Here is a 144179-nt window from a genome sequence, read left to right as displayed (position 1 = left end):
AAGACATAATTAATTAAATTCTAAAAATGAGAAAACAAAATTAAAATATTTCTTAATTACGGCATTGACAAAACAATGGAAACTTAGGTGCTACACATCGACGATGCATTGAACCAATTAAAGAGTCAATGGTCTCCTTTGAAATATTTTGCCATTCCCTTATAACCGCCTCCGATAAATCTTCCTTCCTGGTGTAATGTTGGGTCCTTATTTTACGATCTACAGTTTCCCATAGATTTTCTATGGGATTGAGATCTGGCGATTGGGCAGGCCACTTCAAAACACTACCTCATTGGATTGTAACCACTCGGTTACAACCGTAGAGGTGTGTTTCGGGTCGTTGTCGTGTTGGAATCTCCAAACTAGGGGCATATTTTCCACAGCGTATGGATACATAACATCGTTTAATATGGTTCTGTATCCTATACCTGTCATGGTATCTTTTATAATATGAATTGGCCCTGAAAAACATCCCCATACCATAATATTGCCACCGCCAAACTATACAGTCTTATTTGTGTACTTTGGACCTAATCTTTTTCCCTTTGGTCGTCTTGCAAATGTTCTCCCATCACTGCCTCTTAAATTGTATTTGGATTCGTCGGAAAAGAGGACAGTATTCCATTTCTGTATCGACCAGTTTAAATGATCCCTGGCAAATTGTAGACGAGCAGAACGGTTATTTTTAGAACTGAGTGGTTTTTTCAGAGGACGATAGCAACCAAGACCAGCCTCATTTGCCCTGCGACTAACTGTTCGGGTACTTATTTCTAATTTTAGGCTATTAACAACATCTCGAGGAGTTATTTTTGGGAATTTCTTGAACTCTCTCGCTATTAAATTATCTTGTCTAGGAGTAGTCTTACGATGTCTTCCACCTAAATGTTGAGTTTTTACAGAACCGGTCTTACGAAATTTCTTTATAATTTTTGAAACTGCTAATTTATTTATTGAATATTTGTCACAAATACTTTTTTGTTTTAAACCAGCTTTAAAATCGTTAATTCTTTTATTTTTAAAGGCTTCACAAATCTTAACTTTAGCCATTTTCGTTAACTTTGAAAAAAAGCAATTATGCGAAAAACTTAGAAAAAATTACCAGAATTTCAAAATAAAATAACTGTAAACAGGATGCTTTTTACATAGTTCTTTTAAATATTCTTTTCGTTTTACACTTCTTTCTTGCAGAAGTTTAAAAGTTGTCATTGTTTTGTCAGTAGCGAAATAGTGTATATTTTTAATTTGTTGTTTGTTTTTCAGTTAATTTATATAAATAAAACTATACAAGTAAAATACTAAAAAAAAATGTTTATTTTAAATTTTGGGCTACATATGGAATATTTGGAAAAGTTTCCATTGTTTTGTCAATCTCTTTTGTCAATCACTACATTTCATTTATTTCATTGCATTTATCTAATTCCAAGAATTGAGACATTATTTATTTACAGATTTTCAATGAACTATTTGGATACTGTTAAATCTGCGCGACAAAAAAAATACAAATAAATAAATCATTGATGTTATAATTATAGTAGTACTTAAGGCATCCATCGCAGGGCGCTCTGTTGCACTGGTCACATACACATATTGTATTACTCATATGTGATCTACAATGAAAACAAGTATCTAATATATCATCTGTATAATCGTAAAATGTTTTTTCATTATTTTTCTATAGTCATTCGGATTTTTCATATTTATTAACCTTCGCTTTACCAATACCCACCCGGGTGACCACTTAGTTTTTATTGGTTTAATTTTTTTTTTTAATTTTGTTTCGATTTAAATGAAATTTATACTCACTGAACAAATTTTAGAGTTCTATAGAATTTAATAGAAACATTTTAAACTTTTTATAAGGTTTTTAAGTTTTTTTAAAATTTCGTTCGTCGCATATATTTATAGAAGTGTAGTGTCACCCGGGTGGGTATTGGTAAACCATGTACATAAAAAACCTTTGGTAAAGCGAAGGTTAAAGCCGATCCTTCTAATAATGATTTTACAAATAAACATATAAAAATACCACAATTGTATGAATCATTTTGAATGTCGTGCTTCATTATGGAAAGATTATATCCCTCTGTGTTGGTCTTATTATGGAAAATGTCTAAAAAGTTATTTTTAGTTTCACCCATGGGATTTAAATATATGAACGTCTTTTCCTCATTATTAATATAAACAATTGTAAAATGTTGTTTGTGGAGAATTGGTATAAACATTTTGTTACAAGTTTAACTGGGTAGTTCCATATTAAAATTTTTGTTATAGAAGAAATTTTCGCTTTCTGATGTTGTGGTGGAGTAGGCACTATTATCGTGTTTTGTCATTAATATATACATATATAAATATAACTCCAACATGTTATTATATAAATCCTTCACATCTATTTCAGAAGGATTAAATGTGTTAAAATTCAATTTTTCTACAACGTTATGGAATGTAACCAACACATTTCTTTTGGCTTTAAGTCCTCTTGGAAGCCTAGAAAATGACTTCAACATTTTCTCATAGTATATTTTGTCGCTTATTTTAATTTTAGCTTTGGTTGGAGTTCTTCCCCAACACTCTTCTTCGAGTTTATGCATTTGGTTTTGTAAATTATCAGTTTCAATTTTGTCATTTGTTGTTGGTTTTTGTTCTTTTAAACTTTTTTCAATTTGATTTTTTTCTATAAATTCTCTTTCAATTTCCTTAATTTTAGCTTCAGTATATACGTACGATTCTCTTACGTATTCAGATGCTCAAACATATCTGTCACCATCCATTGTTATATTTTTAACTATGTTAAAATAGCTTTCAACAGGACTGTTTGATATTCTGGTATTAGATTTTGTTTCAATGAATGTTCCCATCATATTTGTCCACAATGGGGCAAATGCTGCATATTTTCGTAAAAGTAATTTAAGAAATTTTTCATTGTAATAGACGTTTTCTTCTTTAAATAAAATGGCATTGCCTTGAGGTAATATGGACTCTTCTTATAATTTGCAGTAAGCTCTGTATCGTCTTCATTATTGATGTTATGTGATTCATCTTATTCTTCAATATTGCATTTCAATGCATTGTTTACATCTTCGTTGATATATTTATTGCCAACTATAGATAGAACCCGACTTATCCAATTAAAAAATACGCTTATATCGCTAATATTTATAGCATAAATTATCTACCGTTTGAAAAATTCCGCTGCTTTTTGATCAAAAATACAAGCATCTATGTCCTTTATAGCAATGCGTAAGAAATGAACGCTACATAGTTGTATAACTACAATATTACATTTTTTTTTCTTTATTAATGCATATGCAGTTGTAACAATCCGTATGTATTCTGTTGGACTTATTGAATACTCTGTTTATTGCGTTTATAGAGGCCCAGCTCCAATCTAAAAATATGCGTTTATATAACGGCCATGTAATTTTATTTTGCACCCAATAGTTATATAAATAAATTAAAAATCTTTCTATATCCTCCGAAAAATGGCTGCTTAGAATTGCTTCAGCAACGGGTAGAAAGAAGTATTTTCTTTTCATCTTTTCGTCGTACATGTAAGATGAATTTATGTAAAAATACTCTTTTCGAGTTTTTTTCAAACTTCTGAACAACACTTCCCGTAGCATCAAAAAGAGTGTGTTGCGGCTCAATTTGAAAATATAAATTTTTATGCATGAGAGATAATTGTTTTTGCATAAAAAGGTATATTTCTTGGGGAACACTGATCCTCTGTATATATCCATCCCAAGACTTATCATTCCGCATTTTGTGTAAATCTATAAACATGTCTTTGTCTCTGTCTAGACTCCTTAATTGCTCCGAATGTAATTTTCTTGCCACCGATGGAGTTGGCACTTCTTGTGGATTTCTTATTTTTCTCAAACTGTTATTTTGTTTAAGTAGTCTCTTGTTCCGCCAGTTTGCAGCTCTTAGAAATTTGATTTCTTTTTTCGAAATTTTGCCACGAACTCCTGCACGTTCTTTTATAAAGAACTGTGTACAATTTCGTTAGTAGATGCAAAAATAACGAATAGTGTTGTCTATTACTGAGATTGTGATTCTAAACCTTCTACATTCCTTTGCATAATATAAACACCGTGCATAGAGTTGTAACTGGGTGTTAGATTTGTTCCATCGATGACTGCAGTAATTAATTGGACAGGTTTTGTTAAAATTTGTAAATTCCTCTCGAACATTGTCTTCCAAAAAAGGAATGACATCTTGAAATTTATGTTGCAATAAAAATGTCTTATTTATGTACAGTCTCGAACTTAAGTATTGGCACAGGATGCTCATTGTACTTTAAGGACGATTTAAAGGCCGTATAGTAGAGATTTTTAATAAAAAAATATATTTATCAGATCTATTGATGAATTTCCTACAAAATATCACCAACTTCATTTCAACAATTTAATACCATTATTTATTAATAACAAAACAACATAAAAAGTACTGCATTTCAATGAACAAAATTATTGGCACACTTCATTAAAAGCTAAAAAGCATTTGATTTTAGAAACAATATTGCATAATTTAATATTTAGTTGCAAGTGACTTTCGTTTTATAACTGCCTCGAGTAGTTTAGGCATGAATCCACCAATTGTTTGTGATATCTGACCCAATACTTTGCCATTCTTCAACTAATGCCTTTTTCACTCGCTTATCTAGCTCTTCCCACAGATGCTCTATTGGGTTGAGATTGTGGAGGGTGTGGTAGGACATGCGAAATATTGTATGAAAGCCACATACATCCAGTATAGGCCGAATGTTTGGGATCATTGTCATGTTGAAAAGTGAAAGAAAATGATAAATTTAACTTTTCTGCACTTTTCCTGAGGTGTATCCGTATATTTCACTTTGTCCATTATTTCGTCAATGAACACCAGCTCTCCAACCCCTGAAGCGGACATACAACCCCACACAATTACCTCTCCAGCACCATGTTTTACTATTGAAGCAATATTTGGTTTTTCCAGCTCTTTATTGGTTTTTTTTCTATACCGTTTGACGGCCATCAGAGCGAAAAATATTAAATTTGTTTGCATCAGAGAATAGCACTTGGTGTTAAAAATCATGTGGCTTACGTAAATTCCTAAACGGCATATTCTAAACGCTTCTTTTGGTTCACAGATGAAATAAATGGTTTACGCCTAGCAATACGGCAACTATAGTTTGTCTTCTGGAGCACTCTTCTGGCTATTGCTGCGTGAACTTCTTTCCCAAACTCTTCCTTAATCTCTGCAGCAACCTGTGTTGAAGATATTTTTGGACATTACTTGACCTTTTTGATTATATGGCTGTATTTACGCTCACTTAAGAATCTAGGACGACCTGTATGTTTAGCACTTTCAAGTGTTGATGTTGCCTTAAAACGTTGCACGATACTCCAAATTGCTTCTTTCCATAATCTCTACAATCTCAGCATATGATTTTCCTTGATTGTGCAAGTGAAGGATGATTTTGCGCTCAGATTCTGTTGTTTCCTTTTTTTGTTATATGCTGAGATTGTAGAGATTATGGAAAGAAGCAATTTGGAGTATCGTGCAACGTTTTAAGGCAACATCAACACTTGAAAGTGCTAAACATACAGGTCGTCCTAGATTCTTAAGTGAGCGTAAAGTGAGTTAAAAAATAAAAATAAAAGAAGATAAAATCGCATTTTCAAAGAAAAAAAGTGGATAGATCGATAAAATTTGAAGAATCTGGTTATTTTATGGTATTTTGTAGGAAATTCATTAATCTATCTGATAAATATATATTTTTATTAAAAATGTCAACAATATGGCCTTTAAATCGACCTTAAAGTACAATGAGCATCCTGTGCCAATACTTAAGTTCGGCACTGTAATAAAATTCTTCTTTTAAAAATTCATATTCTCCAACATAAATCATATTTTTTGAAAGTCAATTTTCTCAAATCCTAAAATTAGTTCAGCTATCCCACTAATAGTGCATCATTAGGCATTCCTTGGACTACCAAACCTATATAGTGTGTTACGTGTACCATTCCAAAAATGACAATTTTTACCAATGATCCTCTAAAGAATTTGTTTTCGAAACAGACATCCAAATTTGTAAATTCTATAAATATTTTAGATATTTCATTATTATAGACCTCATGGAATACCACTATCTCTGTTAAATGCATAACAGTGCACTGTTAACTGCAAAATAAGCTCTGTTATAAAATGTGGTTTGTGTCTCTACTAGTTAAATACCAATTTATCTTCACACACATAAATAAATATCAGTAAAGTTGAAAATAATAAAGCACTATTATTTCACGTTTCTGAGGTACTCGTAAAAATGCTAAAACCAAAAATATCTCGAAAACGGATCATATTTGCCGTATTTGAGTTCAGCGTGCCAAAATTATATATAAACAAGATTTTTTGCACGAGGAGCCTTTTTTGGCAGTATTATCGATCCATCATTTCACTTATGGTAATTTTCGATTGATAACAAAATAAAAACCGTTTATTTAAAATATGTAATTTTACCCAAATTTTGGTTTTACTGAACAGAAAGTACTCAGTCTGTTTTCAAATCTCGATTTTTTAAAACTTTATTTAGGAATTCAGATGATAAATATGTATGTATGCATTTAGGTATGTATATGTGTGTGTAATTGTAAGTATATATATTAATTTAATATTATTAAACTATTATAATAGAAAAACGTTCATGACAAAATCAAAATTTCTGACTATTAAAGTAAAAACATCGAATGACTAGCACAGCTCTTCTTCATGTATTTTGTAAATCGGATGTAGTGTAGGCATGTGTATTTTCTTCATTTGCATCTAGTTTACAAATAGTGCTATAATTAAGTAAGCGATTGAGGCGTTTGCCAATTTGTTTGGGATATTTATTGTTTCTGATTCTAAATTCTTTGGACTGATGTTCAACGGCACCATTTTCGAGCTGATATTTACACAGTGTATGCAATGGACTTACTAAGAGTTCCCGCAATTCTGGGCGTCCTTCTAGAACCGATAACGACTGAGCAGCAGTCTCTAACGTGCTGAGACAACCTTCTGTGGGCTGGGTGCGAATAATGTAATCACTAGATCCGGCAGCAATAAGTTTAACTTGAGTCATATGGTGTAACATTGGGCTGCTGGCGTATATGGCTTTTGCCTGCGGCCAAGTACCATCTATTAGCACTAGAGTAAAGGGTCCAGCGGATCCGTCTAGTGTTTGAGATTTTTCTTTTATTGTCTCTAAAGGCACAGATTCTCTGCTGGGATATAGTAATAAAGAGTTGGCTGAACCTAGAATCGGTTCCAGTTCTACTTGATTTTTTGGTGTAGGAAATTTCTTGCCCTTGTAAACAGTGCACTTGCCGGGTTTCAATCCCAGTTGCAGCATTAAAGCTGTGCGCAGTGAACGTTTTTCCTCAGCTGGATGCTGGAGTATGACAACAGAACTAGCAATATCTAGTGGGGGATTGGGCAAGGAGGCACACCAGCATACAACTTGCGGGCGTCTAAGAAAAAACTAATTTAATAAAATACTTTGAATAGCAAGTCCATTTACCAACTCACTTGCATTGTTCACATTTGTCTCTGCGTTCGGGTGGATCGGCAGTTATGCCTAGTAAATCTTGCCATGAATCAGCACTTTCACCATTCTCAATATCTTCAGTATTTGTACTAATATTTTGATTATTTGTTACCATTGCTTAAAAAATGGTTGTCTTCTTTCCAAAAATCTATAATATAACTATGAAACGTGCAAACAAACAAATTTTCTGTTTGAGTCAGCTGTTTTGTGCAATACAGGGTGAATCAGAGCAACGGTATTTTTAGGCCCAGTTAAATGTAACGGTAAATATAGTACAGTGGTGCATAATCCAGTGAAACAACCAAATATAGTTTTATTGGCACTAATTTTAGTGTTTAAAGCAAATGATTGCTTTATTTTTTAATTTATTGTTATAATAAAAAAATAACTATAAAAAAGGTATATGTGTACAAGAATAAACAATTTGTTTGCAAGCTTATGGAACAAAGAATTTAACATTTCTCTAAGGCAGTAAAAACTATAGATAAATACTGTAATTATCTTGGTCAAAACATTATTTAGAAAAATTTTAATTTTTCAAAAAACAATTTCAAAACTTACTGCAAAAATAATTTACAAATATGTATTATATAAAATTGGGCATGTAGAAAACAATGAATATATTTTTAACAAAAATTAAATGAAGTGAAATTTTAAACTTTTCATTATATACATATATATAATTTCCTTAGCAGTTTTAAGTATGTTCTTTCCAAAGCTTACAGAAGATCAAGAAATTTTAAATTCAATACATACATTGAGTGACTTTACAATGAAAACTTATTTGAAAGTTTTACCTTTTACCAAATATATATGGGGTATTCACACGGTCTACTATTTCGACATATTGTCATAATGTCCTAATATATTATGATAGTTTAAACAAATTTTTGTTGTGTTTCAAACAAAAAAATTGTAAACTAATAAGACTATTTGAACTATGTTTATTGTTTTGTCATAAAATAATACTTTTTTTGATTTAAAACACAACAACAACTATCATAATATATTAGGACTTTATGACAATATGACTAATAGCAGACCGTGTGAATACTGAAATTTACTAGGGTTTCTATTAATGTATAGTAGAATTCAGCATTTTTAGTTAAAAAAGAAACAATGGAAACTTTTTTTAAAAAGCATCATGTTTTGCCTTTATTTCAATATTTATTTTTATCATTTCTTTTTGTACAACATTTGTAAGAAGGCTGATTTTAAAAGACCAGACCCCGAGTACACAAATAAGACAATAGGGTTTGGCTGTGGGGCTATTTTTGTGGTCAAAGTATGCGTTCAATTCATATCATAAAATTCAGACCCCAAACATACATCTAGGGTTGTAACCGATTTTTCACTTGTTTGGCCTCAGCTGCTATCAAACCATTTTTTCATATTTCAATATCTCCCTATTCCTATTATACCACTATTAAACAGGGACCCGAAATAACTGTTATTTTTTTTTAAATAAACAATTGGTTATAGAAAAAATAACTGCAAACAAATAGGTCCCGTAATAACAATTATAAATAACTCAAAAAAGTTTTAGTCTATGATAACCATTATGAAAAATTTAAATTTTTTTAGGTCTTTGATAACCATTATGAAAGATTATTATTTTTTTTGGTCTTCAATAATCATAATGAAAGATTTTTATTTATTTCGGTCTCTGATAACCATTATGAGAGATTTTTATTTTTTTTGGTCTTCAATAACCATTATGAATGATTTTTATTTTTTTGGTCTTTGATAACCATTATAAAAAAATTTTATTTTTTTGGTCTTCGATAGACTACAGCCATTACAAATATTTATACCCTACACCACCATAGTGATATAGCGTATAGTGCCCCAAGGACGAAGTCTATTGAATTTGGTTAAAATCGGTCTATTATTTCTCCTAGCCCCCAAACGATTGTCCTATCTGAAAATAGATAATGCCTCATAAATATCTTAGTTATATAGATATCCAAACCAAATTCTATATATAGATATCCAAACCAAATTCAGCACAAATAAGTTTTATATAAGCTGAACTCCTACTACTAAATTTTGTGACGATTGATCCATAATTAGTCATAGCTCCCATACAAGGCCCACTTCCGAAAAGCATTTTAACGAGTATAGATTTCTTAAAAAAGTTGGTATTCAAATAAAATTTAGCACAAATAACTTTCATATATACAGAAGACATGTCACTTAATTTTATGCCGATTGGTCCATAATTAGTCATAGCTCCCACACATTGCACATTTTAAAAGAAAACTGTTTATAATCATAAATATTCTTGATTCTTATGAAATTCTGAACCAATTTATCTTTCTCTGTCTATTTTAAAATACAAGAAAACCAGTTCCATGCGACCAAAAAACTTTGTTGGTACTCATAATGTTTACGGAAGACCAAAAAAAATAAAAATCTTTAATAATAGTTATCAAAGACCTAAAAAAATTAAAATATTTTATAATGGTTATTGAAGACCAGAAAAAATAAAAATCTTTTATAATGGTTATTAAAGACCTAAAAAAATAAAAATCTATCATAATGGTTATTGAAGACCAAATAAAATAAAAATCGTTTATAATGGTTACCAAAGACCAAAATAATATTGGTTATTTTTAACAGTTATTCAGGGACCATTTTTCAAAAATTCTTGATAAACAATTATTTCAGGATTTTTTCCAATATTGGTTATAACAGTTATGTCCCTGCTATTAAAATGTCTACACAAATTTAATTTTTAATTACAATATTGTAACCGATTTTTCGCATTTCAATATCTCCCTATTATACCACTATTAAAACATTTACACAAATTTTCTAATTGTATTTCAGAATTTTGCAATTGTATTTTAGAAATTCCCATTTGTATTTCATAATTTTCTATTTGTATTTCAGAAATTTCCATTGGTATTGCTATTAGAATTTTCTGAAATACAAACGGAAATAAAATTGGAAAATTCTGAAATACAATTGGAAATTTCTGAAATACAATTAGATATTTCTGAAATACAAATGGAAAATTCTGAAATATAATTGGAAATTTCTGAAATTCAATTACAAATGAAATATAATTGAAAATTTCTGAAATTCAATTAAAAAATTCTGAAATATAATTGAAAATTTCTGAAATTCAATTAGAAAATTCTGAAATATAATTGAAAATTTCTGAAATTCAATTGGAATTTTCTTAAATATAATTAGAAATTTCTGAAATTCAATTGGAAACTTCTGTTATACAATTTGAAATTTCTGATATACAATGAGAATCTTCTGAAATACAATTGGAAATGGTGTAAAAATGTAAATGCTGAAAAAAAATATATTTAATATTTTCACCAAAACAGCTTTTAACATAAAATATTACCGTTACTTGCAGATTAAATTCCATAATACATGACTCATCCTGTATCCACAGCTGTGTATCTCCTCTTTTTATCATCCACACTTTCAGCTGTTTGTCTGAAATGACAACTTGGATTTTGTTTTGTTGTCTATCAAATGATTTCACTTTTTTACAACAAAAATATAAAATTGTATAAAATTGTTAATAAATTTAAATAGTTCAAATAAATATAAATTTTAATATAATTGTGCTAAGTTTTAAAGTAAAGAAAAACTAACCATTCAAGTTAAAATTAAAGTAACAACATGAATAGTTTAGGATGGGCCCTCATAATCAAACGCGGATGCTTTTGCTCGAAAGAAACACTAACAATCAGTGGGACCAAATACACTGTTAAAGATAGACTGGCACAGGGGTAAGAGGATGAACACACATTTCAACAACAACCAACTTATCTTATCATTTAATGATGAGAGCTACAGATTTAAAATAAGATTTATTTTTTATATGAAATTGTGGTTGCTTTTCTTCACAGCGGTTTCAGTTTAATTGACCTTGCGGAAAATAGTATCACCCGGAAATTGTATGCTGTTAAACGTATCACTTGTCACAGCATAGACGATCAGAATATTGCATTGCGTGAAATAGAAAATTGTAGACGTATTGACTCCGAAAATGTCATCAAGGTGATTGACTATGAACTCAAGGGTTCAGCAGATATTGTGATAAATACAACGAGTACACTGTACATTGTTTTACCCTACTACAAACATGGCTCGCTGGCGGATCATTTGCAGCTGCGTGCTAAGAAACAGGACTATATGCCCGAGGCTCAGTTAATGCAAATATTCTTAGGAATCTGTGAAGGCATAAGGGCAATACATGAGGCGAAACCTGTGCCTTTGGCTCATAGGGACTTGAAGACGGCCAATATTTGCCTATCGGATTCCTTCGAACCCATTATTGTCGATTTGGGTTCAATGACAGAGGCCCGTCTGCAGATATGTGGTCAATCGGAAGCTCAGCGTTTGCAAGATGAAGCCGAAGAGCGTAGTTCAATAGTATATAGAGCACCAGAATTGTTTTCAGTTAAATCATATTGTACCATAGATGAAAGAACTGATATATGGGTGAGTTTCAGAGGAGGCATACATGATAATAAAATTTACTTTTCATTGTTTCTTATTTACAGAGTTTGGGCTGTGTTTTATATGCCATGTGTTTCTTTCACTGTCCATTCGATCCCATTTACGAAAAGGGCGATAGTGTCGCTTTAGCGGTTTTGAGTGGAAACATTAATATACCTGAAAGTTCCATTTATTCAGAGGTAAAATAATATAATAGACCAAAAGACCTATAATAAAATATAGACCTCGGACACCTTAGTGTTCCTAGAATGGAACTATACCATTACCAATTGTATTTCATTCATTCCAATTATATTTGAGAAGTTTCCGTTTGTATTTCCCCTGGAGTTTTTCCCCTTTTCACACTTTTCCTATTCAAAATCAATGGGAAAAAACGGCCGGGGAACAAACTCCCTCGGAATTTTTTATTCATAATTGGGCTCATTATGTTTAAAAATTTTCCAATTAAATTTCAGAAATTTCCATTTATGTATATTGTCATTATTTCAGAAATTCTGAAATATAATTGGAATTTTTATAAATAGAAATTTCTGAAATACGATTTGAAAATTCTGAAATAAATTAAAAGTTTCTGAAATATAATTGGAATATTTTGATATACAATAAGAATATATAACTAAAAATTTCTGAAATACAATAAGAAACTTGGAAATTGAAATCGTGTAGTAAATAACATTTTAAATATTTCTTTACAGGACATGAATGATTTAATCCACTATATGCTACGCATGGATCCCATGGAAAGACCGTTCATATATAGTGTTATTGAGAAATGTCATGATTTAATACAAAAACTAGAAGGACGTGTCTAGCAGCATTCCAGGCAGTATAATTTTTTTCTTGTTCTTTTTATAACTTTTAAACTTCTTTATCAATTTCCTTAAATATTATTTATTACAAATAAGCATAATTAGTTTAATTATATAAAAAGTATTTAAATTGTCCCCTTTTTTAAAAAATGCATTTGTATGTGTAAAAAAGTAAAGCTTAACTATAATTAACATAAAAATGATTATACTAATTAAATAATTTCTAATTGTATAAACAAACGAATAAAAAATAACCAATAATACCTGACAATATTTGATTATCTTTTTTAAAGCAGTTTAATGATCGTCCTTAGTTAAACCTGGACAATTTTCACTTAAGTCTTGCTCATCATTGTAACGTACGCCACACCAATAGCAAAATATATATGAGGTACGCACATAATTGGTCAACATTTCTAATTTTTCTTGATTAGAAAACTCTTCCGCCTCCTCATTGTCTTGTTCTGCCTCATTAGTCTCCTCTCCAGTTTCTTGTTCGTCTTTAGTGTCCTCTTCATCTGTTTCTTTGATTCGTTCAGGCCAAAACCATGGCATTTCTGGTTGCTCCAGTTTCGATTCTACATCCAAATTTTCACAAGTCACTTGACAGCGTCTTAAAGCATTAAGCACAAATTTGTCTTCATGTTTTTGATTTGTTCTGCGACGAAAGTCCTCAATACTTGTTTCTTCACCTTCCATTATTTTTCTAATGCGTTCTTGGTGTATTTTCTTACGTCTCTCGTTCAATTCTTGCAGTGCTGCTTCTCTACCCAAACCTTGACGATCGGTTTTAACTGTAATACCTATGGGTTCTAACAAACGAATTGGCATTGAACTTGAGCTGGAAGTTTCGTCATTTTTTAAAGGTTTGCCCAAAGCTTGTCCCGGTTTGTAGCCCATTTTTGACAACAGTTTAAATCCCTTATTTTCCTGCGCCAACGGCTTGCTTAAGGCAGCCTGTAGTCTGTCATTATCTACTGCAGCCGATGTAAGTTGCTTTAGTTCTTTTTGTTTTTTATTGTGCTCCTTATGTTTGACTTCCACCTGAATTTGTCGCTTTTTTGCACGACTTTTTACCAGACTGGGTCGCACATCTTGCAATCTTTTAAATTAAATTTTGTTAATGATAGCTTTAGTTTGGAAACTTAAAATCTTACCCGGCTAAAAACTTATCGGACATATAATCATCTTCCTCGTCTGACATGTTTAAGTAAAGGATTTTTGCAATGTTTATGGAAATACGATGGAAATTATGTTTTTGTTTATACGCGTTTGTTTACTTCTTCACATAACAGGCTGTATCAAATAATCACAATTAACACAATAGTGTTACCGGATTTTTGATTAATACACTGAGGAAAAGACAATTCAGAGATTTTTATATTGATTTACCAACAGATCTCCAAAGATGCGGTAATTTTATACTCTATACGACCATACTTTGACGCAGTGTACTTTGAAGATATTTCAATAAAGAAATAAGTTTCGTATAGAAAGAAATCTCGCTATCATATTTCATAGCAATCGATCTATAATTAGTCATAAAAAATCACTCACGAAAAAAATTATTGATATTTAAAAAAAGATATATTTTTGCTCATTGCCTCAGAATCGTTGAAAATCAACAATTAGCAATATGGTAAAAATATAAATTTTATCTAATGAAAAATCCTACAAAGTATAAAAGTTTAATAGGTAGATTATTAGATTATTTTTTAAAATTTTAAATTACTATTTCCTTCCTTTCTTTGTGGCTGTTGTATCAAGTCTGGCACATCCATTTTGTGGATTGTATTTTCATTGTGATATGGTAACTCTCTCGACTGCAACATGTGCTCAAAAGAACTGTCACTTCATTTGTTTTTCTTTGCGTTAACACGATAATATTTTTATAAATTTTATAAAAATTATTTAATTGCAACACAATTTGAAATAATTTTCAAATAAAAATGGGAATAGTAAGTACTTATCATCACAGAGATATTATTTTTTTTATTAAACATATATTTTTATTTAAAGAAAAAGGTAAAAATCAGTTCCGTAAAACGAACGGCCCATTTGAAAAACAAAAAGGTACCTCTGAGCAAGCAACAACAAAACAAGCTAGCCCAGCAAAAAGCAACCAAGGAGCGAGGTTCGAATATATTCATACAGAAGGCACGTAAAAAGGATGATGTATTTCAAAAGAAAAAACAAAACAAGCGCGAGTCGCTGGGTCTTCCTATGAACTTGGATGATGATCAAGATGAGGATGAATTGTTGGACAACGTGGCCGATATGTTGGATGGAGAAGATTTAGAGTTTTTACAATTAAAACGTGGTGTTAAACAACGCAAGCGTAAACATGCTGGTGAGGATGAGGCAGAACACGATGATCTGAAGCACTCGGTGGGTTTGGAGAAACAATTTGCTGTGGACACTGCCCTAGAAGAGGAAACCAAAAAAATCAAAGTTGATTTATTGCCCATTAAAAGTAGAGATGGTGAAATTATAACACGTAGTGCACAGGTCGACTATAAGCCAAAACCAAAGCAAAAGAAAATTCAAGAAACCGAAGAGGAAGCAGATGAGGAAGAAGCTGCTGAAGAATATGAAGATAGTGATGATGATGTTGTTAATGATGATGAGGAGAGTGCTATTAAAGCAGCAGCTGAAAAGAAAATGATTTCCACCACTGATTTGCTTATAGCTCGCCAGCAAGAAATTGAACGTCAAAAATATCGTATTGGTATTATTTGTTCTGGTATTCTGGAGAAACCTGAGGATAAAATGCGTAATTTTAATGCTCTTTATGAGCTAATGGATGAGGCCAGCAACAATGGCGTGCCTAATCTACTAACTGTGCGTAAGGTGGCCATAGTTTCTCTAACGGAAATCTTCAAAGATATTTTACCCGAATATCGTGTCGGTCAGATTGATACTAAAATGCAGCAAGTACGCAAAGCCACCTTGGAGAGAGTAACCTTTGAAAATGCTCTGCTACAGCAATTCAAAAAATTCTTGCAGCGTTTAGAAAAGCTTACAGGCTGTGTTAATCGTAAAGGTCATGGTCGCGTAACACCACAAGCTGTTAAAATGGCCGAAGTTGCGGTACAATCAATGTGCGACCTTCTCATAGCCCATCCCTACTTCAATTATGTCAAGAATATTGCACAACTATTGGTGTACATGCTCAACAGTAATTATCCCCGCATGAGGGATGCTGTAAATAAATGCTTCCGTTTTGTCTTTGCCAACGACAAAAAACTTGACATGACCCTTTTCATTATACGACGCATAAATCACCTGATTAAAGCCAAAAATAACAACGTGCACTTGGAATGCATTACCTGCCTTCAAGACCTTAAAATTAAGAATGTAAATTTAGATGCTGAAAAGGAAAACGAATTGAAGCAAAAGAAATTGGAGGCGCATCGTCAGCGCCTTTTGAGTCTGTCTAAGAAGGAACGTAAGAGGCGCAAGAAATTGACGGAATTGAACAAGGAATTGGAGGAGACCAGAGCTGAGGAGAATAAACAGACCAAACATTTCAAATTGACCGAAATTGTTAAAATGTTATTCAACATTTACTTCAGAGTCTTGAAAAATGATCCAACTTCGAAAGTTTTGAGTGCAATATTAGAGGGTTTGGCAGAGTGAGTATTTAACAAAAAAAACTTGAAATTCTCCAATTAAATAAAATTTTGTTAAGAAGACTGAGTTAGTGATATATTTTGAATAAAAAACTTTGGATAGCGATAGATTCTAACAGAAAACTTAAGGTAAATATATATTTTGAATAGAAAAAATTGAGCTAGCGATAGATTTCCATAGAAAAGCTTGAGCTAGAGATATATTCTGAATAGGAAAGCTCTAGCTCAAGCTTTCCTTTTCAGAATATATCTCGATAGATTTTATATAGGAACAAGCTTTCCTATAGCTAACTATAGATTCTGAATAGACAAGGCTTGAGTTAGCGATAGATTTTAATAGGAATGCTTAAGCTAGAGATAGATAGATTTCAAATGGAATGCTTGAGCTAGAGATATATATATTTCAATGGGAATAGAAAGTCTTGAGCTAGCGATAGACTGAATAGGAAGGCTTGATCTAGAGATATACTTTGAATAGGAATTCTGAATAGGAATGCTTGAACTATCGATAAATACTTAAACTAGCGATTAATTAGGAATAGAAAACATTGAGTTAGAGTACAGCGAAATATTAATTTTAAAATAATGTACCTCTACATTTATTTTTTTACAGATTCGCCCATGTCATTAATTTAGATTTCTTCTCCGATTTGATTGAAGTTCTGAATAATATCTTGGAGAACCAAGAAGAATTGGGCTATCGTGAGCAGTTGCATTGCATTAAAACCATTTTCGTCATACTCTCCGGTCAGGGTGAAGTCTTAAACATCGATCCTATTCGTTTTTATCAACATTTCTATAAAAATATGTTGGCTGTTAATGCGGGCAAAAATCATGATGACTTTCGTGTTATTTTGGAAACCCTTGATGAGGTTCTTGTTAAAAGAAGACGTAACATGAGTCAACAACGTTTAATGGCATTTGTCAAACGTTTATTGACAATTAGTTTGAATTTGTTACACCATGGTACACTGGCCTCTTTGGGTACTATTAAAACCACCTTCCAGCTGACATCCGTTTTGGACATTCTACTTGATACAGATGATAGTATTGGCTCAGGAAAATACGATGCAGAATTAGAAGATCCAGAATATTGTAATGCATCGTGTACAGCTTTGTATGAGTTGAGTATGTTGACGAGACATTACCATCCAACAGTGCGTAAGATGGCAATGCATATTGCTAACGGAGTGCCAGCATCTGGAGAGGGTTGCTTGCCTTCGGAAATAGGAAAATTGTGAGTAAAGTTAATTTTAAAAAAGTTTATGTTTAACTAACTTTTATATTTTTTTGTATACTTTTAGATCTGCTTTTGATTTATTTGAAGAATTTGATAGTACTCAAATGGTCTTCAATCCAACTATACCTTTGCCCAAACAATGTGAACCTAAACTGAAGAAAGGTCGTTATAACTATATAAATAAGAATTTTAAACCCTTCTACCAGTCGATGTTAAAACGGAATGTAGTCCACAGCAATAGTAAAGTAAAAGAAACATACTTTGATTTTTATAAGGAATTGAAAAGTAAATAAAGCTGTATATAATTAGATAAAAATGTGTTTTTATTAGAATTTAAAAAAAATATTTGGTTAAATGAAGGTGTGTTTATAAATTGCACAAAACCCACTGGTCCTAGAATAAGCATATTTAGAAACACTTCAAATGCTTTTATAAAATCCTTGGAATTAGTACTATAGTATTCTATTCTATAGTATTTCCACATGGTACTACACAAGCTCGATAGATCAAAAATCATGCTTAATTATACAGTGGTTGACAATACAATGGAAACTTTTCCAAATAATTAACTAATGGATCAGAATCAGTGATGGAAGAGTTAATACAATCGTACTTTTTTTTGATACTATTTCATATTGAAAAGTATCATTGTACTGCTGGGACCCATTTGATACCTTCAAACAATGTTCATTACAAATTCCTATAGATATAGAACGATTTTATTCTCCAAAGCCTTTCGTCCTTAGAGAAGAGAAATAAAGAATTGAGTAGTAAGTCCATTGAGAGTAGAGTTGATAGGAGAAGTTTTAGATGAATATTAGAGGAGTTAGAGAAGAAGTTCAGAGAGTGCAGACTATCATTCGACAGGTGCGGGGTCAATATGAAGTGCCATTTGCCACTGCCATCTCTACTATATGTAACATCGTGGCACTGGCCACGTTCCATGGAATGTTACATTCCATTTCTTTTTCTGACCAATTTGGAGGAACTCAATTTTCTCTGAAATGGGTCCTCCGATTTGTTGCATGGAAAGCTTTTTTTAATCTACACCATGTATACTTTCATATCTAATATAGTTGACACCGTGGCACTGAACACGTTCCATGGAATATTAAATTCTATATTTATCTGACTACTCTGAAGGAACTAAATCTTCCCAGGAATAGGACCACCAACTGCTTGCACGGTTAGTTTTTTTTTTAATCTACAGAATGTATACTACCATCCCCCATATAGCTGTTACCGTGGAACTTCCCACGTTCCATGGAATTTTCATTTTTATAAATTCCCATAAATTTTTTTTCATTTCCGACGTTTTTTTTTTTTAAATTTAAATTTAATTGGCGGAGTTGAAAACTCTCAAATTGCCAGATTATCCCACGTTGATTCTAGTTCCCAGTCGACCTATATCTTCATATAGGAAGCTGGAACTTTAAATCATTTATTAAAAAGTTAGGTTTTGAAAACCAAAAACGATTGCATGTGGACAATGCAAACTTCGAGAAACTGTAACGCGGTACAGTTAGACGACGCCAAACATTATCCAATGCGAGAGTGAGCCGCAAAACTCTCGAAGTCAGCGAAAAAGGGACGGCTTGATTGCCCTTAAGGGATAATGACAATGATGCGCGAGCTCTTTCTCCACCCAGAGCTGAATTACGACTGCATTTCCAACGTTGCTAAATATCGTTGCTATCTTGACACACTTATGGGCTTACCTGAAAAAGTTTTGGTCATGATAAACGTCAAAATGGGTTTCAAGATAAAAAATAATCGGGTAAACACCATTTATTATTATTATTACATCGTTACCCCTTGTCTATACTTGACAAATATTTATCATAACAATTAATGACGTTTGTTGTCAAGTCTGAGCAAAAGCTCTAACAATTTTGTCATAACGAAGCAATAAATGGAGACTATACCTGATAATTTTTTATCTTGACAACCAATTTGACGTTTATCATAATAAAAATTTATCAGGTATAGACAGGGGATTATGACAAATTGTTAGTGTTAGTTGCTCAGACAATTTTGTCTTCGCAACAAATGTCATTAATTGTTATGATAAATATTTGTATATTGTTTTCAAAAATATTTGTCAAGTATGTATAGACATAGAGTAAGAAAGTGTCGAAAATTACTGTAAATTCAATGGACAGTGATCTGCAGTTGAATGTATTGAGGTTTTGGAATTGTTATTTGTATGTGTAAACGATAGTAGAGAATTCAATTTAAATAAAGTGTAATTATATATTTCTTAACATTAACTTTAACACCGGCTCCACGGTGCATCAATTCATTCTGATCTGGCATCTCTTTTATCATGTTATCTTTTAATTGACATTTCAGAAACCGTTAGATCTGAATTTTGTCAATTGAAATTGTTTAGTGCTCGTTTGTAAAATTTTTCAGGAGTCTTGAAAAATGTTGAATTGGTTAATTTGCTATTTAAATTCCAATGGATATTATTTCTACGATTCGGACTATAATTACAATCAGCCCAATTACAATAATTACGCAAGTTACGACTGCAATTACAATGGTAATTACAATCAGCAACCATATTATTCACCCCCACGACGCCAAAGAGGCCGTCGCTCCAAAAGGGACGATGATATCGTGGATGCAAGAAATCGTCAAAAACAATTGGAAGCTGAAAAACGCAAAGCCTTAGAAGCTGCTAATTTAAAGAAAGGTCTGGAAACAAAAATAGAGGAGGGCAATAAAGGCTATGAACTACTAGTTAAAATGGGCTATGAAAATGGCAAAGGTTTGGGTAGAAAAGCCGAGGGAATACTAGAACCTTTGCCGCTAGCTAAGAAATCAGATCGCAAAGGTTTGGGCGCACCCGGGTTAGACAGCACAGCAGCAACTAAAAGTCAATTACAAAATATACAACGTAAAGAATCACACGAAGCCGAAGAGGCAACAGTGCAAGCTAAAAAAACCAAGCAACAGTTAACGGTGGCTAAAAAAGTGGCCGTAGCAAAGCCGAAGCAGGCATTAAAAGTAAAGCCTCAGACAGTTGCAGTTAAACCAGTAGTAGCACAAAAACCACAACAGTCTACAAATGAAGTAAAGCAAAAGCTAGAAACAGCTATCGTCAGAAAATTACCACAAGAAGTGGTAACTTTATCTGGTAATAATGTAGCGTCCTCAACTGTTCCTCAGGCTGTAAGTACTATCTCTACTAAGAGTGACAAAGTGAAATTCTCAGTAAAAGATCCGTGTACACCCGAATTTATGCAAACTCTAGGACGGGTATTAAATATGGAAATTGAATTAATGCAATTGCGTTTGGCAGCAGAAGCATCTTTAAATCAAATGCACGATAATAATGAACTGATTGTGGCTAAAATCTACATAGACAACAATCCAAATGTAGCAGATCATGTATTTGAATTCATACGCACCGAACTGGTTGGCTGGATTGGTGTGTACCAGCAAGAGGGTATGGCTACGCCCATTTTCCATAGTATAACCAACAACGGCAGCCACATTACTATTGTTTGCGAAAATAATTATGCCTTCGAATGTCTGTCGCGATGCATTGACGACATTGTGCAGATGAAGACTATGGAATCGCTTAAGGTGCTTCGTTTGCCACCCATTACACCATTGATTTATTGTTTCGATGTCAAATACGAGGGCATAGCAAGTGATGCTGATCTGTTTTTGTCGCAACTGCAGTTGCACAAGCCAAAATTATATACGGACAATTGGGTGGTCGCCTCCCAGGAGGTTTGTGTCGAGGAACGCAAAACATTTTTTATATTTTTAGTCGATGAACGTTCAGCGCTGGCACTGAATTTCCACTATAGTCGTAGTTTTTTCATTTGTATGCAACAGGTTACATTCCGTAATCGTGGCATTATTAAAGAAACTATTGTAAATTAAATTCTTTATAATACGAATATGTACTTCTATTACTTTATTAATTCATTTGATTTATTTTACTTGAAAAGGAATTGAATTGTTTTGAATCACTTATTTTTTTGTTTTGTTTAATCTTTTTTAATTAACTTTTTTTTTAAAACTTGTAGTATTTTATTTTTTTTACAAATAAATAGCAATTAAAAAAATTAGTTGTGTTTTCATTTGGATTTAAGGCAATTTAATATCTATATAAACATCAAATGTCGTTCGTTGGTAATTGCATCAGTAGAGAACGGTTTTATTTCTGTAAAAACTTTTTCGGACTATTGCGAACATTAAAAAAAATTAGCCAAATCGGTCCAGGCGTCTTGCGATTTTGGATATATCGAATAAAAAATTGGGGTGGTAAATTTTTCTTTCAGTAAAAACTTAAATTGGATTACTATGAACATTGAAACAAAAAATTAGCCAAATCGGGGCAGCCGTTTTCCGATTTTGGATAAATTGTAAAAAGTGGGCGTGGTCAATTTTACATTCCGTAAGAACCTAAGTTGGATTATGACCAAAATTTTAAAAAAAAATTTGTCTAAATCGACATTTGATTTTTATTTATATAGATAGATAAACTGATGCTACTTGACTGTCAATTTAACAATTTATAATTAATTTTTTATAAGTAGGAAGCAAAATGATCTATATATCTTAATATATAATATCATCGAAGCAGAGTTTATCTGGCTATAATGATAGTGATTTTATTGGTGACACTGAATTTATGATATTATATTATTAATTTGTTCACTCATTGATCCGATTCACCACTGTCTGAATCCCACTCCAGAGACTTAACCATAATAAGGCGATTTAAAATCTCCATTTGTAAGTTCAAAATAGCAGCTACATTCTGAATACGATCAGCTCTTCGTATTTCCCTATCAAATATCTGATCTTCTGTAATATCATGCAATCTGGAATTTTCATTTAATAGTTGATCTTGCATTTTATTGTCCAATTCATCTATGCTCTCGTTAATATCTGAACTCATTGTGCGATTTTTCCTCTCCTGAAATCTAGGGAAAAGTTTTCTAAAATATTCTTTTATAAAAGAATATTCCACCATTAAAAATTGCCAATAGGTTAATTTGTCAAGGGATTCTTGATCTCTTTCCTCACGAGCATTGGCAAAATGATCGCAGATTAGAGTTATAAACATGTTAATGAGGAATATGGCGACCACAAACATTAGAACAAGATATAGAATAAAACCCAAAACTCCACCACCATGACTCAAATCATTGGGACTGGTGCGCGAATTAAAACCAAAGGAAAAACTCATTATGGATGTAACACTTTTAAGATAACTCGAAAAATTTTCCGTATGACTGCCATTTAATATTTGGGCCGAGAAACCAATGGCACTTAGTAATATGTGAATGACCAGTATGGTGGAAAGAAGTGGAACAGTTGAGGTATAGAGTGTACGATTAAATATACGAAAAATACTTGAAAATTGTAAAATTTTCCAAATACGTATTGAAGCCAGACATATTAGAAATCCCAATATAACCGTAGCCATATAATCGAATACACAGGCCACATGAAAATCCACATACTCCAGTTTTTTCGCAAAAACAAATGTTTTCAACACATGCAGCACATAATACTCCCGGACAACGATAAATAATAAAAGTAAAATATTTAGGAGAACCATGACAAAATCTATACAATTCCAACCAGATTTAAAAAATCCTGTCATAAACCACGTTCGTATAATCATTACTTTGCAAAACTGTAGCATTTGGAGAGTATACATCATAATAAGCAACCACCACCATATGGAAATTTCATTCATATTCCACAACAGCTCCGCAGAATGCACATTTATTTGCCAAACCAAATTGCCGAAGGGCGTCTGCTCCACTAGTATGGAACAGATGGTAAACATATTGGAGTCCGCATTGTATAGAGTGAAATCTATGAAAACTGCTGCAGTTTGGCCATCCAACCAATTGTGATCTTTAAGAAAATTTAAAATTTTGCCACTATTTCTACGATCACGAGCCAAAACAGCCTCGTAACCCTTATTTTCGGTATAGCTATAAAGTGAAGCCATATTTCTGAAGGCCATTAACCAACTGGAGACTCCTTCATAATGTTTCGACAACCAGGGATAATAAATACGCCAATATTTGTCCATATAGGGCAGGGAACGATTTAACTTCTCCCATCTTGGCAAATAGTCTTGATCGTCAAAATGCAGATAGGTCATGATTTGCTCCTTCTTGGCATGTCTGACTTGTTGCAGCCGCACTACACCCAACAATTTGGCCAGATGGAAATGTACCCAACCAGGTTCATCAATAGCTCTGCCATCATAATCATATCCCTCATTTAGAGCCGCTGTTAAGCTGTCATTTATCCAATAATATAAATCATTTATGGTCACCACCTTATCCATCTTGTAGTTGGAAAAATAACTCTCATTTAATATCCGGCGCATTGTGGCTGTATTGTAATAACCATTCGAATTACGAGAGTAAACTATTAAAAGCAAAAGTAAAAAGAAATATTTGCCAAACAGCCACAGTTCCTCAGTCAACTGTTTGTATTCCAAATTTAGACTTTCATCTTTATGACGTTGTGGTAAGTTCAATTCAGATTTTAAGCTCTTTAAACGTAATTTTAAAAATATCATTGGATTGAAAACATTATCGTTATTTTCTCGTTCAACTTCTACTTCCTGGGACTGTTGAACAAAGTCATCCTGTTTTCCTTTCAGCGTTAAAATTACGGCTTGTATAACGAATGCGATGTGTTCCAAAAATATGTAACGTATGAACAGCGTAGCAACCAATGTCAGTATAAACTGTTTAAACTTTTTATATTCAAACCGAAATCCCGAAAATAGCGTTATTAGGATGAGGATAATTATAATAATGCCAGAACACAAGCACAAACAAAAAATTGTGTTTTTGGTGACTTTCATATTGAAGTCGTTGAATTTTTAAACACAATTTAAATATATGTATGTAAATGTCAAGAGGTGTAACTAAATCGATAGGTTTTTAAAATATTTATTCTCTGGTTTTTGGATAAATTGTTATAAATCCGAATTTATAACAACTTATTTTATTTAAGTTAATGTGTTTTTCTAAAGTGGACATTATATGGAATCTATGACTAATTATGGACCGATCTTCACAAAATTTGGTACAGCGATTTCTTTATATATGAGGATTATTTGTGTCGAATTGGGTCAAATATGGACCGACCCAAACAAAATTTGTGTTTGTGATTTCTTTTTACATAAAACTTACGTTTTGTTTTATTTATTTTGCATCCTTATAAATAGCGAAGTCGATATATCGATGCTCGTCTGTCAGTTGAAATATGTACATATACTCTCCGAAGACCCTAAATAACTTAAAAAAATTAATGATGCAGGTTGCTATTGAAAATCTGGAATATAAAATTTCCGAAAAGAGAACCTAATATAAAAGCTTGTAAAGCAAAACATTCATTCATTCCTTCCCAGGAGGAAATTAAAAAATCGTTTCATTCCCGGGAATTTTTTAATACTAAATTAAACCAAAAACCAATAAATTGACTTAATAATTTTTCCAGGGTTTTAAAATAAGTATAAAATAACTATATTTGGTTGTACAGTGTTGGTTCAGCCTTTATAAGGATTTCTAATAGTGGCATTTGATCGTTATTGTCACAGTCGTAGTTTTAATCAGTATAAAATCAATAAATTCTTTGTTTAATTAAAAAACATAAGATTTTCGAGTATGTTAAATCTATAAAACAAATCTAATTTTAAATAAACAAATTTGAACCACTATTATTTTTGTTGTTTTCTTTAAATAAGAATAATATTCATTGAATGTCCTTAAAAGTTTTAATGTTATGCATCTCAATAATTCTTTGAAGAGCATAAACTTTAAATTGGATTCATTCTTAATAATCGAACTTTTCTGCTGAGCTTGAGTTGAGTGAAAAAAAATCGGGGTTTTCAACCGTAATACTTCTTTGCCAACTTACTATCTGTTGCTAGAACCGAAAAAATATATGGATATAATAAAATAATTCAATTAGTAACAAATTTGACCATCGAAACGAATCTGAAGAAAACTTATGAAGGAATTCCCGAAAATTCCCGACAAATATTTCCCGAAAATTAACAAAAAAATATTCCCGGGAATTCCCGCGAAACTTTTCCCGCGTAGGAACCATAATCACAAGGTTCCCCGTTTTAGGAATTTTGGTATTTGAAAATAAAAAATTATAATGCCATTGATTTAAGGACATTTGGATCTACATTGTTTCCAAATTTAGTTATAACATCTTTAACCGTTAAAATTGAACATTAATTAAAATTTTGTATTTTTGTTCATGGAAAATCACCATATTATAATTTTTTAGTTTCTAAGGTAAATTACGTCCGAAAAATTCATATAATTATTTCATTTCACTTAACTGTTAATCTCCAAGTCTTTCTTACACAGAGAAAACAGATTCGTGATAGCAACCGAATTTGTTGCCAATCGAATGATTCTACCTTAGTAACCGAATTTTACAGTAGTGGCTACAAAATTTTAGAAGGTATAAAAAAACATTGGTTGCTTCAACCGAAATTATTCTTTATCAACTGACTTTCTGTTGATAGAACTAAAAATTGCTATGTGTGCAACCGAATCATTCGATTGGCAACAAATTCGGTTGCTACCACGAATCTGTTTTCTCTGTGTAAGGTTTTCACGAATACCAACTACTTATACAAAAACAAAGATTATATTTATTCATCAGGAGATCCACAAACCTTGTTCCCTTTAGACAAATTTTAATGTTTTTTTATACATATGTATTAGAGTTAATTTCAAAAATTTGTTTTTCGGGTATCATCATTTTTCTGAAGGTTTTTGCTTAATGGCGTCCTTTTTTTTTTGGAAAATTTTCACTCCTTGTTTTGGTTCAACACACCTAAAGACGCGGATTTTGAGCACATTTTTTGGTAGAGCAAAATGCCTTTTAATCGTGCATTTTTAAAAAAACAAAAATAGTTTTTTTTTTATTTTTTTATGAGATTTGCGTCCCCTGTAGTGAGTTTGTGGAACTATTTTTAAGGATTCAAAAAACATCAATTATATTAATTTTTGATGCAGAATCCATTGGTGAAATCTGATTTGCAATATATTCAACAGTTTTTGCTCTACAGAAAAATGTGCTCAAAATCCACGTCTTTAGGTGCCTTGAACCACCACAAGGAGTGAAAATTTTCAAAAAAAGGACGCCATTATTTTTATTTACGCAAAAGCCTTCCGAAAAATTATGATACCCGAAAAACAAATGAAGTGACCTGGTCACAAACGAACTCTAATATTATATTCCATGAAAAATGTGTTTTGGAAAAAACGCAAAAAATACGGCCGTTTTTACTTGTTCCAACTTTGGATGCGTGTAAATTTTTATAGGGACGAGATAACTTTTAGCAAATTATTTTTATTGTATTCGAAATTTTATCGCAAATATAGATGCAATTTTAAAATAAAACTTAGAACCTCCGTAAGCCCGACATATCTAAAAAACCCAAAAAAGATCGAGCAGAATTAAAAAAATAAATAAACCTAAATATCTCTTGAACTAAAAGAGATAACTTACATATGTATGCATGTTTATTGTAGATCTCCTTAAGTACTATTTATGTTTTCAGCTTATTCGGACATACTTGGATTTTTGCCATTTTTTTAAAAAAAATGTGAAACCCATGGTGGCTTGTAATTTTGCTATTAAGCGTAAAGAGCTTCATTTACAACTTTGGTATCTTTGGTGACCCACCAGAAATTTTCCGGCAAAAGTTTTCGTAGAATATTTAAATCCTTAAATGTCCTTTTTGAAAGGACTTTTTTGATTTTCTCGAGAAAAGGTTCAAATTGACCCCTAAAGAGTGGAAAAATAGGGTTAATATTCCACAAAAATTATCCCCATTAAATTCCAGAATATAACTCTGACAATAAGAATTCTCTCAGACATTAACTTCCAACATTTTTATACCCTTCGCCGTGGGTGGCAAGGGTATATATAAGTTTGTCATTCCGTTTGTAATTTCTACATTTTTTATGAGGTTTTTTTTTTTGTCTTTTAAGATATAACGGGCCTACGGAGGGTCGATATTTTTTTATAAATATCGGCTATATTTGCGATAAAATTCGTGGATCGGTGCCTTGCGTTTTTAGAATTTTTTACTCAAACATAAATTAGTTTATAAAAATTTGCAAAGTTTGGATAGGGCAAAGAGCCAACACAGATGGACGGACATATCTACATCGTCATAGAATTTTGTAAGCACCCAGAATATACATATATATTAAGAGATAATTCGATTTGTTACAAACGGAATGACAAACTTTTTGGTGGATAGAGTAATGTATTTCCCGGATTTGGACCTTATAGTGGAACTAGGTGTAATTATAATAATTCACAGTTCAAAATCCAGCAGTAAGATTTATCCATATGTGAAATGACCAATTATGGCACGATCTTCATAAAATTTGGTTTATTATTATATATTTTGGGATTACTTACATATGTCGAATTTTAACCTTATATCGATATTTATAAGAGATTTATTTGTTTTTAATTGATTTAAGGTTGTGGACTTTATATGGGGGTTTTGGTAAAATTTGAACCGATGGAAACAAAATATTTGTGATTTATTTTTACATGGACCTAATTTTTGCGGAATTTTCTATGTATACTGCTATTTTATATACCAAATACAGGGAAGAATTTTTTATGGGGGATGGGAGAAATTATGGTCCGATTCTTACTATTTTCTATCACAGTTACAATGTGAGGAAAATGTCATAGTATTATCTGCAATAAATTCAAAAGTGTTTGTACACTCATAAAAAAAATTGAGTAATACGTACTTAAATCAATCCGGAGCGGTGTCAATAGTAGGGTAAGTACGGATTTTCTTAAACCGAGTAAATAATACTTGATTCAAGTACGGATTCATCAAGCCCAAAAATCATAATTTTAGCTCTGCCTAAGTAATCGATCAAGTATACTTGATCGATTTTGTTTATTTTCTGATAAGGTTCTTCTCTGAGGCCCTGTCGTACCTTTAACAGACAGACGTACGGTTATATCTAGATGACCTTAGAATTATATAGGGACAATGAATATAAATACGTTTCGGATCTACGATCAATATTTAGTGTTGGATAATATTCTCAAAACTTTTGCTTACTTATGCACTTAACCAACGAATTTGAAACCCGCTCCAAAATCAACAATTGACAAATTAATGCCGATTAGAGTCAGGAGCATATATCCAACAAATTCTCTTTGCATTCCAAAAAAATACTTTATTTGCTATAAAAAAAATAAGTATATTGTACATAATAATAAATGAATGAATGAATTAAAATTAAGATTAAGGCATGCCTACATAAATTTCGATTAAAGATGAATCAATATTATAATGCAAATGATAATTTCAATATAATAATTTCAATATAACTAACCTAAGATACATATTTTTACGTACATCTTTATAATAAAACGGAAATTTACAGAATAGAGTTCATTTCCGATAATTTTAAATGTGTGCTAAAAACAGAAATGTCATGAGGAACATTTAAACCGGGTACAAAAGCCTAAAATCGTTATCAATTGGATCGGGGATTCTATGGAGAAAGTATCATCTACATTCGTCTACAGCAGCTCACAGAGAGATCTCACTTTTTATTGCCTACGGGAGGGAGGAGGCAGGTATTCCCTTGCTTTAGTTGTTGGTGTAGCAATTGCAGCATTTCCAAATGCAGTTTCTGGTAGATTGGCATTGTAACCACTTCCTCCGCCACCGCCTCCGGGTGTGGTGGCAACGGCTGGATTGGCGGGTCGTAAGACTGAGCCAAAGGGTGTCGGGGTGGCTGGAAATGTTTGAGCTCCAGCATTTGCCGGCGATGGATTGAATCGACCAGCATTAGCAGCTACTCCCGATAGCGAAGAAGGTTGTACGGCTAAATTGCCACCTCCCGTTACAGAGGGTTGTATTCGCTGTGCTGAAAATAGACCAGAGGAGCTTGTGGGTGCTCTTCCACCAGCAGATGATAAAATATTTGTTTGTGGTCTACCGATTTGTTGTGCAGCACTGGTTTGATAACCCGTATTTGTGGGTATTCTCTCATTTCCATAGTCGTAGATAAATGCATTATTGGCATATAAACTGGGTGCCGAAGCACAATCGTATTGATTCCACCATATACATACCAATACCTCCTGACTGAAAATTGTACCATTGGGACATAAGAAAGAATAGGTGCGATTTAAGGCACAAATATGAAAGACCTGACATTGTGCCTCAATATCCGAGTAATAACCTGGTAAGGCTTGCTGAGCACAATCAAAATTCGTTTGTGGTACTTGACTATAGATTGGATAATCAACACCTGGCACACCTGGTATGGCGGAAAAATCGCCATCATAATCATCATCTATACCATTGCCTGTGCCAGAGCCTGCTCTTCCAGTTCCAGTATTTGAAAATTGTGTATTTGGTGCATATATACTGCCAGGGCCTGTGCCACCCGTTGCAGTAGGTCTTTGCGATAGGTTCGGACGTTTTGGTATGTTACCGGCGGAGGCACCATAAGCAGTTGGTCCACTGGCCGTTAAACCACCAATTCCTCTTTGATTTTGTGCCTGAAATCCACCAAATGGTCCGGAGGGACTGGAAGCTGCACCTCCAACTCCTGAAAAGGCTGTGGGAGCGGTGGGAAATGCAGCTGCTGCTGTCAATGGCCTTATAGGAGCAGCCGCAGTAGCTGGTATATTTCCGCCAGCTATTTCATTGCGACCATAATTATAACCACTTTGAGCCTGAAATAAATGTATGTTTTTTTTTTTTTTAAATGTTAAAGTATAATGCTGTAAAAGGCGACTTACCCAACATATAGGACTAAAAAGAAGAAGACCTGAAAGAAATGGGAAATATAAATTTAATTAGTACAATCGTTTAAAGTTTTATCATATTCGATTGCAATGTATTGGTTCACAGGTTGTATATAGATATTGCTAGAATATACATAATCATAAAAAGTAATTTTTTACACGATATCATGTCTGGTCCCATTAAGAGAATCCTGGTATCTAAACTATTATAATGCAAACTGATATATTGAGTATTTACTTCTGTCTGTCCATGTAAACCTAATCCGTTACACACTTTTCTTAATCATGTAGATATCCAAACAAAACTAAGCACAAATATGTTTAATACTTATAAGATAAACTCACACTACCAAATTTAGTAGCGACCGGTCCACAATTAGTCATAGCTCCCATATAAGGCCTACTTCGGAAAATAATTTTAACGATCATAAATAGGGTTTTTATACCGGGAATTCCCGGTAAAAATTTCCCGGGAATTTTGCCAATTTTTCACTACCCGATTCGCGGGATTTTTAGTCGGGAACCCCGGGAATTATAAACTGACGAAAATACATAGTGATAAACAGTGATCATTTTTTTACAGTTTTTTGCTTATATCTCGGCAATAATATACCGCTTATTATTATTATTATTATTTATTTTGGGTTTTTCGTATGAAAATTTAAAAAGTGAATTCATTATTTATAGAATTTATTTCTCATTGAATCATTCTAATTTCTTTAAATTTCTTCTTCAAAAATAGCTTCAACAATTTATTATATTATTAAATTGTTCTTCAATTCAGATCTATAACAAAAAGGCTTAAACAATGTTTTCGATCAATTTTGTAAATGATTTGATTTAATCATTAAAAGTTTGAATAAATTCTGTTATTAATTAACTTTAAAATTAATTCAGTTTAAACAAAGGCTTTGGAATGAATCTAAAAAATTTAATATTAGGAATGGATTTATGGAATGAAAGGCTGATATTCTTTAATTAAGATTTTAGTGAATTAAGCACAAATTTTATTGATTCATTCGAAGCTCTGATATTTAATAATTATAACACTAAGTTTTTATATGAAATTTGGCTATAATATCCCTAATTTACAGTATCATTATATATTTTAAAAACCCTAATCATAAATCATAAAAATTCTGATATCTTAGAATCAACCCCATGTTCTGTTTAAAAGTTTAGTTCGATATCGAAATTTTGTAAGAGATTTCTGTTGGTCAATGTGTTTTTCGAAAGTGGTTCTTATAGGGGAGCTTATGACTAATTATGGGCTATGGCTATTATGCTGTAGAAAATTTTTTTTTTTTTTATATCTTCATTTTTATATCAGAATGTTTATCCTTTTGAATTTTAATGTCCTTAAAGTTGTTTGTATTAATAGTAAATGATGGTAATGCAACATTGTTATAGTTTTTAGCAATTTCTTATAATTATTTTTTTTTTTAAATTTTATAAATTAAGTCAATTTCCGTAGAGTTGCATTTTTTTGCTCGCACAATTTTACCGATGTTTCTACTAAAAATTTTATAATTATTCTTACGTACAAAAAAATTGGACAATATGTCATACAATTATTGACTATGACCACAAAGAATACAAAAATAGCAGATGGAGAGAATTGGATCCCGTTATATGAAAAATCATACCAGTTGAAGATCACATATCGTTGCATTTTTTATGCTCGCAACTGTAGTTGAAAAATTGTGTCTGAATTACTATTCAGTAGGCTACCAAAACTATGCTAAAGTCCAATTTTTCAAATGCAAATATTTCGCGAGTTTTAAAGAAGAAAGAATAAATTAAGTAAGTAATGTTTTTTTGTTAAAAAATGTGATAAAATTGTTTAACTTGCTTGAAATAAAGCCACTTTTTTAACATAACTATAAAAGTGCTGCGATTTTTTTAAAAATGTAACTTCGTGGAAACTTTTAAAATTTCAGTGAAGATCGGCAGATTGAATGCAATCAGAAATGAATATATTGAAATGTTATAAACCAATTCGTAACAATATATTATTGATGCTTATGAAATTCTAAGTCGATTGAGCCATGTCCGTCCGTCTGTGTAAAACACGTTCACGTCCAAAATACGCAAACAAACTTAGTAGAGTTGCAAGAAAAATGTTTATTATTGTCCTAAGCAGTTTGGTCTATAAATGCCTATAGAATAGGAATATCCATACAAAATTCAGAAAAAATAACACATTAACCTGAACAAATATCCAAAAAATATATACTCAACCAAGATTTTACACCGATCAGTATTTTTTATTCAAGAATCATACTACAAGATTTTTTAAATATTGGTCTATAATTCGGCATAGCTCCCATACATGGTCCACTCTTGTTAATAGCGTTGTTTATATGAAATTCTACTAAAATAGCCCTCAAATACTTAGGACCAATAGGTCATAGCATCCATATATTAAACCAAAATAGTCAGATCCGTCATTTGGATTCAAAAATCATAATGCTGAATTTTGTGAATATTGGTCCATAATTGTCCACAGCTCTCATATAAATACATAAAAATCTCGTTAAAATATTTTATGACAATTGAATCATAATAGGTTATAGCTCCCACATAATTCCCACAACCAAATATTTTGAAATTTGTCTAAATATATTTGGATACTCTGTAATTCCGTTTGTAATTTCTACATTTTTCATTTCCGACCCTATAAGTATATATATTCTGGATCCTTATAGATAGCGGAGTCGATTAAGCCATGTCCGTCTGTCTGTCTGTTGAAATCAATTTTCTGAAGACCCCAGATATCTTCGGGATTCAAATCTTCAATAATTCTGTCAGACATGCTTTCGAGAATTTTGCTATTTAAAATCAGCAAAATTGGTCCACAAATGAGGAAAAAACCAAGACAACCTCGATTTTTTACCTATATCCGGATTACTAAGACATTAATATAGACAATATGGATATCTAATGATAGATATTTCAAAGACATTTGCAACGACGTATATAAGACCTACAATGGGTCAAAATCGGAAAAAAAATTTTAACCCGAATTTTTTTTTCACAAAAAAAAAATTGAAAAAACAAAAAAAAATTTTTTAAAATTTAAAATCCACTTCTGAAAATCATACAGGATAAATTATAGAAATTTTCGTTGCAATCTATTTTACTATTCTGTTAAAAATGATTGAGATGCAAAAATAGGTACCGTGAAATAGCTCCCAAATGAAATAACTCCCCACCAAAAGATGAAATAACACCCAACAAATTTTTCATACAACTTAGGACTTATTTCGTTATGAAACAACTCCTAACGCATAGGGAGTTATTTCATAATTTTTTGTTGGCGGTTATTTCATAACTCCCAATAGGTTATTTCACACTATTGGGAGTTATTTCATTTTCATTTGCAAAAGTAGAACAAATAAATATCAAAAACTGGATTCACTCAGAAAAGTTTTTTGCATTGTCGGCCTTCGGCCAGTGGCAAAGGTTTTCTCCTCTGGGGTGTATCAAAAACCGGCTTCGCTCAGAAAAGATTCTTTTTACATCGTCGGTCTTTGTCAGGTTGCAACGATTTCTTAACCTTTCTGCAATGAAAGAAATCTTTTCTGAGCGAAGCCAGTTTTTTATACACTTTTTTTTTAAAACAAATTTTCTGAGTGAAGCCAGTTTTTGACACATTCCAGAGGAGTAAAACTTTGCGCTACGCCATAGGCCCGCAATGCAAAAAATGTTTTGTAAGCGAAGAATAATTTCACTTTAGAAGTTCCTTTTTTTAGATCACATAAATAAATTGCTTCGGATTGGGAATTATTTCATTTCTATTGGGATTTATTTCATTGGGAGTTATTTCGCTTATTTGGGAGTAATATTTTTAAAATTATGAAACCGCCGATTATTGGGAGTAATTTCGTTTTACCCTTTGGTAGTTATTTCATTTTTCAAGTTTGGGAATTATTTCATTTTTGATGGGAATTATTTCATAGGGAGTTATTTCATTGGGAGTTATTTCATTTGGGAGCTATTTCACGGTACCGCAAAAATACGCTGTAATAGAAGCGGAGAAGACAGATTTTTTAAGCACCGAATATATCAATATTAAGCTGTAACACAGATCCATTAATTTCCACATCATTTTTATATAGGCGCTTACAAAAGCGGAAACGTTCTACACTTCCACCTGAAGTAATTCAACTATTATGTTGCAGTGAACCCATGGACGAATTTTACTTTAGACACCAATACGATGAAATTAATGAAAGTGGAGAGGACCTTTTTGATTTAAATTTACAAAATGAATTAGATTTAATTAATTACTAAAAGTTTTAGTATAATTAAAATAAATTAATGTATTAAGTTTGCATTAATGATTGCAAAAGGGTTAATTTTTGGTCGTTAGTGGGTTAAATTCCATTTTTTTAATAGAATCATTCTTACTAATGAAATTCTTTAAGGTTTTGGTTTGAATAGCATGATTTTGTAGTCGTTATAAATTTAGCATAGAAAGAGTAACCTATAGTGCATTGGTGCAAATTTCATCCTGATCGGAACACATCGATTCCAAAAGTTGGTTCACTTGACATGGATTCCCACATATATATTTTGATTTGAAAAAGTTCTCTTTCGAAGTGAATTATTTTTTTTTTTCAGATTTACAATAACCTAAATTCCGCGCAATGTACAGGTAGCTCATGCGTTTTTTCGGTATCCAAATAAAATTCAACACAAATAAGTTTTATATATGTATGTAGATAGAAATCACATGACCCAATCATTGCGACCATATAAATCTGAAAATCATTTTAATAACAATGAATTAAAAATATTGAAATCCACATAAAATTCAACAAAAAAAGATTTATATAGAATGAAATCACGGGACTTAATTTCATTGCGATCGGTTCATAATTTTTCATAGGTCCCAGACAAGGCCCATTTTCCAAAAACACTTTAACGAGCATAAAACTCTTAAAACTACAATTAAGTTCCACATATAAAGAAATAACGCTTCTAAATTTTATAACGATCGGTCCCATATTAGGCCCACTTCCGAATATATGTATGTCACGAATAACAAATTATTGATATTTTAAAACTGTTTTTGCAAATGTACCCATTGTAGGGTATTATAAGGACGGACTTCTTTTTTTTTATCAATTTGTCTTAAATCATAAATACATTTGAAACGTTTGATCTTTAAATTACATAAATCAAATTTCTTAAACTGTTCATAATTCAAAATCCATAGCAAAAATAACTATTTTTTCAATACCTGCCAAATATTTCATATTCTTTGTGTTGTTTTTTTTTAGCTACTATAGCAAAATATTTAAGGCCAAGTACACACGTCTCCGGTCAATGATAAAAATCTTTGAAAATAGTTTTCAATTTTATTTACTATCGTCGTCTTTGGTCTGTTTCTCACTTCTTTTTTTTGAGCCAACTTTGGCAAAATGTACTAAAGAAAAATAACTGTTAATAAAATTACACCGCTAAGAAGACAAAAGAGCGCGCCAAAAAGGAAATACTCTCAGTGCTGGTGAAGCGTTAACAGAAATGACCAACAATAGTAACAGTACAGTAGGCGAATAGTGTTTGTAGGTTTTTGAGTAATCGGTAGTTAGTAATAATAAATCACATATGTATTATTCAACAAAGCTCTTAATAAAAAATAATCGGTTATAATAATTTTTTTATTAATAAATAAAAAATAAAGTGTAAATTCCCTATCTAGGGCAAATTAAACAAACTTTGCTTTTAGTTTTGAATTAAAAATTCTAATTAAATAATAATAAAATCTTATAATTTTGTAAATTTAAAATTGTTTTGTCATTTTAATTTCTTGATTTATGATGGATAGTTCCAATATGTTTAAATAAAATTACATTTAACCGATTATTCCAACATCTGACAACACTATTCATAATCACTTGTTATTTATGTTGCTGTTAACATTTATTTTTTCTTTTTTTTTGTTATTTTGAATACATGAGACCTTGACTTGTGTTAAGGTTTTTAGGTTACAATTTTCAGCAGCAGGATAAAAACTCACCATTTAGAAATAAAATAAATAAATTTAAATCCATTTAATAATATTACACAATTCCCGCTTTTTTTTTAATGAAATAATAAAATATTCCAGTATTCTTCAAAATTTATTAAATAATTTCACTTTGATCTACAAAAATTTTTAAAAAATATTTTCTTTTTTCAATTATAAAATTTTCCAATGTTGAAGTTCGCACTAACCAAAGAAGACTGCAACCAAAGTTCGAAAAGTTCTAACATTTTATACCTGGATGAGTTTTTGTGCCTCCACAAAAGCTTCTTGATCTTCTCGCTCATTGTTGGGTGGTGTTGCACTGTAAACGTTCAAAAACACATTGCATTTTTCAACAACAAATCTGTTGCAGCTCCATTACTATACGAATGTACATTGTTACGTTATTTGTTGCAGTTTGTTCTCCAATTCATTCAGTTTAGAATTCTTATTATGATTTGGTTTTGTATTGAAAACCTCCCTTTAGAGCATCTTGTTAAAATTTACGATTTTCGATGCATTATCAAATATTTTTCTATAGTTTTTTTTTTCGTTTTCGATTTGTACGTACGAATACGTCAGTCAATAGAAATATCATCATCATCATTTGGATGTGTTGCTAGTTGCTCATTTCTGTAGGCTGTGGTAGGTGGAATAAATAAGTGACCAGAGAAAATGGTTGCCAGATCCTAAAATTTAAATAAAATCCCATCGGTTCTAATAATAAAGAGTGTGCGAAAAAAACTTATACTTCAAAAACTTAAACCGTTCAATATAAAAATTCTCAAAAATACGTAAATATAGTTGCTTCCGTTACCTTTTTGGACGAGGTGGTCCACTAACGCTTAAAATCGGACATGTCCTGGGATACCTTTCCTGTGTTCTTTAATTCGTTTTTTACAAGAGCCCAATACATTTCCATAGGACAAAGTTTTAAACAGTTGGGTGGATTTGCCTCCCGTGGTACAAAATTGACATTATTGTTTGAATACCAATCAAGGCCCGTTTTACATAGTGGCATTATGCCAAATCGGGCCAGAAATTTGAAGGCACTTTGTGCTGTCTTAAGAAAGTAAAAGCCTTTTTGTAGACACTCCGAAATATATATGGGTGATTTCATGTCAAGTGAACCAACTTTTGAAATCGAGAACTTCAAAAGTTGGTTCACTTGACATGAAATCCCCCATATGTCTGTGTTTATAGAGCCTGATGTTACAAATGATTGACTTCTTTTGCCACAACCGCAAATGTTTTTCCTCACATGAAACTTCTTGGGGAATTTTCTTTGTTTTTTTTTGTCCGGTATATATACGGAAGTTGTAAATAGTCTGCCAGTACATAAGTTTCATCATCCATCACACAACAGATGTATTTTTTTTATAAAATTTGATCTCAATTCTCAAGGGATAATAATTTTGCGGAACATTTTAACCCCTTAAATCCATGTTTTAATGGTGTTTTTTGCTCTTTTTTAAAAGATGGACAAAAAAGACCCATTCCTTGAGGATTTAGAGGGTTAACATGTTCCACAAAAATGTTCTCCGTAACATTTTACATAAATTTTCTGAACATATTTTATACCTAAAATGTAAGTATCGCATGGTTTCTTACACCGATTTACAAAAGGAATGTGTTCAGACATATTTTTAACCCCTTGTGGACCAAGGCTTTAAAGAGTTGAAAAATTTTTATTTTTTTATGAAATATTGAAAATAGGGACTTCAGGAAATTATTTACAAAATTTTAACTTTGTGAAGGACCGGCAAGGTACCGAAAGGGACCTGCAAGGATCCGAAAGGGACCTGGTACCGTTGGGTCAGCATCAGCCAAAAGATAAATAAACTCATTGATTTTTGTTTACATTTTATTACTATATTGATTAGTTTTGTAACTTTTATAAAATTTTTTATTACAAGTCTATTTTATTGTATTTTACGAAAAAGTATTTTTTGTCATTACAACATAAATAAACACCACAATGAGAACATGAAATAATTCACCGTTATTGTGGGTAAGCGAATTTGCCAATAGGCAAAAAAAATATATTATTCCAAAGATGATAGTGTACTTCAAAGTACTTTTGTTCAAAAAGGGTCAAAATATGTTTTGTTTTCATTTTGTAAGCTTATTATTGTTATGGTACTTATAAGTACCGTCGGTCGACAAAGGGTTAAAAGATTTGTCTGAAATAGAGTGTATAAGTTTTTTCCCCATTTTCAATACATTTCTGATCAACAGAACTTATTTGTGGAATATTTTATCTCCTAGGGTTCCAACCTCTAGGCCCTAAAGTTCCTTCAACAGACACAACCCCCGAAAAACCATTAGATTGCTGTGATAAATCCTGAGATCGGTTGATTATTCAATAGAGACGAACTGTTAAAAATCCAACATTTTCTTCATCAAGTTTGTTTGCTTTCATGTGTCTTTGAATGAAAAAATGTGACATGATAATAAAATAGTTCTATGAGATTAAAAAGCCTAATAACATCATTGTTCCTACATAGTTTCAGTGTCAATATTATCAGATTTTGATCGACAGACTTTGCTGTCATAAGAAACATCAAATCAACCAAGTTGGAATGGAAAAGGCTTTTGACACAACCGATTTTTAGAATTATTTTCTCTAAAGGCCATTCGAACAAGTTGGCAATATTTGCCGATTAGTGCTAGTTTTAGTTGACTGCAATTCCTAAAAATTCTACAATCAAAAATACTTCCAAATACTAAATGAAAATTATTTCGTCATTCATATTCTTGTCATGGAAACTGAGTTTCTTCATGCGACGCAATCTTAAACATTATTACACATTTGGTTAGAGTTCAGTTTCATCAAATCAATTTGAGAGCATTGTGATTGATTGCTGATTAGTAGAGATATGGTCGTTAAAGATCACAACCAGTGAAGATCACAACCAGTGCATCTGGATGTTGGAAATCGAGAACATAAGGCTAATTGCCTTCGATATTGAATCAACCTTCTGACTATATTACTCCACATACGGACTCTGATAGATTGTGTTTTAGTATCCTCAAGAGGTGAGTGGTGCACCAGGATATAAATAGACGGCTCTAAAATGTTGGATCTGGTGTATTCTCTGAGGAAATACAATAATATGTTGTTATATTTCAGCAATATTCAGAATTAGATCTGCTTCAAATATTCCTTAGGAAACTATTAAAGGTAGTATGTTAATATGATGTAGACCTCTTTTAATAAAAAACGAACTATGCAATTTATAATAATATATTCAGGTTGCTAACAGTATTAATGGGTCACTGGGTGCTAGGAAGGCTGCATATCGTATTTGTAAGGAAAGAAGAGTTAACGGTTTTCCCCCTTCTCTGCGAATGACAGGCCCTAACTTTCAAGATACATAGATTCCAGTGCAAGTATATACTAACTAAGCCTGGTGAGTTATCTGGGTCTAGAAATAATAATCTACTGAGATTCCTACAATTAACAAATGTTGCCGTCTTGTCAAGACGGAGTCCTTCCGACTCTACTTGATATTCAAAGGAATAAAGACCTGACTATATATTTTCATTTGCCTTAAATATTTTGGAGAATTTCCAATCAACAATGTTGCCATTACTACACCCACATTCTGGCATCACACCACACTTCACAAATCAGTAGCAGCAACGACACATGCAAACTACTCCAAACAACATTATTCTTAAATTAAATTTTATGCAAAAGTTTCAAGAGATTTATTACCAGGGATTATCCATTGTTTAGCTGTTTGAAGTAGCTGTGAATGAACAGACACCCTATAATAAGCATAAGCTTAATGTTTAATCTATTCTATTATTGGTTTTGCACATTTCCTTCATTCAATTCAATTCTTTTGCTCAATTAAGGTCAGATTGTATCCTTAACTGTGGGTATTTGTATCTCAAGTGTGTCGTAAGTAAGACAATTTAAAATTTGTGAATTGAATTGATCGTTTTGTCAACAAAAACAACCTTGTTCTTTGCTTCATACCACCATCATTGTTGGTTGTTGAGCTTGTTAACCCATTTTGATAAGTTGTGTGTCATAAAACTAATCAAATTTTTTTAAATAAATAAAAATGAACAACAAACATTTATTGCATTTATTTAATTTACTATTGTTTCCATCACTGTTGCATTGTTCAGCGTCAAAGCATTTAATGACGTATGGGATTTTTAATTTATTTTTGAAATAATCTTCATTTAAACGGAGAGCCTTGAGTTTGAAAATTAGCGATGTTTTGCTTGATTTGAATTGTCACTAAGTCTGGGTTAATAAAAATTCTTTGTAGGAATAGATATGTTGTAAATTAAGGCGGCATGAGGTGGATAATTGAAGGCAATTATTTGCATCTGAAATTCGTGTTATTTGTACTAATTGCACTAAATACTTGATGTGAAAGATGGAATATTTAACAATTGATTTCTAAATATCTTAATTAACACCAGCGACATATCAAACGACTTGAACTACTACATTCATTGTATTTATTAGTATTTTGTTTGTGTTAAAAATAGCTTAGCACAGTGTTAAATTTGTGAATATTTTAATTATAAATTAACTAGCTGACCCGACAGACGGTTGTCCTGTCCAAATTAAAAAAATGCTTGTGTTCGATTTGCGAGAAGCGGTTTGAAATGTCTTGCAACAACAGAATGTACATATCGCTCATTTGCTGCAACAATGTCATAACTCAAAATCCGGGTGTTTTGAACTGAGTAATACAAAATATGCGCCATTCTTTACTCTTTCATATAGTTTTATCAGTTTTCAAAAAACCCTACAAGAAATGGATGACCGAAACTAATACTCACAAAAGATGTTTACTAACACATTTGCAGAAATTTTATATTTGACAGAACATATGATTGTCATTGTTGATGGCAATATCCATCATCTTTGACCAATGTATGTTGCAGAGTTGCATTTTTGACATTTTTTGACGTTAAAAACTAATCTAATTGTAATTCCCCGAAAAGTTTGCTATTGATATTTGTGTGTCGTGAGATTATTAGTGCTTTATTAATTTTCACATATATTTTTTTTAATTTCGATAAAAAACCTGTGTTGTAAACCCGAAAAGTGTAAAAAAGATAAGTATATTGTGTTTGGTTTTTGTAATTATAAAAAAGTGCAAAAAATGAGTAAAAGGCATTTTGAAAACTGCATCTCAAAAGAAAAAATGAGGTTGAGTGTTCCCAAAATGATAGTGGTCATAGCGAGTCAGGTGATAAGACATCGTCTTTTGTAGAAACCGTGGGAAATAGCGATGGTAAGGCAAAATGTAATGAGATAAAATCGTGGGCTGTTAGGAATAAAATATCTCAAAGTGCGTTAGAGGATTTGTTGCATACGTTAAATAGGGTAGGTGTGGAAGATTTGCCGTTGTCTGCCAAAACTCTTTTAGGTACGAGTAGGGAAAATGTTCGTATTTCTACCATTCCTGTTGGAGAATTTTTATATTTAGGCGTTCAAAAATATTTTCTTTCAGGCCCTTTCGATTATTTAGATGAAAAAGAAGAAGTTTCAATCGATGTAGGAATTGATGGGTTAAAACTATTCAAAAGTTCGAACAGGGTGTTGTGGCCTATTCTGGGATCAATCGTAGGATTTCCGAACATCAGTCCATTCATGATCGTCTGTTTTTCTGATTTTACAAAGCCAACAAATTTGGATGCTTTTATGACAGATTTTTGTGCAGAAGTGAAGGCGCTTAAGGAAAATGGTGTAAAAGTAGGTTTCAAGGCAAGGTTTATGCGGTTCAATGTTAGGTTGTTTGTTTGTGATTCTCCAGCGAGGGCATTTGTTACAGGTGTGGTGTCCCATAATGGGAAGAATGGTTGTTCAAAATGTTGTCAGGAAGGGTTATACAAAGAGAGAAGGGTGTGTTATTTGAAAGAAGTCGGTCTTCCAAGAACGGATGTAACATTTCAATCTAGATGTAATCCTTCTCACCACAGGGAAGAATTTAAAGTCACCAGAAGTGTTTTAGAAGATTCAGGGTTTGGAATGGTTTCTCAGTTTCCAATAGATAGCTGATTTAGGAGTTACAAAAAAAATTGCTTAAACTTTTGATTTGCAAATCAAACATAAAACAAATTAATGAAAAAATTAATTTAATCGCCAAATATGTTCCATCGGAATTTTGCCGTGCTCCTAGGAGTTTAGATGAACTAAGTAATTGGAAATCTACTGAGTTTAGGCAATTTTTGTTGTATACTGGTATTTTCATTCTTAAAGATTGTGTAAGTAGTGACCAATATTACCACTTTTTACTGTTACACAGTGCTATAAGACTTTTGTCTAGTGAAAGGTCGCTTAGAATAGAAGCAGATATTTCCCAAAAGCTATTAGAAGATTTCGTAAACTTTTTGGTATATTATATGGTGATGAGTTAGTAAGTTTTAATGTCCATGGATTACTTCACTTAGCAGATTGTGTCAAACAATTTGGACAGCTGGATTCTTTTTCTGCATATAAATTTGAAAACTATTTGTCAAAAAGCCCAACCAAATTTTGCAGCAGATATCTCGTAGGGTCGAAGAAAGGCAAGGTCTAAAATCGAACACCCGAAATGTTTTTAGCTTGGGAAGCTTTTCTATAAATTTCAAGAAAGAAAAAGCTAGCTTTTGCTTCAGCAAAAAGCAGGACCCATAAAAATAATCAGCAAACGAAATATATCCGAATCAGAAGAATTTATATTCAAAGTTTTCCGAAAAACTGAAAATTTTTTCGAGAAACCCTTTCAGTCCTTTAGAGATCTAGGCATAGTTGTTGCAAGTGACTTAGGTAGTGAAACCATATTAGTCAAAAGGGAAGATATAGATTATAAATATTTTTGTGTCCCACACGACAATAAGTTTCTTCTCATACCTCTTTTACACCACCTTTTCCACTAATTTGCTTAATAATAAAATTAAAAAAAATTAGTGATAATAGTAATAATACAAATGAATATTATACATGAGTGATTTAGAAAATATTTTCGAAGCGGAAGAATGCAGCGGACAGCTCAACTTAATTCAATTACTTTTTGTATGAGAGTGTTTTTTTGTTGTAAACGTCAAAATTAAAATTCATGTTCTCTCTTATATTTGACAAGTAAACATTTGGGTTAAATACAGATTAGAATGATATTAACATCTCATATTTAAATCAGGTTTTATTTCTGAAATCGCATTATATGTTGAAAATTTATTTAAGAAATAGTAAAATGTAATAAAACATTCAAAGCCGTTTTTCTCGAAACGATTTTTTTTTGAATTATGACGTTGTTGCAGCAAATGAGCGATTGTAAATCAATGTACATATTTTGAGTTTTTATATAAGTAACACAATTTTGGTCTGAAATATGAGTGATCACAGATCGAGCTGCTTTTCTTGATTAAACGCTTATTGGCCAAGTTATTAGCGAATTTAGATAAGTTGAGTTTTTATATTAAAAATCGATTTTTGTTCAGAAATATGAGTGATCACAGATCGAGCTGTTTTTCTTGATTAAACGCTTATTGGCCAAGCTATTAGCGAATTTAGATATCTTGAGTTTTTATATAAAAAATTGATTTTTTGTCAGAAATATGAGTGATCAGAAATCGAGCTCTTTTTCTTGATTAAACGCTTATTGGCCAAGTTATTAGAGAATTTATATATTTTGAGTTTTTATATAAAATTGAGCTGTTTTTCTTGATTAAACGCTTATTGGGTTTTTATATTAAAAATCGATTTTTGGTCAGAAATATGAGTGATCACAGATCGAGCTGCTTTTCTTGATTAAACGCTTATTGGCCACGTTATTAGCGAATTTAGATATTTTGAGTTTTTATATTAAAAATAGATTTTTTTCAGATATATGAGTGATCACAGATCGAGCCCTTTTCTGGATTAAACGCTTATTGGCCAAGTTATTAGCGAATTTAGATATTTTGAGTTTTTATATAAAAAATCGATTTGTGGTCAGAAATATGAGTGATCACAGATCGAGCTCCTTTTCTTGATTAAACTCTTATTGGCTAATTATTAATTTTGTTTAAGCTTTGCCGGTTAATGGGATGTTACTCGAATCATGCGAGTCTATCAAAATAAATGTTTTGTAACTCAAGACATAATATTTTTGACTTTTTTTTGCAATATCAAAAACTTTGTTGACTTTTTTTCTCAAAATGGATCTTTGTTTTTATTTTTCTCAAAAACAGCTTAGGCATTTTCCTTTAAGAGCTTTTTTGCTGGGATGCGGGTGGGATATATACCAAAATAAATGTTTTGTAACTTAAGACTTACAATTCTATTTTAAAAAAAAAATTTTTTTGCACAATGTGTTTAGGTCTTTTACTTTAACCCCTTATGGACCAAGGCTTTAAATCGTTGAAAAAGTTTTGTTTTTTTTTATAAAAAATTTAAAATAAGGACTTCAGGAAGTCATTTACAAAATTTTGTGGAGGACCTGCAAGGAACCGAAAGGGACCTGGTACCGTTTGGTCAGCATCAACCAAAAGAAAAAAAATCATAGATTTTTGTTTAAATTTTATAATGTAATATGAAATAATTCAATAATTCACCGTTTTTGGTCAAAAAAGTTTTATATTTTGGAAAAAAAAGTCAAAAATTTTATGTCCTTAGTTACAAAACATTTATTTTGATAGATATCCCACTCAGCGACAAAAAAGGTCTTAAATGAAAAGCTTTCTCTTGAGCAAAAAAATTATGTCTTGAGTTTATTTTGATGGATATCCAACTCGCATCCCACTATTCGAGAAAAAAGCCCTTCAAGCAAAATAACTAAGCTATCTTTTAAGAAAAACTATAAAATAGGCCCATTTTGATTTTGGAAACAAATTTCAAAAATTTTTTGTTAAATAGTTTTTTTTTCGAAAGATTGAAGAAATAGCTATTTAAAATATGTGGGCCAAATTTTCCTAAGGATGAGAAAAAGCACCTGTTTGACCTCTAACTCAGAGAGTTCTTGACCGATCTTGTTGAAAAATTGTGTCTGAGTTACTATCCAATATGTCTTACTTTGGTTTCCTCCCGATCCACTTTGGGTAAAATGACCAATCTAGCTTATAAAAAATGTTTTTTTTTTTCAAATTTATAAACCTTTAGCATGGAATAATTTATGGTAGTTGCTACTAAAAAATGCATTCAACATTTTTCGATTGAAATGTTATGTATGCAATGAATAAGTAGTACGTTCATGAGGGATTTTGGTTTAATGTTTCACCCAATGTATTATGAAAAGTTTTATTGCGCTATTGAACCTACACTTTATTTTTGGATAAAACAAGTCCTAAAGATTACGAGGACATGATTTGTTATAGTGAAAATGATTTTAGTAATACCTTTGCAATTAAATATATAAAAGAATATTTTTGTCAAAATTTCTTAATGTGAAAAGGAATTAGAAAAAAGTTCCCCTAATGGACAAAAAATTTGCTGCCACAAAGTAGAATTTTAATCAATTGTTTAACCCTCTGGCTCTGGCACCAATATTTTTCTACGAACCCTAGCACTATTTACATTTGTAAATACGTTTAATTTCTTGTATAATACATTTAATTTCCTATATAATCATATTGTTAGGGATACTCAACCATTAGGGATACTGGTGTAGCCGTCCTTAATTTCACCACAATAGGACCAGGCTTCAAATAACTAGTACCAAAACAGTGTTTAAAATTGAGATATTTACATATGTAAATAGGGTTAAACAAATATAACTATATATTTTTATCCCGGAAATTCCCGGTACAAATTTCCCGGGAATTTTGCCAATTTTTCACTACCCGATTCCCGGGATTTTTAGTCGGGAATCCCGGGAATTAAAAACTTGCAAAAATACATAGAAAACAAGTTAGAACTCTGTTTTTTTTGCAACCAAAAAACAGTGACAATAATAGACCGCTTATTATTATTATTTATTTGGGGTTTTTCGTATGAAAATTTAAAAAGTGAATTCATTATTTATAGAATTTATTTCTTATTGAATTATTCTAATTTCTTCTTCAGCTAGCTTCAAAAATTTATTAAATGATTAAATTTTTCTTCATTTCAAATCTAGTACAAAAAGGCTTAGACAATTTTTTCAATTAATTTTGTAAATGATTTGATTTAACAAAAATTTAATCATTGAAAGTTGGAATAAATTCTGTTAATTATTTAATTAATAACTGATTAAGATTTTAGTGAATTAAGCTCAAATTTTATTAATTAATTCGAAGCTCTGATATTTAATAATTATAACACTAAGTTTTTATATGAAATTTGGCTATAATATTCCGGGTACCCTGGAATGTAGAAAAAAATTTCCAGATTCCCGGGAATCAAAAAAGGTCGGGAAATTAAAAACCCTACTTCTGGGCGATGTTCAAGTGTTTGTTTTTTATGGGTTTTTTTGTCTGTTTTTTGAAAGTAAAATAAAAATTTTCGTTTCGGAATTTATTATGAAACGACAATAAAAAACCAAAATTTGCTGCCTGTTTCTCTAAATGCGAACGAACGTTTTCATAATAAATTCCGAAACATTTAGAGAAACAGGCAGTTTTTTTCTATATAAATTCCCAAATGGAAATTTTTATTTTCTAAAACAAGCAGTGAAATTATTGTGCATCTGATTTTTAAGCAATTTTCAGGTAACAAAACGCGAGAAACCCCATCATAAACAAGAGGTTTTTTCAAAATTTTTCAATGAAAATTCATATTTTTAATAATTCTTCAAGGTTACAAAACGCGCGAAACACCATCATAAAAGAGGTTTTTTCAAAAATGTTCAATGAAAATTCTTTTTTTAAATAATTTTTATTGCAAAAAGCTATTGCTATGATTTAATTAACTTATAAATAGATTTTTTTGTTGAGTTTTATTTAACAAAAAATTCTGATTTATTTTGTTGAACTTTAATATCAAGAAAAATTGCAATTTCCATTAAAACCTTCCTTTTGGTGCACCCTGTAATGAAACATTGTGTCTACAAGTACAATATATTTAAAGATCACTCTATTAGCTACAATTGTTTCATACATTTCTTACTCCTCAGATCAATAGTTTAAAAGATACGATTTTTTATAAGCTAGATTGGTGATTTTCCCACTGTGCGATCGGAAGACATCGATTTCACATGAAATCCCCCAAATATGTATCAAAACTTTGATTCAAAAGGTTCACTGTGGAGATTCGAGTACTCGCACACTTGCGGATGACTCATCCAACCTACACTACTGATTAAATAACGGACCGATCCTGAATATACATATACTGTCTTAATATAATAAGAAATAATACGCTATTCTGGGAGAGCGTTTTTTACTTAACCATTTTGGGACTACTGGGATAATACGTCCTAGAAATTTTCAAACTTTCGTATTTTCTTTATTTTCAATGCAATTTCTTATCTAAATAATCCATAAACCATATTCAAGAGTTTATTATAATATTTGAATAAAAACATTGAAATTTGAGCAGTTTGGAGCAGCTAGAAAAAAATAATAATGCATCCACAACAAAGGTGAAGGGTATATAAGATTCGGCATAGCCGAATATAGCACTCTTACTTGTTTTTTTAAATATTTTTTTTAATGATTAAAGTTTGTGGGACACATTTTCCTAAGAACAATTGGTAATAAGTTACATGGATGAGTGATAGCACCTGTTTGACCCACTCTAACTCATAGAGTTCTCGACCGAAAATTGTTGTGAAATTGGGACAAATTTAATCCCGATCGGAAGTTATCGATTTCACATGAAACCCCCAAAAGGTGTCACAATGAAGATTCGAGTACACGCACACTTGCGGACGACCCAAACACTACTGATAATAACGGACCGATCCTTAATATATAAAGAAAAGTAAGAATTTTTACTCTCGAAATATAATAAGATATAATACGCTATTCTGGGAGAAAGTTTTTGTACTTAAGTGTCAAATTTAATCAAATGATATACAAAATCGCCATCAGTAATTTGAAAACATAGTTGACATAACCTCAAAGAGATAATTTAAAAATCTGTACAGTCGAAAGCCAATACTCACTTTTCAATTGCATTCGATGAACTTCCCTATACTTCAGTGCAAATAAAAATCTTTGTATACATTTTTTTTTAATTTTTTATTATTTATAATTAAATATACGATACAAAAGTAATAAAGTGGCAAGGACATAATATTAATAAATATTTACAAAAAAGGTTTAGAACAATTTTGCAGTAGAAGATATAGTACATAATTGAAAAGTAAACAAAAAGTAATTAAGGGTAAAAGGTTTCCCCTTCTCTAAAGAAGTTCTTGTAAATTGAGTATTTTGTTTTTTTAAATTTGTGTATTTTTTATGTTCACTATTTAATACTTTTTTTTCACTTATTGGTGACAATTTAATTGTGATACATGTGGAATACATTGTTTTTAATATTTATTTATATACATACAATTAAGGCAGTTTTGTGAAACTTAATAATTACAAAAAAAAAACTTAAAAAAATAAAGAAATAATAAATTTATAATAAAAATTTAAGTCTAAAATTTCAGATAATTGATGAAATCAGTTTAAATACATTGACAGAAGACAGTGTTAGAAGTTTCTTACAGACTATATTTGTTTTTGTGGAAAAAATATTTCAGAATAATTAAAGAAAATTTTGACTAAATTTTTGAGTTTTCTTTTAAAGTATTTTTGTATTTAATAAAGGCAAAAAAATACTTTTCAAATTAAACTAAGCTCTCTGTTTTTCAAAAGTTTTGTCTCTTAATGTGGCAACACTGGTTTTTTGAAGTTATTACTAGGAATAGTGTTGAGCAGAAAGCTTTAGCTTAAAGCTTTATTGCTTAAGCTTAAAGTTGTGTGTAACTAGCAACACTATGAATAGTGTTAGGAATCGTTGATGTGTGAAAAAAGCTTTTTCTTTGACAAAGTAGCTTTTTGTATTTAGCTGACAACACTGTTGCAATGAAAAGTTTTACTCTAAGCTTTTACCGTCTACTTGTAAATTTGGAAGCTAATGAATATAATGACTTTAATAACTCCAAGGCTCTCTTATCTGAATTACCCTCAGTATCCACAGTTACGGCAGAGAGAGTCGATGCTTCCTTATCATTGTCCTCCACTTTTATGACGAATTTCGGTGTGGTAGTCGATTCTCCGCTGCTGTTACTGCTGCCATCGGTGGTGGTGGGTGTTGTGGAGCCAGTTATTGTGGTGGTGGTGGGCAAGTCTGTGGTAGTGGAGGGATAACTTAATGTACTGGTACTAATCTCCTCACCACTGCCAGTTTTTCTGTAGGTAGTCACCGGCAATTGTTCGGTGGTGGTTAAGGGTTTGTCTTTGTGATGCGAGTTTTTAACATGAACTGCTGTTTCGTCATTAATTTTACCATCCATATTTATAAGAGCATTAATTAAATGCTTGCGAGATCTTTCCAAAGCTCTGCCATTTTGATCGTCACAGGTTTGTATGAGCAGCAATAACAGACGCAATACCTGGCGGTTGTGTTCAGCTTCGGCCATAACGTTTCTCAAGTGGTAGGCTTCATTTTCATTGAGACCACCAAACAATTTATTGGCAATACGTTGCAAACCGGTATTTGAGGGTAAAGAGTCTTTAGGTAAATCATATGAATCGAAAATGTCTTGCCAAGGATCTGCGGAAGCTGCTGTTTCTGAGCGTAATCTGGAATTATGTTTAGATTCTAATAATTCCGAATTGCCATGTTGTAATTGACTTCTTTGTCCATGAGTAGATAAAACTTGGAAATTGCTACTGTGACGGGATCTGGGCAAAATGGTGGTTTCATCTCTGGGCAAGTAGGCATAAGGACTTAATGTCGTGGTCTTGAATTTCATTAAACCATCGTTAATCTTAAGTGGATCTAAGATATCATCTTCCTCAATAAAAGACCAAGGTTTGACTGTGGTTACTTTGCCGGATTTATCTTTGTTTTTGAACAACTCATTTCTGGGCTTCACAAATGACTGGGTTTGCTCTCTCTGTAAAAATTCCTCTCCTTCTCCCGAGTCTGGGGTGGGAGGCTCCAATTCGGCGGAGAGTTCTAAACTAGATTTTTGTTCCGAAGAACTTTTGAAGGTGGTGGAATCGTAATCCTCAGTGGTACTGGCCGAGTCTGGTGTAAAGGTGGATGTTATAAGATTTGTATTGATTACAGAGGCTATGTTGGATTGTGTTGTAGCATCTGCTGTATTGGGACCTTGGGTTGGTGTAGTTGGTAAGTAGGTGGCTGCTGTACCCTGGTTAAAAAGTGTAGAATCGGTTACAGTAACAAATTTGGAATTTTTATCGACAGTAGGATCGGTGGGTCTTACTGCAGCAAGACTTTCACGGAATTTGGCAGGATCATTGAGATAATTGGTTAAAGCATTGGAAAATACTTGAGCTATTTTGCGTGACTCTGGCTTTTCAGACAAGGCCTTAATAGTGGCATCTGTAGTGCCGATTTGGGGGAAGGGTGTATTAATATCCTTAGGCTTTGGGGCGTTGGTATCAGCCAAACCCTGTAAAGGATCCACGTTTGAGTTATCGGAAGCATTTAAGCCAAACAAAGTATTGTATTTGTTGACGGTGCCATTGCTTAATAAACTGGTATGAATATCGTCACTGTTCACAGCCAAACTAGGTGTGGCCTCAGTAGTTAATGTGGCTGTCGTATCGGAAAGTTTCTCCTTAGGAGCCAAAGTATTAGTAGGCTTTCCACTTCTATTAGCAATATCATTACCATTTCCATTACCACTTGTACTTCCACTACCATTGCCGTTTTCGCCGATTCTATTACCATTACCATTACCGCTACCATTTTCATTGTTATTTTTATGGCTGGTCTTTTTACTGGCATTATCTTCCAACGAGTTCAGGTTCTTTGATGTATTATCATTGTGCTGTTCCGTGGCAAAGTATTGAGCCAAGGAAATCAAAGCATCTGGACCCGATGAAGGTGGAATATCCAAACCTAAACGATTCTTGCCATTAACCTTAATCAACTCCACATCATCGAAATTATGCTTCAATACATTGATTGTCTTCAACATGTCATTAACATTGCGGGAAATCTCTTCTTGTGGCACACTTATGGGGGCGAATAGGAATGAGTCTCCAGCAGCATCTAGCGATAGCCTAGGGATTGATTTCGATTTTGGCAAATAAGTTGGTCCAGTGGTGGCTGGTGTAGTGGTTGGGAAAAAGTCATCGGAGTCATATTTGTGATTCGAGCTTCTTGATGAAACCTCCAAATTAATGTTGCTCTTGGGTTTAATGTCGGACGAGAAGTCTTTATCGAAATAATGACGCATACCGATAATAATGGGCTTTAGAGTAGTGGGACCTGTTATCTCAAATTCCACCGGATTGGCGGTGGTTTTTGCACTTGCACCCGTGGATTCCAAAAATATGCCAGCACCATTGTTATTCACATTGAAACGATGGGGAGTTGGTGTGGTAGCAGTGGCTCCCTTGATATAGAATGCTTTGCCCTCAGTTGTCTTCGATTTGCTTACAGATGGTACGGTGGGTGTATAAAATGGTGTAGTTCTGGTAGATTCAAATCTTCTGGCGGTGGTGTAAGTTCCTGAATTATATGTAGCTGTGGGATTATTCAACTTGTCATTGCTATTGTCTACCACAATTCTGTCTTTCTTAGTGGGTTTCACTTTATCGTTGCGATCAAAGGATTCGGGTTTCTTGTCATCACGATAACGTTGTTGACCTCTTTGACCACCACGTCCTCTCTCGGTAGAATCAGCATTGAGTTCGCCATAACCATGTCTTTGAGAGCCACGATCGCCAGCTCCTCTACGACCATTGTCAGATTTAACCAAACTGCTCGTCTTGGGTGTATTATCCAGCTTCACTTTATCATAATTAAAATTGTTGCGATTTCTATTGCTGACAAAAGAGGCAGATTCTGCCACAACTTGGGATTCATTTTCGTTGTCATTGTTATCGATATTGGAAATTTCAGGCTTGGCTGATGCTCCTCGCTGTTTCTCAGACGATAAATCATCAAAATCTACGCTCTCCAAAGAAGGTGCCTCATCCGAATCAATACGCCTATCAGATTTACTATTACCATTATTGGCACTAACACTGCCTACTCTAGAACGGGCATTTCCTTTAGCGGGCACTCGTGGCTTAATATTCAAACCGCCACCTACAATATTAAAACCTTGCACCGGTATAGAGGGTTTCAAACGTTGCACCTTTTGTTTGTTCAATAATTCAGTGCTGTCAGCATAGAAACCAGACGAACCCAAACAGTTTACTTTAAACCACCAGTCACAGGTTAATTCACTCTGTTGGAATATAGTACCATTGGGACAAAGGAATGATATCTTGCGACCCTCCTCACATATATGGAAGACCTGTAAGAAGAGTACAATTAAATAAAATTGTTATTTATAGAAAATAAATTTATTGCTTACTTGACAGTCTGTTTCCATATCAGCAAAATAGCCATTGCCATAGGATCTACAACTGAACGATGTCTTGGGTATGCGTGGATATATGGGAAAATCAATGCCCGGCCTTCCTACTACACCCTGATAGACCTCATAGTCGACATCTTCATCGGAAGCTCTCTTCTTTAGATGATGCTTGTGATCACTGCAATCTGCATGGGTTTCGTATTGTTCCTCCTCGAATTGTGTAGCACCGGTTTGTTTGGCCAATATACGAGCGGGTATATGGGTCTTGGAAAAGTAAGAAAAATAATTTAATTTAGTAAGTATGGATTGTATAAGTAAATTAAAATAAGTGTTGGAGATTATTAAAACTGCTGCCTCATTTGTATGTTTTCTTATTTTAGATTGGGTCATTATAAGGTTATCGGAATTATTGTGTATCGTATTGTTAATCACATTAATAAATATTATAAGGAAAATCCTTAATACCTCCAACATTTTTATTCTGTCTTTAATATTCGCCAAAAGGCAGATGTCAAAATATTTTTCTTCGAAACTATGACAAGCTAATTTTAAACACCGTTCTTTTTATTCACGAATACATTGATGTTTCAATGGTCAATCGCCTATTACTGCTCAGTCATCGAAGCTGTCAAAGCCTAAAGCTTATGAATGTGAATAAAACATGATCTATTCCAAAGATCAAATACGCAAATATTATATTTCAAAGGTGATCTTCTGATAATCGTTTCTGAAACATTGAATAACAATCCACGCCATCAATCATTCAGACATTTTCATGATGTATAAAAGCTAATCCTGAATACTAACTCTAACATAACAAAGTGAAAATGTATTAAGTTGTGTTTTGGTATAATTCTTCGCATTGAATAGGTTAGGTTGCACATTATAAGGAGCCTGAGAGAATTTTGTGGTAAATAGTATTTTCTATAGAAAGTTTTGTGTATTTTTTTGTACTATTTTCTTTAGCAAATTTTGCATAACTGTATTTTATATTTTGGCTTATCTTAGCCAACAACCTGTAGTTTGCCGAAGAATTTATGTAATCGGATTTCATGTAGTTTTGAGATTCATAGTGGGGCAGGATAAAATTATTTTTTTAAATAAATCTAACTGGATGTTCCGATTGACATGTAATTTCACATATGCGTAATGTCGCCGAAACTCAAAGATTCTTCATTATTGGTTGGTCCGAAATGTTGCCTAAAATGGGCTTTTGGAGTGATGAATTTATGAACCTTTTTCGGAAACCCTACCATTAAGGTAAGTTTTCTGTCACTTTGTTCGAACAGGTAGTTTTTCTCCGTTTAAAATCCACCATACTTTTGGACACCTTTTATGTTCTCTTCAATTTTCTTTTAACAAGGGTGCAGCAATAACTCTCTACTGGCCTTAGCTCCAGGCAGTTTGGAGGATTTGCCTCTCTTGGTGCAAATACCACATTATTATTTTTGTAAAACTCAAGACCTTGCTTTTCATAGTGACAGTATGCCAAATCAGGACAAAAATAAGTGGGCACATTAAGAAGTCTTATGAATGGAAGCATTTTCTTTTGTGAACATTCCATGATGTAAATTTTGGTATTTACAAAACTCTTTGTAACAAATGTTTGGCTTCTTTTGCTGCAACTGCATATTGCTTGCCCTACCAAGAACTTAAACATACATTTTTAGCAGAGTTCCTGACAGGAACTTTATTAGCCTTGTATGTTTTTAAACCTGCTTTCCTACCGGATGTGTTGGGAACACTTTTGAAAATGCTTTCTGTTTATTGGCTTTAGAAACATCATGTGGACCATTCCTTCTACCTGAACCAGGTTTTCTATCAACGAACAAGTTCTCTCGATACTGTTTTTGTGGGACCAAGTTTTGTTTTTAAATTTTGAATTTTCAAATACGTGTAACGCAATAACTATAAGACCTAATCGACGGCTTTAAGAATACTAGTATATCCCGGTGCACTTCGCTACCCCTATCCTAGTAAAATTAAACTATGTACAATGGTATGATAATAACACATGCAAAATATGGAGAATCTCTCAATTACTGTTTATTTGATATTCAAACATTAACTAATTTGGTATGGGAGACACTACTTCACTATTCTGATCCCACCCATTTTTATGTATTTTATGTAAAAAAATAACTCATATTCACTTTAACTTTACTTTATATGGGAGGCGTCATTCCAACTAAGCCGATCATGTTTAGCTAAACTTTGTAAAATGGTAATAATTTGATTGATATACATTTTAAATACTTTTAGAATTATAGTTCTCCAGATATTCGAAATTAATTATTTACTTTGAATAATTGCGAAATGCAATCCCGACCACTTTCAGCCAATCTCTGTAAAATGGTAATAGAGCTATGCGGACAAAGTTTGAAGAATCATGTAATTATAACTTTGTATGGGAGGTGACTCACATCCTTTTCCGACCCTCCCATTTTGGTTCCCCAGACATTCGAAATTAATATTTACTTTGCATGGGAGGTGCTACGTCCTCTAATCTAATTTCGCCTATTTTCAGCTAACTCCGCACAGTAATAACAAATTAATTCGTAAAAAGCTTAAACACTTTTATAATTATAATAGTTCTCCAGATATTCGAAATTAAATATTTACTTTGTATAGGGTGTGCCACGCCCACTATTCCAATCCCGAAAATTTTCAGCGAAACTATGCAAAATGATAAAAGAGCCATATAGACAAAGTTTGAAAAATCTTGAAATTATAGTTCACAAAATATTTAAAAATAACTATTTACTTTGTATGGGAGGTGACTCGCCACCTGTTCCGATCCATTTCATTTTTGGTTAAACTTCATGCAGTGATAATAAATTGATTCGTATAAAGTTAAAACCCTTCGCTATTATAGTTCTGCAGATATCATAAAATAACTATTTACTCACAATTACATATTGAGAAAATAAAAAAAATCTTCAAAATATTTCTTTCAAGCGACTTTTAATTACATAATAAAATCTTCTTCTTCATTGTTTTCTATAACAACTCTCACTTAAAACAGAGCGAAATCAATACTGTTTAATTGTTTCTCTTATTTATTTACAACAACAACACACATTGCTTTGTTTACTTTTTAGCTTAAGGTTCACATGTACACGTTTTTGCATATGTGTTAGTAACATCTTAAAACGCTTATAACTCCTAAAACACTGAACCGATTTCAATAAAATATATATTCCGCACTTCTGTGAATAAATCCCTTTAAAATGGTATATTTCTTTCCTAAATTTAATGTATAATGTGAGCGTAAAAGGGGTCTAAAGAAATCGACTTGCCTATTAATATTATGATGATATTATTTGATTTTAGACAAACCACAACAAAATTCGGAAACGTTTACAAAATTATGGATTTCGGTGGTGCTCTCCTGCTACGGCAGTGTAAAAGTTCATGCTAATCTGAGGATCCAGTTAGAAAGCCAAGATTTGTTTTTCAAATATTTTGATTCTGCCCACTGTACCATGGAGTTTCTAACAATTTGTTCCTTAAAATCTCACTTTGGTTGTAATAACGTCCATCAATATTATAAAATTCGTATTGTATATTATTATTTGTATGAATTTATATGGATGTCTGTTTTAAAGAGTTTGAAAATTCGTTTTGTAAGGGTATAGGCGAATTTTTATAAGGTGGAGTCAGTCAGTCGGTTTGGTTCTAACAGCTGTCAAAGTTTGTTTTTATATTTAAATATCTACATATGGGCAATTCCATATCATCGTACGTAAAAGTATCTGAAAAATAATTTGTTCTTTGTGTTCCATTTAGAGGGTACTATATTGTTACGAAATTGTACTTGAATTCAAATATAACGATTTTAACGGCTGATTTAAAGTTGCATAATGCTTTCAAATAGCAGTGCTCAAACTTTAACATATCTGTGCGCATTATTAACATTGAATAAAAGCTTTCAGTTGACCATTGATCGCAAGTATGGCAACGCTGTTTGCTGCGACCGTATATTCGAATTAGAATATTCAGTTAAAGAACATTGTAGAAAGTACACCACAGATGGCGTATGTATTAGAAAGCTCTAGACAGTTAAAGAGCAATCTAGAGTGCAGATGGCAGAGTTATAAATAGTGGCAGAGGTTGCAGTAGTTAGTCAGTTTATCAGAGATGCTATTCGAATAAACATAAACTGAGTGCCTTAAAGTGTGCTGTATTTTTCAAGTGAATTCGTGTACATTATAAAGTGTCAGTATTTCGGAGAATTTATAAACGTGTATAGAAAACATTGAGTGACTATTTAATTCTGTGGTTGTTGTACATTTTAAATAAATAAAGAGTTGTTACAATTTTCAAACTACTAAACGGCTTTTATTTGCAATCAAAAGTATCCGGTTTATTTAAAGGAAATAAATAAACGTTTTGAAAAGGTTAAAACGTAACAATATTTTAAAATAATAAATAAATAATAATAAAGTTCTATCGAAACATTGCTGTCCAAAATATCTAGCGAAATCTCACGAAGGTGAAGGGAAAAATTACAAGGTCCGACCAATAAATTTTGATAGAGGAAACAAAAAAAAAAGACCCGTGTATCGGCGTTTTGAAAGTTTACATCTGAATTTCATTTGAGGGGGGGGGATTTAAAGTTTCCCAACTGTGGCACATTTTTATTGTTAATCGGCATAAGAAACCATGTGATCCTTACATTTTAGATATAAAATGTGTTCAGCAAATTTATGTAAAATATTACGGAGAAAATTTTTGTAGAATATGCAAGGGTCTTTTTTGTCCTTCTTTTAAAAAAGAGCAAAAAACACCATTAAAACAGGGATTTAGGGGGTTAAAATGTTCCGCAATAATATTATCCGTGAAATTTTTCTATAAGTTCCTGAATACACCATAATCGAAAATTCAACCAGAAAGTCAGAAATAAGACACAACAAAAGAGAGCCTAGGGTTAATTTCGCATATATTAAGAATTTTATTTTAAATTATTTGCTTATTTGCTTTGATAAATAAATAAGCAATTACTTAAAGATCACAATCTCAATGAAATTCAATTTGCAAAATTCATTTGATCTAACCGGAAATCAAATTGTGACAAAACTTTTCATTGCGAGAACAATAGGCAGACGTCCATCAAACTTACCCGTGAATCGGCAACTGTGAAATTCAGCAAAACCATAAAGACAAAAGCTGAAAAGGAAGAGAATAAACAATAAATTAATTTAAACTTCTAACTACAATAAATACAGTTTTATAATTAATAGTTATAAACAAGTAAATAAATAAATAATCTTAATATTTTAAGTACATACAAATACAATAAAGTTTAAATTATAAAGGTCTCCAACGAACACATCATATTTCATTTTGACTACCTTAACTTAAAGTAACACTTATGTTTAATTAAAATTTGTATAATAATACATACATTATTCTTTATACATGAATTTATTTGAGCCTTAACTCATTTAGACAATTACGTTTTGTATTAAATCATAATTCACATGTGTTCACTCACTTCTTTAATTATGAACAAATCCATAACTGTGCAAAGATGCTTATTTGAGATCCGCCCAAAAAAATATTAAATACAAAATAATAAACATAAAAACAGCATTTGAAAAACAGTTAGTAAGGCCGACTAACATACATTTAGCATGTTTTAGTCTGTGATTTGAAGGTTGTCTTAGTTATTAACTAATTTTTTTCCATTAAAACAAAACAAATTACAAAGAAATCAAATCAAATGTTTAATACAAAAGTTTTAGTACACAAAAAATTCATTTAAACATTGAAACAAACATACATATTTGTTTAATGCGTAAACATTAATATTAATTATAAAGAAATTTACAGCGAACAAATTAAATAAACTATTCCACCACCTTTTTCCTTCCCTCCATCTTCTGAAAATCTCATGCCGTTTTAATATTTAACAACCCGGGGCTTTTTAATAATTTCAAACTTAAAGCAGGTTGCTTATAAATTTTATAATTAATTATGTTTTTTTGTTTGTTTGTTTGTTTGCTAGTCAATAGTTAATTATAATTTTTTATTTTTTTTATCAAAAAAGGGAGTTATTTTTAAAATGGGTTTAAATTTCATATACATACATATATTTCTTAAAGTGTAGTTTTTGTATAAACAATATGGCATCATTATTAAAGGAACAATGACTTGTGTCAAGGTTTAAAGTTGAACGATCACACGATCAACTTTCGTGTTCGATTATAATAATTGGAATATAGAAACACGTGCAAAGCATAAAATGTTTATAAATTAATTAGAATTTAATTACTAAATACATTTTTATATTAATTAATTCTTGTTCTTAATAAATGTCTTGAGCTGCCGGTAGTCAATTTGTGTGGGAATTTTATTAAATGTTACGAGATCAAACATTTTTAAAACGGAATATATAAATCGAACTATCGAGAATGTTAGCCATTTAACTGGAGCAAAATGTTCTAAAATACCAAAGCTGGGATCAGAAAACGGAAAGTAGCTTTTGAAACCTTGATATGTTCCCTATTTATCCCCAAAGCATTTTCCCAACCCCGAAAGAAATGTGGACCCTATAAACAAAATTGTAAAAAATAACATTTTTGGGATTTTCGCTCCAATTTTTAGGAATTGCAGGATTCCCTTTGACCTTTTGACAAGTTTTTTTTACATTTTATAGGATTGCAAATATTAGGACCAATTTGATCCACATTTATTCCGAACTAAAGTTTTTTGTTTAGATAAGTTAATCTTTGGTCTTACAAAAAAAATTTCAAGTAATATCTCAATTACATTCAAAAATACGCCACAGTTCACAGTTACTTTTCAATCGATCATACAGTTCATCGGCTGGCCGGAAGTTGGGTTTTTAATATACCGACCTTTTTTGATTCCCGGGAATCGGGAAATTTTTGTCTACATTCCCGAAATATATAATGATACTGTAAATTAGGAATATTATAGCCAAATTTCATATAAAAACTTAGTGTTAGAATTATTAAATATCAGAGCTTCGAATTAATTAATAAAATTTGAGCTTAATTCACTAAAATCTTAATCCGTATTTAAAAAATGTCAGTCTTTCATTCCATAAATCCATTCCTAATATTTAATTTTTTAGATTCATTCCAAAACCTTTGTTTAAACTGAATTAATTTTAAAGTTAATTAATAACAGAATTTATTCAAACTTTGAATGATTAAATTTTTGTTAAATCAAATAATTTACAAAATTAATTGAAACAATGGTCTTAAAGCTTTTTGTAATAGATTTTAATTAAAGAAAAATTTAATCATTTAATAAATTTTTGAAGCTATTTTGTTATGGATTTGAAGAAGAAATTTAAAGAAATTAGAATGATTCAATAAGAAATAAATTCTGTAAATAATGAAATCTCTTTTTAAAATACGAAAAACCCCAAATAAATAATAATAATAATAAGCGGTAAAAAACTTTTCATTGTTTTTTGGTGAAAAAAAAAAAACACAGTACTAACTTGTTTTCTATGTATTTTTGTCAGTTTTTAATTCCCGGGATTCCCGACTAAAAATCCCGGGAATCGGGTAGTGAAAAATTGACGAAATTCCCGGGAAATTTGTACCGCGGATTCCCGGGATAAAAACCCTAGCCGGAAGTGAGAATAATGATCTTTCTGGGATTGTCTGTCTTCGACTAACTATCTGTTCTATGAACTCTGGTTGGTTGGTCTTCTCCTTTGTACTTTCCTTTAAGTATTGTTGCTTCGATGACGTTATTCATCAGTTTTTTTTTACCGCAAATCTGGTGGTTCGTAACATTATGATTACCGATTCGACTTTCAGTTGGAGATTGTGAGGCGCAAATCCGGGTAATCCCAACGAGTTTAAAAACTAAGATGGATAGTTGATGACATCATCTTGGGAAGACCACCGATTTGTATGTCATCAATTCGACAGCAATTTCACTTTGAATCTAAAAAATTCAATTCGTCGACATCAATAAAGCACGTTCGCTCAACCAATCATGATTTTTGTAATTTTGAGCAATGTTTGGAAACATCTTTCGGATGAGTTCCGATTTTGATTCGGTGAAATGTCAGCAGGCGACTGGAAATTGAATGCAGCCGGTCGAAATGTCAACCGGGATTTTGCCGTTGACCCGGCTTCGCCCGTTAGCATTTACTAATGTTAGTTAATCAAGTTTTTCCAACCCACATAAACCTGCCTGTTCTTATTTATTTGCAAATAAACTATCTGAATTTGTACTGCATACTTTAGGGAGCTTTTTTATTACAGTTGACTGGACTCAAAAAAAAAATCCGAGTTTTACCAGGAATTTTTGAACTTTTTCTTTACAAACCATCTCCTGAAAATTTCGAATCGAATAAAAAAAAATCAGCCTAATCGATCCAGCCTGATCTCACGTGATGCCATTACATACATGGACCATTTAATTTTTATATATATAGATATAGTTATCTGGAGAACTATAATATTAAAATCCTCAAAGCTCTGCATGAGTTATTTTGTTGCCGTTATACATAGTTGAGGTAAAAGTGGATGGGTTCGGAACAATTTGGATGTTCCCTCCCATTCAAAGAGAATATTCATTATTGCATATTTTGGGAACAACTATAGACAGAGTATCCGTTGTTTGTCTCAAAGTGAGGATTAAGAAATAGTATGAATCTCAATACTTTTCATATGTTATTTTGGTACCATTGTACGTAGTTGATATGCAAATCTCCAGCTCTAAAACTTTATTTACAAATTAAGCTGATAAATAATGAGAACTTGACAAAAATTCTACTTATTATTTTACTAGAAAACGGACATATTTTTATTCGCGATGTTCCAAAAGTAAGCGATTTTAAATTGTGCTGCAATAAAGTATTTTGTAAGCGATATATGTACGTAGGTACAAACATTATATTTGACTGAGACACGACTCGAACCCACGAAAATCAATAATTTTAGCTTGTTAATCTAGCGCCCTACTCACTACACCACGACCTAATTAATTTGTTAAATTTATAGATTTTTGGTAATTATTCGAACTTTATATATAGAATTTGAAAGTAAATTTTAATTAGGCTTAACTAAGTTAATTTTTTATTATAATTTACTTGCAATAATTCAAAGAATATCACTAAATACTAATTTTTTTAGACAATTGGCAAATTGGAATGCATTTTCTAGCCTACACTAAGTAAAAGAGCAAAAACATTTTTTTTTTTTAAATTTCATTAATTTATATTTTTGAGTGATTTTCGGAAGTGGGCCTTATATGGGAGCTATGACCAATTATGGACCGATCACCATGAAATTAGTTCGTGTGATTTATGTCTATATGAAAGTTAACTATGTTGAATTTTGTGTGTATACCAACATTTTGAAGCGATTTATGCACGTTAAAGTGATTTTCGAAAGCGGGTCTATATGGGAGCTATGACTAATTATGAACCGATCGTAACAAAATTTGGTGACATGAATTTTGTGTATATAAAACTTATTTGGAGCGGAATTTGTGGACATACATATATAATTTAAACATTTATGACCGATAAAGTTCAATTTCGGAGGGACATTTGGTTGGGGGTTATGTGAAATAATGGACCTATTTCAGACAGTTTCAATAGGCTTGGTCCTTGGGCCGAAAAAATAATATGTATTAAATTTGATCGAAATATCTTCAAAATTGCGACCTGTACTCTGCGCACAAGGTTTACATGGACAGACAGCCAGACGGACGGACGGACATCGATTAATCGACTCAGAAAGTGATTCTAAGTCGATCGGAATACTTTAGGTGGGTGTTAGACTAATATTTTTGGGCGTTACAAACATCTGCACAAACGCATTATACCCCCCCCACTATGGTGGTGTAGGGTATAAAAATTGTAAAAAATCCAAAAAACCATATTAACAATTTTATCATGTTTTTATTAAATTCTACAGAACTCTAAAATTTGTTCAGTGAGTCTAAAATTTATTTAAATCGCAAAAAAATTAAAAAAAATAAATAAAACCGAAAAGGTCACCCGGGTGGGTATTGGTAAAGCGAAGGTTAAGCTAGTGTCACATATAAATATTGATATCGAATTATAATGAAATATGTATTACATAAACAAAAATCACTCGACCAAATTGTTTGCGGATTTGTCCATAAATATAAATATAATTTGTACTTCCGACATTTACTTAAAGTATTATATGAGGCCATCAGCGCAAAAGTGGTGTAACCCACAATTTTTTTGGTTGTGGTTCTGGTGTTACATACAGTCCTTACATTACCAATATCAAGTATAATATACCATTAAATATGTAAATAGTTTGGGGTTACACCACTTTTGCACTGATAGGTATTATCAATAAGTTGTATCTGAATTAAAAATCCGTTTCGAAATTAATTTTGAGTTCCCAAGAAGTATTTCATTCAATACCTTATTACTATATACCTATACTTATTGTAGGGTACTTTATTCTTTAAATTTTTTAATTAATATATGACAAAAACCATTCAACTTACCACTTAAAAATAATTTTCCTTTAAAATTTCGTGTCGCTAACATTTTGTGTGTAAAAATACCTGCAAGTAGATAAAAGAAAGTTTTGATTAATTTCATATTACAATAAATAAATTTGCAATGTTTGTTACGTCTATTTATTTATTTCTTGTTTAGTTTGGGTTAAACAATTATTTAATTTCAAATTACATCATCAGACAGAAAGAAGACAACTTTAAAATGAATTTACAAACAAACAAAAAACATAAATATTTTAAATAGCAGCTAAACATTTTTCGATCTTTTTTCTTTAGTTAACTTTTAAAATAACTCTTAAATAACTACTTATTTGCAATTTAAATGTTTAATAAAATGATTGTGTAAAAAGAAGCGTTAGAGGGCAAATATTTATGTTCATTTACAAAAACTAGGAGTGTGGGGTCAGGTGATTGAAATTCATACGATTGATATAACGATTTTAAGGGTTAAATATTGTTTAATTTTCTTTTGTATTATTTTTTTTTCCTAATGCTGCATTTGGTTTATTTTAAAAATACTGTTACAAACCATATTTTTGATTTATATATTGTATGATTTCAAACTTTTTTTGAAGCTCTTTTGTTATTCGTGTTACTTTTATCTGCCCGAAGTATGTCATTGTTAAAGAAATTTCTTTTTTTTTTAAATTTGCAAATGTGTTGTCTATAAACACTTCCTTAATGCCAGCGTTTGTTGGTGAAATAGAAGAAGATGAAGCAGCAGCTCCAAAAGATGAAGAAGAAGTAAATAAAATAAATTCGAAACTTTTCAAATGTAAAGGTTAAGTGGCAAGTTGGCAAAAAGGTTAAAGCGTTTGTTTATGTTTTCCTTAACTACACAAATACGTGCAATGCACAGTGGGTTGTTGTTGGTTAATTAGCAGATAGCTAAAATTTTATATTGTTCTGAGTGTAAAATATGTAATATATGTCCCAATAAGCATTTTTGCTGGAATTCAAGTGTAAAAAAAGTTGAATTCCAGTCACACATTCAAAATTTAAGGGTTGAAATACAGTTGTATTACACTTGATTTCAATAGCATTTTCCTGTAAAAAGGAAACTTGAATTCAAGTCGAACATTACAGTGTTAATATAGTTGAATTCCAGCCTTGAATTACAATGAAATACAAATCAAAAAAATAATGGAATTCAAGACGACAAAATAAGCGGTTTTTGTTTTTAATAACTTATTTGTTATTTTGATGGGTATATATCTGGCATTTATTCTCACATAGTTATTGAACATGCTTTTAAAATGTTGAATTTTGTACCAACAAAGCGTCATATGCGGGAAGTTTTGCTTTACGTCTTTAATTAGGAAAAAAGTGCAGTTAAAGCACACCGGAAGATAAAGTTGGCCCAGGCCAGACAAAAAAGTTTGAAGACCAAGAATTGAGGGTAATGTTGTCAAATTCAACAAGAGCTTGCAAAATCATTGGGAGAGATTCAATCAGCAATTTGAAAACGTTTACATGCAGCACGATTCATACATAGAGAAAACACATTCGTTTTAGCAACCGAATTTGTTGCCAATCGAATGATTCGGTTGCACACGTCGAATTTTTCAGTTCTATTAACAGAAAGTCAGTTAATAAAGAAGAATTTCGGTTGAAGCAACCAAACTTTTGTTACCCTTTCCAAAATTTTGTAGCCACAACTGTAAAATTTGGTCAGTAAGGTAGAATCATTCGATTGGCAACAAATTCGGTTGCTATCACGAATCTGTTTTGTACAAAAGCAGGGAAATTGGGTACCATACGAATTGAAGCTGACAGAACTTTGAAGACGATTTTGTATGTCTGAAATGTTGCTTCAACGAATCATTACTTGCGACGAGAAATGGATCCATTACGATAATTGAAGCGTAAGAGATCGCATGTGATGCCCAGCCAACCAGTCGAGTAGACACTAAAGTCAAATATCCATGGCGCTAAGGTAATGCTCTATATTTGGCGGGACCAAAAGGGTCCTATCTATTTATTATGAGCGGCTGAAATCTGGCCAGACCATCAATGGGACCTGTTCCGAACACAACTGATTCGTTTGAAGCTGGCATTAACCGAAAACCGTCCAGAATATGCTGAAGTTTTGCCTCAACCGCTTTATAGTACAGATCTTGCCCCGTCTGACTACTATTTGTTTCGAACGATGCAGAAGGCTCTCTCTGGAATACGCTTCACTGTGGAAATTGGCTTGATCAGTTCTTGGCTAAGTTCTTTTCATCAGTAAATGATTGTTTTAAATAACAATGAGGAGATGTACATTTATGTCCATAGTGCATTTTAGCTGAATTATTTGTGAACATTGACAAAAGCTAAAATATCATAAAAAAAGTTAAACAAAATGATTTAAAGAAATTGCAACAATATTGTAGCAATTTTTTATAAAAAAAAATAGAAAAACAACAATGACAATACGACAAGAAATTTGAGAAGAAAAAAAATTGTTTATCACTTGGCAAATCGTTAACAGATGCTGTTAAACTTCAAACAAAATTATAGAAAATATCAAATGAAAAACTAGACAAAAACCTTTAAATGTTGGCAAAACAAAAGAAAATAAAAGAAAAAAAAAAAAACATTTAATAAATGACGTGATGGTTAACTGCAACTGTCTGCCACCTGCTTCAGCCATTATCAATGAATAAAAGACAGACACAATATCACAGATTATAGACAGAAAAAAAAACTAAAGAAAATAAATGAAAAATTTTGTTAGCAAATCACTCTTTTAACAAACTATGTACAACAAAGAAGAAAACTACTTACTTCCTTATTTGTTGAAGCGGGCGCAGCAGTTTCCACTAAACAAAAGATGCAAAAGTCCTGTCTAGTTTACATTTATTTTACATAATTTCTATTTAAATAGTTTATATACTAGCTGATTCGCAATGGTACTGCAAAGTTACATACAAACATCTTTAGTTTTCTTAATGATTTTAGCGCATTTGCAGCAAAAAAAACTGCAAAATAATGCTGCTAAAACCGGAACCGGATGCCAAATATGAGTTTTAACATTAAAGATCTCATAACATTATTTGTTTTTGTTTTTTTTTTCATTTTATTTCAAATAATTTATGGAGCATAACATAATGCAAATCAAAAAAATAGAAATATTTAAAATACTCATATAAGTTGCATAAATTGCAGTCACAATGTCTTACTGACAGACTGACTGTTTAATATAAAAAACCAATTTTTATAAGTAATGGAAGTAATGGAAACCATGAAATTGAAATTATTATTAATAATAATATTTTCATTTGTTTTTATTTTTGTTTTTCTATTTCACAAATATTGGTCAAGTTTGTGTTAGAATTTATTAGTGATTAGTTTAAGCTATAACTTACATTTAATTGATTCATCAATTTTGATTAATGTTTTGTGGTGTATTTCAAAACTAATTAAACTATAAGGTTAATTAGAGATTTATAGATAATATTGTGTTCCTCTACTAATCAGATTTAAATGTTTTAGTTAAACATTAAGAAAACAAGTAAGAAAGTATGGTCGGTCAAGCCCGATCATATAATACCCTACACTAAGTAAATGAGCAAAAACATTTTTCTTTTAAAAATATCAATAATTTATATTCGTGAGTGATTTTCAGAAGTGGGCCTTATATAAGAGCTATGACCAATTATGGACCGATCACCATGAAATTAGGTCATGTGATTTATGTCTATATGAAAGCCATTTATAATTATACCCTACACTATGGTGGTGTAGGGTATAATTAAACAAGTAGGGCTGTGCCGAACCTTATGTACCGACCTCCAATATTTGAAAATTTTGAATACAAACATTTATTTTTCTCAGATGGATTCCACAATTCTATAGACATTTATGTATCATAGAGCCATATTCTGGGTACTAGGAGAAATCTTGGACCAATTCTTACCATTAGCAAAAAGTTTGCAAGATTTCAATGTATTATCTGCTATATATTAAAAGATTACAAAAATATATTAAAAGAATATTGCAAAAATGATTTCAAAAATATCACATCTTTTGGAGGTTGTCTCAGATGTTGGTCTATAACTCTGGTTGTATTTAACCGATTTTGCTCATTTTCAATACCAAACATTGTTGATCCACAAGGAATATTTGAAGAATTTCATCCTCCTATGTCCTTTAATCAGAAGTGCAAAACAGCAATCAAATCCAGAGTGGAAGCATTCAGAATCTGGCGTGATAACAAAAATGCAGAAACTGAATTGCTGCGCAAAAGGGCGAGATCTTCGTGTGCCAAAGTGCTGAGGCGTGGAAAATCTCTACACGCGCAATGCCTCCATTTGCAAATAATTCCCGAGCTTGAAAGATTATCAGTTACTATGCTTTTTCGCGCAGTGTTCTTCGACGCTATCCCGACCGTTAGCAAACCTTTTCATCATATTATACAGTGCCGGAGAATTTCCTAAATGTTGGAAGATTGCTAATGTAATGCCAATTCCAAAAGAGGCTAACAACTTTATGGAGAGTATGGTTAACCACCATCTTGTGAAATGTCTAGAATCGAACAATTTACTTAGCTTGGCTTTCGTAGAGGACGCTCTACGGGGGACTTGCTTGCCTTCCTATCGGAAAATGGGGTCGTTCCATTCACTGTTTTGGCGAAAGTAAAGTGGTGGCTCTATATATTTCAAAGGCGTTCGATAGGGTATGGCATGGTGCACTCTTATCGAAACTTATTGCTTTTGGTGTCGAAACTTATTGCTTTTCTCGATTTTTATCGATACGAGTTGTTGTAGATGGGATCTCATCAAATGAGTTCAAGATTAATTCAGGGGTACCGCAAGGCTCCGTTCTTTCTCCTACTTTATTCCTTATTTTTCTAAATGACCTTCTAAAACAGGGAAAGGCAAAACATGGGCGCCGCGTTTTTGATTTACTCTTCTCTTACGTACGTGTGCACACGCATTGTAGAGAAATAAACAACTTTTAATCAGTCTAGCTTGAGAACTCAAACAAGCAGGTTGTGTATCGTTTTTTATCGCACAATTTAAGAATCAGCGTTGCCAGTTAAAAATAAAATGTCCCAACTTTTAAAGATGTATGATGAACAATATGAGATTTTACATTTTTAATTGGGGAAAAGAGACGAAAGTTTACTGGGAACACCGATTCGTGGTGCGAGCGGACTGAGTGTATAACTAATACAATCGTAAAATGCAATAGTATAGGTTGCCTTTCTCTGTTCTAAAACAAGCCTATCTATTATTTTGCAGATGAAAGGCTTGGCCTTTCGGAGATTGGGGCAATGAGGCAAAACCTGAATGATACACTTAACCAAGATCTTGTGACAATCTCTGAATGGGGTTATGAGAACAGAGTCGATTTTAATGCACGCAAGACTCAATGTTGTATGTTAATATACAAACGCATGAATGATCATGTTGCTTCATCTGCTCTTATGGGTGGAATTGGAAGCTCTCGATGTTCTAAGCATGATAATTCAGTGTGATGTTCGCTGGACAAAACACATGTTTCAAGTGTCGAAAGAAGCATTCAAACGCCTTCGTTTTCTAAGACGGTGTAAGAAATACTTCACTCATCTAATCTCCTGACTATTTAAACCATTTGTATCCGACCTAAAATGGAATACAACTCTCATGTTGGAGTTACTCGTCCGCGTACAGGAGAGAGCGAAGGTGCTTAACGGTAGGGTATCCAGCTCTATTGATTCTCTGGAGCATCGTCGCAATGTGGGTTGTGTTTCACTGTTCTATCGATACTACAATGGAATGTGTTCTGATGAAATTAGGGAACCCTTAGTTTCTTATGAAATACGCGTTTATGTGCGGGGGTTCATCCATTCGTAATCGATTGGTCAGTGGATCGCACAACACACTACAGAGAAAATTCGTTCTTTAGCCGTACTGTCCGTGAGTGGAATAAGCTTCCTGTCGAAGTATTTTCTGTTACTTTCAATGTAGGAAAATTAAAATCAAATGTCCACAAACACTGCTCGATCTATCCTCTTTCCCATAACCTATTTTCATAGATCCAACACAATGCATTGCATGAGTAGGGGTCACCCACTGAGTGCTGGTCCAAGCTAAAAAACAATTGCATTTTAACGCCGTGCGATTTTTTTCTTTGGGGTTGAGTGAAATCTCGGGTTTATCTCGGCAAATAAATCAGAAACAATGGCCTGAAATCCGAGATCCATCGCGCCATCGGGAAGATACAGCCACATCTCTGCGAAAAAGTCATGCAAAATTTCATGAAAAGAGTAATGGCCTGCCGTCAGAGCCATAGCGGCCATTTGTCGGATATTTTATTCCATACTTAATCGGAAAAATCCAATAAAAAATCACAAATGTCTCCAAAAATATTTGTTTTTAAAATTAAAAAATGCATTCTTATTGAGAGGGTTAGGTTTCCAGGCAGCTTTGTGTTACTTGAAAGTAGAAATACAGAAAAACAGGGGCAGATGGGAATGAAAAAGAGAGAGTCAGATGTGATTACAGATTGAAAAGTGAAGAGGAAGAAAAAAGGTCCGAAGAAAGAAAGAGAGAGGAGAGGAGATTATTAATTGAGTACCAATGAATTGGCGGTTATTAGGTCACTCTATGGAGATCCCCATGTCTGTTCTGGTTAACCAAATGCTACTCCTTATGAAGGCATTAATGAACTCTAGTCTCATATTCGAGAGCTCAGAAAGACTATTTAGTTAACGATGTCCCAGAAACCTTAAGCGTAGATCTCCTTATGTCGGACAGTGACAAAGAAGATGAAAAATGGTCTCATCCTCCTCCTCGTTTGCAGAAGTCGGTGTAGAGCAAGCCAAGTCTCTTCTCATGGTTGCCAAAAGTGCAGTGTCTGGTAATGACCTCCACTACACTACTCAATTGTTGTTCGACCACGATTAAGTCGGGACCATATCGTTCTTGTTGTAGTATATCTGGGTACACAACCCCATCTTGTCTGAGCGAGCTCAAAGTAGAAGTTACTAATGGGAACGGAATCCCACATAGGAAGTCTATGTCTCCGTCAGACAGCATGGCGCCTTTTTTCGCCAAATCATCAGCAACGCAGTTGTCCGTAGTATTTCCGTGTCACCGTACCCACTTGAATGTCTCGCCATCCTGTTTAAGAATGCCCGGCATTCCTGGACCACCTGTTAGAGATTTTATTGCGGCCTGGCTGTCAGTATATATACGAATATCCCTGCCTGGTATCTTGTTATAACTGAGCCATTTAGTCACCCTTTTAATGTCTAATATTTCATCCTAAATAATGCTAAATTCATTTGGAAGTGTAAAATATAGCCTAGTTTCGAATTCCTGTATATAGTCACCTACGCCAACTCGATCTCTCTTCCTAGAACCGTCCGTATGGACTGAGAGACCCGTAAGAGAGATCATATAAAAGTCCGTCTATTACTACCGTGTTGTACGGAATTGAGAAACCGAAATTCGTCGCCATGGAGGGCCTAGAAATGCAGTAATCTATATTATCCGGAAAACTCCACTGCGTACCTATGGCCTTCTTACAGACATACATAGCCGTAAAGGCTTTTGATGACCATGAAAGGGTATTGGGTTTCCAGGATACTTTACTATCCAGAATAACTCCCAAGTATTTTGCGTTGTTCAATAGTGTTAGTTCAATTGAGAGGGTATCTCAATTCTATTAAAATTTCAATAATTTTTTTTTCGTAAATGATTTTCGGAACCGATCCGTGGATTATTTTTACTAATCCATTCTCACCACTTAAGTTTTTGACAATTGAGATTTTCCGATCTATTTATATTTATCTATTACTTCAGACTTTAAAAAAATTATACTTTGGAGTGGAATACAAAAGAGAAAGAAATATAATTTACTGCAGATTGGAGTACTCCATCATTCTAGCTTTGCTCCTGAACTGAGAGTAGCAACATATACGGAAGGAAAATAAACTTAGTCCAAACATTCGGTCGAAATTGTACGAACATGTTTGGGATGAACATATCAAAACACTTAAATAAGGCTCTAATACTTCGAACATAAAAACTCTGAGATGTTATAACTAAATATTATGTCATTATTATAATATTTATAACAAGCTCTACCAGTTGAAATGTTTCGTTATTTTTCTTTTCTAAACTTTGCATACAAACTATTATATACAATTTTGGGTGAATACATTTTGCTAAATTTGTTTAATACATATTTACTATAGGTATAGTACTACATAAGTATGTATTTCCATAGCAAGTTTGTATAACTTCAATTTATACTCAGGTGAACTTCATTGATTCATTCATTGCTCATCACATGGTCGTCACAATAAACGATTGTGGTAACATCTTCTTTTCTTTTTTTTTTGATGCAGCAGTGTATTGTATTTTTTTCAATTCCCACAACTTCCTATTTAGATTGTATGTATTTGCTGTTTGTTAACTTGCAATTTAATGGTTTTATTTTTCTCTTAACTAGAAAAACATAAAACAAATACATAAATAAATAAATATAAAATGCAAAGCATCAGCAACATGTTTTTTCTTAAAAAATATAAAATAAATACAGTAAAAACTATTGGAAGAAGATATGAACTATCAAAAAATTAAATTAAATAACTTAACAGCAGAGCTGTAAATGAATCATTAATTTTTGAATCAATTTGCGAATTGTTCATGCACTGAATTAGCAAAATTTTGAATTAATTTTTGTCATTTCAAATGAAATTTGAGTTATTTCAAATGAATTTGGTAATAATTAATTGAATTTACAATCAAAGTGAATTTACAAATCATTTCCAATTCGTTTGTATTGAATTGATTTTGAATTAATTCAAATGAATTAAAAAAAAAGAATTAGCAATTAATTTACAAATCATTTGAATTAAATTAATAAAATTTGAATTGATTTTGTAAGTAAATCTGTAATTTTTTAAGTAATGGAAATATAACCATATACGGACACTAGTACGTAATAAAAGAGAGAAAAAAAAGACTCGTAAAGACCAAAAAAAAGACAGTTTTGCCCAAAGTCATGTACTTTTTTTATGGGCCCCAAAGATATGGGGCATCGGTGTAATTTTTGCTAAAAAGTGATAATTTTCTCATTCTCATATCTTGCAAACAGTTCAGAATTTTGATTTACTCTCTGAGGCAAAGTTCTATCCCTTGGCATAAAGAACAAAAATGAATTTAGAAATCAATTTTTTTAAAGTTGCCTAAAAGTATGCTTTAGTTTATAATACTTTAATAGTTTATGGCCCAAAAAACTTAATTCCTTTAGTTTTTTTCTTAATAACTTATATTTACCTACCTAAACGGTGTTAAGAATCATTTCTAGGAAGTTCATATGTTCTAGAAAGTTGTTTATCCTAGTATAGTCCAATGTCAAAATTCTTAGATTTGAAATGCCCATGATATTGTTAAGAAATTGTACTTGAATTCAAATATAACGATTTTAACGGCTGATTTAAAGTTGCATAATGCTTTCAAAAAGCAGTGCCCAAACTTTAATATCTGTGGGCATTATTAACATTGAATAAAAGCTTTCAGTTGACAATTGATCGTAAGTATGGCAACGCTGTTTGCTGCGACCGTATATTCGAATATTCAGTTAAAGAACATTGTAGAAAAAGAGCTTTCTAGATGGTAATGCAGTGTTATAAATAGTGGCAGAGGTTGCAGTCGTGAGTCAGTTTATCAGAGACGCTATTCGAACAATCAACTGAGTGCCTTAAAGTGTGCTGTATTTTTCAAATGAATTCGTGTACATTATAAAGTGTCTGTATTTCTGAGAATTTATAAACGTGTATAAAAAAAAAACATTGAGTGACTATTTAATTCTGTGTTGTTGTACATTTTAAATAAATAAAGAGTTGTTACAATTTTCAAACTACTAAACGGCTTTTATTTGCAATCAAAAGTATCCGGGTTATTTAAAGGAAACGTTTTGAAAATGTTAAAACGTAACAATATGCTGGAATTGTCAGGTAGCGGCAGAATAGGAATTGAATTATTAGGTATCGGCAAAAATCCTATCAAAATGGGACAATTTTGTTTATTTGCTAAATAAACTTAAATTTTTATTTTTCATTCCCACTAGATTTGCTCTTGAATTTGATTGATTGCAACTCATATTTGATTTCATTTCATTTGAATTGCAATTCATTGTTCTAATTCATTTGAATGAATTCAAAATCAATTCAACTCAAAGGAATTGGAAATGAATTGCAATTCACTTTAACAAATTCATTTGAATTGGAATTGCAATTAGATTTTACAGATTCATTTGAATTGTAAACGACTTGAAACTCATTTTTACAAATTAATTTGAATTGGAAATGCATTGAAATTCATTTCTGCCGAATTGGTTTGAATTGATTCAAATTTTATTCAATTCTTTTTTTGTTGTGAAAAGAATTAGTTCAAAAAAGAATGATTCATTTACAGCTCTGCTTAACAGAGACTCATCTTTAGTTTTATTTTTTTTTATAGACTTCACTGTATTATTGAGATTTAAAACCCTCCTCCCCATTTTGTGACCAGTTCATTTTGCCATTTCTTGTGTTTGAATTTTCATGTTTGTTTGTTTTTGTTTTTATTTTTGCTGATGATAAACTTGCTTAATTTATCTATTTCTTTTTCCGATGTTTAAGATTTTCATTGTGACAATAACGAAGGTGTATAAAGCGAATGAACAAACCACTGAGTGACCAAACGACTGACTGACTGGTTGACTGTCGGCAAAGATGTTTAAATAAATGATTGACTATATGAATACATGTACATTTTTAAACATAGACATCTACATGTATAAATGAAATGTTCAAAATGTTTGTATCTACGAGAATTTATGTCGTTGTAGTGTGATTGTTGTGATATAAAGGTGTATATCATCGATTCACATCAAAAGGTGTTAAAGTTGTTGGATTAGATTTGTATCATTTTGTGCATAAATTAGATAAATTCAAAAACAAAAACAAATTTATACATATTATAATGAAAAAATCGTATAAATTAATGTTAAATATTTTTATATGTTTTGGGCAGAGTTATTGGAAATGTGTATTTTAGTGTTTAAATACCATGATTAGTATATTTAGATGCAATTGATTAATTATTTATTATTTGTAAATATTTAATTTGATTGAAAAGTTGTCGGGCTGTTTGTCAGAACATTTAATTAATTGAAATATTTTGCGGATCTTTAGTAAAACAGATTCTAAAACAAATTATGAGTAAATGATTATTGAATTAAAATAATTTTAAATTGGCTCTTGATGGACAACCAATTTTTGAAGTAAACATTATTATCGTTAGTTAAATTTTTAGATTTTGTCAGAAAAACTCAATTAATATTTAGTAAAAGAGGCCTTATCTTTCATATTGCACATAATAATTTGTTTCTTATTTTATTCTAAATTATTAACATACATATGTATATATAATTATAAATTTGTAAACATTTTGATAAGTTTTGTTCATCCGATGTGGTTAACTTTGGCGCCATATTGTGATAGTTGTGTGACATGTCTAATCACCGCAAGTTTGTGTCGTAAATCTTTCGTTTTCAATATTACTCATGTCTCGTGTCTGTATCTTAAATATTTTATATTTAATTTCGCTTGTAAACAAAACTATTTTTATTAATTACTAGATTTTTTGCAATTTGGGTATAAATATTTAATTAAAAAAAATACCCTCCATTAAGTTTACATTTTCTTAAAAATCTTTTTTTTTATTTTAAAATTTAATTCCAAAAATTTTTAAAAAATATCTCTCGCGGCACCCATTTATTTGTTAATATTAAAAATTTGTTATCATTTTGTACCTAAAAAATATTCAAAACAATACAAATTTGGGTATACACCCAATATAATATAACGGTTATCCAGAAAATTTTAAATCTTATATACCAATAGATTCGTTTTGACATACTCTCTCTGTGATATTAAAAAAAATGATCTCAACTCCACAGTTAACAGTTATTATTCAACGTAAAAATAAAAGTTCGGATAAAACTCTTAAAAAAAGAGTCGTAAAAAGAACTCATTTGAGGAGTTTTATTTTTCCCGTTAGAAAATAAAACCCTTTTCGTTAATTTTTTACTTTTTACAGTATCTTTATTTATTGAGTCTACCGGATATAATGTTTCTAGTAATTTATTTGTGTAAGAAAAACAACAACAACAATAATTTGATAATAGGAATCAAACAATAACAAATTCAAATCCCACTTGATTTTATTTTAATGACAATTTGTTCAATTGCAATACAAGGTGCTTTACAAATACAAATCTGACGGGAAAAAAAAACTCCTCAAATGATTTTTTTTAAAACTTTTTGTTTTAAGAGTTTCATGCGAACTTTTATTTTTTTTACGTTGAATAACAACTGTTGTAGATGGATTTTTATTTTTAAAGCCACAAAATAACTGTTTCATTCTAAATACTTTACGACAGCGATGCGCGTTCATATTGTTCATATTACGAAGATTTTCACCCAGCGGATTTTTTTCCCCATACATCTTCCAACTGAGACCAATCAATGACAATGTAGATGCGACTAATCCAAAGTCTGTATTCCATTTCCACTTACATTTACACAGCCATTGCCTAGGCCGTCATATGGGTCCAACTCTACCGACAATGTAAGCGAAGGTCGGATGGGTCTAACTCCACTGACATTTAATCGTCTTAAATTTCTCTTTCTGAAGCAGAACATTTCTTTTAATATAAAAAACTCACAACAACACTTACTATTTTTAATTTATACTTATTTATTTTATTTAATTATTTATTTTTAATGCCACAATCACGGTTAAACCACTTGTACTTTCAAAAACACTTAACAATATGAAATTTTTCTTTGAAAGAATAGAAAAAACAAAGAAACACCAAAGAATAAATAACGGGACAACGGCTGAACCAAAACAAACAACAAAACTATATTTAAAATATGATACTACATTACTTAGCCATCCAATTCAGATGCAAGTACGATGACAACATTTTGTTCGATTTTGTCTTGTTCTTTAATTCTAATATGTATTTCATTTTACAATGGAATAGCAATAGGACTCATCTGAATCGGATGCTAGTTGTATGCTCTTAACCAATTTTATTTTATGTTTTCCTATTGACATAATAGTATACATTTGGATGTGTTTTAAATTGTAATAACCTGCGGACTGCTGGGCATCTATTTACACGTACACAACCCGAATGTAAACAATAGAGCGTAGAGTTCTAGGACACAGTCCCGAACTAGTGATTTTACCCATCATTTAGGGTGGGAACTAGTTACATCAATAGCAACGTCACAAATCATTTTAACACGGACATGTCCTAAGCTGACCCCCTGTTGTCTCTTTTTGATTACAATGGGACTGTCTAATAGCTGGTCCAAAGTAGGCAACGCATTGAATTCACATACTGGTTACATAGCGTCAGTTACCTTACTAGGTTTGTAACTGGTTACTTGCTCAGCTACTTGACTAGTTATTTTAACACGTGCATGTCCTAAGCAGGGGGACATGCACGTGACCCTTTTTGATTACAATGAGACTATCTGATAGCTGATCGAAAGTAGTCAACGCTTCTGGTGAGTAAAATAAAGTGCAGTAAAAAAAATATTGAAGTGACTTCACCATAGGTTACTAAGAGACACTAAAGTGACTATTTCCTTCATCCTGTATTACATGGGATATCAGTATATTTAATCAAAAATAAAATTAAACTGTATGAGAATTATATCAACACAATTTTGTATAAAACCAGTTTGTAGGAATTACTCACAAAATGTTTAAAATGACTACACTCCAGATTACTTAGAGACTTTTAAGTGGCAATTGTCTTCACGCTTGATTACTTTGAATGTATAAAATAATCAATTGTCTTCTCTCTGCACTACAAAGAACGCAAACGTGTCAAATGACCTAAAATATATAAATTGGAGTCAGCCAAGTGATAAGACATTTGTGACAATTACTGTCTACTTGCTTAACTGCTGGGTACTGCTTTATGACAACTATTGCAACATGTGGCCGAGCGTCATGATGGTATATTACGGTTTCATGACTGCTCACATATTCTGGACGTTTTCACTCCAATGTTTGCTTCAAGCGAATTAGTTGCGTTCGGTACACGTACTCTGTGATGGTCAGATTTCAGCAGCTCATAATAGATAAAACTCTTTTGGTCCCACCAAATTACCTTAGCGCCATTGATATTTGGCTTTGGTGTCGATTTGGCAAAAATGATTTTATATAGCGTTTAAGCATAATTTCGCTAGCCTGGCCGATATTTGTCTTCCGTGTCAAAATCACGACTTCTGAATCGCACCAACCATCTTCAGCTTCAGCGGAACTTTTTATACCCTGCACCACCATATTGGGGAGGGTATTATGCGTTTGTGCAGATGTTTGTAACGCCCAAAAATATTTGTCTAACACCCACCTTAAAGTATACCGATCGACTTAGAATCACTTACTGAGTCGATTAAGCGATGTCCGTCCGTCCGTCTGGTCGGCTGACTGGCTGTCCATGTAAAACTTGTGCGCAAAGTACAGGTCGCAATTTTGAAGATATTTCCATGAAATTTGGTACATATTATTTTTTCGGCCCAAGGACCGAGCTTATTGAAACTGGCTGAAATCGGTCCATTATTTCACCTAGCCCCCATACAAATGTCCTTCCGAAATTGGACTTTATCGGTCATAAATGTTTAATTTATCTATGTATCTACACAAATTTCGCTCCAAATAAGTTTTATATATACAAAATTCATGTCACCAAATTTTGTTAGACCCGCTTCCGAAAATCACTTTAACGTGCAAAAATCACATAATTCAACATACTTAACTTTAATATAGACATAAATCACACGACCTAATTTCATGGTGATCGGTCTATAATTGGTCATAGCCCTCATATAAGGCCCACTTCCGAAAATCACTCAAAAATATAAATTATTGAAATTTTAAAAGAAAAATGTTTTTGCTCTTTTACTTAGTGTAGGGTATTATATGGTCGGGCTTGACCGACCATACTTCCTGACTTGTTTCAAATTAAAGAAGTAACGAAAAACTTCCCGCATATAACGATTCGTTGGTAAAAAATTTACATGATGATTTTTACAACGTTGCTTTTGCAATGTCTCTTTTTGTTTGTAGGCGAGCGGTGTAGAGAAGCTTGGGGGGTAAACAAATAGACTCGATTTGTGTTTTTCGTGTCTTTTTTCAGATTTCTCTTTATACTAATTTCCTTTCTGCTTGTTCCGTTTTATTCTTTTCCTGATTTTGAAGTTTAATAAAGAAGATTAAACGATTAAACAATAAAAATCAAGCCTGGCTGCAAAAAAAGACATGAAACCAAAATTCATCGTATAAATGCTACATGATTTTGGAAGCAACTTCAACAGGGAATTAAGAAAAAACGACGTTGCAAAAATCATAGTGTAAACCCAGCCTAAGTGATAATGAATTACAGATATGTGCCCTTCGAAATGACATATAAATCATGCATTTTTAAGTCATGCACCTACTAAATTCCCAAAATTTAGCCTTAAACCACTTCTAAGGGAAAAAAGTTTTTTCAAAAAACAATTGATTGGATTGTATACATATTTTTGTAAAAGTATTTTAGCTTAGCTGTTAAGAAACTTTAGGAAAATGGCACAAAATCGTTAACCTTCAATTATTATTTTTTTTAATACCAATTGTACATATTTTACAGTTTGAAAATACAAAACTAAAGAAAAACCATTCTATAAAGCAGAAACTTGAAAATAAAAACTGTGTAGTGGCAAAAAGGTGTTAAATATCATGCTACTGCCAAAAAATACAAGAAACTCAAAACAGCCAATAACAAAATCTAAGAGAGGTTTGAAAGGAAAAGTGTAGGAAAAAATCATGTTGGAAAAAAAAGAAACGAAAACAACAAAATTTTTATAAAAATTATTCGTTGCTGTAAAACAAGAGAAACATAAAATTTTACACACATTTTAAAAAACCTTTTAAAAAAATTTTGCTTATTTTTATTTCGTTCATTTATTCATTCCCCGAAAACGCATGGCGGATGTTCTAGCAGCAAAAAAAATCTTAAAATTTGTTGAAAACCATGTAAAAATTTGTTGCATCTTAACTTTGATTTTTCAAAAAACCACCGAATAAAGTTGTTGTAGTTGTTGTGGTTAACATAAACAATTGTTCATAACGCACAACCTCAGCTCACGGCTACATATAGCGGTTCGTTCGCAGATACAAAGTTTACAGCATCAGCCCCAAACCAATGACCTCAAAATCTATTAGCATGTCTGGCCATAAAAACAACCTAACCAGCAAACAGTTTTCAAAAGAACCACCAAAAAATTATAGTTTGCAGTTCTTGGTTGCGGTTTTTTTTTTGATTTTTATTAAATTTTGCATTTTTGCTGCTTTATTACGGGTTTTTTTTTTTGGTTGCAGTCTAATTTGTTGTTTTCTTTAGATTCTTGACCAGAAATTAATGTCAGAAAACTGTGAAGCATGAGTTTAAATCAACAGCTGCCAATTTGTTGTTCAGTTGTTAAAACACGCCAACAAAAAAGATGCCAGAGAAAAAAAAAACTAAACAAAACAAAACATTTTTATGAGTTCATAAGGTCATTTGTCTAAGATTGTTTAAAATCAAGCAGTAGTCTGGTTAAAAGAATTCTTTGGAAATTAATCAAACGAAATATTTGAAATACAAATAATTGTTTAATACAATACAAAAGACTGGGGAACTTAATGTGGGTTCAAGTTAAAACTTATTTTTAAGCCGGTCTTAAAAATATTTCATTTTTAATTATGTTATTATCTAAATAATCATTTATTATTATTACCAAACGGTTTGTTGAGTGAACAACAAGCTATAATTAAGTTGTTTAAGTTGACATTTAAGCAAATATTAATAAAAAGTTTTTAAAATATGATTGTTTTCAGATTCTAGGCCCTTTATAAATAATCAAATATTTAATTTTATAGAATACTAACATCAAAATTCCTTTTATGGGATTGTAGTTTTTCACTTATTATCATAATTTCATTAAAAACGCTACTAGAAATAATTTTGACGACATTTTAATTTGAATTCCTAAAACCAAAACAAAAATCCCCACTATGAGATTTAGCCGAACAGCAAAGTTAATTTTTGAATTTAGCTGAAAAGCATTTTAATATTTTTTATACGAAATTTATGCTCTAAAATTTAATTCCTAAAACTAAACAAAAAATCCCCATAAAGGGAAATTGACAAATTTCCACAAAGGTACATAGTTTTATAATACATTTAAAAGGATTTAAATAGTATTTTTTAAAGAATTGATTAAATTCCTAAAATGAAGACAAAAATCCCCTCTCTGGGGACCATTATTATTTATTAATGTTCAAATATTATTTAACAAATTGTTTGTAAAAACTATTAAAATCTACATTAAAAGCAAATTAGAGCTTAATCAACAAATTCCCAAAACTTAACAAAAAATGCCCTCTCTGGGATTTTAGTTTCATTTCGTTTTTTTCCATAATTCCATTGAAAACGATGTTAAAAAGAATTTTATTAGCATTGTGAATAAATATCCGCTTTTAAATTGAATTCCCAAAACTGAACAAAAAATCCCTCCATGGGATTGCAATATTTATGTAAGTTTTTGCTTAAATTTAATTAGAAAGTGCTACTGGAAATAATTTTAACAACATTTTCAATAATTTTGCACTTTGAAATTGAATTCCTAAAATCAAAATAAAAATCCCCAATAAGGGATTGAGGTGAAATTGCCAAAACAAATATCCCTACTAACGGATTATGTGCAATTATCAACAACAGTAAACAATTTTATAGATAATATGCTGAGACACCCTTTAAATATTTTTTTTAAGAATAAATGCTTTAAAATTTAATTCCTAAAATTTACACAAAAATCCCCTCTCACTTTAAACAAACTTTTTAAACAAATTTGAGTTTGATTAATAAATTCCAAAAAAGGAACAACAAATTCGCTTTATGGGATTATGATTTTAATTTCACATTTTTGCATAATTTCATTAAAAACTCAGTTAAACATTTCAACAGCATTTTGAATAGTTTCAGTTCCCAAAACTGAACAAAAAATCCCCAAATTTTCTTAAAAGTACTTAAGTTTAGAAAAATGATAGTGAAAACTATATTTAATAGTTTTTTTTTATAAAAAATTTTGGTTTTAAAATTGAATTCCTTAAACTAAGCCAAAAATCCCCTCTCTGGGGAACCTTATTATTCATTAAAATATAAATATTTTAAGCAAAATTGTTTATTATGTGTATCCTATGTATTTTTAAAACTAATTTGAGCTTAAAATTTAAATTCCCAAAAATAAATCAAATATTCCCTCTTTAGGATTATCCTTGTTAGTTCACTTTTTAAAGTGATTTCCTTAAAAACCTTATTGGAAATAGATTTAGCAACATTTTCAATAATTTTGCACTTTGTAATAGAATTCCTGAAATCAAAACAAACATCCCCATTTTTATGAGGCGAATTTGCCGCAAATGTACATCGTTTTATAGAAAAAAGACTGAAAAATAGATTTTTTCCTAAGAATTCAAGGGTTTAATTGAATTTCTAAGATTAACAAAACAATCCACACAAAGGGAAATTGTAAGTTTTCCACAAAAAAAAAAATAATTTAATAAAACATAAAGGGAAATTGTAATATTTCCACAAAATTACAGAATTTAATACAACAAATAATTTAAATTGCGTTTCTTTAAGAATTTGAATTTCTAAATTTAAACAAAAAATCCCAAATCGTAGTAAAATGAAAATGAACTGAAACATATACAAGTCTATAAGTCGGTAAATAGTTGTACAAATAGAACGACAATCTCCGATCACTTTATTTTCAACACAAAATAGATTTTTCAAAAGATAAGAAAACGTGGCTAAGATGTGTGTAAATAATGGTTCAAATGGAAAAAGGACGAGTTTGTTAATATACGGAATTTAAAAGGTACAATTAGAATGAAGGAGAAGAGCCCTTTTATAACTAAATTCCAATTTTACTCATAATTTATAAATGAGGCTATCAGTGCAAAAGTGGTGTAACCCACAATTTTTTTTTGGTTGCTGTTCTGGTTTTATATACATTCCTTACATTACCAATATCAATACGAAAGTGGTGTAAGCTACCGTTTGGAAAGCAGATGGAGCTGAAAAAATCGTTTTTTCACAGACCATAAGTAACAATGTAATGTAGCAAAATGTGGTGTAAGTTGAATATACCACTAAAGTCCGTACCTTCAACAAATAGATATCTACGGTGTAAAATACCCAGCAGATAAATTTACCTAAAAGTTAACTTGACATTAAATTCAAATCAATATCTAAGGGTAAAAATTACCAAATATTTTTACTCCATAAGTAACTATGCACTGATAGAGATCTATTTATAGCTATTACGGCCATAGATAAATAGTTTGGGGTTACACCACTTTTACACTGATAGCCTCAAATATACAATAGAAAAGTCAAAAAGTGTTATTAAGAACACAAAGTGCTAATAATTACCCCGTTTGGATTCTTATTTACTCAGCATCATATATGATTTATTTTATGTTTCCTCAGGCATTATTGTAAAATATTGAAAAAGTTCTTTTATTAGGAATGAAGTACCTTTAACTCTCATGTTTGTGGATTCTAACTTATTCAGGATCATATATTTTCTAATTTCATGATTGTAGCTGCATTATAATAAATTATTCGGAAAGTACCATTCGAATAAAGAAAAACGAATATAAAGGGTAACTCACTAATAAATAAGCTTAATTTCAATTATTATAGAAAATTCTAAAAGTACGAATGAAACGAAAAAAAAATACCATTTGTACTTCCTTTTTAGTACATTAATATATTTGAGCACCCTATCCTTAATTCTTACTATCAAAAAAGTTGAAATAGTACCTTTCAAATGGTAGTTTCCCTCTTGAATAGCCGTCAAGGTTGCAATATTAAAATGCTCTATTTTGGTTAATTTTTGTTTAACACTGATATGTCTCAAACGATTCAAGTCTATGTCTTTATCAAGAAAAACATATATTTTTTCTCAAGAAAAACATATGTTTTAAAAAAAGTACCAGACTGTTTACCCGGATTTGGCACAATCTAACATTTCGCATTCGAGTTCGGAATGAACAACATGTTTCATGTTTGTATGAGTGGAGGAACCAATGTTTAAAATTTTATTAAAATATGCTTTATAATTTCGGATATAATGCATTTTCCAGTTTTTATCCCTTTTTGGTACTTTTTTGTTTCATAGTTTCAGCTTATAACATGATAGTCATATGTCTATAGCAATACATTTTTTATGCAATAGGTACCAAACATAACTAAAATTTGTGTGGTGGTATTTTTGATAAGTAAATAATACGATTTCAAATGTATGTCTATATTAATTTGCCAAAAAAGTACCAAAACTTAGTTTTTTCCCTAAAGCGTTCGAATTTCAAAAAAGTACCAAACACCTGTCTACTAATTTTTTAAGTAGATACAAATGTATTTTAAATGTTTTTGGTATCTGTACTAGTTTAGAAGATATAAGGCTACCGAATTTACCCTTTTTACCCCCTAAACCGAATTTTGAAAAATCCCTTAATAGATCTACATAGGGAGGGGAACGTACAGCCCTAGTTTCATGCCTCTACCTTTTGACGTTTGGGCTGGTCGATGTTGAATCAAACAGCCATTCAGTAACGTTACTCTTTTATATATAATATAAATTTGGAATGTAAAAAATCCATCCATTGCTTTATAAATCTGAACTCGGAACAGAGTTTTCATACACTCACAGGGTTTCCCAACTTTTGTGTGGATCTGTCCATAAGTGGCCATTGTTCCCATTTAATGCTATGAAACACTCTGTTGAAATTAGACAAACTACAGAACAAGGACATTTCAATACTTCAAAAACAATTGAAATACATTTCATTTATCATAAAAGACAATGAAAAAAAAGATAAATATTTATGTATAAATATTAATATTTAAACATCAAATAGTAATAAACAAACTTTTACTTCTGGCCAGATAAATTGCAAGAGTCAGAAACATTACAAGAAACAAATATTTAACAAATATCTTTGCAGCAGACAAATCGTGAGAGTGTGTGAGTGTGTGCAACTGCAACAATGAATAAACTTGATGCAACATTAGATGATGTGCAAAATACGCGTTTCAGCAACATTTACCATGATTTGATCAAACAAATGTCAAAGCAAACTCAATTCACCGTAATGGAAGTGCAAAGCATACTCTTGGTTTATCACAAGTTTGTCTTGGCCAACGGGCCCAAGGCCAAAGCGATGACCAAAAAACAATTCAATAATTTATTCTTGGTTTTGTTTAAAGTTTACGATTTGCAAATAATCGAAAGGATTTTAATGCTCATAACGTCGGACTTGAAAAAGGAGGTGGATCCCATAGCCTGGGTGAAATTATTTTCAGTGTTTATGTCCAATAAATTGGAGCAGAAAATGAAGTTTACCTATCAGGTAAGAGAGTTAAAAAGTTTTCTTAAGTCATGTTTTTTTTATAAAATATTTATTCACAACAAAAAGATTTATAATGTGGGTGCCACGGGTTCTTTGACACGCGAGAATGTTACTTTGGCTGTGGAGAAATTTTTCACAGGGGACGATGAAGATGAGGTCAATGAATTGAGATCGGTTAGTTTTAATATACAATTAAAAACATAAATTTTGTTTAATATCTGTATTTCCTAGGACATGGTTGAATTATTGTTTCGCAAATTCGATGTCGACAAAGATGGTTTGATTTCTTATGATGATTATGCCGCCGTTGTTACCAAACAACCCATGTTGCTGGAGTTTTTAGGTCAATGCTTTCCAAATGTTGATGGCATGACTGTCATTGCTTATTGTGCCAATATTTTATCGAAAATCTCATTTCCCAAATCGAATATTGAGGAGTGAATTTTATGAATGAATGAATAAATGATTATCTCGGGAAATGATTAATTTGTTTCTTTTTGTTTTTATTAATGCATTGATTACAATGAATGATTCAAATACATAATAATAATTTATCAATTTTATATTATTATAATTTCTTGTTGTTGGTGTGAGTGTCATTACCATTAATTTTAGTTGGGATCTGTTTCGGTTTTATACCATGATTGGTGATTTAATGAATAAATCAAAAGCTTAGAGCGTTAGTTTTAATGCATAATTGAGGTGTTGTTTGATTTGAGAAGTGTAAAACAACAGAAAAGTGTTAAGTTTGTATTCAAAATTAAGTAGTTTTTATTAAAATGTAATATATTTAATAGTTTTAGCGGCTTACTAATGAAACAAAAGCCAAGGTATTATAATAGACAATCATGGAACTTTTTTGAAGTGTTTTAGGGTTGCAAAATCTTAAGTTATACAAATGGTAATAGAGGCATATCATCGAATCATAAAGAAAAATTACACTGTCCAACAGCATTTTTGGAACCGATTAGCGACCCTATAATTCTGAAAGGGCATGTTGAGTAGATCATTTTTGTAGAATAAACTTATAGTCCAGTTGGTCTGAATTATTTTTTACAATGGGTCAAAGTTTTCATTTTTTGATCGAAGGGAGCATTATACTAACTGAAAAAAATGTTGTAAGTTAATATCTGAGAGAATTCTTATGGTCAGAGTTATATTATGGAATTTTATGGAGATTATTTTTGTGGAAGATCTTAACCCTCTAGTTCCTCTCTTTAGCGGTCAATTTGACCTTTTTTTGTGAGAAAATCAAAAAAAGTCCATTCAAAAAGGACATTTAAGGATTCAAATATTCTACGAAAATTTTTGCCGGAAAATTTAAATGGGGTTCACCAAAGATACCAAAGTTGTAAATAAAGCTCTTTTCCCTTAATTAGCAAAATTACAAGCCACCTTGGGTCTCACATTTTTTAAAAAAATCACAAAAAATCTATTTATGATCCGAATGAGCTGATATTTAAAATATAAATAGTCCTAGAGAAGATCTACAAAACACTTTTTGATGTCCATTTTATACCTTTCACCTTCGTGAGAAGGGTATATATAAGTTTGTCATTCCGTTTGTAATTTCCATAATATAATTTTCCGACCCTAAATATATTCTGGATCCTTATATATAGCGGAGTCGATTTAGCCATGTCTGTCTGTCAAAAAACCAGGACAACCTCGATTTTTTACCTATATCTGGATTACTAAGTCAATAATATAGACAATATTGATATCTAATGATAGATATTTCAAAGACCTTTGCAACGATGCATATCATATCTCATATCTCAATTTCATCGGCCAAAAGTCCAACTTTTTGTTAACTCCGATTTCCAAAATTTTAATGCCATTCAATAATAAACACATTGAAACTAAGGTAGCTAAAAAATTAGATAAAAATATCGTCAATTGTGTGCGTGGCATGCTGTTAAAGTCAAATATTTTATGTCATTGTATAAAAAATGTGATTTTAGTAAATTTGATCAGAAGTAAATTATCATTACTCGCAAACTATTAACGATAATTGGATGATTTTTTTTTTGTTATATTGGTAGAATAATAGTCTTTAAGAACTGGTATGATTTGTCACTGTACCGTTTACACCTGCTGTGTTATTAAATGTTTTCAGAGGTACTATAATTTAGTGAAATTTGAATTTCAGTGGAATAAAAGTGCTTAGGGTCAAAAGGTGTTAAACAAATTTTACTACCAGGAGAAAAGCCAAAGCTCCTCTTTAAGCCAATATATATTTGTTGACCTTTTTTTGGCCTGTTTGTTGAACACTTTTCTCATTTGAATGAAATTACTCCCAACTTTTTTTCTATTTTTATTTTATCTGTTCATATGACTGGCGAAAAGTACAAGTCGCAATTTTGAAGATATTGCGATAAAATTTGGTACATAAAAATTCAAGAAGTTATCTGTGCATCAAAAAAAATATATCTCTATCGGTTCAAAAGTTACAGAGTTTTGGCCGATGAAAAACGAAAATGAGCCACTGTGCGACGTATATAAGACCATAGTAAATTGAAAAAACAAAAAAAATAAATTCAAAAAAAAAAATTTTTTTCAAAAAATGGAAAAACAACTTTGGAAAGAAAAATAAATTTTGTTTACCTAAAAATATTTAAAATTTTTATTTTGAAGTATAATTTGGTGGAGGGTATATAAGATTCGGCACAGCCGAATATAGCTCTCTTACTTGTTTGAAAATAATATAGGAAACACTTTTTTTCAGTTTTTTAGAATAACTTAAGCTACGTTTCTGCATACACCGTAATCGGCACCGAAAACGAAATTCCATACAATTGCACCGAAAAAAAATTCGTTTCAGAAATCGGTAACGAAAATTGGGAACGAAACGGCACCGATCAGTAACGAAAAACCTGTCATTTGGGGCCGGAACGAAAACAACTTCAAGTAGGTTGTTTTCGGTGCTGCAGGAACGAAATTATTTTAATTATTTTTTTATTTCAAATTTAAAGAAAATCAAAATGAATAAAAAAATAAATTGTCTTTATTGGAAGAGGGAAAAATAATAGATTTTGTCAAAAATAATGAAATTCTATTTAATGTTCGACATCCAAAATTAAAAAATAATTTCGTTTCTGTTTTATGCCGCAACGCACCCAACTGAAACGAAAACAATTCAGAAACGAGACGGTGATGAACACCAACGTTTTTCAGTTTCTGTTTTAGTTATCGGCACCAATTACGGTGTATGCGGAAACCCAGCTTTACAGGGAATCCTAATTTTGTTCCCAGATTTTTTTCACAAAGAGGACACGTAAAAGCAAATTTTTGGCAAAAAATGTAAACAAATTTTGTTTGGTAGACTCTTAGATATATTATTGCCATATATAGTTATGCAGTATCACCAAGTATGAATTTGCTGTTGGCTGTTCACTGATTTTCAGAATCTTTGTAGGTCCATAAAAAAAAAATTGGTCACCAAAATCTCCAAACTGAGTATAGGGTTTTACTACCCTTTATTAATAGAATCGAACCTATAAGTATTTTTCCAAAAGTCTTCATTTGTTTTACAGTGTTATTGATTAACTTATATCACAAATTAAACAGATATGCATCAGCTGGCCATAGAAAACAAACCAAATCAATAACTTGTTGCTTGACTGGTTTTTGAAATAAACGATTCAATTCATCAAAGTTTCTTAGGGTCATACACTCAAAGTATCTGAAGAGGGTTAAGACCGGTATCAGACCCCAGAATTCGTTTGAAATTCAAATTGTTACTCGGATTGGGTTTGAAGAACAGTGAGAATAAGTGGTGAAATTTATAGAGAAGGATGTTTAAAAGCACCTGGTATTATTTTGAAGAACTCATATCGTAAATCCGTTGCTTTATGCAATTGTCTTTATAAAAGGAACAAAATGGAATGGAATCATGCAAAATCATTAATTTGTAGCTTGACTGGTTTTTTGAAATAAACAATTCAATTGATTCAATTCATCAAAGTTTCTTAAGGTCATCCACTCAAAGTATCTGAAGAGGGTTAAGACCGGTATCAGTACCCAGAATTCGTTTCAAATTCAAATTGTTACTCGGATTGGGTTTGATGAACAGTGAGAATAAGTGGTGAAATTTATAGAGAAGGATGTTGAAAAAACGCCTGTTTTCATTTTGAAGAACTCATATCGTAAATCCGAAACTTTGGCCGGGCCTATGGGAGAAAATGGAATGGAATCGTGCAAAATCATTAAATTGTTGCTTGACTGGTTTTTGAAATAAACGATTCAATTGACTCAATTCAACAAAGTTTCTTAGAGTCCTCCAGTCAATGTTACTCGGATTAGGTTCGTAGAACAGTGAAAAGAAGTGGTGGCCTGTTTTCATTTTGAAGAACTCTTATCGTAAATCTTTTACTTTGGTCGTGACTCTGCAAATTGTTTTTATAAAAGGAACAAAATGGAATCGTGCATTATATGCATTCCGTAACGATTTGCAATTGATTTAGAATTGTGGAAAAACGAAAAGCCCGTTTTTCTTTGTTAAACTAAACTAGGTTTAACATTAAAGTAATTGTTTGTTTTGCATTAACACAACAACTTTATTATTATAATAAATAAATTAAACACTTAAATACAAAATTTGCATGAAAATACCGCATTTACTTCATCGTACCCTATACTCTAAGATAAAAACATTAAATTGGCAACAACTCTGTGTGAGAATTTTCATTTGATTTTAATGTATTACGACAATCACTATATTTATTTTGATGTTTATTTTTATAATAAGAAAAAAGACCCCCTCATCAGACCAAAAAAAAACCAAGTTTCTCATTACAAAATCATCTGTTTAATTCCCAGCACAAGTGTGAGGCAATCTTAATAATGATTACGAAGCTGATGATGATCATCATCATCATGATGAACAGATAATATCTATATTGTCTTTTTTTTTGAGTGTTGCACCCTCTTAACCGCATGGAAGAAAGCCAACGATTTATTTAAAATAATTAAAATACAACAAACCACAATTAAACAAAAGATAAAGAAAAAAAAACTGGTGCATTATATTTACTATAAAACCAAACCGAATAGGTAATAGGTTCCAGCATAATTTAGCAAAACCGCATTAAACCAAAAGTATAATGAAATTAACACAGTGACACACACCTAAATGCCATAAAAAAAACAATAAAATGACAAAAAAAAAACCAAACAACCAACAATTACAACAAGTTGTTAAAGTAGTATAAATACTAGTGTAGTAACTAAGTATGCATGTGGTATATTTACTCACAGGCTTGTGTTTGGCTGACAGTTTGACACCACTGACTGACTTACTTGACTTAAGGCTGCGGCACACATGAATCTAATTAATTATACCATGATTATTTAAGCATCAAGTGTTTTATTATTGTTTTATTTCTGTATTATAATTTTTGTTTAAAACATAAATTTGCAATTTGTTGCTCTTTTATTCAAAACAAACAGAATTGATAAAAAAAAAAATAAAAACACATAAATTTGTAACCATTATTTAATCACACATAATATTTTTCTAACTGTCTGAGTATTTATTTGTGTAATTTAGGTTTTTTCTTGCTGTCTATTTTTGTAATTTGTTTATGAATATTTATTAGTTAGTAATAGTTTATTTTTTTATTTGTTGTAATTTATGTAAATTATAGTTTAGAGTTGTGTTTAAAGAAATACCTGGTTTGAGACTTCTGTTGTAAATCTAGTATTTTTTTGTTGTTTAGTAAGTAATTAACAATAATTTTTAACAACATAATTTTAATGCCGATTGAAAAAAAATTATTTATGAATTCCCAACAATTCCCAATTCCTATACACCGCTTGTATTACTTAGGAGTAGTTTAGTAATGTCTAGCACTTTTTTGATAGTCATATGCCACATTCTAAACTGACCTGTTATGCAGAGCACTCTTGAACACTATAAAACCAAGAATTAATACAAATATTATTTAAGTAGTTAAGAATTTACTCATAAATAGTTTAGAGGGAGAGTTGGGCTTTTATAAAACTAAACTCGTAATCGACTTGTTTTAATAAAAGATGAACAACTTTAAACAAAGTTGATCGCAGCGGCCTCTTTACTCAGTTTTACAGGAAAAAAATCAAGCGAATTTGCAATTAAATTTGACATTACTAACTGGTTGATCCGGTTGATATGAAATTTTACATAGGAAAATCCGATGAGTATCTGAGTTTAAACTATGACGACAGACTGCACAAATCCCGCATGAGCAGCGCACGGTTGTATAGAACAAAAAGAGGGAAATAAATCTTTAACTTCTAAACCTTTAGTCCGATTTGAATGAATGCTCAAAGAAGAAGTGTTTTCGAGTTTAAGTTTAGAATTTAGACCACATGGGCCCACCAGTGTTGCGGCCAGGGCTCCCCAAAGAAGAAGACCTCGGGTATGTTCAATTTTCGTTTTTGTTCACAAAAGCAATTTCTTACAAAATAATTTCTTATATAGAATCTGCTCGTCGACAATTACAAAAAACCTCGTCATAGCTCATAAAGGCCTAGTTAGTTTGTACGTTCCGTTCCGAATCAGCTGTTTTGTTTTTAGCATAGGGAAAATTGTGTATGTCGTTAGTTTTTCTGTAACGTTGCCGTTCTGTTGCGGATGAATCTGTTGAAAACAGAATTTTGTCCGCAACGTTAAGTGACAGCTAAAACAGCTGATATCATATATACACAAAAATGCCATCAATATGAAAGCAGTGGTGCCAACATTATTGAAAGGGAAATATTTTTTATTAACAAAAGAATAAAAAATATAATATTTTCAAAAAAACATTGAAATTTAATAAAAAAAAAATAAATTTCTTTTAATGTATGTACTATGTATGTAAAAAAATTAGTTTAAATTAAATCATTAACAAAAAATATATGTATGTATTTATAAAAATGTTCACAATAATATGTTGAAGGTCTAAATACAAAAAACACTAAAAATAGTAACAAAATCACCAAGATGGTTTTTTGGTTATTATTTTAAAAACAGCTGATACGATCTTACGGAAAAACTAACTGCAATAAAACAGCATTCAGAACGGCACAGAACAGAAACGTTACAGAACGCAAAGACTAATGGAGCCTTAACTCCTAAGTTATATTCGCATTTGAAAATAAAATTTTGTTTGAAATTCAAAATGTTACTCGGGTTGGGTTGTAGTGAAAATAAGTGGTGAAATTTATAGAGAATGCACCTGGTATCATTTTGAAGAACTCATATCGTAAATCAGTTACTTTTGCCGGCCCTATGTAATTGTCTTTATAAAAGGAATAAAATGGAAGGGAATCGTGCAAAATCAATAATTTGTTGCTTGACTGGTTTCTGAAATAAACAATTCAATTTATACAATTCAACAAGGTTTCTTAGGGTCATCCAGTCAAAGTTGCTGAGGAGGGTTATGTCCGGTATCAGATCACGGAATTTGTTTGAAATTCAAAATGTTACTGGAATTGGAATTATAGAACAGTGAGAATAAGTGGTGAAATTTATAGAGAAGGATGTTCAAAAGCACCTGGTATCATTTTGAAGAACAACGGATCCAAATATTTCCCGATTTTCTAAATTTTTCCTTTAGTGGACTGACAACAAACGTATATATCAACGTATATTGTTTAAAAATCGTGATTGACTCCAAAGTTATATGAATTTGAATTTTAAAAATAAAAAAAAAACGATTTTTCGATAGTTTTTGGGGAAAAAAGTACCTTTTTTCTTTTTAATCTTTTTTATCTAAAAAATTTCTAAGAAGCTGTTTTAGGAATTTATACTTTTTGAAAAGCCAACTTTACGTTAAATATTTTAAAGGAACACAAATTTGAAAATTGTTGATACCGAGGGCAACAGGTCCATCCAAAAAACGCCAATTTATTTAAAACTCAACTTTAGAGCAAAAATTCTCAAATTGAATAGTCGATATCAAAATATAGTAAAGCTACACCGTAATCGGCACCGAAAACGAAATTCCATACATTTGCACCAAAAAAAAGTTCGTTTCAGAAATCGGCAACGTAAATTGGGAACGAAACGGCACCGATCAGTAACGAAAAACCTGTCATTTGGGGCCGGGACGAAAACAACTTCAAGTAGCTTGCTTTCGGTACTGTAGGCACAACATTATTTTAATTACACTAGTTTACAAGGTTTTTGCTCATGAATTGAAATATATCGGGATTTGTGTATTCAGGTCCTTTAACTTCGGAAAAAATATTTAAAAAAATCGTGGACGTCAAACTTTTGAGATATTTACTAAAAACAAAACATATAAAAATGTACATTAAATTAGGACAAAAAAATTAAGAGTGAAGTGTTTTAGTCCTCTTTTTATAATTATTTTCATTTGTCTCCCTCACAACAGTCCAACAGTAGTCTTCTAGCATATTCTGATCCCAAAAACCTTGATAATTCCCCTCGAAATATTTCAAATCTTGATGTTCGTCACTCATGTGTCCGAGGTTTTCAGGAAAAAAAACCGCATAGGAATGTAAAAAGTGAATTTTAAGGGACATATTTACACCCATCAGTTCAAAATTGTGTAATAAATTCGCAACAACATCTCTGTAATTTTGAATTTTCTTATTCCCCAAAAATTGTTGAACAACAAGTTTAAAAGAATTCCATACTGCTTTTTCAACATCGGTTAATAGACACTCAAATTTGGTATCACCCAAAATTTTTCTTATTTGACGACCCACAAATATCGCTTCTTTTAATTTAAGAAAGACTCGGGAACACGCTGCATAAATATTGAAATGCTGGTTTTGTCTTATCTAAAGCTTTTACGAATTTTTTTAATGTAAATAAGCATTTTGCAGTGTTTGTGTTATAGGAAAACCTCGATTTGACTGAATAATTTTTCCGCAAATAAAACATAAATGGTCTGGGTTTATTTTAAAATAGTTTTTACTTTAGAGTTTTGTACCTAATACCGATTTATTTACGTTTATCTACAGGAAAGATGTACTTTTAAACAGTATTTATTTTTTTCCCGTTAATTTTTGTTGGAATTTGTCAAAAAAAATACAACTCTGAAAGTATCTAGTAGCTTCGCCAGAGTGTTGAGTACCCAAAAACGATGTAAATAATTAATTACCACAATTCGGTACACTACAGTATGCATTAGTAGTACTCAGGGCAGGTGAAAAATAAAAAACCATATATCTCAAAATTTTGACGTATAGGTGGAAAACAAAAAATGGTCAATTGATTAGCGTCCCTAGCTCTTCTCAAAAATATAAGTTTCATTCCATGAGCAAACAAAAATGTTTGATTTGTAAACTAGTGTTATTTTTTATTTCAAATTTAAAGAAAATCAAAATGAATAAAAAAAAATTTTCCTTTATTAAAAGAGGAAAAAATAAGAGATTTTGTCAAAAATAATGAAATTCTACTTAATGTGCGACATCCAAAATTAAAAAATAATTTCGTTTCTGTTTTATGCCGCAACTCACCCAACTGAAACGAAAACAATTCAGAAACGAGACGGTTACGAACACCAACGTTTTTCAGTTTCAGTTTTCGTTATCGGCGCCGATTACGGTGTATGCGGAAACCCAGCTTAACCCATTTTAGATGGCCAAATATATTCTTAATTACTTTGTAAAGTGTTCTGATCCCGCCCCTTGTAAGGATATTATAGCCATAAAACTAAAAAAACATTTTTGAGATTTTTTAACACTTTTTTGGAAATATGTATATATAACTGTAAAATTTCATTAAAAAATATTCATAAATAAAATTTAATTTCAATTTGAAAAATTTGTATCCTTGCAAAAACTCAATCTCATATTTTTCAAAAAAATATTCCATGAATTTTTTATTGTCAAAAGTTATATATAGTTTTGAAAGACAAATCCCCTATTCATTGATATATACCTTACCTTATCTTTTTTACGTGGCTCATGTTCACTCATGTTTACACGGAAGAATCATACAATTTTGGAAATAAATCTGCCTGGCTAATTCGATTGATATGAAATTTAACACATTAAAATTAGAGGAGTATTTGAGTTTAACCTTTGGTGCATAACTCATAAACTAAAAGAGTATTCAACTTAAAAATGTTTAAAAATATACAAAAAATTTTGATTATTGTAATTATACAAATATTTTTAAAGCTGTGATTTTCAAAGTCACATATCTCAAAAACCATTGATTTAAAAATATTCATAAAATAAGATACTACTACAATTTTAATGGACTATTTATCTTTCTGAGCTAAAAAGTGTAAGATTTGATAAACACTTACAATAGTAATAATAACTGTGGTAAATTTCGTTAAAATCGAAAATGAGAAATCCTCTTTGGAATGTTTAATTTGGAAAAAAAAAATTTCGTTTTACTTTCTCTAGAGAAGCTTAAGATTAATTACATTTTCGATTATAATGTAATTAAGTGAGAAATTACTCTTTCTCCTTAACAATATATGAAATCTTATCAATATAAAAATATAAAGTGACAAACGTTTATAAATAAAATCATAAAACCAACAATCAAAACGTCAAATTTTATAGCAAAATTTAAAAGTCAATTTCATTAAAAAAAAACCAAACAGCAAGTTCAACAAGAACATTAAAAGCCATCATAGCTATTTTTAAAAAAATAAACACAATGATCCTCTGACAACAATTCCAACAAACTGGAATGTTAAAAATATTTGATTTTTTAAATTGATATGTACAAACATATGTACATATGTATGTGCGAATTGAATTTATGATTCTAAATTTTAGATTTAAAAAAAAATCTTAACATGTTTTCAAAAACAATTAGCAGAAAAACAAATAATAAACAAGATTTAAGTTTCAGCCTAAAACGTTTAAATGTGAGTTGTTTGAATAAAAGAAAAACTACTAAAGTTTAAATGTTAGAAACATTTTAAATAAAAGCATTAATCATTTTAAATACAAAATTTTTAATACACATATTAATAGTGATAAAATGCTAAGAATTTAAAAAAAAAATGTTCATAAATATTGTGTTTAGAAGTATTAAATAACGATACAGAAGTCTATAACTAATTGACAAAAAAATGAGGAAAACATTTAAACAAATAATAAAATAACAAAAACAATAGCAATAACAATAACAACATTTAAACAAAAAAGCCATAACTTGTTTTTGTTTTTGTGAGTTTTATTTATAAGCCGGCATTTAAGTCAAAATTTAAATCAAATCATCATCATGAACGTAAACGTCATTATTGTTATTCTACTGATCATCAGCTTCATTATTAATTTACTTATTTTGTTGTTGTTGCTGTTTTTTATAACAATCATCATCAGCATCATCATCATTATTATTAGACAGACATTAGTAAGTAACAGTTTCTATTAAGATTTCCCAGCAGTTAAACAAGCAGTTAATGTATCCCTTGACAGACTACATTTGATATATTTTGGATCATTTGACACATTTTTTGTAGTGATTACTTTATACATCCCATGTAATCTAGCATGAAGACAATTGTCACTTAAGTGTCTCTCAGTAATCTAGAGTGTAGTAACTTTAATCGTGACTGCGTTACTACAGCGTAGCGTGAATTCAATTGTCAGCTTAATGTCTCTAATGTGTTATGTGTTAACTAATAGTTATACTGACAGTTTTCATAAAAAAATTATTTTAACTATTAGTTAAGACCTAACCAGACTTCGTGTAAATGGGGGTAAGTAATCTAGAGTAAAGTCTTTTTAAATGTTTATTTGGTACTGCAGTTTAGAAAGTAGTTACTTTACCCACCAGAAGTAATCTATTGGAGAGTTGTCGGAGGAAGTTTTGTTTACAAGCAGTCGATTATTGGACTGTTAGGAAACCACAGTATTTCAGGTATTTCTAAAGGGCTGATTTCAAGCAGTATTCGAGTTTAAGTTATTAAAATGGGCCCTACAAATGCTCCAGTGGCGGCGCTATGAGGGCTCAAAGTAGGGTACCTTCGACATGTAAAATTTTCAAACACGTTTTTTGTTTCCGATCCAATTTGAAAGATTTTTATATTTTTGGAAAGCGCTCAGCTATGTCTTGAAGAAACATGCTTTCGTTTGCTATTTATCTCTTATAATTTCCGAGTTATAGGCATTTTAAAATTTTGCCCTAACTTTGTTTGCTTTTTTAAAAATATAGGTCGTACTTTAGGGCTGAATGGACTCGAATTATTTTTGTTAGTTAGACAATTAAATTACGAATAATATACAAATGATATCAGAGCAATATCAATTATGGATCCAAAAATAAACGATTTTCATGTTAAAAAATAGTAGATTTTTGTTGATTTGTGGACGAAAATGTGACTTAACTCTTTTGTTATTAAAAAAAATCCTTTAAAAAATATATTACAATTTTATATTTCTCTGTAAGGTATTTTTACAGAGAATATTTTGATATAAAAACAAGTGTTATTTTTCGAATATGTCGTCGCTACGCCCTTCGGAATGTGACCTATTTGTTATCATAATTTCAACTTTGGGCTACATGTTCTAAAATCCCATAGCTGTAATCAGCAAACCGAAAGCCGCTTTGGAAACCTTGATGTGTTCCCTATTTATCAACAAAGTATTTTCCCAGCGCCAAAGGAAACGTGGACCCTATGAGCAAAATTGTAAAAAATACCATTTTTGGGATTTTCGCTCCAATTTTTAGGAATTGCGGTATTTGTATTGACCTTTTGACAAGTTTTTTTACCGTATGTTATTTAAAATGATAAATTTAAGAAATGTTGAAAATTTCATTGAGTTTTGTTAATAAATAAAGATTTCATTACATATTGAGTTTCTAAAACTAAAATTTGTCTCAAAATTTTAATAGGATTGCAAATATTAGAAATAATTTGATCCATTTTATTTTTTATTATTTATTTTGAACTAATTTTTTTTGTTTAGATAAGTTACTTTTTGGTGTTACTAAAAAATTTCAAGTCAATATCTGAATTAGATTCAAAGATATGCCTTTTTAAAACTTCGTCCTTCAAAAATATTTGTAAGGCCCATTTTAATAACTTATACTCGATAACTTCTTGGCTACGCCCACGTCAAATTTTATCCCGACAAGCCGTTTATGAATGCCAACTATATTATCAATAATATAGAAAAGATTTCAGAGCAATATCAATTATGGATCCAAAAATAAACGATTTTCAATTTAAAAAATAGTAGATGTTTGGTTTTTTGGGAGAAAATGTGACTTTACTCTTTTTTTTTTTAAAAAAACTTTCTTTAAGAACATATAACAATTTTATGTTTTCCTGTAAGATATTTTTGGGGAGAAAATGTTGATATAAAAACATGACTTATTTTTCGAAAATGTCGCCTCTACGACCTTCGGAATTTGACCCATTTTTTTTATCAAAATTTCAAATTTGGGCCACATGTTCTAAAATGCCAAAGCTGGTATCAGGAAACCGAAAGCAGCTTTGGAAACCTTGATGTGTTCCCTATTTATCCCCAATGTATTTTCCCAGCCCCGAAGGAAATGCGGATCCTATGAGCAAAATTGTAAAAAATAAAATTTTTGGGATTTTCGCTCCAATATTTAGGAACTGCGGGATTCCCTCTGACCTTTTGACAAGTTTTTTTACAGTATGTTATTTAAAATGAAAAACATTAAAAAACGTTGAAAATTTCATTGAGTTTTGTTAATAAATAAAGATTTTATTACATATTACATATTTATTGAGTTTCTAAAACAAAATGTAACAAAATTTTAATAGATTGCAATATTAGGAACAGTTTGTATTCTTCCGGCTCGGTTGCTATTTAAAATCGAGAAAGTCGGTCCACAAATGGCTGAGATATAAGGAAAAAACCAGGAAAACCTCGATTTTTGACCTACATATGTATGTATATCTGGATGACTAAGTCATTAATATAGACAATATGGATATCTAATGATAGATATTTCAAAGACATTTGCAACGATGTATATAAGACCATAGTAAGATGGACCAAAATTTAAAATTTTAAAATTTAAAAAAAAACAATTCGAAATTTTTTTTTACAATAAATGAAAAAAAAACAACTTTGGAAAAAAATAAATTTTGTTTACCTAAAAATATTTAAAATTTTTATTTTGAAGTATAATTTGGTGAAGGGTATATAAGAATCGGCACTGCCGAATATAGCTCTCTTACTTGTTTTTGTTTAGATAAGTTAATTTTTGGTCTTACAAAAAAAATTTCAAGTCAATTAGATTCAAAAATATGCCACTTTAAAGCTCTGTACTTCAAAAATATTGCACTGTACCCATGCCGATCGGACCAGCCGTTTAAAAATGTATTTCCAAATAAAAATTTGTATGCCCCACTGTGGAACCGTACATGTTAAACTAACTAGTTATGTTGCTAGTAGGGTAACTGACTCTATGTAAATGGTATGTGAATACAATGCGTTGACTCCTTTGGCACTAGCTATCATACAGTCTCATTGTAATGAAAAAGGATCAATTAACTCCTTCTAAGAACATGGACGTGTTAAAATAACTAGTCATGTAACTACTTTTGTAACCAGTTGACACCCTAAATGATGGGTAAAATCACTAGTTCGGGACTGTCTCCAAGAACTGCTGGGTGGTTATTTACACACTTGCATTCAAATGTATGCAATAGTCTGTTGTTGTAATACAACAGCAACAACAACAACATCAACAAAAATAGAATTAAAATGTGAACATATCAAGTTCGTTGTTTAAGACTTTTGATTTTTTTCTTTAATTTTTTTTGCTTAAATTGAACCTCTTCTTCTGGCTGACAGAGTAATTTACACAGATGATTGGCTGGCTGGCTGGCTGGCGGACTGGTGTATTGGCTGGGTGATTGCTTATTGTGTGTTTGTCTCATTACAAGGTGACTCAATACGAAAAATGTCAAAATCCTAATTCTATTCATTTGTTTGCTGGTTTTGTTTTGCTCTTCTAACATTTGTTTTTCTTTTGCTATTATTATTTTTATTTAATTTTTTTTAAGTTTGCAAAAAAAGTTTATTGTTTTTTTGTTGTTGAGTATTAAAACAAAAGATGAAGATCAATTGGTAAATGATGGGGTAATTAAGTGTATCTTAAGCTACATAATCAAACAATGTCATTGCTAAAAAACCAAAATACAATACACTACTATTACTATTACTGCGCATACTCTACTCGTATTACTTTGTTTAAACTTTATGAGTATTTATTTTTGTTTTCTTCTTTTAAAACAAACAATTAAATTAAATTAGTGTTGCAGTTATTGGAACATAAAAATCGTTGTTTTAAATTACTTTATTTATTTATTTTGTTCGAACAAGCTGCTTTTAAGACTTGTATTTAAATAATTGGTAACGGTTTTAAATTTTATGCTTTTCTAAGATTAATTAATAACAGATAAGTTTTGGTTAACTAATTTAGCAATAATTGATATTTTAGAATAAAGATCAAGGCAAAGTAACAAGTTCATCTGTGGTGTATTATGTTTGGGTGCAAAAACTATATATTTACCATTGCTTCAGTTTTTCTTTCTTTTTTTTTTGGTGAAAAACATTTTAAAAAAATCGAGGTAGTCCAGGGTTTTTGCTAATATCGCAGATATTTATGAACCGATTTTTCTGATATTCAGTAATAAAATTCTAAAACGTATGTATATACTGATAAATAATAAGAATAACAAATCGAACAGAATGGAAATTTAAATTTCAAAATTTTGCCATATCTTGGTCCATTTTTTTAAAAATATAGGGCGTATTTTTGGACCGTATGGAGTTGATTATCTTTTGTTAGTTAGACAGCTAAATTACAATTAATATAAAAAAAATTTCAGAGCAATATCAATTATGAATCCAAAAATAAACGATTTTCAATTTAAAAATTCAAAAAATAGTAAGTTTTTAGTGTTTTTTGGGCGAAAAGGTGACATAACTCTTTTTTTTATGAAAACTTTCTTTAAGAACATAAAACAATTTTATATTTTTCTGTAAGGTATCTTTACGTAGAACATTTTGGTATAAAAACATGTCCTAATTTTCGATTATGTCGCATGTTCTTAAGTCCCAAAGTTGGGATCAGAAAACGGAAAACAGCTTTGGAAACCTTGATATGTTCCCTATTTATCCCCAAAGCATTTTCCCAGCCCGAAGGAAATGTGGATCCTATGGTCAAAATTGTAAAAAATACCATTTTTTGGATTTTTGCTCCAATTTTTAGGAATTGTGGGATTCCCATTGACCTTGTGACAATTTTTTTTACACTTTTTTATTTAGAATGACAAATTTAAAAAACTTTAAAAATTTCATTTAGTTTTGTTAATAAATAACGATTTTATTACATATTTCATATTTATTGAGTTTCTAAAACTAAAATTTGTATCAAAATTTTAATATGATTGCAAATATTAGGCCCAATTTGATCCACATTTTTTCCGAACTAATTTAGACTACTAATAGATAAGTTAATTTTTGGTCTTCCAAAAAAAATTCAAAAATACGCTCGCACTTCTAAATCTCAGTCCTTCAAAAAAAATTTCACCTTTTCATATTTTAGTATAAAATGTAAAATAATAGAGATATTAGTGATTTTTAGTTAAATTCTAACTCTTTTTTTTCATGCAAAATTTTTGGGGTACTTTAAAATAAAATCTATATATATAAAAGTGAATGTATTATTATTAGTTTGGGATCTATAGACGGCTAAACGGCTGAACCGATTTGCTTGAAAGTATATACACTATATTTCTGTATGTCTGGAAGGAGCTATAGGCTATTTTTTGTTTTGAAATTTTAAGTCGGCGTGGTACCTCCCATACAAAGTTAATTTTAAAAATCAAATATTTAGGAAACTATAACTCCTATAGTCCAAATATTTAGCTTGAGCAATTCCACCGTTTGTATAAATATTTGAGGCAAAATGGGAGTAGTAGCCACAGTGGGCGTGGCACCTCCCATATGATGATTATTTTAAAAATTCTAATATATGGGATACAATAAGAGAGAATCCATACATTTTGTACGTTTATTCTACCATCAATATTAATATTTAGGACAAGAATGAGCGGACTAAAATAGTGGGCGTGGCACCTCCCAAACAATCTAAATACTAAAATTCATATCTATCTGTATAATTGTAGTATGTAAAGCCTTCAAACTTTGTCTGAACTTCATATTTAGTCCAAAAATGGGCAAAATAACAATAGTGGACTCCCATAGATGTGGTGACAAATTATATATAGGGAAAGCTATAGCATCTATAAATATTAATATTTAGTACAGAAATCCGAGGACTACCGAAAAAATTTAGTAAATTTTTAAATTTGTATGTATACATTTGAAACTCTTATATATCTATATATATAAAAGTGAATGTGTGTCTGTATGTATGTATGTTTATTATTATTAGTTTGGGATCTATAGACGGCTAAACGGCTGAACCGATTTGCTTGAAATTTTTACAGTATATTTATGTATGTCTGGAAGGAGCTATAGGCTACTTTTTGTTTTGAAATTTTAAGTGGGCGTGGTACCTCCCATACAAAGTTAATTTTTAAAATCAAATATTTAGGAAACTATAATAGCTATAGTCCTCAAATTTTGCATGAGCAATTCCACTGTTTGTTTAAATATTTACGGCAAAATGGGAGTAGTAGCCACAGAGGGCGTGGCACCTCCTATATGATGATTATTTAAAAAATCTTATATATGGGATACAATAAGAGATAGAATCCATACATTTTGTACGGATATTCTACCATCAATTTTAATATTTAGGACAAGAATGGGCGGACTGAAATAGTGGGCGTGGCACTTCCCAAACAATCTAAATACTAAAATTCATATATATCTGTATAATTGTAGTATGTAAAGCGTTCAAATTTTGTATGAACTACTTATTTAGGCCAAAAATGGGCAAAATAGCAATAGTGGGCGTGGCACCTCCCATAGATGTGATGAAAAATTATATATAGGGACAGCTATAGCAGCTATCAATATTAATATTTAGTACAGAAATGCGCGGACTACCAAAAATATTAAGTAAATGTTAAAATTTGTATGTATACATTTGAAACCCTTATATATATATAAAAGTCAATGTGTATTTGTTTGTTTGTATGATTGTTTGCGTATTTGTAATGAAACTCGACTTACAGTAAGGCAATTAATGAACAATCTAATCGGAGCGACCTTTATAACTGGGAATTATAACTTCGGAAATGCCATTTGATTTTACTCGATTGCAGTTTCCTATTTGCTTAGTATTTGCAATTATAATTGATAAAGCTCAACGTCAGTGTTTGCAAGTTTGCGGACTAAATCTAGAAAATCCATGTTTTTCACATGAACAGAAACTAATTTTAGATAGACTAAATATATTGTAAATCTTTACGGTACGGGTAGCGAAGCACACCGGGTTTTAGCTAGTACATATATAAAAGTCAATGTGTGTTTGTTTGCGTATTTGTGACACTCGACATACAGTAAGGAAATTAACGAACAATCTAATCGGGCGACTTTTATAACTGGGATGTATAAAGGGACAGATGTATTGCTCACGTATTCCGATTATAACTTCAGAAATGCCATTGATTTTAATCGATTGCAGTTTCGTATTTGCTTAGCATTTGCAATGTCAATTGATAAAGCTCAAGGTCAGACTTTGCAAGTTTGTGGACTAAGTCTAGAAAATCCATGTTTTTCACATGAACAGTTTTCAGTTGCATGTTCGCGAGTAGGAAAACCCAAAGACTTATAGGTCTATGAACCAGATGGAGAATCCAAAAATATTGTACAGTAGTTTTGACTTACCTGCCTTTCACTTAAGAGCATTTTGCATATAAGTACACAAAACTTGTGTTTTGTATATTTATTTACCAAACTCCATATAAATTCGTTAATTTAAGTGCATAGTTCATACCCGCACATTTAAGATAAGTGCATAATACTTTTGGAAGCTATAACAGGTTTTCATGAAAAAAATTTAATTTAGCTGCCTAATACAAAATTAAATCAAAACAAATAAGAAAAATACGATTTTAAATGAAAAAATATGTTGTACACTTCTTAATAATTTTAAAAGTAGCTAAAATATCAATTTCACGTTATTTTTAGACGGAAAAATCACAAAGCTTCGTGTAAATTATTTGCCGTTAGCTGCTTTTTTGGGCAGTATACTGTAAATGCACTTACCAGCATCAATGAGCAGGTAAGTGCATTTTTAACTTACCTGCACAAAATATCGTGCAAAGTTGATTGTGCAGGTAAGTCAAAATTACTGTATATCCTAAGGCATTGGAACAATAAATAATTAATACAAAATTTTATATACTAAACATTAAATACAAATATTTTTGATTCTAAACTTTTGTATTTTATTACAATTAACATTAAGGTTAGAAAATATGAAATAAATTTTAGATAGACTAAATATATTGTAAATCATTATGGGTATGTATGGGTAGCGAAGCAAACCGGGTTTTAGCTAGTTCTTAATAAATGCGAAATTAACCCTAGGCTCTCTTTTGTTGTGTGTTATTTTTGACTTTCTGGTTGAATTTTCCATTTTGGTGTATTCAGGGACTAATAGTAAAATTTCACAGATAATATTTTTGCGGAACATTTTAGCCCTTTAAATCACTGCTTTAATGGTGTTTTTTCCTCTTTTTTAAAAGAAGGACAAAAAAGACCCATGCTTTGAGGATTTAGAGGGTTAACATATTCTACAAAAATGTTCTACGTAACATTTTACTTAAATTTGCTGAACACAAATTTCTTATGCCGATTAACAATAAGAGTGTGGCAGGGTTGGGAAACTTTAACACCCCTTAAATAAAATTCAGATATAAACTTTCAAAACGCCGATACACGTGTCTTTTTTTTGTCTCTTCCAAAATTTATTGGTCGAATCTTGTAATTTTGGAAAGAATTTTATGTGTAATAAGAACAGAGTACTGCTTTCCATATATTCATATGTAGTTTGAAAGCATTTCGCACGAAATTTTGAACAGAGTAATAAGCTATATATAACGATATATTAGCTAATAAATGACATATTATTAAACTACTACTAAGTAATGGAGATGTGAGTAGTAGTCATTGAAAAGTATTTTTACCAAATATAAATTAGGTTCCATAGGTCAACATTTTGATATTGGTAGTTTGCTAGTTTTTTGCCTTTTTAAAAGTAAATAGATTTTTTTCTCTTTTTCTTAATTGAAATATTTGCCATAACAACTTTAAGAAACTTAGCAGAAAATTTAAAAAATACTGACACAAAACAAATTTAATTTTTCAATTTAACTCTATACTTTTTGTTGCATATCTCAACACCTTTTTGTTGCAACTTTATATACTCATGTAGTGAAGTAAATAATTATATGTTTAACAATATTTTATGCAAAAGACCCCCCTTTAGAGTGGGTTTTTTTGTTTGTGAAATGCATACTTGGAAAATTGTGTCTATAGTTATTTGAAATGCCGCACAATGGGTTGAGGGCAATAATTTCAAAACAAATTTAAACTAAATTTCCAAAAACAGAGAATTATAATTAGTTTTCCAGGTAAACCTAGCAATTATCCTAGACATTATTGACACTTTATTTTGTTTAAAGAAAATAAAGATTTTTAAAATTTCTAATAATTGTGACCTATAGTGCGTTGCATGTTATGTTTGCTCTCAAAAAAAAAAACAAATATGTTAATATTTGTTTTGTTTTTGTTGTTCATTATTATTTGTATTCATAAATTTGCAACAATTTCATGCAGGAGGTAGTATGTGGTGGTAAATTGTATGCTGTCGGTGCTCGTATCAGTGGTATGGTAATAAAAGCCCTAAAGGTATTTGATGCCATCTATGATTAGATGTGTTCAAATTAAGTGGAGTAGAACCTTTACAGGGGCCATTTAAAGAAACAAAATACTAATAAATGTTGCTAAGTAAATGAACAAAATTGGTTAAAACGAAATTTTATGCAGCAATTTTGTTAACACAAATAGGCATATTTGTCAAATCTTTAAATACAATTTTCTTTATTAAGTAATAAGTAAAATAAACCGGTATTATTAAAAAGGTAAACCTTAATTGTCCACTTTAATCTAACAAATGTTTATATTTATTTATTTGTAACCGCAACGTGTTTGGTTAAAAGGTCTTTTTAAAAATTATTTTTTAAGTAAATTTTTTTTAGTACACCTCAATAATAGTAATTTTCATTAATTGACTTTTAAATTGTTGGAGAAAAAATTAAAGAAAGCAACATCAACATCTTCGTTTCTCTTTTCGTTGTTTTTCAATTTAACATTTCACCTTAAGACTCTTTAACACCATAAAATAATTGCAGCCATAAAAGAAAATTAAACTCTTTCATTAGATTTTAAAATGATGGGTTTATTTGGAAAAAAAATATTAGAAACCACATTCACATCATCAGCTGCATTATCATAATAGTTAGTGGGTGTGTGGTAAATAAATTAAAAGGCAATTCAAGCACAACAATACACTCGCTGCTTTTTTTCTTACCTTTTTTTTAATTAAAAGTTTTTTTTCAATGTGTATTGCGTGCGGTAATAATGCAATGAAGCCACAAATTAATCCCTCCGAAAGAAACGTTGAAAGCAGAAATCGTAAAAGAAAACACAAATATTTTCAGTGTTAGTGTGCCAATTGAGCTACAGCATTTTGTGGTAAGCAAACGTGATAAGTCCATTTTTTATATCCACCATTAAAAAAGATGAGGTGTATATTGATTAAGGGACGGAATCAGTGAACTTATGGTGTTTTCTTTTCTGGCATAAATGGTGCATTTTTTCTGCCTTTTACCCTTCTTTGTGTTCTTTTCTGGAAAAAATTTAGTTTGATCGTGTTCTTTTCTAATAATGTTACCCTAAAACCCTGAATATATGCGACATGTTTCACCCTCAATTTTATCAAAGGGTTAGAAATGCACCACTTTTTATGTAAGCAAAAAGTATAGTTTTATAATATTTCGAAGCTACATAAAAGAAAATTGCATAAATGGTAATGACTTTTGTTCTATTGTGATCGTTAAAAATGCAACACATTATGAGGATATGGGTAACATTTAATAAATGGTACAAAATATATAGGCATTTTGTGTCAGAAAATAAAACACCATTAGTGATGCTTTGTTTATTTGTGAAGGTACCTACTGATTGTTTTATGTTTACATGAGAATAAATATTCATTATTTAATGAACATAGAAATCATAGAGAAAACACATAGAGCGGAAACTCTCCTGTCAAAGACCTAACTCAGTTGTCAAAAACCTAAGTGGTGAGAATGTATTAGTAAAAAAAACTATGTGAAAACAAAAACAACACTCGTATGTGTAACTCATATCGTGAGTCCCAACTCAGGGTGGACCTTCTCTATTTTTCAATTCTCTTTTGCGACCTTCATCTCATACTACACAGAGGGGCAGAATCAAATTTTTTTGCAAATAAATCTGGATCGGGATAAAATTTTACTTGAGTTTAAGTTATTTAAATGGACGCTTGTAAATGTGGATCAAATTGTTCCTAATATTTGCAATCCTATTAAAATTTGTATACAAATTTAAGTTTTTAAAACTCAATAAATATATAATTGGGGTATTCACACGATCTACTATTTGGTCATATTGTCATAATGTCATAATATATTTTGATAGTTTAAACAAATTTTTTGTTGTGTTTCAAACAAAAAAGTTCTAAACTAATAAGACCATTTGAACTATGTTTATTGTTTTGTCATAAAATAATACTTTTTTTGTTTAAAACACAACAGCAACTATTATAATATATTAGGACATTATGACAATATGACTAATAGCAGACCGTGTGAATACCCCAAATATGTAACAAAATCTTTATTTATCAACAAAACTCAATGAAATTTTCAACGTTTTTTTAAATTTGTTATTGTTAAATAATAAAGTGTAAAGAAACATGTCAAAAGGTCAAATGAAATCCCGAAATTCCTAAAAATTGGAGTGAAAATCCCAAAAATGGTAATTTTTAAAATTTTGCTCATAGGGTCAACATTTCCTTCGGGGGGCTGGGGAAATATTTTTGGGATAAATAGGGAACACATCAAGGTATCCAGAGCTGCTTTCCGTTTTCTGATCCCAGCTTTGGGATTTTAGAACATGGGACCCATATTTGAAATTTTGATAAAAAATAGGTCAAATTCCGAAGGACGCAGGAAAGACATATTCCAAAAATGGGACATGTTTTTTATACCAAAATGTTCTACGTAAAGATACTTTACAGAAAAATATAAAATTGTTATATGTTCTTAAAGAATTTTTTTTTTAAATAAAAAAGTCCAAAAAACAGCAAAATCTACTATTTTTTTTAATTTTTAAATTGAAATAGCTAACCATACATTGACTTAGAAAGGCTGTCCCAAAATTAAAGCTAGATTTTAATTTACAGTAATTTGTGCAAAAAAAAAAACAATTTGACGCATTTGTGGTTCATAGGATCCACATGTGGTAGTCGAAAAACAAATGCAATCACAACGCTTCATTATTTTGTTATGTAAACTTTTGGCTGGAGGCATACTTCTTCGAAAACGACTGTTGGAGGCATACTTCTTCGGCAATTTTAATTGGCCCTAAGATCGAGTGATTTAACACAATTGAATTTTTTTATGAGGTTATTTGAAGTCAAAGTTCATATGCTCAAAACTCCGCAAGCAACCTCGACTTGAATGGGGAAATTATTAAAAATGGTCATGGAATATTTCGTTAAAAGAGTTTTCTAATGACTTAATTATGAATTTGGTAAACAAATGTACTATATATCAGATTAAATGTCAGTCATTAACCAACTGCATCTAAGTAATGGAGACGATATAAATTAGTCATTGAAAAGTAAGGTTTTCAGTAATTGAAAGTTTTTGCTGGGTTGGACCAATGTCATGATTTTTTTTTAATGACATCGCCAATTTAAAGTAAAATGTAACCTTTAAGGGACTAATCATGCGAATGGTTTTGTTTCAAATTCCTTATCTTTTGGAATTCAGCATAACAATGGCTTAATATAGAAAGGTCGTATATCAACTTTCAGTTACTTTTAGGAGATGGAAAAACTCAATAAAATCTGAAAGTGAAAGTGAAAAAAAACAACTAGAAATTTGTAATATATCAAAAAATACTTTTAGACAAGTTATTTGTTTTAATATAATCCAAAAAACATGGATTCAACATTAAATGAGTTAGCACTTTTTCTTTTTGAAATGAGTGAAAAATGAGTAAATACTGTAAATCTGTTATTCGTCAATATATGAAACTGAATTTTATAACAGAAATGTACTTGAGTTTTGTCTAAACGAGATAAAACGAGATACGTACGACCTTTCTATATTACGCCATCGATTAATTTGGAAACAATTTAAAAAAATCAATTCTTTTTTGTATAGTACTTGTCCAAAATATTTAAATTTGTAGGGTATTTAAATTTCACCTTTTACTGATCGAAACCTACATCAATTATTTACTATTATTTTCTCTCCGAATTTACCATTGAAACTTTTTCATTTTCATTTTCATTTACGAAACAAATGCGAAATGCTCAAAAATACTCACATACGTTTATTTACAAATACTCGTCGTTACATGCTACACTTTGATTCGATTTATTAACGAATTGTCTGATTTGATTTGAAATAAAATTTATTATTAAGTCTTCATTATTTGCCATTTTAATGGCATCATCAGCTCATAATGATGCAGTTGATGATGAGATGGTGGATTTTTTTGTTTCTCTTAAGCATTTTTGGGTTGATCATTTTGATTTGAATGTTGATGAAAAAATCGACATCTAATATTGAAGTAGAAGTGTAAAGTTTGGATGGTGTTTTGTACCGAAAGGGGTTTTTTTTAAATAAATGTTGTTGTAGCAATTGTAATGTTTATTTTTGTTGTTTTTATTGTAATGGTGTTAATTTTAAGCGCCGCCTTGTAGTTTCTTAAATTTGCTGATGATTAATGAAGTGTAAATAATAATGAGCCCTACTCTTAGTGTTTTTGTTAGGTTATTGGTTATTATTTATTAACGATTGCAAAATATTAAATATGTTTTTGGTGATGTTGTTTATAAAAAAAGACAATTATATTTAATGTCTTGTAAAGATTTGTATGAGTAATAATTTGTGCGTTAGTGTAATAACTACTTAAGTTGCCAAGCTACGTTTACACTATGTGAGTTCTTATCTGAGTTGTATGTTAAAAGTGGGAAGTGGGCCTTGCATGGGAGCTACGACCAATTATGATCATTCAAATGTTAACCCTCTAAAAGGCTGCCTTTAGGCGGGGTATGTTAAATGTATGTAATGCTGCTTTATTTACTTATTTCTCCCGTTATAACGGTAATTATGTGTAAAGAGACAAACAATTTACTTATTGTGCACTTGTCTTTTGTTTTTTTTTTATTCCAACGTATTTTTTTTATTCAAACAATAACCTGATATATTTTTTTACCTCAAAATAAAATTGGCCGGTTAGAGGGTTATTATGAACTAATCGCCATGGAATTGGGTCGCGTTATTTGTAAGAATTTTTTTGGAATACCAACATTCAGCCAGATGGACGTTTGGCGGACATCGTTAAATCGATTCAGAAAGTGATCGTGATAAATCGATCGGTATATTTTAAGGTGGGTGTTAGACTTATATTTTTGAGCGTTACAAACTTCAGTATAAACAAAATATATCCTCTCCACTATGGTGTTGTAGAGTATAATTACATTGGAAGCCTGTATATAGGAGTCAATATCAACTACGATTGCGGTTCAATAGGTCCGAGACTTTTTGAATTTCCCGTCTCTTAACTGAAAGGACAACACTGTTCTATCAACAGGCATCTGTCAATTGACTCCTGTCAAAATTTTAACAAGCTTCATCATTCACTTTCTGGTTGACAGCCATTGATAGCGAGACTTGAGGAAAAAATGGAAAAAATTTAATTTCGCCTGCTCATTAAGCATTACTTTTTGGGGAAAACCCCATCACTCAAACCAAGACTAAGCTTGGGAATTCTGCACCATCAATTTTAATGGTAAAAAAGTTGTTTACTGAATTTCGTTTTGGCGGTACACAGACGGAAGATGCCGAATGTTCTGGAATCCCAGTGGAGGTCTCTATAGCAGAAGCAATTGAAAAATTCAGGGAGATTGAAAGTCTGAGAGATTGTGAAAGCCATAGTCACCTTACATGGCTCAGTGGTTTCAATTTTTAATGATCACTTGAGTATGAGAAAGCTTTCCGCATGATGTGTGCCGCGTTTGATCACAATCGACCACAAACGCAATCGTGTGACAACTTCACAGGAATGTTTGGCGTTGATCAACCGCAATATGAACGGGTTATGAGCCGTTTCTTAATCGTGGATGAAATTTGGATCCACCACAACACAGCAGAGACCAAGTAGCAGTCAATACAGTGTGTTTCTCTAGGTAATCGGCGCTAAAGAAGTCCAAGGTGGGTACGTCAGCCAATAAAGTTATGATAAGCGTTTATTTTGAGATGCACGCGGTATAATTTTTATTGACTACATACCTACAAAAGTGTAAAACAATCAATGGCAAATATTATGCCTTATTGGGTCGATTTGTCCACAAGGCAAGGGTGCAGTTTCCATGGCAAAAATCCATGAATTAGGCTACGAATTGCTCCGCCTTATTCTCAGAATTTAGCCCCGAGTGATTATTTCTTATTTATAACCCTCAATAAATGGGTCGGCAGAAAGAGATTTGACTCCAACGATGAAATCATCTCAGAAATAAATACCTATTTTGATGACCTCGTAAAATCTTATTTTTTGGAAGGGATAAACAAATTGTTACGTTAATTTACCGAAAAGTGACGACTTGAAAGATTGCAACAACTGGGAAGGAATTACTCTGCTTAACACCATATACAAGATACTAGCAGTCATAATACAGGGAAGGCTTCAAATTAAAATTAAGAACATTCTACGTGATGAACGCGCAGGTTTCCGGCCAAACAGGAGCTGCGTAAACCAGGCCAACACTTTACGCAATATAATAGAATAATCTCTAGAATGACAATAAATATCAAGAAAACCAAAGCTATGAGAATCGACCACGTTAGCACCGATAACATCATGCTGCAAGGCCATCCAGTTGAATACGTAGAAAGCTTCTGCTATCTAGGCAGTACAGTATCAACGAATGGCGGCGATGAACTAGACGTAAATAACAGGCTCAATAAAGCGAGAGCGGCATTCGGAAGACTACAACCAGTATGAAACTCTCAAATATCCAGACGGACCAAGCTTAGAATATTCTACGCATGTGTAAAGTCTGCTCTCTTGTACGGAAGTGAAACTTCTTTAATATCGATCACCACATGCAAAAACTACAAGTATTCATCAACAAGTGCTTCAGAATCATATGCAGAATATTCAGCAACACGGATCTCTGGAACCTTACCAACTCGAAACCCATACCGACACAAATAAAACGTAGGAAATGGAGGTCCACTCTTTGTGATGTTATGGCCGATCCATACCATCACAAAGGTTCAAGAAACCGTGGTCGGCCAAAGAATACATGGAGACGTACGATACTCCAATAACTAGGATAGTGCAATCTTACAGGGGAAGACGCGAAAACAACTGCAACAAATCGTAGAGATTCTCAACAATGATAGAGATGCTTTGTGGCCATAAGCTCCCAAGAGGGGAAATGAAGAAAAAAAATCCAAAAACCCGTGTTTCATTCAAAAAGTCAGGGACAAGGACTTATTTATCCGCTCCCGTATTTTGCAAACTTTAGAACTTTTGAGCATTAAAGAGAACTTTTTATGTAAATAGTACTACTATTCAAGTAACAATTCAAATTTTGCCATTTTGTGCAATTAAAATCACAATAACTTTGCTTTTAAGCTTCTTTTGAAGATCAACCCTCCTCTACAATTATCTAAATTATTAATACTTTTTTTTAAAACTTATTTTCAATAAATTACTCAATGAATTATTTGTTGAATGTCTGTTTATTTTATAGTATTTTGGAATTCTGTTGAAATTCTTAATAATAGTTTTTCTTTTTTATTAATACCATTATTTTTTTTTCTCCAAATGTGAACGTACAAGTTCAACGTTTTCAACAGCAATATTTTGCCTTTTTTTATTATTCTTGTTGGCAACTTTATTTACCAACAGTTTTCAATATTTTTTTATATTTGTAGTTTGTTTTTTTCATTGAATGTGATGTGCAAAAACATTTGTTGTTTGTTTATTTAACTTAGACATTGTTTCATAAATTTTATTCTAGTCTTTTGTGTTTTTTTTTTGCAATTTTTTTCTACAAAATTGTTTGGTTCCGTCTGTTGATTTTAATGTCAGACACACAGACATTGATAGAACATGATCATCATTATCATCGTCAAGAGGTTAATTTTTATTTTTTTTTTATAGAGAGGTCTTAAATAATAATATTTTTATGGAATTAATGCCACAATCAATATTTAGTTTAGGTTTATTTGTGGGATTTGATTACAAAATAAATGGTGGTAAATAGAATTTCTGTAAAACTGGTGTGATTTGTTTACTGATCTTGGAAAATCTGTTAAGGATGAGTTAAACTTTAGGAATTATGTTTGATGATTTTGAAAATTTCAACACAAAATAAATTATTTTGCCCATGTTGGACTTTATTGAATCAAGTTTTCTAGACAACGCTAGTTAATTTTTGAGATTAATGTTGCCAGAGATTTTAAATTTTTATAAAATTTCATAGTAAGGATGATATTTGTTTCTTAATTTTGAACATGGTTGGTAACCTATATAATTTCTGTAAAACTGTATTGATTTGTAAAAATATTGGCGATTTGATGTCGAAATTTCGAATTCAGTCTATTTTTTATAAAATCCCAAATAGGGAATTTCAAACGGAATTCAGTCTTATATACCTTAGTATGTTTTTAATAATCCATATATGCCTTTTATAATCGAGGCTTACACAAAACAAGCTATTGTAAACCTTATACTTATTTTAAATTTATTTTATTTCCCCTTCTCTATTTAACATTACATTTCAATAATTACTGTACTCTTCTCATAATTATTTCATATTTAATTTCATAATCTTAATTTAAATAAAGTTATTATACAAATTTTAAATGAACCTAGTAAATAATCCCGAAATATGCCACAACACAAAAGAAAAACTAATTATGTTTTGCTACTTACAAGACAAGCGCTGAAAAGAACGCAAAACTTAGACTTTGGAATCACAAGCTAAAATAAAATTTGTAAACTGAATAGACATAATTAAATAGCAAAAACTGTAAGTTATTTTCACACGCTAATACAAACAGGGGATAAACAAAAAATTTATTAAAATAAGAAATAAGAAAAAAAAACTAAACAAGTTAAACAATTTGCAGGTTGGTTTTGTTTGTTTAAAAGTTAAACAAAAAGTGAAAGAATAAAAACAAGTAAAAAAGAATTAAAAATTTTATGATTCTTTTGAAAACCTCCTTTTGCAGTGGGAATTATCAAAGCTAACTATTGCAACTAGTTCCATAAAAAACCAACTGACACACAGTGCTTTGTTCAATGGACAAAAATCAAAAACAAGATCATGTCTTTGATGTTAATGAAACTTATATTTTTCAATAGACAACTAAATAACTCATTCGTATAAAAAAGACTTATTTATAAATATCTCTTTTTGTCGCCACTAGAGGCCGCTAAAGTTAGTACATTTTCAACATAAATTTTATAGAGAAAAATATATTTGTTTTAAGTTTAACTAAAATTATTGTTAAAAGTTCGTTTTAAAAGATATAAACTCGCGATTGGCTGCAAATGAAAGAATATGAATGTGGAATTATGGAAAATTACTGTATTTGTCAAAAAAAGGTTTAACAGTTTAATCTGCGCAATTTTTAATAATTAACATTTTTTTTATTGTAAGCCTGAAATTCTAAAACTTTGTTGGAATATTAGTAAAATACGTGTTAATCTATTTTGATTATGTTTTACTATAGAATAGCCATAAGTATTATCTATAAGAAAATGTAATCATTAGTTGTCCTTTCGTATGAAAACTATTAAAATTTTGTTTTTGTTTAAATGTATAAATTACCATTTCGTAAATTTTCAATTTGATGGTTTGGGGAAAGAGCTCCAGATTTTTGGTTTTTTATAAAATAATACCGTTTTTTCTTTTAAATAACTAAGAAATATTGCGTTATTTAACAAAAGTAGTTTAATGGCATAAAGTGTATTAATTGGTCTTTATTTGGTTCTTGATATTGTATGTTTTTTTGCTGAAATCAAAAAAAATTCCAAAGTTTGATTTAATTTTGAAAAAAAACATGTTAATCAATTTTAATTTTTCTTTAATTATATCTAATGCCTATCTCTTATTTATTATAATGTGAAATCATTATTTGTCCGTTTTGACTAGAACTTTAAAAAAAAAATTGTTTTTGATGGCACCCATAAATAATACATTTTTACCGTAAATGTAAGTAACTCAATAATTGAATATAACCTACATATCCTCAGATTGAGATATTAATATGAGCTTCTGCTGATATTAGGAACACTTAAAGTATAATCCATTATGCAGATTCTAATATTACAGCTGAACCATTAGGCTATCAACATTTGAAAATGTCCGTCCATCCGTCCTTCTGAATTTAGAAAATATATACAATATTTCAGTATTTTTTTTTGAAAAAGGATATATGGCAGTTATGTAAATCCTTGCTAGAATTGAAATGTTAATAACTAAATTAATCTGATATTATAAGAGAACAATAATTTCTGAAAATATAATTTTATTCAGGTTTATAGGTTTTTTAAGGAAAAGGATATATGGCAGCCACCCGAATCTTTGCTGCGATTGTAATAAAAATTTTCACAAACAATAATAACTTTATTAAAATGATTATAACCAAATTGGTTCCAAAATTAGAAACGATTTTTACGAATTTTTTAAAAAAAATTTAGATGTTATACAGGATATTGAAATCTTGATGTCTTGGAATTATGAATATCCTTCCGATAAAATTTTCATAACTTTGCATCTAATATTATAAGAGAACAATAATTTCTGAAAATTAATAATTTTATACAGGTTTATAGGTTTTTTAAGGAAAAGGATGTATGGCAGCCACCCGAATCCGTGCTGCGATTGTAATAAAAATTTTCACAAACAACAATAACTTTATTAAAATGATTATAACCAAAACTTAAAATGTTAGGAGTATAACTGTGAATTTTATTCAAAATTATATGTTCAGGATATATGGGAGGTACCCGTGTCCTTTCACGGATTTTTTCAAGAATTATATTTTTTCTTAATCTTACCAAAAGGTAATATTCCACTAATTTTTATTCGTCTGCAATAACTCCTTCTATTTTTGTCCATTGCCTATATGAAAACAAAGCACTGTGTGACACCTTCTAAAAATCATTTGATAGTCCATTTCTGTATTAGAATATTTCAGTACTTAGGACATTCCAAAGACTTTGATGAATTCAAATTTTTTGGAAATGAATCTGGCATTTCTAAACGGTCGGCATAACATTTGACGCAGGCGTAGCCAAGGAGTATTCGAATTTAAGTTATTAAAATGGGCTCTACAAATGCTCCAGGGGCGGCGCTATGGGGACTCAAAGTGGAGTACCTTCGATATGTACAACTTTTAAACACGTGCCATTTTTTCTTTCCCATCCGATTTCAAAGATTTTCATATTTTGGGAAAGCGCTCGGCTAGGTCTCGAAAAAACATGCTTGCGTGTGCTATTTATTTCTTACAATTTCCGAGTTATAGGCATTTCAAAATTGAAATTTTAAAATTTTGCCATTCCTTGGTCCGCTTTTTTAAAAGTATAGGTCGTACTTTTGGATCGAATGGACTCGATGTTTTTGTTAGTTATACAACTAAGTATCCAATAATATGCATAAGATTTCATAGCAATATCAATTACAGATCCAAAAATAAACTATTTTCAATTTAAAAACTCAAAAAATAGTACACTCTAAAAAATGCATGTAAATTTACTATTATAAAATAAGTAACTTTTGCAGTAATATTACAGAAAATGCGTAAATTTAAGCACAATATGTTTATCAAATTGATTTGAACACTATTGTCTGCAAAAATACACCCAAACATAGGTATTTTGAATGTTGGAAACATGTTTATAATAAAATAAACATTTAAATTTTAAAATAATATATAATGTGCGTAAAAGTTATATTTTAGAGACAAAGATTGTCAAAAATTATTTTAAAAAATAAAAATATGACAAAAAATATATGTTTGTAAAAGAATTTGTGAAAAAGCTGAATAAAAACTAAACAAATCCATTTAAGTGCGGATTAATTAAAGTATATTAAATGCATTTATACGCGATGAAATTTACAATAAAAGATACATTTTTTTTTGCAAAAGCGGTATAGTATTTCATTTTAATTGAGGATTCATTCAATACAAAATAATTCGTCTTTCATAAGAGTAAGTTTGGCTGAAATATTTGGTTTGATAGATGACATTTCTACAATTTCATTTCAGTAAAGAATACCTTTGATATAATGGAACAAATATGATGAGCAAAATATCTAGTTGACAACATGCACTCCCTAAAAAGAACGTTATTATGGAAAAACTAAGGATTAAGGTCAATATAATTTCCCCGAGACTTGATAAAAACATTATCCAACATAGTGTTTATATCCCTCTCAAATTGTAATTGAAGGTATCGTAATGTCTATGGTCTACACACCTTTTTATAGTAAGGTAGTACTTGAATGTAATGGCAATGAGGTTTTCTACGATTATTATTTCCAAACAAATGAAGTTTCTATGTTACTTTGAGTGATGAATGACCAAATGATAACGTATCCAAAGTTAATGCGATTTGCTTGTCTCAAGATTGTTTTCAAGAAGATTATTGTATTGCATTTCATCAATTTATTCATAACATTTATCCCCAATTTCCCGACGTATAGTTATTTTTTAACTTATAAGTTCAAAAATAAGTACACATTGTAAAAATGGAGGTCAATATGTTAAGTTTTTATTAAATTTAAAAAATATGAATATATCCTTTAATTTAATAAAATCTACTTTTAAATAAAATTTTTGAATTGGGAGTGTTGTATAATTAAAAAATATAGTATACATATATTGCACGTAAGTTTACATATTTTAAATGTATTTTTAGACACAAAACATTTAAATTGAAATGAAATTGGTATGTTGCTATACATTTTTTAAACACAAAAATATGTAAATTTACACACATTTTGTTTATTTTTTTACATACATTGTGCTTAAATTTTTGAGTTTAGACACATCATGTACTTTTACCCTAATTATAGTAGGAGAAAAGTTACCTACTATAAATGGAGTAAAATTACATGAAAATTTATTAGAGTGTAGATTTTTGCTGTTTTTTGGGCGAAAAGGTCACTTAACTCTTTTTTTTATTAAAAAAAAACTTTCTTTAAGAACATATAACAATTTTATGTTTTTCTCTAACGTATTTTTACGGAGAACATTTAGATATAAAATATATGTAAAATTTTTCGAATATGTCGCTCCTAGGCCCTTCGGAATTTGACCTATTTTTTTTTATCAAAATTTCAACTTAGGGCCACATGTTCTAAAATCCCAAAGCTGGGATCAAAAAACGGAAAGCAGATTTGGAGACCCTGATGTGTTCCATATTTATCCCCAAAGTATTTTCCCAGCCCCGAAGGAAATGTGGACCCTATGGGTAAAATTGTAAAAAATAACATTTTTGGGATTTTCGCTCTAATTTTTAGGATTTCTTTTGACGTTGTGACAAGTTTTTTCAAACTTTGTTATTTAAAATGACAAATTTAAAAAACGTTAAAAATTTCATTGAGTTTTGTGAATAAAGATTTTATTATATATTTATTGAGTTTCTAAAACTAAATTTTGTATCGAAATTTTAATAGGATTGCAAATATTAGGAACAATTTGATCCACATTTATTTAGATTTAAAAATATGCCACTTTTAAAACTCAGTCCTTAAAAAATATGTCACTTTTTTATTTTTTAGTACAAAACATACAAATTTGTCACAGATACCCACATCAAAATATTTGTTGCAGACCCACATTAGTATATATGAGGAGCCGCAGAACAAAAGGTACTTTTTCGAATTTTTTACAAATTGATTTTTTGGCATTTTTATAATATTTGGGTTAAAATCTTCTAAAAAAAATCAATTTCTCAAAATTTTTAAATTTTCAAAAAAGTACCCTTTGTTCTGCGGCTCCTCAAATATTCTGGGTCTTCATAAGATTCTAAGACGATCTAGCTATGTCCTTCCGTCTGTTGAAAATACAATAGGGCCCAAACGAAAGGAGCTAGCAGTCTGAAATTGTACACAAATACTCTCTATGGATAAGGTTTGTTTGGTATTGAAAATCTGTCCATGATTTCTCTTAGCACTCATACAAATATTCAATTTGACATAAACCAGTTTTATATTAACCTCAAACTTTTGTGCGAATCGTTTCATAATAGACCCTACCCCAATATAACCCCTATATTTTAAGAAAATATGTTATTGTCACATATTGATGGTGGGTAAACAAGATTCGGCATAGCCATATATAATCCCCTTACTTGTTTTAAGATATAATTAACTAATCTCTCCTAAATTGTAAAAGTTTCTCATCACTAACTACCACTTTTAAGTCAAGTGTACCACGGCGTTTAAAAATCCAGTAGTTTTAAATAGCTGTTGACATTTTTTTTCATACCATATTTTATCTTTAGTAAATCATTTTGTTAATTGTTGTTTATGTTTCCTTAACACTAATATGACAATATTTTATGTTAATTTTATTAAAACACAAAAGGAATTATTAAGCTGAATTTTAAAAATTCTAAATATATGTATTTGAAATCATATTATTGTTTAAAAAAACTTGTTTAAATATTACCCGTATCATAAAATTATTAAAAGAAGAAAAAAAACCTTATAAAATTTCAAAATGATACAATAACTTAAATATAGGGTTTGATTCTAAACAATAAGTGACATCACAGTTATTTCCGTCATTGGAGTTTTAGGGAAAATAAACAACATGTTGAAAACAACTTCTTTAGAATTTTAAAGGCGTCTTTATTTTTTTTGCCAGGTTCAAAGAAAGGTTTAGTTTATTAATTTTGAGATTTAACAAAAAAGTTCTGTAAAAACTCTGCCTCTTAAAATTTGAAATAAGTATGATGTCATTTCTAGTTTCTACCATTAAAGAGGATGTTCTGCTGAAAAATAAGTTAAATCTCTTAATGCAGGATAACTATTCTTTAAAATTGAAGTATGTATAATGTTTTTGAATTTGTTCATTTATTAGTTTGTTTAATTGGAGACATAAAAGGAGAAAATAAATTCAAACATGCCCATGTCTCATGCTCATTAAGCATAAAAAAGTGGAAAAGGATGACTGCTACAGACGCGGATCCGAATGTTTTCATTTAAAAAAGGGAAAAAAAGCTGAATGTAAAACAAATGTGTATCAATTGATATGTTTCCAACTTGTTCTAGACTCAGGTCTATCGTGTTTCTATTTCTTAAACGAATGTGGTCACATGTGATTTAATATGTAAGTGGATTTGGTGGGCATAAAAGCTTTCCAAATTCACTCACCACGGACATGTTAAGATCTTCATAAATATTTGAATTTAAAATTACGATAACTCGTAAAATCTTGTTTTGGAGAAAAATAAAGTATAATTTTACAATCTTAACTAAGCTTAACGTTTCTGCCAACATGCCAAATATTTTAAATTGCTTTCAATTTCATTTAAGTAGAATTTGCTTCAATATTTAATTGCCATGTAAGACATGAATGGTTTAATTATTCTTTGGTTATTGATATGAATTTGTTGTTTCCAATGCAGTTTTTGTTTTCAAGCGGGGTATGCTTAGTATGTCCAGGTTCTTAAAAGTTCTGCTTCGTTTGAAATCTTTACCACAGAGCTGTCTTGGGTCTTTGGAATGTGTTTGTTTAATGTTTAAATTCAGCTTCTAATAGAGGATTCGAAGAGGTAAACGCTTCGGCTCTCGGTCGGCTAACGGTTTATTATTGTAAAGTAAATGAAACGAATACAATCCAATGATATGAATTCGTTGGCTCTGTATGTTAGGACTAGCTACTGAGTATAATCCGACGAGATAAATGCTTCGGCTCTCTGCAACTTATTGACTATGACTAGCTAATGAGTACAATCTGACGAGATAAATGCTTCGGCTCTCGGTCGGCTAACTACGGATTTAAACTACGGTATTAGTTCAAAGTAAGAATTTATGTCTCGTCTAATTATGCTTTGTTACCCGGGTGCAAAGTATAAGTAGATCGGGACTTCGATTCTCGCCTCCCCTTGTTCATGTTTTTCTTAGATGTCTTATATTAAAATTCACATAAACTATTTGGGAATTATTAACAACAATATACTATTGAGGAGCCGCATAACAAAAGGTACTTTTTCGATTTTTTTTACAAATTGATTTTTTTGGTATTTTTATAATATTTGTGTTGAAATCTTCTGATAAAATCAACATCCGAAAATCTTTAAGTTTTCAAAAAAGTACCTTTTGTATTAATTTTGTTAAGTTAATGGATTGACTTTTGCACAATGTACGATGAGGTTTGATTAACTAGACAGCCCACTCTTGAGAGTGACACACGTGATTCCTATATGGGGTTCATTGTGATAGCTGGATAGTCCTCAAGCAAATCATATCATCACACGTATGAAGACATCCAAACTACCGAAGTCCTTCTCCGACAGATTTTTCAGGTCGTGCAAAAATAATTTACCCAGAATTTCCAATCTATGGTTATCTAGAGCGGTCAGTGGTAGAAGGGGTCCTTAACCGTCTCCTCCTATCCTTCATAATGATAACTCCTACAGAAGTCATTATATGAAAGATCTCCTATCGTGCACACCAAACAATCGTAAGTTCGCTCTGGTCACATTGCTTGAGCGAAAAGAGCGGTACACCAACCAAACCGTCAATATAATCGAAAAAGACGAAAAAGAGGAAGAATGTAACTGACTATCAGTGACATTCTTCAGTAAGAAGAATGTTACTGATAGTGAGATTTCCTGACTATCAAAGTAAATTCGAATACCCACCTCGTATGATCTTTAAAACCTTTGCCAGTTCTTAGCACTACCCATGGCTGAGAACTCTACACTTATCCCATAGTCTAGAAGACAGTCTAGTCTAGAAGCGTACCAGTCAGTGCAATTTAAAAGTCTTTCCTCATACCCACCATCTATTTCTAGATCTCAAATTTGTACTCAACAATTTGTTGGAACTACTCACAAAAAAATTGCAATAGAAAATAAACATTTAAAGTGACTACACTCTAGATTACTGAAAGACACTAAAGTGATAATTGTCTTCATGCTAGATTACCTGGGAGGTATAAAGTAACCAATTGACTTCTCTCTGCATCACAAAGAGCGCGTATATGTCAAATGAGCCTAAATTGGAGACAGCCAAGTGGTCAGATATTAGTGACAATTACTGTCTATACGGGATACATTGAATACTTGCTTAACTGCTGGGATGTATTTGTTGGCATAGCAGGGCACAATGCCAAGTTTGGGTCATCACAATGTAGCAGAGCATGAAATATTTGAGTATAGAATTTTTGTGCACCATATCGCCGAGTATATTTTTTAGAGAAAAAGTGTCATCACGATTTTATATAGAGTACGTAAAATTGCCAACTGTTAACTTACTGTTTATTGTTTTGAATTTTAATTTAGTATTTCAATAGTATGTTGTACACAACCAACAAACTTATTCCTTAGTTCCATTAAACTAAAATCCTTGAACAATTGTTTGTTTAGAATTCCATAACAATCATATACTACTGCTATTGAGCAATAATAATTTTTGTATAAGTTTTGCCTCAAACGCTTTCCTGTCAGTTTTATTATTTTTATTTATATTCAAATAAATTATTATTTATGACAGCTACTAAACAGCTACTTTAGCAATATTGATAGTTCGGTGTGTTTTAAGCCGGATTTATACAAAAGTTGTCTGTTCAAATTGTTGATGCAATAACTTGAAGTGTGCAAAAGAATTGTTAAGAAAAATTAATAAAAAATTGAATTAACTAAATGTTGATGATGGGTCAATTGTTTTGATGGGTTAAGTGATACCTCAGGGTGATGAAATTGTAGAAATTTAAGCTATAATAGTATAAATCATAGTTTTTATTGTAAAAAAAACTGTTAAAATAAAGTGGTATAAATATTTAGCTCTATTCAAGAAAATGGGTGTTATGATAAAATAAATTCTTAAAATAAATTTGCATTAATATAATTAGGGAATAATAAAATTCAAACTTAAATATTCAAAAAAAATTCTTGCACAAATCTTTAGTTTGATGATGAGAGAGGAGATTTTCTTCCTTTCTTTTCTGTAAACTCATGATTTGCTCAAGTAAACTTGACATGTGTTGCTGGTTCACACATGTCAAGTTTACTTGAGTAAGTCATGAGGTTATAGAAGAGTGAGAAAGGAAATCTACTCTCCTCCCTCATCTACAAACTCACTTGTGCAAGTAAACTTGACACGTCCCAAAATACGACATTACTTTGTATAGGAGAACAGGATTAAAAATGTTTCTTTTTTAATACTTAAGCTAATGTTAAAAAAAGGTTTATAGATATTCAGCTCTATTCCTGGAACTATTTCTAATGTTTTTAAGATGATAAAATAGATTTTTAAAATATATTTCAATGAATATAATTGGGTAATAATAAAAACATGTTAAAACATGATTCAATAAAATAACTAGATTACGTTGCATAGGCGAACATGTATAGCCCTGATTATGTAAAAATCCTATTTGATGTAATAACTAGTAAAACATTATTTTTTTTTAAATTTTACACAACTTTATTCACTTAATTACAACATTAAATATAAACAATACCAGTTTTTTTTTTGGAGGGGCTAAAGTTTACAACATATAATTGCTTGTCATTTTATGTGTAATTTACTAAAGTCTACAAAAATCAATCATTTTATTTTTATATTATTTCAATAGGGCCAATACATCATATCGCTTAAATAATAGAAAAATAAACAACAGCCTTCTCAATTATTATTTCTTTATGACAACATTTTGATTAAAACGATTATTAAAAAAATTGAGAAATTAATAACACAACAAAACGATAAAAACAACAGAGTTTTAACGAACTTACAAACTAAACAATTTTTACAACTCATTTAATTAATTAATCATTTCAGTTTTAACCTTTAGTTAAAAGATATTTTTGATTTTTGGGAAACAAAATTACGAAAACTGAAATAAAAATATAGAAACTGGTCGAAATTTATGATCACTTTAGACTATGAGAATCAATAACTTATTTAAAGCAATAGTAATTAGCAAAGTTTTGAACTATATTTTGTCTTTGCTTCGAAAATGTGCCAGCCAAGCATGACGCGGGAAGTTTAGCTTTACTTCTATAATTTGAAAACAAGTGCCGCAGAAGATGGTTTGTGCGTTTTAGAAGTGGAGATTTTGACACGGAGCATAAAGATCGCCCAGGCCAGCCAAAAAAGTTTAAAGTCCAAAAATTGGAGGGAAAGCTCCATGAAAATATTTGTCAAACTCAACAAGAGCTTGCAAAATCATTGGAAGCTACACTAGCAGCAATTTCAAAACGTTTGTGAGCAGCAGGATTCATCCAAAAGCAGGGAAATTAGGTACCAGAGAGACCTTGAAAGACGATTTTGTATATCCGAAATGATGCTGAACGCTATAAAAGAAAATCATTTTTGCACCGAATCATTACATGATATGAAAACTGCATCCATTACGATAACCCGAAATGTAAGAAATGGTATATGAAGCCCGATCAACCAGCCGAATCGAAACCAAAGCCAAATATCCATGACGCTAATGTAATTCTCTGTATTTGGTGGAAGCAAAAAGGTTTTATTATGAGCTGCTGTAATCTTTCTTGCATCGAATCATTACTTGATGAGAAATGGATCCATTATGATAACCCGAAGCGTATGATAACCTGAAGCGTAAGAATCGACAACAAAGCCAGATATACATGGCTCTAAGGCAATGCTCTGTATGTGGTAGAAGCAAAAGGGTATCCTATCTATTATAAGCTGCTGAAATCTGGCCAGACCATCACAGGGAACCTGTACCCAACACAACTGATTAGTTTGAAGCGATCATTGGCCGAAAAACATCCAGAATATGAGGCCAGCCATGAAACCGGAATATTCCATCATGACAATACTCTGCTATATGATGCAATACCTTTTAAAAACTATTTAGAACTAGTTGATCGCCCCGGCTTCGCCCGGTGGCATTTACTAATGTTAGTTCTTCAAGTTTCTCCAACCCACGCATACCAGCCTGTTCTTATTTATTTGCAAATAAAATATCTAAATTTGTACTGCATACTTTAGGGAGCTTTTTTATTACAGTTGACTGGACTCACAAAAAAAGAATTTCCGATTTTTACCCGGAATTTTTTAATTTTTTTTCTTTACAAACCATCTCCAGAAAATTTCGAATCGAATAAAAAAAAATCAGACAAATCGCTCCAGCCCTTCTCACGTGATGACATTATATAAATGGACCATTTCATTTTTATATATATAGATGAAGTTATAGAATTCGGTCCGTCTGATTATTATTTGTTTCGATCGATGCAGAGCGTTTTCTTTGGAACAAAGTATCCTTGATTCGAGGGAAAAGGTCATAGCTAACAATGCCCAATACTTTAAATAAATTTACAGTGAATGTCACTTAAAATCGTACACCATCGTAGTCAAATTTTATTCATTAGTTTTAGAAAGTTGATGTTTTGGAAATATTTTAAAATGCTATTTTTATATTGTGTGTGCTATTACCTATCAGAAAATTGGGTATAATTTTAATTGCCCTTATCCACAAATAAAAAAATTGCGTAAGACTGTCAGTGCCCAGAATATCAACGCTTCATTTAAAATCGTAAAGGCACTAAAAAATAGCAAATGATACCCTGCAAAGTATTAGGATTATTTAATATTAACATTTTTTTTTAATTTTTAAAGTTTTAATTATAATTTAATATAATTGTACGAATTTAAGTGAAATATGAATTTTGTGATGTTCTTTAATTTTCATCAATATTTTTTTAACGAATTGAGGTTTTGTTAACTTTTTTGTTGAAATACATATTTTTTGTTCCAATTAATAAAATGACTTTTAATTTTTTATATAATCACCTATTATTGCCTGTATAATTTCATAATATTTAAAAAAAATATGTTGTACGATTTTGAGTGACACTCACTGTATGTTGTACAAATGTTTCAAAATAAAAGCTAAAAAAAATTAAAAAAATACTGCACCCAATAAAAACTCCAGCCTCTCCATTTTTAGTTGAAATTAGAAAAATCAATAAACTGCACTTTTTATAAAATGATTAAAAAAGGCCAGTGGCCAAAATTGTGATGTGTTACTAAAGAAATGAAATCTCATTTGTAGTATTCAAATGTTTTATTATATCAGTTTAGTGTAAAAGGGGACATCTGCAGCCCCTCCATTTATATCTGACATTAAGAAAGTCAATAAAGTGCATTTTTGTAAAATGATTATTAAAATTTCCCTACAATAACTAAGCATGTTATTTCTTGGCAACTGAACCACAACTCCTTGGGAAATATACCCCTTTCATGAGGCCAGTGGCCAACATTTTGATGACTGAATTTAAATTTTTTTTGTAGTATTCACTTGTTTGATTTAAGTGTAAAAGGGGATCAAACGCCACTGGCATGATTATTAAAATTTCCCAACAATAACTATACACGTTATATCTTGGCAACTGAACCACAACCTCTTGGGAAATATACCCCTTTCATGAGTCCACTTTCTTTAAATATTTTTTATTGTATTGTATTCACATGTTTGATTAAATCCGTTTTATGTAAAACGGGATCAAACACCACTGGAGCATAATGTAATCCTTTTAGAAAGATTATTAAAATTTCCGTGCAATAACTAAGCAACTAAGTTATTTATTGGCAACTGAATTTGTGGTTTGTCCAAAATCAAAGATTCTAATATTTTCTTAAATCCCCCTATTAGGCTTATTTACCTCTTATTTTTATCGATTTGCCCAGTTTTTTGACAATATCGAAAACAATTTATGGCCGATTTCAATTTTATTTTGTTAGTTAAACAATAAATAAAAAAAAACAATATGAAGAAAGTAGGAATGTTCCAAAATAGTCGATATTGAATTTGAAAATATTTAGTTTTTGTTTTTTTTTCATAAAAATTTTGCTTTTATAATCTAGAAGCTGTGATTTAAAAACAGTCAACAGTTTTACATACTATGATAAATTGCAAATCATTCGAATTATTACTTAACATCCCCGGACCAAATTTGGACTTTTGCCCGTAATTTCAACAAATAGATATCTACGGTGTAAAATACCCAGAAGATAAATTTACATAAAAGGTAACTTGATATTAATTTCAAATCAATATCTACGGTTTAAAATTGCCAAATATTTTTACTCCATAGGTAACTAAGCACTGATAGATTTCTATTTGTTAAAATTTCGGGCATTTATGGGCGAAATTCCAAAAAATGCAAAAATTAGAATTGTCCAAAAATATCTGAATTTAAAGTTGAGTATTACAGAAATTTTTAATTTTATCGAAATTAAAAATTCAAACTAATTTTAGCAACTGGAAAAAATATTTTTGCAAATTTTGACGAGTTACCACAGCAATGACTGAATTTAAATTTCGTGGTAGTATTTTCAAAAAGAAATCAAACAAACACTTTTTTTTACTATTTCTGTTTGTTTTTCCTTTGTTTTTTTTTCATAAAAAACTTGTGGACATGACATTTATAAAACAAATAAAACAACAGATTCGATATCATATACAAAAAAACAAAGATTCATGAAAAAACTCTTGTTCATACACACAATTCCAATGGAAGAATAATGAATGAATGAATGTTTTGTCTGTGAAAGGTTAAACTTGCACAAAAAAAAAGAATCATCTAACAAACTTAATTTTTTTTTAAAAATACGTTATTAATAAGGCCTAGAAGAGGAGAGAAAAACGCCAAACAAAATTTACACATTTTTTTTAAAACAAAACAAAATGACCATATAAAAAATTCCCCAAAAAAACAAACAAATGTTAAATATCAAAAAATTATTAACACGATTGCACTTCTCTTGTTTTTTTATTCATTAAATATTAATTTTTATTCGTATTTATTTGTAGTTTACGCATTCACTTTATGTTAAACATTAAAAAAATTTAATTTTTTATTGCTTTTTCGTATTTTTTTTGAAATTCATTTAATAACTGGTAATCACGCATTATACAAGGCTAGATTAAGATTCTCTTTGAAAAATAAAATGCAAAAAAACATTAAAATCTTTTTTTTTAAGAAATAACATGATATTTAAACCTTAGAGTGTGAAGTTGTGAAGAGGGGGGGGTTTCAGTGAAAACGTGTATAAAAATTTGGTTTTTCTAATACAAACATTTATTCAATTCACATGCATTAATAATGTTCTCATAATAAAATATTCTGAGAATTATTGAAGATGTGTTATGGCTTTTAAGAATCCATGTATGTCTGCATATTGAAATCATTAATTTAAATTGGCTTCTAATTTTTAAATATTTAAACAATTTTTGTTAGCTTTTAAGTTATTTCTTTTGTATTGAGATTTATTTGCAGTCATATTTTTTTTTTAGTTAGTGCATATTAAAGGCCTTGTTGTCGGCATGTTAAACCCATACAACAGGTTTAATAAGCCGACAAATGTCACACCAAATTTTGTCAAGTCATGTCGTGCTCTTCAAACATGCTTGGTCCAGCATAGTGGCATTTCTAACTGCTCCGATTTACTTGAAATTTCACACAGAATAGTATCTGTGTCTAAATTTTTAGGACAAAATTCACAAATCCTTCTTTGTCCAAAATCATAGATTCTAATATTTTCTTAAATCCCCCGATTAGACTTATTTACCTCTTATATTTATCGAGTTCACCATAACTTTAACCGTTTTTTTTTTACTATATCGAAAACAATTGATGGCCGATTTCAATTTTGTTTTGTTAGTTAAACAATAAATACAAAAGCAATATGAAGAAAGTATGTAAGTACCAAGATAATCGATATTGAATTTGAAAATATTTAATTTTCGTTTTTTTTTTCATAAAAATTTTGAGTAAGGCTAAGTGTTCTAAAATCTAGAAGCTGTGATTTCAAAACGTGCAACAGTTTTACATACTATGATGAATTGCAAATCATTCGAATTATTATTTACCATCCCCGGACCAAATTTGGACTTTATGGGCGAAATTCCAAAAAATACGCAAATTTGAATTTTCCAAAAATATCTGAATTTAAAGTTGAATATTACAGAAATTTTTTTATTGATCAAAACCCGTCAAAAATATTTACAAATATACAATATTTTTATAATTTTCTTATAGATATTATTACAGAGATTATTCCATTATAGAAAAGGTGTCCAATTTTTAATAGGTATCCTTCATAGGTCCTTCCAAATTGAACCCATTTTATGTACAAATTTCGGATTTAGTATATTTGTTCTAAAATCCGAAATCAGGGACATACTTCGTAAGAGACAGTTTTATATATGTATGCTTGTTAACTCATGAGCAAGTATTGAGTTTGTTGATGAGAGAGGAGAGGAGATTGAAAAGATTTTCCTCTTTTTCTTCCTCTCTCTTCTATAAACTCAAGAATTGCTCAAGTAAACTTGACCTGTGTGAACCAGCTTTAATATCTTTATGAAAATATTAAAAATATTATATTTTTGTAAACATATTTTTTCCAGATACTAAGAATTTTATTTCGGTATTTCACTAGAAATTCAAAATTTCTGCAATATTCACCTGTTTTTGGCTTTGTACAAAATTATTGATTTAACATTTTTTTCGTGTGATCGGAAAGAACATTTTCTAAACGAAATTGTCTACGATATTTAAAAAGTACTGCATATTTAGACAAAAATTGTGAAACTAGGGAAATGCGAACAAAATTTTAAAACCTATGTCTTCCGATTGGGATGAAATTTGTCCTCTTAGAACTCTCTGAGTTAGAGTGGGTCAAAATTTTACTTTTTGGTCAAAGAGATGTTTTTTCTCATCCAAGTAACTTATTACCTATTGTTCTTGCAAAATTTATCCCGAATAGTTTAGAAAGCTATTTCTTCAATCTTTCAAAAAAAAATTAAAAAATTTAGATTTTTTTTGGCAAAATTTGATTTTTTTTCAAAATGGGCATTCTTTTCTCAAAAGAAAGCTTAGGTCTTTTCCTCCTCTAACTCAGAGAGTTCTTAGCCGATCTTGTTGAAAAATTGTGTCTAAGTTTGCTATCCAATAGGACTTACCTTGGTGCAAATTTCATCCCGATGGGAGGATATCGGTTTTCAAAGTTTGTTCACTTGACATGAAATCCTCCAAATAAACAATCTTCAATAAAAAGTTGTGTTCGTTAACACATCGCAATGACAATTCTTAACGCTGGTTCATCTTTTGATAGCAAATGTACTATTTAAGAAAAGTAAATCAAGTATTTTCCAAAAAACAAATAAAAAATACCTTCTTCTTTTTGGGAATTTTTCCCATAAAGCCCACATTTGGTTCGGGGTTGATAAAAGAAAACTGTTGCTTGTTTTGCAATCAACATTTCGATAGAAAATTGGTTAAATTTGGGAGGGAAATTTTCTATTTTAAAGTTATCCTTGTTAAAATACCTTTCAAAAACATATAAAAGCATTAAAATTTCCTTAAGAAATTAGTTTTCTATGAAATAAAGAGTAACAGCTGTTTTTCGGCAAACAAAAATACGAAAATTCAACATTCGGTCATATATTGTGTCTGATATTAAGAAAAACAAGTAAGAGAGCTATATTCGGCTGTACTGAATCTTTTATACCCTTCATCAAATTATACTTCAAAATACAAATTTTAAATATTTTTAGGTAAACAAAATTTATTTTTTTTTCAAAGTTGTTTTTTTCATGCTTTGGATAATTATTTTTTTTGAATTGTTATTTTAATTTTAAATTTTAAAATTTTCTTTTTTTAAATTTTAAAAATTTATTTTTTTTTAAATTTTAAAAAAAAATTTTCTTTTTTAAATTTTTTTTTGGTGAAAAAAAATTTCGGGTTAAAAAATATTTTTTTCCGATTTTGACCCATTGTAGATCCAACTTACTATGGTCTTATATAGGTCGTTGCAAAGGTCTATGAAATATCTATCATTACATATCCATATTGTCTATATCAATGAATTAGTAATCCAGATATAGGGCAAAAATCGAGGTTTTCCTGGTTTTTTCCTCATATCTCAGCCATTTGTGGACCGATTTTGCATCTTGGAAGCATGACTGACAGAATTATTGAAGATTTGGATCCCGATATCTGGGGTCTTCAGAAAATTTATTTCAACAGACAGACAGACGGATATGGCTTAATCGACTCCGCTATCTATAAGGATGCGGAATATATATACTTTATAGTGTCGGAAAATTATATTGTGAAAATTACAAATGGAATGACAAACTTATATATACCCTTCTTACGAAGGTGAAGGGTTGGCCAAGTGTATGGTGAAATTTAGAAATTTGAATTTTCATATGCTAATATCTCAATAACTATATGAAATAAATAGTATTCAAAAGAAAATTCTCAAGCATCTAAAAAATAAATGAGACCCTAAATCGCCACATCTGACGGGTCTGTAGGGTCCATTGTTATAACCTTCGCCATGAGTGGCAATGGTATATATAAGTTTGTCATTCCGTTTGTAATTTCTACATTTTTCATTTGCGACCCCACAAAGTATATATATTCTGGATCATTATAGATAGTGAAGTCGATATAGCCATGTCCGTCGGATTGTCTGTATGTTGAAATCAACTTTCCGTAGCCTCCAAATAACTTACATACATGATTCGTACATCAATATATCGGGAATTCTTCCGGCTAGGTTGCCATTTAAAATCGACTAAATCGGCCCACAAATGGCTGAGATATAAGCCTGGAAAACCGATATTTTTGATCTATATCTGGATTACTAAGTCATTATTATAGACAATATGGATATTTAATGATAGATATTTCAAAGTCCATTGCAACGATGTATATAAGGCTATATATAGTAAGTTGGACCTACAATGGGTCAAAATCGGGAAAAATATTTTTTAATCCGAATTTTTTTTTCATCAAAAAAAATATTTTTTGACTTAATTTTTTTTATTAAATTAAACAAAAAAAAAATATCCCAAAAAAAATTTTGGAAAAAACTTTTTAAAAGAAAATTAAAAACAATTTAAAAAACAAAAAAATTAAAAATATTTAAACAATAACAATATTTAAAAATAAACTTGAATTCAGCTGCGCCTGTGAGAATTTTCATGTGAATAGGATCATCCAGAACTAGGACCGTGATTGAATCATCAATATTATGGTCACTGTAATTATTTATATTATTGCGGTAACCACAATAAGTTAAATTTACAATCCACATGATTATCGTAATCATATTTATGATTGTAGTAAATACATACATATATGTTTATGACAATCATGTTTATGATTAATCAGTATAAATTCTCATTCTCAGATTACCATAACTCAAGAGCAACATAATGTGGAAAATCCTTCATAAAAAAATGTTTGTCACAAACATATACTTATTTACTACAGAATTTCTATATTTTTGACTATAAAAAGCTTATAGAGAGAGACATCATATTAATAACTAATTTATTTGTTAGTAGCTGCTAAAAAAATTGTATAAAGATTTTGAAACAAATATTATTATTTAAAATGTAGTAACCTACTACTACTATTATTAATATTATACTAATACATTTGTAGTATTTATTTTTAGTATCCATTGAAATATTACTAAAATTTTTAAGTAATTTTGCTTGTACTTACTTTTAAAAAGCCGCATATTGCCCCAAAATTATACAGATACAAATATTTTGATATTTTTTTTTTTGTATATCTTAGAGTGCTTGAGTTTAGATGTCTTCTAGTTTGATTTTTATGACGATGCTGACTAAAGCAGTTGATAATGTTGATGATGATGGCGCGCTGTTGATGAGTTTTTTATAACTTTTTTTTTTTTTTGAATTTATTTACCCCAAGTCTACTGCTGATATTATAGTTTTGTTTGAGAATAATAAATAAAGCAAAAAAAAAACTAATTTTCGTGATTTTTATTTCTTTATATATGAATTTTTGGTTCAACTACTTTTGCTTCTTTAGATTATTATTACTTTTTGTATTCTTTTTTTTTTGAGGTTCACCAAGTGAACGTTTTGAAATATTTTTATTTTTTTTATAAATTTTTGTTTCTTAGTTTGGTTTTTTTATGTTTCTTAATAAAGAAACAAAAATTTGTGCATTTTATTACTTCGTTGTAGCTACTCTCGTTTCTATTTGTTTATATACTTTTGAGGATCTATATAAAAAAAAGTAGAAAAAATTCCATAAATAAAATTATTTTAAAGAAATATTTTGGTTATTACAATTAGCTGTTTAAAAAAAGGTTTAATGTTAATTGTTTTCTTTAATATATTGTAGTCATTTTTATAAATGTTGCAATGAATACTTTTTATTTGTTGTTTGTTTGTGTTACACATTATTTATTTATGGGTTTGAAAAAAAAGGTTTTAAACAAAACGGAAATAACTTCCAGCTTGTCTTGTAAGTTTTTCTTTAATTAAATTGTAATTTTGTCAATATATAATAATGATTATTTCCTGTCTATGTCTTTTACCAAGTGCCCTAGTTATGTTAGAAATAATTTACTGTAATCTGCTAACTATTAACGTATGTGCTGCTGTGATTTTATCTTTCGTAAAGGTGTAAATGTTTGTAATAATTAATCATTTTATTATTTGCAACTGAACATTACATTTGAAAACTGAAATTAAAAGCTTGTTTTTGATAATTAAAATTATTTTTTTCAATATCAAAAATTATAAGTAGTAGTAAGCTTAAATGAAATTTAATTGACCCAACTTGAAACATCTAATGCAATTTTGTATAGTCACTTCAACAACTAATCAAAATTGTTTTCATACACTTAATTAAACTTAGATTTAAGATATCTAAACCTCATTTGGCGGACAAATCGATGCTTTAATTTATATTAATGCGATCATTTTTTAAAAAGTCTCTAGTTCAATTTTATTGTAATGCTTAATTAAGTAGAAATATTAGAACCGCTACAATTTTTATCAGCACTCTTTGTCTCTCTCATACATATTTAACCAGCTAATATTTAGCAAAATTTTTCTATAGCGAACCAGAAATCTATTGCAATGAATTATTTATTAAAAAGATTTCATCCAAAAAGATAAACTTTTGAAAATAACCTAATTTTGTTATTATACCCTTCACATTCGTGAGAAGTCTTGGGGATCTAAATCTTCAATAATTCTGTCAGAAATGCTTTCGAGAAGTTTCCTGTTTAAAGTCAGCAAAAATCGGTCCACAAATGGCTGAGATATGAGAAAAAAAACAGGACAACCTCGATTTTTGACCTATATCTAGATTACTAAGTCATTAATATAGACAATATTGATGATATGGATGATGATATATATTTCAAATGGGTCAAAATCGGAAAAAATATTTTTTAACCCGAATTTTGTTTTCACCAAAAAAAAATTTTTAAAATTTAATGAACATTTTTTTTTAAATTTAAAAGACAACGAAAGGCAAAATCTTCCGAAAACATCGCAACTGTTCGTGAGAGTGCGCAGGAGAATCCGAGGTAGCCGATATCGCTTCTCTCGGCCTTTTGCAGACCACAATTTTTCAGAAAATTCAACTGACCAAATATCTGAACGCAAACGACAATAGACAACGACGCACAGTGGTATGGAAAAAAGGAGGGATATAAATATGTAACTTCTAAACGGTTAGTCCGGTTTGAATGAAATTTCACATGCGCAAAGAGGAAGTGTTGTTGAAACAAAGAAATAGGATCGTTTGAAAAATGTGTCATACCCGATGTGTCATACTTTCGGAACCCATGGCCGCGCCCCTGGTGGGCCCATGAGGTCGAAATTCAAAATTTAAACTGGACAACACATGAAATTTCATTCAAACCGGACTAACCGTTTGGATGTTACAGATTTATTTCCCTCTTTTTATTTCTGTATCACTGTGCGACGTGTGTTCGCTGAATGAACATTGAAGTAGTTAGAAACTGACCCCAATTTTCATCTTCAGCAATGAGACACATTTCTGGATGAATGGCTACATCAACTAATAAACAAAATTGTCGAATTTGGCATGATACCAATCCACATGAGATCCAAGTGTGTTCAATGAATCCCGAAAAAGTCATTGTTTGGTGTGGATTTTGGGCGAGAGCTATAGGTCGATGATTATCAAATTCTTTTAGCATGAATTGGATGATATGGACACCAATGATGTGTAGTTTCAACCGAAAGACTACGTGCCACAGAACTCATGCCACATTGGACATTCTACACGAGTGATTTGAGGGCATGGTCAGCTCACGTAGAGGTGATGTGAACTGGCCAACAATATTGTGCTAGTTGACCCTGTTAGGCTCTATATTGTGGGGTTTTCTTAAATCGCAGTCTATGCCAATAAGCCACTGCCGTCCTCAAAGCCAACATAACTCTCATGGCGGACATTTGCACGAAGTTACATTCCATACATAATGGCATCAATAGGATTTTCAAACGAATAAATAGTTTCGATGATATCTCACACATACTTTATTTTATTTTAATTTAAAGTTAGGAAGTAAATATCTCTATTTTAATAAAATTTTCTTTTTGAAAGTATTTTTTAAACAGAAACTAAAATGTGTTAAAATTCTTGGTATATATAACAAGTTCTAAATATTATTATTTAACTAGCAAACATTAAGAAAAAGTTTTCAATGGCTAACCATTGAACCACTAAAATTATGTAAATTTTAAAAGATTTCCTCTAAAAAGTTAAAATTCTCAATAGAACTTAATTTTAGAACTTATTTTTCATTTCCACATAATGCATACTTTCAATTCTCATTGTTCTAATTTAAATTTATTTATTTATTTATTTATTGCAAATATATCTATTATACGATTATTATAATTTGTTAAATATGATCCAGAGGTCACACATAAAACAGATTTATTTCCTGTATAAAATTGTGAACTACTTTTTGTTTGAAGCATGCTCTTGATTTGGATTAAAATTTATGGTGTTTGAAATGCATTTTAAATTAGTTTTTTTTATATTGAATAGATTAATCAGTTATTAATTTTATTAGGTTTATTAATGTTTGTTTCAATATTGTTTTATGGTTTAATAAATTTATGCATGAATTTTGCTTATAATATCTTCTCTATAGTTACTAAAGCTTTTTGTTATTTTTAAAAAGATATGTTAACTAAATTGAAAAGGGTATGACTGGAGGAATAACTTCGCACTTAATTTCAACAACGTAAAGGGAAGGGTGCTAATATGGAACTAGTGTCTAGATTATTTACTCGGTGATAAGAGCCGGTTCTAGTTCTAAAACTTTATAACAAGATCAACTTTTAGACTACCTGTGATAGGCATCTGAACCAAAGGCTCTAATGAGTTAATTCGTAATTCGTAATTCAATTTTCAAAATCAAATTAAATTTGTTATCTTAAACACTCCACTCAAGAATTTATCACGATTTAATTCATAGGCTTAATTCCTGAACATAATGAATGCATTCCTTTGAGAATTCATTCTTTATAGAATTAAATCCTTTTGTAAATTTCATTTTGTAAGTGATTAAAAATAAAATAAAAATTAATTGCATGACGAATAAAAAAAGGCCATTCAATTTGGATTAGATTTGAATTAGCAAAAATTTAAACATTCCAAGGAGATATATTGTATTATGAATTCATTCAACAATGAAACTTTATATGAAAAAGTCTTTTAAAAGACATTGTCAGCACCATTGACAAGTTGATGAACTACAGTAAGAGCACTTGTTCTAATTTGATAAATTTTACCAACATTTTAACACATTTAGGCCTGATAAGTAATATGGTACTAGTCCGTTTAACACAATTGGTAATAATTTCCCGCAGTGCAATAAAGAAATAGAAAATTCAGAGTGTATAACATAGGGTAACATAGAGACGAGACGTATCTCTCGTATCTATGATGTATAATTTTAATGAAAATATGTAGAAACTTTAAATCTTGTAATAATTAAAATATAATCATTTTTGCACAAAAGAAGAGATAGAATTGGTCCTATAACAAAAAAAGCTTAAGTCAATTTTGTTCAATTCAAAAACAAAACAGAATGAAAAAAAAAAATATTTTAATTAAATTTGTTTTAGATTTTGATTAACAAAATGGTATTAATTCAACAATGACTGAGTTCTATTTAAATAAGAACATTTTAATGTAGCTAACGAATTAGATATTGGGAATTGATTTATGAAATGAGTGGCAGATATTCATTAGTTTCGAATTAAGATTTAAGTGAATAAAACTCAAATTGAATATATTCGAAGCTCTGGAGTGCCGCACAATGGGCCTAATAACTTCAAAATTAAAATTAGACAATTTTTCAATCAATTCTTTCTTTAGACCCCTTTCACACTGGGCAATTTAGTTGCGCAAGTCTTTTGTTGTTGTAGATTCCAGAGGTAATGTCGGGTTAAGGAGAAGAAAATTTTGAATGCTGTTTTGTTGTTGTATAAGAGACTTGCGCAACTAAATTGCTTAGTTTGAAAGGGGTATTAGTTAAAGTCTTTTAAGCGATGTCAAGAAACATGTTTTAAATTTTGGTTAAAATTTTCTAAAACTGACACTTTCTGCATTTTGTGATTTAGAAAAACTTTTGATTTTATTAGATATTAGAAAATAGGCTAAAGGTAGGGTCTTAAGAAATAATTTTAAAATTTTTGTGACCAAAAACTAAATTTTCTCGTAATCCGCTCAGTTCTAAATCGGTCCCAGCTGTTAAAATAGCGTTTTTAATCCTCATTATGACAAATGTGACATTATGAAAAAACAGTGTTTAAGCAGATTCATTTTGATTTTAGATGAAGAAAGAAATACAAATTAGAAAAATGCCAACAAATTTATACAAAAAGGCAAAATATACTCTAATAATACCAAATATGCTCTGAAAAGTCAAAATATGGTGTATTAGTTACAAAGGCAAAAATGTGCTCTTAAGGGTAAAATATACACTAACAAATCGATTCCAAAATGCTTTAAATGTTCTAAAACCTATAAAAATACCTCATGCATGGCATAGGACATACAGGAAAAAACATTATTTTGCATGATTCCGGTTTCTATGGCCTTTTTCGAAAAAATGGCACAATCTTTTGCCCGAAAAAGAAAACATCATTTGTGAAAAACTGTTTGAGGGTAGTAAGAAGAGGAGGCCCCTAATCATCTAAGTTGTAAAATTGTTTAATCAATAAGAAAATTATTTTGTAGAAAAGCTTAGGGAAGGACATTTTCCTTGGAAATGACGAAAATAACTTCGTACCTAAAATGTGAAAGGTCGTAATAGAAAATCATTTCACATGCTGTGAATAAATTACAGCTGTAAATTACAACAATTAGCTTGAACTTAATTTATGATTACTTTTAATATTAGTGCTATGGTCGAATAAAAATTATTCGATTAATCGAGGAAAAAATATTGTTTATTTAAATGACTAACATTTTTCAATTTAGAATAAATAATTATTCGATCAATAGTTGACGAATAATCAAATACTCGAATAAATTTATTTTCATGTGAAATTTTTTAAAATTTTTTATAAAGAAACGAAAGCATTAATTCGTAATGTTAAACAAATATGTTCATCATTGGAAATGAATTTCTAAAAACTAAAACATAAAAACTCTGTGGCTAGGAAAGAATAGAGTTTCTGTAACAGAATTATAATTATTCAGCAATTAATGGTAATAGTTAAACAAATTCATATACATACCTATAATTTTTTATTAAGATCATATCAGAGCTGTAAATGAATCATTCATTCTTGAATTAATTCTCGAATTATTCATGCACTGAATTAGCAAATTTTGAATTAATTCTTTTCACACAAAAAAAAAAATGAATTGAATGAAATTTGAGTCAATTCAAATGAATTTGGTAAAAATAAATTGCAATTCATTTCCAATTCAAATGAATTTGAAATTCGTTTCTAATTCAAATAAATTTGAATTGAATTGGTTTTGGATTAATTCAAATGAATTAGAAAATAAAATTAGCAATTCATTTCCAACTCATTTGAATTGATAGAAATTTGAATTGATTTTGTAAGTAAATCTATAGTAATCACTGTTGTTTTGTTAGTCAACTAATTTTTTAAGCTAAAGACAGCAAGCATTACTCTCGTTTTGTATATCACTTAGTATAGTTCAATAACAAAAAATTCTTAGATTTGAAATACCCATGATATACTGGAATTATCAGGTAGCGGCAGAAGAGAAATTGAATTATTAGGTATCGGCGAAAATTCTATCAAAATGTGAAAATAATTTTTATTTTTCATTCCTCCTAAGTAGATCTGCTCTTAAATTTGATTGATTGCAACTCAATTTTGATTTCATTCATTTGAATTGCAATTCACTTTAAGAAATTCATTTGAATTGAAAACGAATTGCAACTCCTTTTTACAAATTCATTTGAATTGTAAATGAATTGAAATTTATTTCTGCCTAATTAGTTTGAATTCATTCAAAATTAATTCAATTCTTTTTTGTTGTGAAAAGAGTTAATTCGTAACGAATTAAAATCAAAAATGAATCAGCCTAACTACAAAAGCCTTAAAGTCGATATTAAGATCATAAAGTTGACTATTATTTTAAATTTCGTACCATAAAACAAATTTCAAATATAATTTAAAATGTTGTTTTATTAATTAAAAAAAAGCTTTTTATTTTGAACTTTTATGTGCTTTTTGTTTTTATAATTTTTTTTATTTACATTCATTGAAAATTATTTTCAATTAATTGAAAAAAGGTTTGAAAACAGTTCTATTTTAAAATAAAGTCGACTTTAACAAAAATTAACTTTAAAATTTTTATAATTTCTTTTTGTTTTTATAATTTCTTTTTTTTATTTACATTCATTGAAAATTATTTTCAATTATTTGAAAAAAGGTTTGAAAAAAGTTATATAACTATAAAAGAAATTTTAAATTCAATTTTTGATAAAGTCGACTTTATTTTAAAATAGAACTTTTGTTTTTATTTGAAAAAAGCTGCAAAACTTTTTCCAACATATATCAAATAATTGAAAATGTTTTTCAATGAATGTATGTAAATAAAAAAAAGAAATTTCAAAAAATTAAATTGAAATTTTAAATAATAAAACAACATTTTAAATTTGTTTTACAGTACGAAATTTAAAATAATAGTCAACTTTATGAACTTAAAATCGACTTTAAGGCTTTTGTGGTTAGGGTGATTGTATTAACTTATTTGAATAATACATAATTTTTATTCGTTTGAATATCAAATCGAGGAAATTTTAAAAATTAATCGATCACTTGAATAATAACAAAAAGTAATAAACTTTTATTGGATCAAAATAAAACACGAATAATTGAAAACCCGATTGCTAAGTTTAGGTTACGCTTTTATTATTATTGGGGTTTAGAGATGTAGAAATATAGAGAGTTTAAATTGAAACTTTTTATTGTATCCAGGAGTTATTTCGCTCTGGGAAATATATGAAATAGAAAATATGACTTAAGTCCACAAATCAGGCTGATACAATATAATTTGTTTTAATAAATTCTAATGCCTTTCGACTATATATTTTTTTTAATATAAAAATTTTAGAAAATTTAAAAAAAAATTTATTCAAAATTCCTTACTGAGAAAAGTCTAAACAATTTTTAAACCACAAAATCATTTTCAGAATTTTAACTTACTAATTTTTATTATACAATAGTTAAACAATTTAAGAACTCTACACGACATAAATATAAAAATTTTTAAATTTTTTCACAGTTTTTTTTTTAATACTTGAACGAGAATGTTTTTTTTTTGTTTTGAACCTTTAATGGCCCATAAATAAATTTTTATTAAACACAAACAAATTTTTTAAATTTTTTTAACACAATTTTTAGTTTTTTATAATTTGTATAACTTTTATTAGTTTTTTTGTTCTTTATGGTAAATTTTTATTCATATTTTAATAAATTTTGTTTCTTTTGAAATTGTTTTGTTTTATTATTTTGTTTCAAATTTTAATAATTTCTTTTATTGTTATTTAATTGAAATTTGTGTAGTAAATTTTGCATACTTTATTTCAAAAATATATTTTATTTGAATCTGGAAATAGATTTCCCGAGAGTGGAAGTGTGTGTGGGGTGTATTTCTTAAAGACGTCCGTACACGTTCGTTATTCGCGTTTGAATGTATCATTTGGCAAAAACATCATCCAACTTTAGGTGATTTTTCAAACCTGGTTTTGTGCAAAGAAATGTTTTTTTTTATTGCTGTTTCTGTTGTTGTTATTATTGTTATTGTAGTTGTTGTTTGTTTGTGATTGTTTTTCTTCTTTTTTATTTTGTATGTGATGGGTTGCTGCTGCTAATGTTGTTGTTATTGCTGTTGGCAGAAGCAACAACATCATAATAACAACAATAATAATACAAGAAAAATAGAAGAAGAAAAAAAAACAACAATGATGAATATAGAAGATGAAAACAGCAAAAGGGGCAAAAACAAAACGAAACAATAGTCAAAATCATAAAACACATTAGTTGTTGCTATTTAACATAGTACGAGTATTTAGTTGTTGTTGTTGTTGGTAAGGTGGTGGTGAAGATGGTAAAATAATAATGAGCAAAATCATAATGTTAAAGTTAATAACGACGATGATGATGATGGAGATCATCATCTTCATCATGATGATTAAGGCTCAAATGTTGCTGAAAACTCTAATATTGTCTAGGTTGTGGTTACTATTTGTAATGATCATTATCTCAATGTTAATAATGATCATAATATTGTTGTTATTACTATTTAGTACAAGCAATCTAGTAACAGTGTAAGTACCTACAAATGTTTGACTACATAGATATAAATGTTTAATTTGTTTTTGTTATTTCGTTTTTATTTTATTGTAACCTCTTCTTTTTTTCTACTTTTTTGCATTTGAAAGGAAATAAAAAGACACAGTAAAGACAAAAGCAAGTAAAATGAACTACAACAACATTTATTTTTAATTTTTTTACTAGTTTGCAGCATCTTCAAATGTTTTTGTTTATTTGTTTTTTGGCATTAAGAGCTGATCATTTAAGAGCTTAATTTGTTAACGTTTTTTTTTTTTTTTTACTGAAGAGCACTTTCGTGTTAATTATGTTATTAACATAATTTGTGTATGTTAAAATAACAGCATTAAAGGTAAATAAGAACTCTGTTATACACTCTAATCAGTAAAATTAAGGAAATTTAATTGAATGGCATATTTTGTGTTTAAAATAAATTATAAAGTCAAACATTTCGTCAAAATAGTTGAAAGTAACACTTATTTAATTAAACTTTTAGCTCATTCAATTCATCAATCACTGCACTATAGGAAATTTTCCTCATTTCTTGGCCAAAATGAAAAATTAAAATTTTTGAAAAATACAATTTTTATGCTTTAGTATAAATGAAAATATAACAAAGTAAACATATATTTTTAATTTTTGGAAAAAAAGTTGATTATCGGTCACTTTATCAGTTGTTTTATGTTCTATTTCTAAATAAGTTTTTATATAACGATTGAGTGAAAGTGAGTACTTTATTAATATTGAGATAATTCTTGGTGATCTTGGCTATTAGACCGATTAAATTGGAAATATTAAAGTGACCTTACGATGAAATAATAAAATTATGAAACGGAACTTAATTTTGACTTACAAAAAAATGTTAGCAGATGTTAGTTATAACATCATAACAATTCTTTAGGACAGTCAATAACCTACAGAATTTTTCATATTTCAGCTGCATATTTTTGCATACTTTTTCAAAAAAACGCATTTTTTCAGGTAAATACAGTGTGAAAAACTCAGAAAATGAAAAATGAGCCGCTACATATGCATATTTCTTGTCACATATTGATGAAAGCGATTGTTCAGAAAATCTAAATCAATGTTTAGAGAAGCAGTCACGAATGTTTTGTGCAAATATATAAACCAAATGGAGTAATAGTTATATTTTAATAAACAACATGATGTTTGGCTTAAAGGTAATACTCTCAAGCCTGGTCGACCACAATTAACATTTTGTCAAAAATCTGAAAGAACAAAAAGACGAGTTGCAGCCGAAATCTCTAAAGATTGCTGCATGTGCGACTGCTCGTAAATGTAACCAATTAGATTTAGCAGTGATTTTAAAAGACGCTCCGACTGGAGCTTCCAAAGTACGAAAACTAATTTCAAGTGCAAGACCAACTAAGCTATCAGCTGATGAAGCACTACCCTTTCTTGTTTTTTTAAATATAGTTGATAATTTAGAATGAGAAAATCAAATCGATGAATAAAATAAAATTTTAAACTATGTTTGTTTTATTATCAAAAGTTAGATTACACTCAAAAAACCAAATAGAAGAAAAGAGTTTAGGCAAATACCTAAGAGTTACAGGTTTGGATTGGATCCAGGAACCTACAACCCGGAAACACAGTTTAGAAAAAATTTTTTATTTAATTTTATTTTTATCTTTAACATTTTTTTTTTCAGTGTATGAAAAAGTTTTAATTGTCCCTCCCTTCCTGTTAAGAGTCTTCAAAAATACGAATCAAAAAAAATTATTTAAATCGGTCCAGCCATTTGGCTGTAATTAATTATGGCCAAAAAATGGGGAAAATTTCCTATAGTGCACTGTAACGAAATTAATTTAGTTTACAACTTTAACAATTAACAACCTGTTTTTTTTTTTTATTTTTTTAACGTTTATTTATTTATCGAATCTGCCTTACTTAGGCCTGACAATAAGTAATAAAATCTTATAACTAAAATTAAAACTAAATGTTCTCTGACTGGAGCGTTGATGTATGTACATTAGTGTGTCCCAAAAAAAGTTTTTTTTCTTATTTTCATGGGTGCTCAAACATAATTTGAAAGCTTATAGGGTAT

General features: G+C 30.5%; 9 protein-coding genes across 9 annotated transcripts; 4 read left to right on the top strand and 5 right to left on the bottom strand.

Moving 5' to 3' along the window:
- Window positions 1-6531: 6531 nt before the first annotated feature.
- On the bottom strand, window positions 6532-7687 carry Dtwd2 (DTW domain containing 2). Its single transcript, XM_065498526.1, has 2 exons — window positions 7540-7687; window positions 6532-7481 (listed from the first exon to the last, which is right to left on the bottom strand). The coding sequence occupies exons 1-2, from the start codon at window positions 7671-7673 to the stop codon at window positions 6740-6742; spliced, it is 876 nt and encodes a 291-aa protein (XP_065354598.1). The 5' UTR covers window positions 7674-7687; the 3' UTR covers window positions 6532-6739.
- Window positions 7688-11110: 3423 nt separating this feature from the next.
- LOC135961640 (serine/threonine-protein kinase 16) lies at window positions 11111-13129 on the top strand. The gene is made up of 4 exons (XM_065513172.1): window positions 11111-11316; window positions 11437-12031; window positions 12094-12228; window positions 12745-13129. The coding sequence occupies exons 1-4, from the start codon at window positions 11207-11209 to the stop codon at window positions 12859-12861; spliced, it is 957 nt and encodes a 318-aa protein (XP_065369244.1). The 5' UTR covers window positions 11111-11206; the 3' UTR covers window positions 12862-13129.
- Window positions 13130-13134: 5 nt separating this feature from the next.
- Window positions 13135-14131, bottom strand: LOC135961650 (G patch domain-containing protein 11). Its single transcript, XM_065513184.1, has 2 exons — window positions 14016-14131; window positions 13135-13960 (listed from the first exon to the last, which is right to left on the bottom strand). The coding sequence occupies exons 1-2, from the start codon at window positions 14060-14062 to the stop codon at window positions 13156-13158; spliced, it is 852 nt and encodes a 283-aa protein (XP_065369256.1). The 5' UTR covers window positions 14063-14131; the 3' UTR covers window positions 13135-13155.
- Window positions 14132-14690: 559 nt separating this feature from the next.
- On the top strand, window positions 14691-18046 carry Noc3 (Nucleolar complex protein 3). Its single transcript, XM_065513161.1, has 4 exons — window positions 14691-14816; window positions 14878-16493; window positions 17104-17727; window positions 17795-18046. Exons 1-4 carry the CDS (start codon window positions 14808-14810, stop codon window positions 18021-18023), a joined length of 2478 nt encoding a protein of 825 aa, XP_065369233.1. The 5' UTR covers window positions 14691-14807; the 3' UTR covers window positions 18024-18046.
- Window positions 18047-20157: 2111 nt separating this feature from the next.
- LOC135964176 (septin and tuftelin-interacting protein 1 homolog) lies at window positions 20158-21709 on the top strand. The gene has a single exon (XM_065516293.1). The coding sequence runs from the start codon at window positions 20158-20160 to the stop codon at window positions 21628-21630; it is 1473 nt and encodes a 490-aa protein (XP_065372365.1). The 3' UTR covers window positions 21631-21709.
- Window positions 21710-22411: 702 nt separating this feature from the next.
- Window positions 22412-24595, bottom strand: LOC135964168 (polycystin-1-like protein 3). The gene has a single exon (XM_065516283.1). The coding sequence runs from the start codon at window positions 24593-24595 to the stop codon at window positions 22412-22414; it is 2184 nt and encodes a 727-aa protein (XP_065372355.1).
- Window positions 24596-29178: 4583 nt separating this feature from the next.
- Window positions 29179-40321, bottom strand: LOC135964163 (uncharacterized). The gene is made up of 3 exons (XM_065516268.1): window positions 40308-40321; window positions 36842-36908; window positions 29179-30498 (listed from the first exon to the last, which is right to left on the bottom strand). Exons 1-3 carry the CDS (start codon window positions 40319-40321, stop codon window positions 29362-29364), a joined length of 1218 nt encoding a protein of 405 aa, XP_065372340.1. The 3' UTR covers window positions 29179-29361.
- Window positions 40322-49539: 9218 nt separating this feature from the next.
- thw (thawb) lies at window positions 49540-133163 on the bottom strand. Its single transcript, XM_065498525.1, has 5 exons — window positions 132981-133163; window positions 63487-63546; window positions 58121-58167; window positions 52996-53262; window positions 49540-52935 (listed from the first exon to the last, which is right to left on the bottom strand). The coding sequence occupies exons 1-5, from the start codon at window positions 132994-132996 to the stop codon at window positions 49540-49542; spliced, it is 3786 nt and encodes a 1261-aa protein (XP_065354597.1). The 5' UTR covers window positions 132997-133163.
- Window positions 84450-85462, top strand: LOC135949064 (calaxin-like). The gene is made up of 3 exons (XM_065498522.1): window positions 84450-84995; window positions 85062-85169; window positions 85227-85462. The coding sequence occupies exons 1-3, from the start codon at window positions 84633-84635 to the stop codon at window positions 85434-85436; spliced, it is 681 nt and encodes a 226-aa protein (XP_065354594.1). The 5' UTR covers window positions 84450-84632; the 3' UTR covers window positions 85437-85462.
- Window positions 133164-144179: the final 11016 nt, after the last annotated feature.

This window comes from Calliphora vicina, chromosome 1 (genome assembly GCF_958450345.1).
Source record: "Calliphora vicina chromosome 1, idCalVici1.1, whole genome shotgun sequence".
Classification (NCBI taxonomy): Eukaryota; Metazoa; Arthropoda; class Insecta; order Diptera; family Calliphoridae; genus Calliphora; species Calliphora vicina.
Note: the sequence above shows the minus strand (reverse complement) of the source record. Positions and strands in the feature narration are given on the sequence as shown.

Coding starts and splice junctions, on each gene's coding strand:
- Noc3 (XM_065513161.1), top strand. Junction 16,494..17,103: donor ATATTAGAGGGTTTGGCAGA/GTGAGTATTTAA, acceptor ATTTTTTTACAG/ATTCGCCCATGTCATTAATT. Junction 17,728..17,794: donor CCTTCGGAAATAGGAAAATT/GTGAGTAAAGTT, acceptor GTATACTTTTAG/ATCTGCTTTTGATTTATTTG.
- LOC135964168 (XM_065516283.1), bottom strand. CDS start 24,595: ATGAAAGTCACCAAAAACACAATTTTTTGTTTGTGCTTGTGTTCTGGC.
- LOC135961640 (XM_065513172.1), top strand. CDS start 11,207: ATGAATAGTTTAGGATGGGCCCTCATAATCAAACGCGGATGCTTTTGC. Junction 12,032..12,093: donor ATGAAAGAACTGATATATGG/GTGAGTTTCAGA, acceptor TCTTATTTACAG/AGTTTGGGCTGTGTTTTATA. Junction 12,229..12,744: donor AAAGTTCCATTTATTCAGAG/GTAAAATAATAT, acceptor ATTTCTTTACAG/GACATGAATGATTTAATCCA.
- LOC135964163 (XM_065516268.1), bottom strand. Junction 30,499..36,841: donor AGGCACAAAAACTCATCCAG/GTATAAAATGTT, acceptor CATTTATTTCAG/GCTCAAAGTGGTTATAATTA.
- LOC135961650 (XM_065513184.1), bottom strand. CDS start 14,062: ATGTCAGACGAGGAAGATGATTATATGTCCGATAAGTTTTTAGCCGG. Junction 13,961..14,015: donor TCCGATAAGTTTTTAGCCGG/GTAAGATTTTAA, acceptor TTAATTTAAAAG/ATTGCAAGATGTGCGACCCA.
- Dtwd2 (XM_065498526.1), bottom strand. CDS start 7,673: ATGGTAACAAATAATCAAAATATTAGTACAAATACTGAAGATATTGAG. Junction 7,482..7,539: donor GACAAATGTGAACAATGCAA/GTGAGTTGGTAA, acceptor GTTTTTTCTTAG/ACGCCCGCAAGTTGTATGCT.
- LOC135949064 (XM_065498522.1), top strand. CDS start 84,633: ATGAATAAACTTGATGCAACATTAGATGATGTGCAAAATACGCGTTTC. Junction 84,996..85,061: donor AAATGAAGTTTACCTATCAG/GTAAGAGAGTTA, acceptor CACAACAAAAAG/ATTTATAATGTGGGTGCCAC. Junction 85,170..85,226: donor AGGTCAATGAATTGAGATCG/GTTAGTTTTAAT, acceptor TGTATTTCCTAG/GACATGGTTGAATTATTGTT.
- thw (XM_065498525.1), bottom strand. Junction 58,168..63,486: donor AGGAAAATTATTTTTAAGTG/GTAAGTTGAATG, acceptor CTTCCTTTTCAG/CTTTTGTCTTTATGGTTTTG. Junction 53,263..58,120: donor TCACAGTTGCCGATTCACGG/GTAAGTTTGATG, acceptor TACTTTTCCAAG/ACCCATATACCCGCTCGTAT.
- LOC135964176 (XM_065516293.1), top strand. CDS start 20,158: ATGTTGAATTGGTTAATTTGCTATTTAAATTCCAATGGATATTATTTC.